Here is a 129,384-nt window from a genome sequence, read left to right on the forward strand (position 1 = left end):
CATCCAGTAATTTCTTGGTCCCCTCTAGGAATGGGGACTCCACCAGCTCCGTGGGCAGCCCCTTCCAATGCCCAAACACCCTTTCCATGAATAAATTCCTCCTGATGTCCAGCCTGCACCTTCCCTGGCACAGCCTGAGGCTGTGTGCTCTCATCCTGTTGCTCACTGCCTGAAGAAGCCCCAGCTCCCATCTTGCTACAACCTCCTTGCAGGTGGAGAAATCATCTCCTTTCAGACTGAGATGCTGCTGGCAGATCCACCTCCTGCTCCTGCTCCTGGCACAGGGAATGACTCAGAGAATGTGTTTTTCACCTGCTGCCTCCTGCACAGGGCTGCAGCTGTACCTGCCTGTGCCCATGTTTGCTGCTGGCCTTCCACGGGAGATTTTAATAGCTCTGTGTCACAGACATCTTTTCTGAAAAATCCTTTCCTTAGGATTTTTCCCTCCTGAGAAGTTGAGAGGCCTCAGGAACAAAATGTAAACAATGGTTATCTGCTGCTGTGGAATGCAACAGGTGCATCTGTGATTGGTCTCATGTGGTTGTTTGTAATTAATGGCCAATCACAGTCAGCTGGCTTGGACTCTCTGTCTGAGACACAAGCCTTTGTTATGATTCTTTCCTATTCTATTCTTAGCTAGCCTTCTGATGAAATTCTTTTAGTACAGTTTTAATGTAATATATATCATAAAATGATAAATCAAACCTTCTGAAACATGGAGTCAGATCCCCGTCTCTTCCCTCATCCAAAAACCCCTGTGAACACGGTCACAGCTCTGCCATGGCAGCAAAGAGGGTGAGAAGTGTCTCTGCAGCTGAACTGGAAATGCCTTTTAATGAGGATGATTCACGGTAGCTCCCAGCCCTGGTGTCAGCCCCTGCACCGCTGCCCCTCGCTGACATTTCAGCACCAGGAGCTCGGCAGAACAGCTCCCAGCTGCTGCAGTCTGCAGCATGGAGGAGACAGGGAACTGGGACCTGAGACTGATGTCTGCTCATCTGAATCCAAAACAAATCTCAAACACATCATTGGATGTGTTGAGCCCCAAAGTTTGCAGGAATGGCTCAAAATTGATGTGAGCAATAATGCAACCGCCTCCTCCACCTGCCCAGCTCAAGGACAGGGATGAAGTCACAGAGTGGGGACAGGAAAAGTCCTGGACCTGGATTTTGGAGGCTGCTTCACCATTTAAAGATACCCGACCTGCAAATCAGAGTCAGGGGAAAAGCCAGGAGGCTCGAGCCAGGTTGCCCAGAGCAGCGGTGGCTGCTCCATCCCTGGCAGTGTTCAAGGCCAGGCTGGACAGGGCTTGGAGCACCTTGGATAGGGGAAGGTGTCGCTGCCATGGCAGGGGTGGGATGAGATGGGCTTTGAGGGCCCTTCAGCCCAGCCCATTCCATGATCCCATGAGTCAGTGCCCACACCTGGTCCAGCCCATCATTCCTTAGCCCAGGAAACAGATTCATTCAACAGTCCATGAAACCATTCCTGAGTCCATGAAACAGATAACTGGGACTGTTTCCCAAAGGAAGGGGACTAAACCAGTGTTCCCCCACCCCTGTCACCAAGGCCCTGCAATGCCCTGTGGTGCCTCAGTTTCCCCATCTGTTTTTAAAAGGCTGGCAGGTATTGACATTCCTTCCTGGAGTACCCCGAAATCTAGGAAAACCTGATTAGGGGTGGCAATTATAATTATTCACACCCTCCTAATGGATCTTTACAGCCCATCAGGGCTGTGTCTGGATTCTAACATTTGTTAGAAAGAGATAAAAGCTTTCTTCGCAGATGGTGCGAAGACTTTCGGGCTCTCTTTGATGTGCTGTGGCTTAATAGCCCCTTCGTTTGATTAATTTCCATTTCTGCCGTCGGTCTTTAAGAGCTGCCACACAGACTTCGTGAATGGATTGGAGGAGACGGAGCAGCAGCAGCGATTCCCCCGCCCGAGCTGCTCCCATTCTCATTAATACCAATCCCTGCAGGGTGAACTCCCAGCCCGGCGCTCGTGTGCGAGGCAGCCGGAAATAGCAGCGTTTATAATAACAATAAATAATAACAATAAATAACAATAAATAACAATAAATAACGGGACAGGCGCTCGGGACCATGAAATGCCTCCAACGGATCTGGGGCGGGAGGAGTTGGGGTGTGGATGTGCGCGGGACGGTCCCAAAACGCAAGTGACAGCAATAATCGAGGCTTTTGTCAGAGTGTGAGTGCTCACAGTAATTGAATGGCTGCCTTGTTACATACGGACCGATTTAGACCCTCATTATGTGTTTGGCAAGTACTTGGCATAACGAATCAATTTAAAACGGCACATGAGACTCAAGTAATTCATAATGAAACTCCAAATCAAGATTACAAGGCAAGACTAAGCCTCCTCAGCAGAAATTACCGGGATGGAGATAAGGGGAGGGTGGGAGGAGGCTGGAGGAAGCCTCTGTCATCGTCCCCCATGTGGATTTGGGTCCAGCATTTCCCTCTCCTGGGGCTCAGCACCCCAGAATTGCACACGTGGTGTTCCTATTTCAATAAGTATTTTACTCTCCTTTCACAGCCGAGGGAGGTGAGGTCTGGTCTGTGGTCACTGCTGGGTGTCCCTGGCTCTGTCACATCTTCATCTTTCTCCTGAAGAAACAGCCCCAAATTCAACCAGCTCTCCTCAGTACTCCCATAAAAGCCCCTGTTCCACATGGCCTAAGAGCTCTGTTATCCCCCTCTGCTGATCCCAAATATTTGCCCACCGCTCAAAATGAAAAATCACAGTTTCTGCTGTTAGAAAAGTCACAGTTTCTACTGTTAGAAAAATCACAGTTTCTACCGTTCTACTGTGTACAACAGTGAAATGGGGAAAGACATATCAAAGAGTCATGTGGGAGGGATGAGCTCCCCACAGCAGGATTGGGGTGTAAATGAAGCCCAGAAAGGCTTCAAAACATCCCAAAATCATAAATCCATCAGAAAGGACTGGGAAGTAGTCCAAGAGACTTGGGGCAGGGCAAAGCCTGGCATAAACTGTGCTCAAGCCTGGCTTTGCATGCCTGAGGCAGGCAAGGAATGAACCAGCACATTCTCAGAGCATCTGTCTGCTCAGGATTTACCTCTGTGCATTTTAGGAATTATCCAGCTGAGATGGAAAATGCCTCCCACCCCTTATTATTTAAATACAGGTTTTCAGGCTAACAGGAAAAAAAACAGAAAGAAAGAAAGACAGAGACAAGGCTTTGCTCAAGTAGAGCTGAATAATTAGGGATGACTAATAAGATGTCCTGTGGGAAAGCAGAGAGAAGACTCTTGCCAGGATGGAGGCCCTGGCTGATAAAACCTGCTGCCTCTACAGGATGGGTCACCTGGGGTTTCTGGGGCACTGCTGGCTCGAGCTGGCAGCCTCTGTCCTGCTGAGGTCCAACCAGGCTGCTCTGCTCCCAGCCCCGAGGAGATGCTGAGCCCAGGGGGCTGCTCTGGGCTGGCTCTGCTGTTTGCTCCTGCTCCTCTGGAGAGATCCCAAACAAACAGAACCATGGAATCATCATGGGATCATCCCATGGAATCATCCCATGGAATCATGATTTGGGCTGAAAGGGACCTTAAAGCTCATCCCATTGTCGCCATGATATTTTATGAAAAATCCCTTTGCCAGGATTTTTGTCCTGAGAAGCTGAGAAGCATCAAAGGAAAAGAAAAAAACATTATCTGCCGCTGTGGAATGCAACAGGTGCATCCTTGATTGGTCTCATGTGGTTGTTTTTAATTAATGGCCAATCACAGTCCAGCTGGCTCGGACTCTCTGGTCAGTCACAAGATTTTATTATCATTCTTTTCCTTTCTTTGTTAGCCTTCTGATGAAATCCTTTCTTCTACTCTTTTAGGAAGTTCTAATATATAATTTTCTTTTAATATAATATATATCATAAATTAATAAATCAGCCTTCTGAAACATGGAGCCAAGATTCTCATCTCTTCCCTCATCCTGGGACCCCTGTGAACACCACCATATCCCATCCCACCCCTAACCACAGGCAGGGACACCTTCCACTGTCCCAGGTTGCTCCAAGCCCTGTCCAAACTGGAAATACACACCAGAGCCAGGTGGGTGCTGGGAGCACTGGGAGCTCCAGCTGGGCTGAGACACTTGAGTTACTCAGGCTCATCCCAAAGGCTCATCCCAGCAGATTTACACCCAAGTGATGCTCTCTGCACTAATTCCTGGTTAGAGGAATTAGAGCTGCTCTTATAGGCTGACAAAAGGATGGTCCTAAGCTCTTGAAAGGCAAGTGCAATCCTTAATCTTTATTATAATGTAAATCAGACTATGAAAAATATTTGGGATCCTCTGATATTCCCACTGCTGCTGAAGTTGCTACCCAGTGTGGGTATTAGGGGTGTGCAGCAACAGCTTCCATTTTTATTTTTTTTAAGATCTCAGAAAAAAAAAATAAAAACTAGACCTGTGTGTGTCCAGAGCATTTAATGCAAGAGATTGAAAAGTATCACATCAAGTGTCATTGTGGAATAATTTTGGCTGAAAGGCATTTCTGGAGGGATGTTGTGCACAGGAATGCTTAAAACATGCAAGAATTGTGCAGAAATATTAATGGAGACTTGCATGTTGTGATAAATCAATATTTATTGCATTAAGTTTCATTAGATAGATTTATTTTTTTAATTAATGCTGAAGTCCTTAGAGGTTCAGGATTTATTCTGCAAAATGCAGGGGTGAAGTTACAAGATCTTACAAAGTTATTTTGCTTATTTCCCAACATAAACACCTAAATATCCCCTGCTCAGTGCTGTATCAACAGTGCCATGGCCTGTACAGGTGTTGTTTTGGACAATATAAAATTTTGGTGGGATGGGCTGCTCCTGAAGTCACAGCAAAATCCCAAATTATGGCAAAATTTAGGCTTCTCCTGCCCAGGTTCTGCTTACATCTCCCAGCTGCATCCATAAGGATCTGTACATCAAATGTGCACCATCAGCTCTTTCCTGTCCTCACATTTCCCCCAAATTATCCTTTTTTTGCTGAAAACACTTAGCTACATTTCTGTGCTCATGGCAGGCTTTTTCTGCTTCTTCTAAAATCTGCTACAACTCAACAGAAGATGAGAGAAATTCTTTCCCCAAAATACGTTCACAATTCTTCTACCCAAAACACTTCCTAGAACTCAAAACCAGAATGAAGCATTCCAATTTTATCCAAGTTTGCCAGTTCTTATAGATTTATTTACAAAGCTGCAGTTCCCAGGAAACCACCAGAAAATTGGGGAAGGAAAAAAAACCAAAAAAATAACGAGAAATTACAAACTTGGGTCATGTCCTGCTCTAAGGGAGCTTTGCAAATATGGAGTCTGTGTAAAAGTCTCAACTTAGAGCATCTCTGGTGAGATTGGAGATTTGGGATAGAAAACAGGGAATTTGGTTAATTGAACCAGCAAGGGAATGTGTACTCACATATGTTCACAGGGATAATAGTGCAAAGTGTGGACTGTGTGTTTTACCAGAAATTAATGTGCTCTGGTGATGTTCTTCATTAATATCACAGGATCCCAGGATGATTTAGGTTGGGAAAGACCTCTGGGATGATCAAATCCCACCTGTGCCCAATCCCCACCCTTGTCACCAGCCCAGAGCACTGAGTGCCACGTCCAGACATTCACTGAACACTCCAGGGATGGGCATTCCAAACTTCCCTGGGCAGTTCCAAGGCCTGAGCACACTTTCCATGGGGAAATTCCTCCTGATGTCCAACCTGAGCATCCCCTGGCACAACTTGAGGCCATTCCCTCTCCTCCTGTCCTTGTTCCCTGGCTGTCCCCTCCTGTCAGGAGCTGTGCAGAGCCACAAGGTTCCCTCTGAGCCTCCTTTGCTCCAGGCTGAGCCCCTCCAGCTCCCTGAGCCTCTCCTGGTGCTCCAGACCCTTCCCCGCCTCCATTCCCTTCTCTGGACACGCTCCAGCCCCTCAATGTCCTTCTTGTCACGATAAACCCAAAACTGAGCCCGGATTGGAGGTGAGGCCTCAGCAGTGCCAAGAGCAGAGGGACAATCACTGCCCTGGGCCTGCTGCACACACTGTGCCTGACCCAAGCCAGGTGCCACTGGCCTCTTGCCCCCCTGGGCACACCTGGGCTCATGTCCAGCCACTGTCACCAGCACCCCCAGGTCCTTTCCAGCTTTCCAGCCCTTCTGCCCCTGGCCTGGAGTGTTCCAAGGGGCTGTTGTGACCAGACTGTGAGCTCCTTGCTGTGACCATTCTGGAAGCTGCATCCAGAGGACACCACTGTCCCAGACCCCAGGAGCTGGGTCCTCCACGGACACAGAGCTGGATCCAGGGCCCTGTTATAAATAAGAAGCTTGACTAGACCAATATTCAAGCAGCAATCAATTTATTAATTAATATGGTAAAGTATGAGCAATACAGCGCTGGGTACAGTGGGGGAAGTTTTCCCTCCAACTGCACACTGATAGTTGAGGCTTACAGGCATTTATAGGGGTACTCATCAGCTTTCTCAGCAGTTTCTATTCCAATTTTTACTCATCAGCAGTTTCTATTCCCAATTTTTACATCACAATTCTATACACTATTGTGATTTAGTTTTTCTCAGGATGTATCCCAAAAGGAGTATCCCCAGATGGTGGGGGTCTGGTTTCCGAAAGAAGGAAGAAGAATCCCATCTGGTGAAGTCCAGCTCCCCAGATGTGGGTCCACCTTTTAATTGCAAGGACTATAAATTTCATAACAGTGATGTCCAGCTTCCCTTGGTCGAAACTATAAATCCTTGAGTTGATGTTCATCTTCCTTTCTCAAGCTGCTTTTCTCTGTTTTGCTAAGGCGTGAGATAAGCTTGTTTCCTTTATATATATTCCAAAGCTAGAGTTTCAAGGATACAAGCAATATTCCAAAATTATACTTCAAGAGGTTATTATTGCAGAAGTCTTTAAGGCTTAGCTACAAGCAAAGACCAACATCTTTAACACTTTAATTCCAATGCTCCTAAATCAACTAAGGTTAATTGCAAACAAAAGATAGATTCAAAGGCCTTCTTCCATGCTTTAGTTTCCTCAGTTATTATTGGAATTCATCTTTATAACTGTCCCATGGTCGGTCTCCATACATCTCACAATCACAAACACACATGTGTCCTGTATGTACCTGACACGAAACACAGCTTTGGATTTCACAGCCCTGGAGCCAGCAGCAGGTGAAAGCCAAGGCCAGGCAGTGTGGGGTGGGTGCCTCTGTGGCTGCAGCCCTGTCACCCAGAAGGAGAGCAGGTTTATGGGCTGTCACATAACCTCCTCCTGCCACTCCATGGCTATGTAGGACACACAGCCCCCGGGGAGGCTCCAGTGCTGAGAAAGCATTCCTGATTTACTGAGTGCTGAGCTGCAACGTGTTCCTTGGCAGATGGGTAATCTGGGCCAAATCCTGCACTCAGGGATACCCAGCACACCTCTACACCATTTCACTGAGCCTCTGGATCCTGCTGAGCCAGGCAGGCAGTGTGACCATGGGGCCTGTGCACACTGGAATGGGCTCCTGTGTGTCCCAGGTGTCTGTGACAGAGTGTCCCAGCACACACACAGGGCATGGGGACAGTGGGGGCAGCCACCACTGCACCCCACCATTGTGACAAGAAGCGTGTGGCCATGCCTGCACTGGGAGAGGCAGAAGGAAAAGGATGAGGGAAGGGTTCAGCAGCTCCCCAGTGTGTGGATTTGGGGTTTTTGAGTTAAAGATTGGCTGTTTGAGGCAGATTTCAGCTCCTGCTTGTGGAACTGAGCATTTATAGTGAATCCTCCCCAAATTCCTGTCCTTGAGGGAAGCCACGCCCAGCTGCACGTGTTCAGTGCAAATGAAGTGCAAATGATTAAAAACCCTCTTCTAAGGAATCAGAGAATCATTAGGGTTGGAAAAGACCCAAGATCACTGAGTCCAACTGTTAAAGGAGACCCTCCCCTTCCATCCCCCCTCCATTGCACCAATCAATGTCCTCTCCCTTGCTGGGCAAAGGAGCTGACCTTATTTCCAGTTCTCCCTCCTGCAGAGCAAGGAGAGAAGGTGACACACTTTGGAGATCCAGCTGGGGCACAAGGCAGTGCCTTGGGCATTGTTAGAGCATCCTGGAAGATGCTCTAAACTGGGAAGGGGTGACATTTTTGGCACTGTGTTCTGCAATGAGCTGCTGTAAAAATCTGACTCGCTATTAAAACAATAATAATTAAAAAAAGGAGCTTTGTGATACAAAAAAAAAAAAAAAATCCTGCCCCTGGTAAAGGACTGCTCTGAAACACCAAGAGCCTTGGCTTTGCCAGTTTTTGGGAAATATGCCCCAGACTGTGACCACTAAGCACTGACTAAATCCATTCTCATTTGACAAAGAGTTTAAGGAAGTGTTCTGGGCTTCCCTGTCTGGTTGGGTGTTGGTACAACACAGATTTACCAGGAATGTTTCCTTTTGTGTTTAACATTAAAAAGCTTCTTGCTCTGTAATTCCGACATCAAGCCAGGCTTGCAGCAGAGCTGGAGGAGCCCTTCAGTGTTACACCTCATCTCAGTGCAAAATTTCCATTACTTTTTCCATTCTCTCTTTATTCCATGGCTGAGTTTATTTTGCTACATCTTACAAATACTCCCATAGAGAGACACTCTTTGAACTGCAAATTTCAGGGCCTCAGCTGAAAACATGATGGAAACAGAGCCACAATTTAAAGGAGAGAAGAGGAGGAGCATCTCCCTGCCAAGTATTTTAGCACTCGAGCCTCCCAGATACAGACACACAGCTTAGCCCAGCTTTGTATTAATTCTTTTTGAGATGCAGAGTTTGACTGAAAAATGCAATTTTGCTTAAGAAGAAAACTTTATCTCCATGAGCCAGCAAGGGAAAGGCTGTAGCAGAGCCATTGGCATGTCCTGGAGCAGACACAGCCATTCACCTTGGCCACCTGAGGACAAGGAGTTTGTCTTTTATCCTATTTTAACACCAGCTGGGCCCAAGTGGCAGAAAGACAGAACAAAGCTGTTGATTTAATTTCTATTTGTCTCTTTCAGTTTTGCTGGATGCTGAGCCCATTACTTTGGATACATCCCATGAAGCTGCTGCTGCTCTTCTTGGGAACAGCTTCTGTGCATTATCCAAGCAGAGCAAGCTCAGCAGTGACCAAATCCTTTCTGGTTCTTTCACTAATCCCCCAATCTCTCAATTTTACCTAATAATCTCTATGTTTCCCTATTTAAACTGCTCTGCTGACCTCCAGCTAGACAGAATCTCCTGCTCTCCCCGTCTAGGAAAGCTGGGATTAAGTCGTGAATTTTTCAGTTGTGCAGGTGAGGTGTTAAAAAAACTGGCTTCACATTCACAATCTCATCTGTTCCTTTCTTTTGTTCCTGTTTTTGAAGACTGACAGTTGTGTGAGCTGTGAGGTTTCAGGGCAAAGCTGTCCCCTCAGCTCCCAGTCCCATGGGCAGAGGTGGACACCCGGGAGCAGTGTCAGGGATGAAGAGCTGAGCACTCCCTGGGTGACCATTTTGCTCCTCATCTCAGCCTGACCCAACCATAAATAGATGAGGATCAAATAATGAGGAAAAAAAAAAGCAGTTTTTAGCACTGCTGGGGGGTGGGAAGGTTTACATTGAGGATTGAAGAGCAATCTTTGCAGGTCCCTGGAGCTCAGCCAAGCATCACAAGCTCAGCCAGAAAACCTGCTGCCCTTGATTATTGGCTGTGCTGTGATACAGATGCTGCAGGATCCGGCTCTCTGCCTCACTGAACGGGAATTCTGTCCCTGGGGAGGCTGGGAAGGCACACAGCCACCCAACCCCACCCTTCACCTGCACTTCAGACACCCACACACAACCCCTCCTCACCCTCCTGTGCCACATCCAGGGCCTCCACACCACTCAGCTCCTGCTCGTGTGCTGGAAATGGGTGACAAGCACGGAGGTGTTTTCCACAGGGCAGAAAACCTCCCAGATTTCACCAAGTCTTCCCCCAGACACCCTCAGCTGCCAGCCAGACTCTCACAGAGCTGTGTGTATTAAAATCAGATGCAAATCTCTCCACTGCAGAAATATTCGACAGATACAAGCCTTTGTTCTTTCCCAGGCGTAATTGCAATTTGAGGAATGCTCTCATCTAAGAGAAATGTCTATTTAACCTCGGTGCTATCTAGAGCTGGTTAAACTCCACATGTCCATCTGCAGCAGCTGATAGGGAAACACTGAAGGAAGCTGATAACATCTTTCATTTCTCCTCAGTAACCCCACGGCCAGCCTGCTGCCAGCCAGCTCATTTGCCATTGTACAAGCACCAGCTGCATCCTTCCAAGCCCTAACAACCCACTTTTCTATCTATTCAAACCCTGTCATTTCCACCAACATCATTAACAACAAGATTTAGGACAAAATGTTTTGCACCTTGGTTTTTTTGTTCATTTTATAGTCACAGCTGGGAGAAGGAGGTTTGTTTTTGGCTTTGCAAAGGAAGCTGCTAGGAGAATGACAAGCCTTTGTTCTTCCTAGGGTGCTTGGAGAATTGGCACTTCCAGAATTTAAGTCCTTAGGAGGCCATTCAGACTCGGGGCTGTTAAGAAAATTGATTAGAAATTCCATTAAGCAAGTTGAATGAACTGAATCTGGCACCGTTGATTACCAGCCCTGCTTGCCTCAAACTGACATTTCCAAAAGCCTGACAGATCCAGGCTCTTTTTTTTTGAGGAAAAACCCTTTCTGCAAAGTTCAGCAATGCAGCTGAAGAGCCCTGACACAGAAACCCAGGGCTAAGCCTCAGATCTGCTCCCCACAGCTGAGATATGTCTGTGACACTCAGGCAGCGTCAGGCTCTGGCTGTGGCAGAGCCTCCACCCAAACCCAATCACCCCTCCCCAGACTCACAGAACATCGTGCAAACTCTCCAGAAAGTGCTGGAAATGGAAGGGCAGCAAACAAGCAAACAAACAAACCAACCCACCCTGCAACCCTCAGCAGAGTCTGGCACTGGGATGGACACAGGCCCTGAAGGGACAAACTGACCCCAGCAGATATCCCACACCAAGGAGAGGCTGTCCCTCCTTGCCGTGGGTCCTGCTGAGCACAAGAGGTGCTCATAACTCCTGGAAGCTTCCCTGGAGAGCCTGGAATGCACTGTACCACCTCCAGTATCCAACCTGTGTCCCTGAGGAGACACCTGTGGGCCTTTCTTCAGTCCTGCACCCAATGGGACAAATCTGTGGGGTGATGCTGGTAACCCCCACCAGGAGAGTGTCCCCTACTCAACACCCAAAAGCCCCATCAGGCTCTGCCACCTCCTGTGTCAGGTCCTGCCTACACACCTACTGAAAGGCCACTTTTGCTCCAAAAAGCCCCAGCTGGAAGGGCTGACCTTGCTGCAGACGTGGGAAATGGAGGCACAGGGTTTCCTGCAGCTCAGGATCTGCAACCAGATCTCCCACATCTGACCTCAGTGTCCCTCAGTGGCCACTAAACCACAGCCCCTCCCAGCCCCACAAGGCACACACGGCTGCTGGGACCTGACCCACAGCTCATTCTGGTTTCCTCAGCACAGGGATGGTGGAATTCTCCCCATTTCCATCCTGCAGCAGGATCTATTCCCAATTCCTGGTGCTGGGCCAACACCTCTCACCAGGTGAGAGGTGATGAGGGAGGTGTGACCTCTATTTTAAGGTGCTGCTGTGAGACTGCTGTTTCTCTGTTTCTCCAGAAGCTCAGTGGTGTGAACACAGTGTCAGGGAGAAGGTGGGGACGGCTCCTCCTAGCCCCGCTGTGCAGGAGGAGCGCTGCTCACATCTTCAGCTGAGTCACCACCGAAATCGGGGAGAAAGCAGCCTTGCCTTCCCTTCCCATCCACCCCATCCCTCTTCTCCCTTCCCATTCCATCCCATTCTGTCTCCTCCCTTCCTATCTCATCCTATTCTACCCCATTCCTTCCTTCCTTCCTTCCTTCCTTCCTTCCTTCCTTCCTTCCTTCCTTCCTTCCTTCCTTCCTTCCTTCCTTCCTTCCTTCCTTCCTTCCTTCCTTCCTTCCTTCCTTCCTTCCTTCCTTCCTTCCTCTCTCCCATCCCATTCCATGGTGCCCATGGTGTGGAGGAGAGTTTGGGATGGGGGAGCTGATGATGTCCCAGGGTTGGGACATTTAAATGCCCAGTACAGAGCCAACCCTCATTCCCTCTCCAGGCCACCATGCCATGCTGACAGTGACTTCCAGCACTCCCATGTGCCCACCTGAGAGCACCACATGCCAGGCCAGAGCAGATCCCAGTGCCCAGCTCAGAGGGGACAGCTCCCACCCCATTCCAGTTTGTCTCCCTGCCCACCCCGCCCAGTTCCACACCCAGAGGTGCAGCCAGACCATGGAGGGCAGCAATGTGCCCCTGCCAACCTGCCATGAACAGACACACTGTGCCCAGCTCCTCCTGGCTGGCAGATATTTGGTGTTTGGGAGGGTTATTGGTACAGAGGCAAAGCTAAGCAGACAATAAACCTTCAGTGCTGCTTCAGGAAACTCCAAAATCCCGTCCTCAGGGCCTTGAGCCCAGCGGTGGCTGACGCCAGGCTGTTAAGCAGGCTTGTATTTATTTTTAATAACAATTCCTCCATTAAACCTGCAGTGATTTTTGAGGTTCCAGAGACAGGGAAGAGAAAAAAAGGGGATATTGAACCTGCAAGGCCAGGCAGCCATCTCCTGTGTTTTCCTAACCCTCATCAAAATAATCCCAAAAACAAGGAAAAGCTTGTGTTCCTGACAGGGAGGGAACTACAAATGGCCCAGTACAGCAGTGGAGAAAGCCTGCACACTGACCTGCCCCTGACTGCCAGGTAAAACCACATTTATGGGATTAGATCAGCTAATCCCTGATAAATGCAGTTTTGCTGCACCATGTTTGGATTGAGAAAACAACCAAGCATAAAAACCTGGACAAAAAGCAGAGTTGAGGATATTTGGATCTCAACAGGGAGGGCAGGGAATGGTAAACACTAAAATCCAGCAATTGATGGAAACAGAAAAACAGAGCCCAGGGGAGAATTCATGGTCGATGGAGGCAGTTGAGGGAAGGTTCCAGGGTTCCTGCTTTTACATTGGCTGTGATTTAATGCTCAGCTCCCTGACATCCTCCTAGGGAAAGAGAAAAGCTTCTGAGGGCTTTGTTTTAGCTTGGGCTGGCCCCAAATCCTGCCACAAATATGTTCAGATAAGGCTGTGGCACATAGCAAGGGGTTTCCTACATGGAAAACCTGGATGGGGACACCCAGCAGTGCTCAGTACCTGCTGCTGGTTAGAAGGAATTCAAGAACTTGTCCAATGCACCAGACACCCCAGGGATCCTCCATCACCTCCTGCTTTCTGCCATATCCCAATCTGCGCTTCCCCCATAGGGAAACCCACAGCCAGGGACGTTCCTTCCCATCAAAACGCTGCAAATCTCAAACTGGAAAGAGCCTGACACCGCCCAGCACTGCCACAGCCACATGGAGAACACAAATCCCTTCTGCAGTCACGGCTGGACGTGTGTCAAACCCCACGAGACCTCACCAGACAGTGCTTTCCTCTCAGCCCTGCAGAAGCTGATTTTCTTGCTTTAATGGGACTTGACAGGGTTGTTTCTTTCCCCAGGTACACTGATGTGTCTTTTCCACTCTCTTTCTGGTTTTTGATGGCTGTGATGCTGTCAGCTCATCCCTTTTCACAGCAGGGGCTGATATTTGGAAGTGATGCCCTGCAATACCAGGAACTAGGGAAGGGGGGTGGGCAGGAATTACATATGAGATGCTGATTTCTTCCTTATAATTGCAAAAGGGGATCAGGCTCCCACCTTTCCCATAGGGCCAGTTCTTCATGAGGACTGTATTGCCACAGATCCTTGCATAAGGACACCACAAATCACAATTACATCCACCAAAAAACCCAGACCCTCCAGATTTTAATGCAAACCAGGGTACTGGATGGTGGCAGGGGACCCTGTGACACTCACTGCTGTCACTGCAGAGGTGCAGGGTTACACATGGCAACCCAAAACCTGCATGGCTTGAGATTTGCTTTGAGCAAAACCTCTCCCAGCTCCCATCCCCTTCTCCACGTCCCTTCTGAGCAGCAGCAGCCTGGTGAGCTCGGGCTGAGAGTGCCAGATGGAGGAGCTTCAGGCGAGCAAGCACGCTTGGATTGAATGTGCTGAACAATCCCATAGAAATCCTGGGCCCAGATCCTACATCTGCTCCCACAGCCCAGCAGCGCCTGGAGCTGGAGCCTCCGCGGGGTTCCCTGTGTGTGGGGAATCCCAGCCTGACACCGATACCAGGGTGGAGAGAGGAAACAGGAAATCACACAATTCCTGTAAGAGCACCTTGGGATCGTACTCTGGCCGTGATGTAAGCGACACGTGGAGCCACCAGCCAACGTCAAGGCCATAAAACAGGGCTGGGCTGCAGCTCGCCGCTGGCAGAGGCTCTGTGTCACACAGGGGACACAGCTGGGCTCAGGTGTGGCGGTACAGCCTTACCCCACCTCACAGCAGCACCTGCAGAGCCCCAAACCACACCTGCAGCAGCAGGAGCACCCGAGGCACCCCCCCTTTCTCTGTGCGTACGTTTTCTAGTCCACTGCAGCAGGGCAGGGAAGTCCCAGGAACTCCGGGCCTGGCGTCCTTCCAGCGCGCCGGGGGACCTGTCAGGGAGGGAGGGCCACGGAGCTGCTGTGGATGCCGAGCGTGGCAGGATCCTTGATGCAAACCCCAGCGTGCTATCTTTAGAAGGAGCACATGCTCTGCTCAATTCCTTCTGCTCTATTTGCCACGTGAAACCCTTCCCAGTGCACACTCACAGGATGTGGAGGGAGGAGGGGGCTCCCCGTGTCCTGCAGCCAGTGCTGACAAGTCCAGGAGCACCAAGCAGGTTGGCATTTAAACTTTGACACCATAATGCATCTCCTCCTGCTGGGGACTTCGTTGTCACACATCAAGAGGCACAGGAGAAGGTCACTCCAGTGGGGTGTTGAATGGAGCCATGTCTTGTACAGCCCCTCTCACCACTTATGGTCAGCTCCATAACAGGAAGGCTGGTGGAAGCCCTGGTGCAACAAGTGTCATGGAATCATGGAATGGTTTGAGTTAGAAGGGACTTAAAAATCATCCAGTCCCACCCCCTGACATGGGCAGGGACACCTTTCACCGCCCCAGGAGGATCCAAGCCCCATCCAATGTGGTCTTGAACATTTCCATGGATGGGGCAGCCACACCATCTCTGGGCAACCTGTGCCAGGGCCTCATCATCCTCACATGGAAGAATTTTTTCCTAATATCTAATCTGATCTTACTCATTGTCAGTTTGAAGCCCTTGTCCTGTCACTCCAGGCACCTGTAAATAGTCTCTCTCCATGTTTCTTGTAGGCTCCCTTCAGGTGCTGAAAGGCCACCATTAGGTCACCCCAAAGCCTTTCTCCTCCAGGATGAATATATAGGATTTATCCTCAAATTCATGGTCCAGCATCCACACCCATCCAAGCCTAGGAACTGAGGGCTTCCATCCCTTTACAGACTCACATTTTTCAACCTTGTAATAACAGCTACACAATTGTTCCCCATGGAAATCCGGATGTCCCTGGAGGCAAAAACTACCTGGAAAAGCACCTCATCTTGCTTGGGGTGGGTGCTGTTCTAAGTGAGGTTCTTCCAGCAAGTTTGTCCATCCTTAATAGAGATGGATTTCAACACCCTTCGGTTGGGGTTCAACGTCCACTTCCTGGTGGGTGGTTTTCACTGTTAGACTCACCTATAAATAGGTCAAAAAGGTAATGACTGATTAGAGTCTGCAGGAAAAGAGCTGATGGTTTCTGTGGGCTTTGGGTGTGATCTCAGCCTTCTACCTCACAGTCCTCCTGTGCCTCAGACGGTGCCTGGGTTTGCAAATCTGGAAGAAATGATTGCAAAAGAGAATCTCTGAGTTCAGACCAGCCAAAGGAACATCATTATTCCCCCTAGACTTCAGGAACTGCCACACTTTATGGGAATCTGACCCCAAACCCCACGTCAGGAGTAAATAGCAATCATTTGCATCACTTGGGAAGGGGGACAGGGAAAGGAAATTCCTCTCTGGAGGGCCAAATTAAACCTTAGTAAAGCCACAAATAAGAAATGGGAATGAAGAGACAACCAGACTGTCCCCACACGCTCCCGTCTCTGAAAGCTTTCTCAGTCTGCCCCCACCTCTGGGGTTACAATCCAGCCAAACCACGTGAAGCAGAAAGAGAAATGTTTGGCAAGGAGTCGAGGCTGCTCTTCTGGGCTGCCAAACCTCATCAGAGCTGCCTGCGGGCAAAGCAGGGCTCTGCCACCTCCGCACAGCGCTGAGCACAGCCACCCACCAGCCTCACCGTGGCTGCAGGGCAGCAGGAAAATATGCTGCCAGCCAAGGTGAGGAGAAACTGCCGGATACTGCTGCCTTCAGGAGCCAGGAGGCTCTCCCAAGGCAGGATTTTGAAAAGCAACACCATTCTCTGTATTAAAACACCCCACCCTAAATAGAGAGATGGTTCATTTATAGTTTCAGTGAATTAAAGCGCAACCGATACTGTGCTAGTGCGTGATTTCTCAGAGGGGTGACAAGGCTGTCACCCGTAATAACCTTGCCTGCTGTGTGTGACAGTCACCCAAGGCAGGAGAGCAAGGCCAGCCCTGCTTGGCAGGGCTGGTGAGACAGCTCCAGCTGCAGCTCTGGGCCATTGCATCAGCACGGGGATGCAATCACAGAGCTCATTGCTGCTCAGTGCTGCTCAGTGCTGCTCAGTGCTCCTCATTGCTCCTCGTTGCTCCTTAGTGCTCCTCAGTGTTCCTCATTGCTGCTCAGTGCTCCTCAGTGTTCCTCATTGCTCCTCAGTGCTGCTCAGTGCTCCTCAGTGCTCCTCAGTGTTCCTCATTGCTCCTCAGTGCTGCTCAGTGCTCCTCAGTGCTCCTCAGTGCTCCTCAGTGTTCCTCATTGCTCCTCAGTGCTGCTCATTGCTGCTCAGTGCTCCTCGTTGCTGCTCAGTGCTTTGCATTGCTCCTCAGTGCTCCTCAGTGCTGCTCCATGCTCCTCATTGCTCCTTGTTGCTGCTCAGTGCTACTCCGTACTCCTCAGTGTTGCTCAGTGCTCCCCAGTGCTACTCCATGCTCCTCATTGCTCCTAAGGTCTGCTCTGTGCTCCTTAGCGCTGCTCCGTGCTCCTTAGCGCTGCTCCATTCTCCTCAGTGCTCCTCAGTGCTCCTCATTGCTCCTCAGTGTTGTTCCAGGCTCCTCAGTGCTCCTCAGCGCTCCCCAATGCTCCTCAGTGCTCCTCAGTGCTCCTCAGTGCTCCTCATTGCTCCTCATGGCTCCTCAGTGCTGTTCCATGCTCCTCATAGCTCCTTAGTACTCCTCAGCGTTCCTCAGAGCTCCTCAGTGCAGCAAGAAATGCCCAGCAGGGTCCAAATCCCTCTTCTGCAAAACTCCGCTCCCTGCAAGGAGCCAGCCCCTGTTTGCTCTGTGGGGTTAAGCAAGGGGAGATGGGGATGCTAGGGGAGGAAGCAGCATCCATCCTCAGAGCCAGCAAAAAGGGAATTTGTGTCCTCTGCTCCCCCCAAGTTGCACAGAGAAGGAGTGCAGGGGGCTGAGCTGTTCTGGTCTCTGGGCACAAAATTGATATGCTGCATTTCTCATTGGGAGGGATGGGGAAAATCACAGGGCTCTTTGCAGATATTTATTTTATTTCCAAGAGGAAGAAGAACAAAAGAGCCCCAGCAGGCTCCAGCAGCAGCCAGCCAGCAGAGCCACTGGCCAGGCAGGCAATTAACACATTGTCACTGAAGCAGGAGAACAGCCCTGATGGCTGGGACTGCCAGCAGCCTCTGGCTTTTCTCTTTTGTTTGGGAGCCAAAGGAAAACAGAGGAAGGAGCCGCCATCCTGTTGGCCAAGGGTCTGATTCCGCTTGGATCAGCACCCAGCCGCCCCATGCCCCCCGAGTGCCAGGCTGCTGCGGATGTCAGGTGGCAGAGGCCAGGCTGCCAGGGGCTGAAGGAAAGCAAGGAGCTCTCCTCTGCCTCTGCTTTGCCAGGGGATCTTAGAAAAGGCCACTGTCATCCCAAAATGTCCAGATGTGCCTCCAGCCAAGCGGGGTTGCCCTGACATTTCTTGTGGCTCCTTCCACCCACCACCAGAAATCCAAAGGGATAAAAATCAAAGTCTGGAGGAAGGAAGAGAAGAATTGTTTCTCGAGGCACTTCTCCTAAAAATTGTTTAGGGAGTGCTGGTTTCCAATCTCTCCTGGCATTGAAAAGAGAAGCAGATCTGGGGTTCACCCAGTGCCAGCTGAACCTCTTCTTGTAGAAGGCATCTCGACCCACTTTTTTGTTGGCCTTAAAGCCACAATCCTGCTCCAACTGATACAGAAACCCAGGCTGGGAGTGGGATTTCAAACAGTTATTTTCAGTCTCTGCAGGAATAAAGAGATTTTGGAAAGTCTCACAGTGCCTGAGCACCATGTGGAGGCGGCATCAGGAGCAGGATGGGGGAATTCTCACACCAGACTGGGAGCTGTGACACTTTGCACAATGGCAATAATAAAAATCAAAGAATTAAGAGCCACTGAGGGAAGTGTGAAGCCCCTGAGACAGGGGAGGTCACAAGTCAGGGCTGTTTTTTCAGATGGCACAGCAGTGAGTTTGGCTCCTTCTGCCCAGAAGCCCTTTTGAACTTGGCTGAACCAACCAGGAAAAATTGAACGGGGGGAAGGGGATGCTTCATTAAATATTCATAGGAAAATGCATTTTTCTCCCTCATAAATAACAAAAATGTGTTCCTCCTCAATTAATATGCATCACTACTAACTTGTCTAATGAAGCCAAGCTCTGTCTGAGGAACTCAACACTAATGCTTTCTGTCAGTTACACGCACCAGCACTCACAGATGATTTTTCAGTCTTTTTTTCCCTGATTTTCCTCCCAAGGTGGGAATTCCCAGCTTGTGTCTGCCCTGAAAAATGTGAGCCAAGGATCTAGAGACACAATAAGAAAGAGCATCACACTAGAGATACAATTGTGCTGTACCAGGCAGTGCAACCCAGCCCTGGTGGGTTGGGGTTTTTCCTTAATTAGAAATATAAGCAATCCCTCTTGCAGGCCTATATTTGGACTAGGATATTTAAAGAATTCCTCTTATGAAAAGAGGAAGACACAGAAATCCCCTGCAGAAGGAGGCTGACACCAGAAAATACAAAGATTATGGGGGGGTAACATGTACTTCATATTTCCCGTTTTGTCAGCCATGGGTTGGATGATGAGAGGAGGAGGAGGATGCTGAAGTCCAGGTGCAAATCATCCCAAGGCAGAGCTAAGATGCACCTTGCATCACTTGAGACCTTCCCAGAGAGGGACCCAGACCTGAATGCAGATGGATTATGTGGATTACAGGACTGTTTTCATGTAGAGAGTCTTCAAGAAAGATGGAGAAAAACATTTTACAAGGACATGTAATGACACACCAAGAGGGAAAGGTTTCAAACTGAAAGAAAGTAGATCTAGATTAGATGTTAGAAAGAAATTCTTCCCTGGGAGGGTGGTAAGCACTGGCACAGTTCTTATAGAGAAGCTGTGGCTTCCCATGCCTGGAAGTGTCCAAGGCCAAGGCTGGTCTAGTGGAAGGTGTCCCTGCCCAGTTAGGGGCTGGAATTGGATGATCTTCAAGGTTCCTTCCAACCCAAACCATCCTGGGATTACAGGATTCCATGATTCTGTCTCTGATTCAGCTGAGACTCCACATCTCACTACAGTTCCCTCAGAAAGGTCTTTGAATCTTTGCTCTGCATCTTCCACATGAGCTCCCCTGTCTCTCCTGAAGTGTTTTCTGACTGTCTGGACCTGTCTTGTCACAAAAGGCCAGCTGTCACTGCCATCCCTCGCCTCCTGAACGCCGCATGTCACCGCCTGGCTCCAATCACTGTCACCCCAGCTCACGCTGCCGGGCCTGGCTGTGAACCCCGGCAGCGGGGTGCAGACACGTGTGAGCACTGAGCTGTCCCTCCTGCTGGGACAGTCACCTCCAGGCAGCTGGGAAGGGAAATCCTGCCAGGGCAACACTCAGCAGAGCTGGGCTGGCAAAGGTGCTAAGCCCTGGAGATTCAGCTGCTCCACACAGGGCCACTGATGACTCCTCAAAGCACCCCAAAACCTCCATGAGAGCAACATGCAGGGATAACTGCAGTGTCCATGTGGTGTTCACATGCCCTCTGAACAGAGAGGAGCTGTGAGACAAGCAGACAAGAAGGAGAACACAATTCTTATCTCGCTTGCTGTGCCTGTGTTGTGCTAAAGTAGAATGCAATGTGGAGATTGTTTACCCAAAGTGAGGGTGTTTTGTTCCCTTGGCCTATCAGGGCCAAGAAGTGTGTGTGTGTGTGTCAGACTGTCATGAGACAGTCACGAGAGAATCAGAGATGGGTGCAGTGTGAGCAGTTGTGAGCAGGGGTGAGTGCATGGCAGATTCAGTTTAGATGAAATGTACGTAGTACAGTATAATTCATTAAACTTCTGATGATGGAGTCAGATGCATCATTCTCTCTCCCCTTCATCAGAGTCGCCTTTGATTTACAACACGTCCGTCCTGTCCTGCTGTCCCAAACTCCCTCTGCTTTGGCCACAGGGAGTGAGTGCACTTTGACAGAGATCCAGCTGGCTGGCCATGCCCACCAGCACATCACCAGGGCCACTGCTCTCCCCTCCCATTGCTGCTCCACCCTCTCCAGCAGCCCCAAAGTGGTTGAGATGGGATTTTAATGACATCTTGCTTGCCCTTCTCTGTGCCCAGCTGCAGGCAAGAGGAAGAGAGCAAAATGCCAGTACCAGTTTCTTCCAAAGAGAAAATCTGGGGCCTTTGTAGTCAAAAAGCAGATGATGGACCACACACAGCCTGAAACCCATCAGCAACTTCTGGAAATGCCATGCTGGTACCACCCTCCTCCTGTCTCCACTCCAGCCCCAGGGAGGAGAGTTATAAAAGGGGAGCAGAGAAATGCAGGAGCCAGCCCAGCATACAGCACCTCTGGAGATGGATATTTCAGTTGGTTTCCCTGTTTTTTGTTCAGGATGGAGAAAAGATGGCTTTGGAGATATCCCATTGCAGCCTTCCAGAGCCTGCAGGGCTTAAAGGAGAGAGAGAGAATTTTTAAATGGGCAGATAGTGACAGGACAAGGGGCAATTGTTTTAAACTGAGAGGACAGGGTTAGATTAGATATTACAAAGAATTTTTTTTTTATTCAGAGGGTGGTGAGACATTGCCACAGGGTGCTCAGAGAAGCTGTGGCTGCCCCATCCCTGGAAGTGTCCCAGGCCAGGTTGGATGGGTCTTGCAGCACCCTGGGATAGTGGAAGGTGTCCTTGCTCATAGCAGGGGGGGCTGAAACTGGATGAGTCTTAAGGTCCTTTCCAACCCAAACCAATCTGGAATTTAACCCCTTAAAACCAGGCTTACACAACAAAAGAGTGAAGTATAAATCTAAATCCCACCATCAGTTCAGCGTATACAATATTCACGACACCACAGTGCCAGAGATCGACACATCAACAAAAAATAATTCCTGGTTTAAAATCGCTTTACACAGGTCCCTCTCAGGATGACCTAGAATTGATGGATCACAAATTTTCTTTCATCAGCCCAGCCAGAACCTTGTATCTGCTTGAAAGAGCAGGCAATGCTACACAGGAGGAGAGCCAAGAGCAATACTTCTAATCCCGCGTTAACAAACATGACTCACCCATTTATTTTCACTGGTATGTTCATGGTTATTTTAAGCTTTGTCTAAAGAATGCCAGCTACTGTATAATAACTGCAATGAAAGATGGCAGTGTTTTTATTTTGCTTTACAACTAAAGATTTATTTTTAGTTCCTTTTAAATAATGCAAAGCGAAACTGGTTTGTAAATTATTTTAAAGACTTTGGCACCAATTTCCTAAAGCAGATTCACATGAGCAAGTCCCACCTCCAGACCAGAGTCCCCATGAGGGAAGACTGGTGGCCCAGGTGCCACGGGCTCTGCACTTCCCTGGGAGTCAGCCTGGCTGCCAGGACACCCCAGGAAAATTCCACCTCACAGGTGAGGGTTTTTAAGAGGCAAGACTTTGCTTTGCAGAATGTTTTGTTCAAGTCTGAATCTCAACAGCTGCTGTTTTTCCCCAGGCTCTTCCCAGCACTTAGGAGGTGTAAGATTAATTCTTAGTGTGCTGGATCCATCCTTGCCCTGCTCCCTGTTGTGCTGGTTTACAACCTGGAGAATTCCAGGGGGTCCTGTGGGGTTACACCATAAGCTCCCATCAGGCATCCATCTGCTCTGTGGTTCTCCATCTGCTCCCACAGCGAGGGGCTGGGTGTTGTCTGGGGGTTGCAGGCAGCAGGGAGGATGCAAGTCAGGGCTCCTGGGCTCTGCTCCTACAGACAAATCAATGGAGGAGAGAAAAGATATCCACAGCCCGAGGCTGTCCTCCCTCTGTTAGAAAAGGGGAAAAGGAAAACAACATCCAAAACCTATTCCAGCCCTGGAGAAACTTGGTACTGAGTAGTCAGAGCCCAAGGTTGAAAGAGCTTGTTAGGAAAAGGGGGAAATCAGCACCTCCAGCTTCCTTCTCCTTGTCAAGATACAAAGACACTCACTTGACTCTCCACGCTGGGAGAAGGGCTGCCCGGGGCTCAGCTGTGGAAAAGGACAAGCTGGGCCTGCTGGCTGCTCCTGCCTGTGGTGCCAGACACATGGCACATCTCCAAAGCCCCTGGGTACAGGAGCTGGGGAAGTGGGGGTTAAGTGCCTGTTTGCATGGCTGATGACTTTAATTTCACACATACAAATGCCTCTTATGGATTCCTTGGAGCTGGCAAACTCGGAGCTCCCCGGGGCCGTGGCTGGTCGCTCTGATGTGGCCATGGCAGGGTTTTCCCTAGGCCAGGTCTAAGCAAGGCACCCTCAGAGTGATGGGTCTCCCTGGACACCACCATGCACGGCCAGCGGTTTGTCTGCCCCAGGGAGAGCTCCCTTCTTCCTCCAGCACACCAATTTCCAGGGGAAAACCCCAATTCCTGTTTGGGAAACAGGAGGAAAAGCAACTTTGAGACAAGAGGGGCTGAACTTCAGCTGAGCAAGGGAATAACCATACCCAACCACCCCTTCTCAAACCTTCCACAACCCTGAGTAAACACCATCCCATAGCTTCACTTCTCCTTCCTGCTCTCCCCACAGTTGTATCTGGAATAAATCCCCTTTGCCATCACTAGGAGACAGAGGGATGGGGAAGGCTGTGACTGCTCACATGAAATGCAGAGCTGCTCACACAGGGTGCTCTCAGCAGGGACGCTGCTCTTGGCTTTGCTCTCTGCTCCATGTTTATGCCAGCTCTGCTGGCAAATCCGCAATATGCTGCTGCCTCCAAGCAGACCCGAGCTTCCCTAAGAATTTTCCATCAGAAAGTCACTGTCAGGCTCCCAGAGCCACTCGCTCTTCTGCAGCTGTTTTCTGCCCTCTTGTGAAGCTCTGCAGAAATCCACAGCTACAGCTCTGCAGAAATCCACGATTCTGCTGAGCCACATTCCCTCATTTCCCAGGCAGAGATGTGAAGAGAAGATGACTGTCCCCAGCTCACATCACTAAGGATTTCCTGAGTGTGAACAAGGGCTTAAGGACCATCACCTCTCCCAGAGATGCGCATTGCTTCCATTTCAGCAATAACTCACACTGGGCTCAACCCTGTCTGAGCTGCAACCACCACTTTGAAAGCCCCAAGCAGATCCCCCCTTGCACTGCTGCCCTTGGCAGAGACAAAGCTCTCATTTTCTCCATCCAGCCCAGCGCTTCTCCAGGATCCTGTGGGAATAAAGGCTCCACAATCTATGGGTTCTAAAAGGCTGAGTGTCTTCACAGGCTCTTCCTACCAACAGCTCCTCAGGAGCACAGGCCAGCACATTGCAGGGCTCATCCCTCCCTCCCCTTTTCTTGACCTTATTTTGGGAATTATCTCCATGGGACGCTGAATTTGGTGGTTTGTCCCAAGGGTCAAGGCTGGGAAAGGACAGGGATGCAGTAAGCAACCTGAGACTCAAAGTGTTCCTGCTCACCAAAGACAACAATTATTTATCCAGGAGGAGCCTTTGGTGCCAGTGTGGGCTGTACCACCTCGGCCCAAATTTCTATTTCAATCCTGTATCTCCCCTCTTGGCTCCACAGAGGGACAGACGGGATGTGACTCATCCAGACACTGAGACAGAGCAGGGACAGAAGGGGAAGTTGTGCCTTGCTGTGCACGTTGCCCTCCAAGCACAATCCCTCCATCTGAACCCCACCATCTGATCAACAAGTCATCTCCGTGTTCAGGGAAAGCAGGACAGCTTGGACCGACACAGTCCAGCCAGCCAGGTCCCTCCACAAATCCATAGCTGCAACTCCCTTTGCCTAAAACCTGCAGTACTGCCCCCCAAAAGCAGCAGAACTGAGGCACAACAGGGGCTGTGACTCAAAACCACCCAGCCCTGTTAGGGACCAGCAGATTCACCCACACGTCTTGGCTACAAAATCCCCCAGGTCAAACCCCACACAGCATTCTGTGTTCTCCTCCTTCTCCAAAGTGCCAGTGACAGATGCCAAGGGCTCTCTGGGGTCCCCTTCATCTTGCCCAGGCATGTGATGCTCCCACACAGATTGTGACTGTTCCCATCAGTTCCCTGACTCGGGCAGAATGACGCAGTACAAAGCACCGGCTGCACAGCCCCCTGCTCCTAAACGCCAGGGACAGAAGGAAAACAAACTCCATTTGGTCTGCTCCAGTCACTTGTCACAGCCATTGCAGGACTGCTCCTTAAACACAGCTTTTATTCCAGATTATGACTGTATCCAACAGCACAACACCACCACACTGAGCCTTTTTTCCTTCCAAGAGCTGCTTTTCAGTGCTCAGGCTCTGAACCCCACAGGTGCTGCCAGGGATCTGCTTGTGTCGATGCCGGATCCATTCCCAAAGCTGACAGTTGGATCCAGCATGTCCAGAGCCACTTGCCAGATGGCACAGCCACCCTGCTCCGCTCCCAGACAAACACTCAGCCACGCGCAGCCCAACCCGCTCCGACAAGTGAGACAGGAGGAAGGTCAAACCATCTGTTTGCCCAGGCTCAGTGCTGTATTTAAGGACAGAGTGTTTAAAGACTGGAAATTGGATCTGAGGTTTGTCCATTACACAAGTGCTTTAGTCTTGTTTCTGTACAGTCTCAGTGAGCTTGGAGTCCTTTGGGTGCTAAAGCTGATCAGAAATAGGAAAGCACCCAACAGCTACAGGAGCAGCACAGTTGTCCTCAAACTGATGCTCCTCCCTCTTGTGCCACATGACAGTCAGACTCAACTGTATTCCCACAACAGGAAAAAACGTTTCGTTATTTTTTATATTTTAAGTTTCTGAAGCTCTTACTGCTAAAATATTTTTAATATTTTCAAATATTCAGTTGACATCAGTTCCCATCCCTTCCCAGAGCAGCAGCTGGTGCCTCTCATCACAAGCAGCTGGATTTCATGAGACTGCAACTATTGCCAAGAGTTTGGGGAGCTCTGAGACACATGGGCACATCCACTCAGGCTTATTAATTCCTTCTCCAATGAAGGAGATCTTTATTTTCCCTTGAAACATGTCACTTCTACACAGCTAAACCATATTATGAGTGCCACAGTTTGAACTCCCAGCACACAGTGCTTTGAACTGGAGAGCTGGACTACAAAACCTCCTTCTGTGCTCTCTCAAGCTGAGTTTTCATAAATTTCTCTGAGTACTCCAGCCACACTGGAGTTCCCAGCACTCCCAGCTGTGCCTGCATCCCACAGGGCTCCTGCTTGGCTCTGCTGTTTATTTATTTCAAGGCCAGGCTGGACGGGGCTTGGAGCAACCTGGGATAGTAAAGGTGTCCCTGCCATGGCAGGGGTGGAACTGGATGAGCTTTGAACTCTCTTCCAACCCAAACCATTCTGGGATTCTGTGATCTACTATTAAAGTGTCTTTCTGGTATAACAGGGTGATCCTAAATGTTATAAATAACTATGTAGTTGTTGGCTTTTGCTATTATATATTGGCTTTTACAAATTATTTTGATATAGAACAAAATAATAATACAGATAGTATAATAACATAGTAATAATAATATAGAACAAAATAATAATATAGAACAAAGTAATCTCTTTTTAACTGCTTTTAATATAGTATAATTTGTCAGCTTGTTATAGTTATTACCCTAATCTCTGTATAGATTTTATCTTTTACTATGATAAATACATTATAGTTCAGGCTTTCACAAAATATTAAAATAGAGCCTATGTGCTGTGTATTACAACATTAACTTTTGCAGAAGTAATTGTAGTTGTGAAATAATAAGTAATGCCTTTATTTTTGTAACTAACTGGCAATAGTGAAATAACTAATATTGATTGAAAGTACTTGCAAAAATAGCTAAAACATCTGTATGGTAAAATAACATTGAAAAGAACTAGGAAATAACACTGAAAGGGCAAAGAGGAATATACCACTAACCCTTCAGCTATCAATAACTGTGAAACCACAGACCAGGGAGGCTTGTGAAGAAATAAAAGTACAAAATCACATCTACTTTGTGGCACGTACTCTAAGAAGGGACAATCCATGGCACTACCTGCTAGGAGGGAATAAGCAGATGCAATCTGCTTTTCCACAATAAACACTGTTTAATTCTTGGTGCTGTTCTACTTCTTGTTGTTTTATATTCTTTTTTTTTTTTTTTTTTAAAATTTTTTTTTTTTTTTAATTAAAATTTTATTTATTTTTTTTTTTATTTTTATTTTTAAAAAAATTATTAAAATAAAAAAAAAAAAAAAAAAAGAAAAAAAATTAAAAAAAAAATTTTTTATTAAAAAAAATTTAAAAAAAAAATTATTTTTTTTTTTTTTTTTTTTTATTTTTAAAAAAATTTATTTTTAAACTTAATTTTAAAAAAAAAAAAAAAAAAAAAAAAAAAAAAAAAAAAAAAAAAAAAAAAAAAAAAAATAAAAAAAAATAAAATTAAAAATAAAAAAAAAAAAATATTTTATTAAAAAAAATCTATTTTTTATTTTTTATTTTTTTTTAAATTTTAAAAAATTTAAATTTTAATAATTTATTAAAAAAATAATAATTAAAAAAAAAAAGTAATAGATTTTTTTAAATTTAGAATGTTAATATTTAAATAAAAAAAAAAATTTAGCTTTTTTTTTTTTTTTTTTTTTAATAAATAAATACTGGGTAAGAAGGGATTTACAAATGATCTCAATATTACACAGGTGCAACTAAGAGTAAAACATGGCCTGTGCTGGCGTGATCCATGGGTTTGGTTTGGGATTGGAATGCCAGAGCTCTCCAGCTGTATTTGCAAAGCAGTGCAATAATGTGTCATATCTCTGGTTCGTTGTCATGGTTGCTGACTGAGGGCAGGAGGCTTGAACCCAAGGCTTGAAGCACTGGCAATGCTGGTGCTTCTACAAGGTGCCTCTGGTATTTTCCCCAAGCCATGCAAGTGGGCATAAAGGTTTTCCTTAAAGCTCAAGAGCTTTGTGTGCCTCACCCATGCTTTCCAAATGCCACTTCCCTCCTGCACCAGAAGCTGCTTCTGAAGTTGACTCTTCTCTTTGCAGTCAATTCTTAGGGGATCCTTGCACTAAAGAGTAGCTGGCAAATTATTTCCAGTGCATTTGTCCTCTTGATTAGGCATGGAATCTATTTCTTCCTCTTGTCTCGAGTCTTCAGTTTTATTTTGCTGCTCAGCAGCAGGAGCTGCAAGGTGTGTGAAGGAGCTCTGTGCCTTGGCTCCTGGGTGCTGGCAGACACTGCTGCCATGTGGAATTGGGGCTGGATTAACCCTGGGCTGATGCTTTGGGCTCAGTGGAGCCCACAGCCCTGCCAGGCCCTGCATGTCCAGCACAGCTGCTCTGACATGCTCAGGGCTGTTTTGCAGCCCCCTCACAGAGATCAGGGCTGCATCCAAATCCCCCCAGCACTGCTCCGGCACACGGCACGAGGGAGAGAAGCATCTCCTGGTGGCTTTGGAAGCATTTTGCCTGAAGATGTTGGGTACATTTCCATGTATATCAGAAGAGGAGTGTCCAAGTTGTTATTGTCTGTGCTGGCCACTCACCTCTGCCTTGCCCAGCTCTCAGCACTGCTTTTCCCACCAGCAGCTTCCCAATGGCTCACCCAGCTGCAAAGCTAAGAAGGCTTTGCATTTCTACATGGATAACCAATAAATCCCTCCATTTGTCAGATTTTTCCCCCTCCTTTCCTTCTTTACTGACTTGTTGTTCTACAGTTACCTCAGCCATGTAGGAGGCAGGTGAAAGCATGAGTTCTTACCAGGACTCTGTAGTTTTACCCTTTTGTAAGCAAACTTTGGCCCTGAAATTGTGAAACAAGGAAAAGAACTTAGGTTGTAATTTCTTTAGTAATCCAGCCACCTTCTCCAATCCCTGGGACAGGGTTTGGCAACCTGTTGCAAATGGAGTAAGAGAGTTTTGAGCAGCAGTTTGCAAGGCTCTTTTGTACCAGGGAATATTTCCGGATTCCTACTGCCCAAGAGGCTGGAATTTTGTGCTGGAACCCCAGGGTATCGCTGAAGCAGTTCAGCACTTTGGGAAGCAGCTTTTCCCTCCCAGAGACTCAGTCCTGGGGCCCACCGGACCCCTGGGCTGCTCCCCCAACACATCAGTGTGACATGTGGCTGTCCCCATCGCCTGGGGCTGCCAGTGCTCACCTCAGGCACCCAGCATTGCACTAATCTTATTTTAATGAGCATTGGGACATCACATCATCCCCTTCTGCCCACTGCTGCTGTTTCACTGGACCTTTGGCTCACAGATTTATGCCAAACAGAGGCATATAACACTGTGAGAGTGAGGTTGGAAAGAGAACCACAGCTGAGGTTTGCCTGGCCTTGGAAAACCCATTGAAGCTGTAGGGCAGCTGTTTTCTTATTGTTGGGGTGCTTGGAGTTAGCAGAGATGCTGAAGATAAGTGGAGAAGAGGGAAGACCTTACTCTATGCTGTTTAGAGGATGCAGCTTCATGATTGTATACCAAGCTGGAGTGTTATCTGCTTTGCAGGACTTGTCTCCTGACATAATGAAATCTGCATACAGGATCTATGGAGCATCTTCAGGATCTATTATAGCTACAGCAGGATTGTGTGGATGTGATGTGGGTAAGGGCTACAGATTTCTGTTTATTTTGTGTCTAAAGAGATGGAATACCTGGGAATTTTAGAGCTGCTGATATTTTTGTTTCATGATCAGTGGTTAATTCCTCAGATTTTTACTTTATTGGCTTCTTGAATAGTGGAAAACATGGGTAAATTAAGCAGCACGTGGAAAACAGAGTCTATATAGCCATTGCATCTTATTAACAGAAACTCATGGCAAGCATCTCTAATAAAAGAAAGAGAGGTGCTTTCCGTCATAAGGTATTAGGGGGTGCTGGCAGATTCCCAAAAAACAAGGGGACAAATCACATTAGCAGGGCATAGATGCTGGGCTAACAGGAGGAAATATTATACAAAACTTCCTGTCCATTTTCTCCCATATATCCAAAAACTGTTAAGATGCCTTGTTGCAGAAAATGGGAAGAAATTGGAAAAGAAAACAAAATACTTCTGCCTCCTGCAATATTGGAAGTCTTTGGAAAAGCTGGGTTCACACATCTGAGCTTCAGCCCTAATAAAACACAATGGCTCTAAATGAGCATTTAGCAGCCAGATAAAATACCCCATCAACTCCCAGGTGGAAGTGTAGCTCAGAAAGTACATAAATAACGATATAAGGGATGTAGAATAACTGGTTTGCTTTTGCTTTGCTTTGCTTTGCTTCAGATGAGATAATGTAATACTTGTTCAGTCATTTGAAAATCTCTCTCTGGGGGCTGGTCCATGGAGGAAGGTGCGCTTAGACTCTTACAGGAGACCTTAGACAAATTCCTGCCTCTGAATGCCCACGAGCTGGTGTCTGGAAAGCTGCACATTATCCTCACCCGCCTGCACGACTGGAGAAGTGTGACAGTGTCTGAGTTTGCCTCAAAGGAGGAGCTGATTCAGGTGGGAGCAGCCACAGCCACCCCATGAGGGAGGAGCAGGGTGACATTTGCTGCCTGGCAAATGTCCCACAGCACAAAATCACAGAATGGTTTGGGTGGGATGGGACCTTATAGTTAAGAACTCTTTCTTAAATTTAAAGAACTCATCCAGTTCCACCTGTGGCCGGGTTTTTTTTTTTTTCGCGGTTTGTTTCCCCCCCTTCAACCCGCCTTAGAGGGGCAGCAAACTTCTGAGGCACGTCAAAAATTCACATGGTAAAAATCCCAATATCTAACTCCCCCTTGCAGTTACAAATCATCACCCCATGCATTATCCTAACAGGCCCTGGTCAATTCTAGTCCATGCGTTTTTTTTTTTTTCTTTTTAAAAAAAATTTTTTTTTTTTTTTTTTTTTTTTTTTGGGTATCAGACAAGGTCTGGTGCCCATTAGTCAGTGGTGCCCAATAACCCAGCTGGGGGCCCTGTTTTGGCACACACAGACGAGCCACCCCTCCCACAGGTAACAGTTTCTGTGGCTCTTTGCTCACCTCTGTCCTTCCCATCTCACCCACAGGCTTTGATCTGCAGCTGCTTCCTCCCGCTCTATTTTGGGGTTTTCCCTCCAAAGTTCCGTGGGGTGGTGAGTAGCATTGTGGCCTGGAGACCCTGTCCCAGCTCAGGCCAGGGCCCCTCCAGCCTCTCTCCTTTCTCCACTTGGTGCATTAAGGATGTTTCTAAATGGGTTTGCCACCAACGTAGCTCAAGGCTGGGTTCCCCCAGTGTCTGCAGCGGGAAGAACAGGGCCCCAAAATCTGACCTCACTGCAGACAGGACTGAGCTTCTCACTGAATTGTCCATTTCCCCTGTCCCTGGGCTTTCCTCAGCTCCTTTCTGCTGCACTTTCCTCCCAGTTTCATTGCAGTGGCTTTTGGGGGGAAGGGAGTAGGGCAGGTGTGCACCTGGAGCAGGGGAGCAGCGGGTGGGGCATTCCCTGGAAGGGGATCTGGGGGAACCCTGAACCTCAGCCTGGTGTGGGCCTGGCGGGGGAACAAGGCCCCCGTCTGCCCCTGTGAACAGCACTGGGAAGGCTCAGGGCTCCCTGTTCTGCCTCCCAGCGCTACGTGGACGGGGAGCTGGCCATGTGGAGAGCCGACTTCGTGTCCCGCAGCACCATCACCATCTCTGCCTTCGCCGGCGAATACGACATCTGCCCCAAGGATGGCCCCGCTGCCTTCCTGACCTTCCAGCTCTCTGACTGTATCCTACAGATCTCAAAAATGAACATCTGCCGCTTACAGCACGTTTTTCAGGTTCCCAAACGTCAGGTGAGCAGCTCCTCCAGGTAGCCAGAGCCATGAGCCCCCTGCAGCAGCCCAGCTGCCCTGACTGCCACCTCCCCTCACAGGTCATGGACTGCTTTTATATCCAGGGCTACCAGGACACGATCTCCTTCCTAAAACGACTGAGTAAGTGACTGCAAGAGGGGACAGGTAGCTTGGGGGCTTCCCTTACATCCTTGGTTTGCTGACACAAGGAAAGAGATGCTGTCCCAGAGTGACTGGGGCAGAGAAATGTCTGCCCTCCTGGCACTGCCACGATTCCCTGCGTCCTGGCCTCTCCTGAAGCTGCCTCTGCAGCCACACTCCCCTTTTCTCTGACACACTGGGCATGACAGAGCTTTTTCCCCAGGAACACAGGTCCCAGCACCTCTAGACGCAAGTGCAGGCTCAGGTGCCCTGTGTGGTGTTTGATCAGCCCCTGATGCACAGAGCAGCAATGTTCAGTGATCCCTGAGCCCTGGGGTCATCAGTGTCCCTGATTTCCACTCAGCACAGGTCGTGCCTCCCACTGCTGCGAACCTGGCAGGTGAGCAACAAGCAGTGAGAGCTGGAATCTCTTCCCACCAGGGGATTTCCAGGTGAATTACTTTGAGGGCTTCACACTTTCCTTGGCCCAGGAGGAAACCCTGCACCTGAAGCCACGACCGAGATGTCTTCACTCCAGAGCCACAGATCATGAGGAGGACACCAAAAAGAACCCAGGGATCAACAAGGCAGCGGATGAAGAACAATAGGAAGCCCCACGCCACCTTCCCCTCCCCCAGGAATGTAAAGAACCAGCACTTCCTTTACCCCATCAGTTTTCATGTGACACTTGCCCAGGGCTGTCAGTGCTCAAAGAGGCTCTGGGGCAGGTGAGAACATCAGCAATGGGAGAAAGTTCCTTCTCAGGTCACGGGTTACAAGTGAGGCCTCACACTGAGCCCTCACCCTCCATTTGGGTCAGCATTGAGGACTGCCTTGGTGGCTGGCTCAAAAGGGCTCCGTGGAGAAGGAGCTCTTTCCATGGAGAAGGCCATGTATTCACTCACCCAGTGAGGTAAGAACAGCTTCTGCCCACACCTCCCTTCATTAGGGGTGTCTCAAGGGTTCAAGCTGCCTTTGTTGTGCCAGACAGATCCAAACTTCTCCTTAGGAACGCGGGGTGCAGCCAAAGAAATACTTAAAGCAAGGAAAGCATATTAGAGCTGCAGGTTAACCTCTTGCTATATCATTTTCGAGCAACACAAAGCAAGTTTAAATTCAACAATTTTTGTTTTCTGCAATCATATTCCAAATAATGCCCGCTCCCATTTTTTTGCATGGAAAATCAGTGAATCCCCATCATTTCAGTTTGCACTTTGTTGTTACTGAAAATACAAAGAGGCATCTGATAAAATGCAATCTTTCTTTCAATTTTACTCTTTATTCTCTCTTTCCTTATGAGTCTTTCAACATTTCAGAATTTATCAGATTAAGTAAAATTACACAACTTTTTCAACATGACAATTACTTAAAATGGAGCCACATGGATTAAATGAAAAGTGATGAAACACACCATGTGCTATATCTAGAAAGTCTAGAAGAAATGAGAAATATAAAGGGCAAAGTCTAGGACCATAACCATTCCAGATCTAAAAAGAAACGTTTGGAAAACACAAAATGGAAGCAACAAAGATCCTTCCTTTGAAAACAAACCAACTCTCAAGCCACTAAGAAATGCAGGACACAGTGTTAGGCTGTAGAAGTTGCTTCCCTGGTGGCTTTTTTAAAGGCTCCATCAGTCTGAGCTATGAGCAGCTTGTGGAAGCAACAAGGTGGGAATGAGGTTTCTTCGGGAGTTGGGCAGCTCTGGGCTATCAGGAATCGCTGCCACTGCCGTGCAGCTGGGCTGCAAGGTTTTTGACCAATCTCAGGAGAAAAATTCCTCCTGGGGGAGGAGTCAAGACTCATTTGCTAGGCCAGAGAGCAATCAAGGGGTGAGTCCAGGCTCTCCATCTCCAGAGCAGAAGCACATCAGATTTTCCAGTTCTGGGAAGGAAAAGCCCTACTGATCAAGGCCAGAACATCAGTGATGTTTCTCTGTTTCTCTGTGCAATGCCAGAACATCAGTGATGCTACCCCAGCAGCAGGGGGATAAACTTGGGAACAACTTGTACTGGATTTCCTGGACAAGTGTCTGCAGCCTGCAATCCCACGAGGCTCAGGCTGCAATAGCAGCTTATCCACAAGCACTTGCAGGTTATCTGTGTGCCCAGCAGGACAAATGCACAAGGAATTGCACCCTCCTTAGTGCCCACACTGGAAACAGAGGCTGGCATAAAGCACCTGCAGCCAACAGCCGGAGCCACAGGCAGGACTGGGCACGTGCTTGGCTTTGCTGGGCTCAGATTCACTCATCAGACTCAAGGACTCTTCCCTCTAGACCTGCAGTGGGATCCAGCTCCAGAGGGAGCTCTGCTCTCTTGGCTTGTCCCCAGACTCTCATCCCATCTACCTCAGGCTTCACATTTCTGATGAGGTTGAAGCACAATGAGACAAGCAACAGGACAGGGGTACAGGGGTAATATTTTGAGGATACCAAAACCGGCTGCCCTTTAGACAACAGGAGGAAGGGAAGCAGCTCTGACCAGGCACTTGAATCCACATTGTCCCACTGGAACTGCCAGAGGTGTCTGTCAGACTGACCAACGTGGGTTTCTTCCCTTTAGGGCCAGGTTGAAGAGCATTTCTGAGCCCGCTGTTGCCTTTGGCCCCAGTTTCTGCTTTCAAGAGGCAATGAGCAACTTGGAACCCAGCCTGAAGGCTGAGCCTCACCTGCCCCAGGAGCACATGGACTGTGCCAGCAATGTCTCAGCACAGGCAGGGCCACAGCTCCCGACGATTCCCATGATCCACCCCTAGAGGAGGCATTCCAGGCTGCTGCTATCCCCACTGGGTGCAGCTGGCCTTCCCACTTTGCTTCCTTGGGGTGAAACAAGCTCCTGCACAAGATGATTCCAGTCAATGCCAAACTTTGCCTCTAGCCACTGCCTCTGGCAAAGCCTCCATTGCCATTAGCTCCAAGCTCATGTCTCCAACAGGAGACAGCACCAGCTCTGCTTGCTTGAAAAGATGAGGGATTAATAAAGCAAAATCCAGCTGTTTGGATTATGGAACTATTAAATACTTCTTTCTTGCTCATTCCTGCAGGTTTGGAGCAGGAGGATTCTTTGCTGAAAGCATTTTGCTTAGGGATTCCTTGCAGATTGATTTTTCTTAAAGTTCTCCAAGTTTTACAATTGTTTTCATCAAGCACCACAAAGGGGCAGGTGAGATACACGGGGCAGTTCAAACTGTGCTCCTATTTGTGGCTGAGGTTTGCAGATGCTTTTAATGGATTTGGAGGTCCAATTCCTAGATGGGAAGTTTCTTTGGGGGATTTAAATGCCCATTTCCATAGGGTAACTGCCTCAGGCTGACTGAAATGGTAATATCCTGCCTGGAGGTGGGGATGGTGCTTGCAGCAGCCTGGAGAAGGAGCTGTTGGATAAGTGGGAGGGAGCAGAGGTGCAAAAGCAGATGATGGGCTGATTGTCCCTGCCTGGGGAGGCCTGAGTGTCTCTGAGCCTTCCCCTTTGCCCTGTGGCAGGAACTGCTGGATTTGAGCAGCCTGCCTTAGGCTGCAGTGCTTGAGAGGTGTAAATCCATCCAGGATGGATCATCAGGAGCACACAGGATCCAATGCAAACGGGATGCATCAAAATGGCCCATAAAAAGTTACAAGGGGACTGGAGCACCTCCCCTATGGAGACACGCTGAGAAAGTTGGGGCTGTTCAGCCCGGAGAAGAGAAGGCTGGATGGAGGCCTCACAGCCCCTTCCAGGAGCTGAGGGGGCATCAGAGAACCTGGAGAGGGACCCCTCATCAGGAACTGCAGGGACAGGACAAGGGTCAGTGGCTGCCCACTGCCAGAGGGCAGGGATGGATGGGATATTGGGAAGGGATTCTTCCCTGGGAGGGTGGGCAGGCCCTGGCACAAGGTGCGCAGATCAGCTGTGGCAGACTCTGGATCCCTGGCAGTGTCCAAGGCCAGGTTGGACGGGGCTTGGAGCAACCTGGGATAGTGAAGGTATCTCTGCCAAGGCAGGGGGTTGATCTGTGTGATCTTTAAGGTCCCTTTTAACCCAAAACATTTTATGATTTATGAAATAAGCATCCAGGTTTCTTTTAGCAAATGCATTCCAGGGAAGGTATTCCCAGGTCACTGATCTCAACCAAAGATGGTAGAAGATAGAATATTGCTCTTTCACACAGCACTCCTAGTTAACTTTGAGTCTGATTACATCAAAGCTGCCTTCAGCTACTCCCCCCATTCATTTCTGCAGTCTCCACAGCCCTTTGGATGAAACTTCCCTCTCTTCCATCAGGCTATTTAATAAACAGCTGCTGCTGTTGGGATCCATTTGTTGCCTGTTCGGAACCAACAAACGGGAGACACAGCTGGGCCAAAGCCAATCCACAGCTTCTGATATGTAGCACAGTATTCGGATAATTAAGAGTGCTGCTAATTAATTCTGTGTGCAGACCAGTGACAGAGGGTGTGTTTGCCTGGGTCATGCTTTGGTGGCTGTGTCCTCCAGACAACTGCATGAGAAGAATTCACGTATTTGTGAAATGTCAGGAGATGCAGCCTGCAGGACTCGGAAGTAGGGGGAAGTTAATCTTTAGGTTTCTCCATCCTTCTGCACAGCTGCAAGTTCCAGGGGAATCCAAATGCACTCCCATCTCCACAGGCAGGAGAAGCAGGGCTATGGGGAGGTGTGAAGCTCAAGAATTGATAATTGGTAAAAAAAAAACTAAGGGAACTGTAGAAAAATTAGTTCCTGCCCAGTATGATGCTCCCTAAGGCTTCTCTCTCTGTATCTCTCTGAAGAATCTCTCTTGAAGTTTTTGAGTGGGAGGAAAACACTTAAAACATGGCATTTCCTGGCAACTGCCCGCCCTGTAATCTGCATTAAAGCAGGGAAGGGATGCTGCTGGTGGGGAGGAGATGCAGTGGGCAGGGAAAGGACTGGGCTGTGAGGTCTGCAGGTGAAGCTGCCCCATGGCCCCTGCAGCCTGGGGTGGGTCCCAGGAGCAGCACCAGAGCTTTCCTCAGCCATCATGGAAAAGCAGGCGAGGCCAGAGCAGGAGCATGCCGTGGCAGCACTGCAGACAGAGCCAGACAGGTTCTGAAGAAAAAATACTCCCCAAAAATTCCCTTGAGAACCAGCAGCCATGCTGGTGTTGCCCAGCACACTCCAAGGCAGCGTTTCAGCCCCCCAGGGCACCGCTGGGACAATCCTTGTTACCTGTGGGAACAAGGTGAGAGCTGAGGCAGGGTCGAGGTAATGACAGGGATAAGCAGCCCCAGGAATGTTTGGCTCCAAAGGATTTTCTCACAGCTGAGGAGTTTGCAGCTGCCTCGGGGCAAAATAATTCTGAGTCTCTTGGGTGGCTGCACAGGAGGGAACTTGCAAGCGGATTTTGGGGGGATATGCCTTAAATCTCTGAGGGCTTATTGCCAGAACATCTCTCAAGATCTTGGTGAATGTGCCTGGTGTCCTGCCAGGACAGATCCCAGCAGATAAATATCTGGAACACAAATGTATTGCAGTAGGGAGGTGGCACTAAGCTGGTTTGTAACTTCTTTGAAATATCAAAATAATATCACAGGGATAAAAAAATAGCTACTTTTAATGTGTGGCTACTCCAGATTTGGAATTTTTAGCCACACTCACCATCAGTGACCCAGTGGGTGAGATTCCCAAAGTCCCCCTGCTCTGCATCCTTCTGTCTTTATGCTGAGGGTCTGCAGCCCCCCAGCCCCTCACCTCCTGTCCACGGCTGTCTTAGGCAAACCAGGCACCAAGGTTTGGAGGAGCTTGTGGAGTCGTTGTACCAGGGACCTGACACCTTCCAGCAGCCCCCACACCTTCTTCACCCTGCAAAAGCAAAGTACACAGGCTGAGTTTAATGATGGCTGAAGGCAGCAAAAGGGGAGGGTATTCATGGTAAATGCACACTGTAATAATCTTTTCCATAACCAAGAGAGGCTGTGGCATTCCTGCCAGCCCCACCCGCTCTCCCTTGGATCTTGCCTTCAGGAAACACCAAATCCCTCCATGGGTCCCTTCAGCTGCCCCACCACTGCTAAAGGCACAGCCCCTGGTTTGTGTGTCATTCCCTGCTGCCTCTGTTGGGATGTTCTTACCCCTTCCTGAACAAGGCTGGGAGCCTGTATGGCTGCAGCAGGACCTTCGCCAGTGGGTCCTGCAGTCCATTCACCTGCTCCTTCTTCCACAAGCCTGCACCCAGGAATGACAGCACAGAAGGAAATAAAGACCAGTAATTACAAACAATGAAATAAATGCAAAAACTCCTCCTGCCCAGCTCAGGTAGGCACTGAAGCCCAGGCCAGAGTCCAGCTGGAGCCACTCTTACAAAGTCTCTTTGCAATAGAAATATTTAATAAATAACTCAGTAATGTCTTAAATATAACACTGCTGCTCTTGAAGGCTGCAGCAGCCCTAAACCCAAGCTGAGCACCCCAAATCCTCTACCTGGCAGGAAGTAAGGGGTCAGGCACTGAGGGACCCTTTTGTACAGGCCGGGGTGTGTCCCATTGGATTTTCCAGAGTCATTCTTCCCACAGGTGCTGCCGAGGCGGAAATTGCCATCAAAGTAGTTAAAGCCAAAGGCATCTGGGAGACACAGAGAGAAGGGGATGATGTTTGTCTGTGTCACACCAAGGTGCCCCTCGGGTCCTGGGGTGCCACTTACTGTTCCTGTACAGGAAAAGGGCTGTGTCCTGGTAGCCCTGGGAGAAAATGTCATTCAAGACCTGCAAGGAGAAACATCTGAGGTCATTAAAGAGCCCTGACCCCAGTTCGACAGGATCTATCCAAAGCTGTTTGACTGTGGAGGGCTGGGATGGCCCATTTGAGAAGGCAGCAAGCACTGGTTGGTTTCCAACCACCACAGCACCAGTCAGAGAAACAGTGGTTTGGGTTGCAAGGCACCTTACAGTTCACCTGGTTTTGTCTGGTCCTTTGCAGCTTGTGGATCCCATCCCAAGCTGGCCACCCATCATCAGTGTCCCTTCCCCAAAATGTACTGCAAAAACAGTGGGTGCTGCCCCCTCCCTTTGAAATCCCATTAATTAACAGTGGAGACTGAGCTGAATCGTAAATCTTGAGCAGGCAGGAGCAGCATTAATCTTTTCACCAGAACTAAGCTGGGAGAAACCCTGGTGGTCTCACCATGGTGCTGGGTGGAAAGAGAGCATAGCTGATCCTGCACAGGTTCTCTATGGAGATCTGGATGCTGCCGTTGAAGATCTGGAAGCAGAAGAAGATGGCGGGGCAGTCGCGGGGGCAGATGTCCAGCTCGCCGGTGAACGGGGACACGGTGATCACGGGCTCCTCCAGGCTGGACACGGGCTGCAGGCCAGTGAAGCCTCCATCCACATAGCGCTGGGGGAGGAGCACAGGGATGGCACAGACATGTTTTATGAAAAATCCTTTTGCTGGGATTTTTCTCCTGAGAAGCTGAGAGGCCTCAGAAATGAAATGTGAACAATGATTATCTGCTGCTGTGGAATGCAACGGGTGCATCTTTGATTGGTCTCATGTGGTTGTTTTTAATTAGTGGCCAATCACAGTCCAGCTGTCTTGGACTCTCTGGTCAGTCACAAAATTTTATTATCATTCCATTCTTTTTCCTTGCTAACCTTCTGATGAAATCTTTTCTTCTATTCTTTTGGTATAGTTTTTACACAAAAACTATATTTTTCTTATAATATAATATAATATAATATAATATAATATAATATAATATAATATAATATAATATAATATAATATAATATAATATAATATAATATAATATAATATAATATAATATAATATAATATATGTTATGTTATGTTATGTTATATGTTATATGTTATATATCATATATCATATATCATATATCATATATCATATATCATATCATATATATTATATATTATATTATATATTATATATTATATATTATATATTATATATTATATATTATATATTATATATTATATATTATGTATATATACACATCATTTTCTTTTAATATAATATATATCATAAAAGAATAAATCAGCCTTTTGAAACACGGAGTCAAGATTCTCATCCCTTCCCTCGTCCTGGGACCCCTGCGAACACCACCACAGAGGGAGGGTTTGCTCTGGGGGCCTTTGCAGTGTCACTGAGTTGAGCCAGCAGCTGCACAGGTGACACTCCTGTCGTGAGCCCATCCCAGCTTGTCCTCCCTTCCCACTTCCAACAGCATCTTGTCCCACCTGTGCTCTTTATCCCTTTGCCAGCTCCTTCCCCTGCCCTGCCTGTGGCACCCAGCCAGCTCCTCGACCAGGTCTGCAATCCACAGCAGTTATTAAAATGGAAATATGATTATTTTCATTCACAAAGCTTTGTACAACAATTTTGGCAGTCAAGAGCCAATTCAGACACCACTGAATGCACAGTGTTGTATGACTTTCAAATCCTGATCTCGAGCAGCAGGGCCCCCACGTTTAATAATTGCCTGCAGATTCATGAGGGATTACATACTGGGCAAGGAAAATGTCACTTGCTCTACTCCAAAAGGAATCTGGATTTACCACCCACCTCAGTGGGACTGGAATTTGCAGCTGATGGAATTAAATGCTGTTGAAATAACTGCAGAGGGGCCTCACAGAGCAATCACAGACCTGGGGATGGGTTGGGTTGGAAGGCACCTTAAAGTTCATCCCTTTCCACCCCCTGCCATGGGCAGGGACACCTTCCACTATCCCAGGTTGGTCCAAGCCACGTCCAACCTGGCCTTGAACATTTCCAGGGACCTTAGAGACCCCGAAAGGGCTGCAAGAGAGTTGAAGATGGAGTGACAGGGAGTTGAAGGGATGGAGTGACAGGACAAGGGGCAGTGGCTTCCCACTGCCATTAGGGTTAGATGGAATATTGGGAAGAAATCCCTCCCTGTGAGGATGGTGAGGCCCTGAACAGGTTGCCCAGAAAACACTGGAAAACTCTGCCACTGGAAAACACTGCCGAGCTCCTCCTTCCCCTCCCTCAGACAGGCTGAGCCTGGAAATGCTCAGGGCTGGGGGAGGATCCTCCCACGAACTCTGGATGTCTCAGCTGTGCAAGTCAGCACCTGAGCCGAGGGATGAACCTGCCCTGCAGCCAGGCCCTGCCCAGGATAACTGGATTGTGTCTCAAGGTCCCCACTGTGGGCATCCTCTTATCTCACACAGAGATCTGCAAGGTCATCCATGCTCTGTCCATGGGCAGAGCAGGAGAGGGCTCTCCAGATGGCAATTCCACCCAGCTGTCATCTCAGGATGTGGTGAAGAATAAGCTGATGGGCTTTATCATCCTCCATCAACTAAAGGAAAAGCCTGGACACACCTTTCCCTCCCTATCTGTATATTCTTCCTTTACAGAGGAATGTAAAGTTCAAACCAAGAACACCCTGCTGGGAGCGTGTGTTTTAGGGGAAATATCACTCACCACTCCTCGGTAGGATGGAGGGATGAATCCACAGTAAATTGGAAGAAAGCAGCTGCAGAGGAGAGCCTGGGGAGAAGAGGGATTGCAGAAGTCAGTGTTCCTGTCAAAGTTCTTCTGCACAAAAGCTGCTGACATGGTGCCTGAAAATTCAGACTTGTCAAAGTCTGGAACCAGGCTGTTGGTGCCACCTTTGGTTGGACTTTGCTGGGGACTTGGCAAGAAAGGCTTCAAGAAAGGGAAAACATCTGATTTCACTGAAGTGGAAACACTTCTCTGGAGCAGGGCACAACACTGCATTTTTTAATTTTATAGCTGCCAAAATTAATAGTTGTAAATCTACATGTCTGTGTCCAGCACTGCCCTTTGATGGTAGCAAGCTGAAGCTTTGGGGCCAATTTCTATCTTTGCAGGTTTTTGGACAAAACCAAGACACCCTCACAAGGTATCCTCACCCTGCTGGGATTTGTCAGTGCTAAAGCCACTGCTGGGGCATTTACAGCTATTTCCCACCAATGTCATCAGCTGGGAATGAGCCCCCCAGGCTCCTGGGCTACCTAGAGGAGGCACCATGGGGTCAACTCCAACATCTCCATGGAGCTGCCATCCTCTACTGTCTCCCTGGGACAAGGGACACAGGACCTCAGGGTCAGCTCTGTTAGGACTTTACCCTGGGATTCTCCCTCCAGCAGATAATTTACTGGTTAATGAGCTGCTTGTTGTTCAGCAGCAGCTTTGTCCAGTTTTTTCCTCCCAGGAAAGTGCTGAGGCAACAAGGAAAACCATTGCCAGATGGCTGAGGAGACACCTGTAGGGAGACCTGAGAGGTCACATCAGCACTGACAGGGCTCTTTGCAAAGTCACTATTAGAACCCCAACATCAGCTCTATGAGGCTGGAAACAAACCTGCTGCTTTTTTTAGCATGATTTGTTCCATCTGATCCTGGAACTCAAACCTTCCTCCCCGCCCCCAGGCTCATTGAGCCCATTGTGGTGGGACCACAGCTGTGGCAGAACCTCCTGACTCTCCCCATCTCGGGTAGAAAAAGTGCAGTTAAAGCCACCAGCACTTGGGACATGTCCATATTCAGGTCTGTGTACCTGAATGAGCTCCTCCTTGGAGCTGAACTCCGAGGCCATGACGTTCTGGCCGTCCACCACCCGTGTCAGTGAGATGTGCAGCCTCCCTGAGGCCAGCAGGTAGGAATCCTCCGGCAGCATCCGCTGCAGGACAGTCTTGAGATTGGCCAGCAAGCTGCACTTGGGAGAGAGGGGGCCCAGGATGGTTTTCCTGACTTCTGTTGCCAGTGCAAAGAAAAACTCCTTGAGGTCATCTGAAAGAAGATGAGAAGGTCAATATGCCTGCTGCATATAACTAACAGTTATATTTTAAATCCTATTTTTAACACTCCTCACAAATAAAGCTTCTTGCAGCCCCTCTGTGTTACCCCAGGATGATACTGCTACTACAGTGGGGGATGTTGAGGTAGGGCAGAAAGGGGGGCATGACCTCCTTATGACCCCCATAATGTCCTCAAAGGACATCATGTCTTTCTGTGACCCCACCTGCACCAGAGATGGGGCCTCAAGAAGTTCCTGGTCAGGATTAGGGAAAGGCTCCAGAGAGCCCCAGGAAGGAGAACACTGAGTTATCCATGACAACGTGACTTGCACAACACATTCCTGCCTTCCACCTCTGGTTTTCCACGTGGGCAGCCCCAGGGTTTCCAGGGAGCTGAGCTGGCTCCTGGGTGAGGATGAAGGGATGAGGGGCACCTCTTCTGCTCAGGGCTTTCCTGCAAGCCAGGTGTCCTGGCTCCACATTGCTGGGATTCCTGTCTCACCTCAGCTCCAGGGAGGTGTTAATAGCCATGGCATGTGTCTGCACATCCCAGGAGCTGAGCCCTGGAGCCCCAGCTGAGGGCTCAGGAGACTCCAGGTTTTAAAGTGATGGAGAGGAAGAGGAGTGCAGCAAACCCTGCAGGCAGCCTGATCCCATGGAGAGAATTTGGTGCTTTTGCTGACATGGAGAGCTCACCTGGGGGAACATCCCACCTGGGGGTTAAACCCTTGCAGTGACAGCTTGTCCAGCACCAAAGCTGCGAAGAGTTGTCCTTGTGCCCAGGGTGTGACCCTGCACCAGCACAAGGCCACGGGCCTGGCTCAGCACCAAGGCTTTGCAGGGACAGAGGTTTCCATTCGGTCTCATGGGATTGTGTGGACAGACAGACAGATTAGGTGCAGTGTCCTGAGGGCAACTGGAGCCACACAGGCGTTAAGAGGGGTTATGTGTGTTAGAGCAGATGCTGAGGCCACACGGGGCCACGATTAACGCTGGGCAGGTTTGCACAGAGGGGATGCTGAACGAGCCAGACCTCCAGGGAGGGGGGGCATGCCCAGATCCCTGTGTGGCTGCTCTGTGTCCTGGAAATGGGGGAAAACATGGAAAAAGTGCCCACAAGCTGCTGGTGAGAGGTGAGAGCCGAGCCCAGCTTTACAGAGCAAGTGAAGGATGAGCCTGGCAGCAATGTGGCTGTCCCTGCCTGCACCAGCCTGGTGACAAGCATGTCCCCACGAGGTGACTGGCGGGGTCACAGAGGACAGCCTGGTTCTGGGAGCTCAGAGCTCCTCAGCCAGCCCGGGGCAGGGGACGGGCTCCTGACTGCAGCCACTGTGGGACACCAAACACACCTTTCACCTTTCTGACCCAGTCATCCCCAGTATGAATATGACAGAGCTTGTGCCACATTCACTTTCCTTGTTAGAAACCTGACCAGAGTTATCACTGTCCAAAATGTCTTTTTCTTCCTCTGGGGAAGATATTTTGGGCACAAGATCATCTCAGCCCCTCTAAGTGGATGCTGCCTTCCACCTCCAGGGAAGCAGATGCCGAGTTCAGGACTGCTGACCCCAGCAAGAGCAGCTGCTGAATGTATTTTTACTGGACAGCCCCAGCTCCATCTATTACAGCAGCAGGAGGAACCAAAAATTTTGGGGGCCTTGCTTATTTGTGGAGGAGTTCATCCCCACGTGGGCAGAAATGTTCCTTTCTGCCTCGTCTAAACATATTTGCCAATGTTTTGAATTATTTTTAGCTGCAGAAGAACAGTTCCAGCATCCACCAGAGGTTTCAAGAACTGTATGTTTCCTCCCAGCTTCCTCCATCATTATTTGGTCCCCAAAACCTTCTGCTCCTCCTAAATGTCCCCATTGCTTGAAGCAGAACTTGGTTCAGGCTTTAGAGTCTTAAGTCTTGTGTACACTTGTTTACACATGGGCACTAATTGGAAATATGGGAGGATGTGATTATTAAAAGTGGATTAACTACTCTGAATTAATTCTACACATGGAGGATCTTGTTGCTCGAGGGGTCTGTTTCCACATGGTTGAAAGAGGGTCAGAGGAAAGTCCCTTTAGCAGCAATAAGAGAAATTCCAGCCCTGGGCTGGAGCAGACTGCTGTTCCTCCAGGAATATCCTGCAGGAGCACCAGAGAAAGGTGCACCTGGAGTTGGGAATCACAAACATCTCTGATTGTTCTGGGAAGGCTGAGTGGGATCAGCCAAAGTGGCATGCAAACAAAGCTATCAGCTCTATAGATACCTGTGGGACAGCCACTCGTGTCCCTTCATAGCTACACATCCCAAGAAACCTGATGCATAGGGAAAAGGGCTTTCCATGGATAAATCCAGCCCCTGGGGCTGCACAGACTGCCTTTGGGACACACCTCAGCACCCCTCAGACCTCAGAGCTGAAGGGCAGGAGATCTGCTCCTCCAGCAGGAGCAGGAAAAGGAGCCAGTGGAATATGGGATATGGACTGCCAGGTACATCCAGATTTGCCGCTGTGATTTCTGCCCAGTGAGCCAGGGAACACGCAGGCTGCCAGAACCGGCTTTTTCAGCTTGCACCTCCCGAAACTGCACCGTGCTGCCTGCCAAGGTCGCAACACCTTGGCTTTCTGTAATGCCTGGTGAGCGAGGAGAGCTCCACCAGCCCCACCACCCCCCAGCACCCCGAGGCATCTCCCCAGGGTTTATGGAGCAGAAAAGCTCCTGGAAGGACTCAAGGCCGGGGTGTTCTTACCGAGGCCGACGCCGCACACGACGGCAGCAGCGATGAGCGACCCAGCCGAGGAGCCGTAGACCTTGCAGGCAGACTTGAGGAGCTCAGGAGCCAACTCCAGCAGGGACTGCACCACCCCAACCTGGTACAGGGCCAGGAAGCCACTGCCCGAAAAGGAGAGTGAGAAAGGGGTGCTGGAAGCCCGGAGATCCTCCACAGCCATCTCGGGATCACAGCAGCGGATCTGGCTCGAGGTCTTGGGGTTATCCTTTATCACCAGGTGAACCTCAGGCTGTCTTCTCCTCTGCTGCCTCCAGGCTCATCTCTAGCTGCAGAGGAGTCCAGAAGACGGATTTTCTGCCTCCTTTTATGACAGCTCCCCGAGGCGTTGAGATTCACGAGCTATTTTAATTGCTGCCTGTGCTAAAAACAGAAATTTTCCCCTGATCAAAACAGCTCTTATAATCCTCAACCACAGCCAGCTCGGATGCTCAGGGCTGAATCAGGGCTCCCCTCTCATGCCAACAGGTCTGCAGTGCCCCAGGAGTCCTCCCAGAGAGGGTCCTGGTGTTGTTGTGCCCGTCACACTTCGGAACATCCGTGCAAAAATTCCTCTTTGCTTTATCCTTTCTTCATCAAAGGGTGTTTTCCTAAATTGGATTCTCCATCAATCCCAGCTTAGGCACAGCTCAGTACTGAGTGAGTAAAGGCTTGTATAAGACACTTAAAGCCAGAGGGTGTTACACAAGGGGTGGATGCAGGGCGTTACGTTGATTTAGGTTTGGAAATATTCCTTAAGTTTGCTCCCTGTTGGAAGGGTTTTGCCCTTGCCTGACCCTTGGATTTTGTTTGCATTATGCAAAAACCAAAGACCTGGATTTGCTTTTCTCTCCCCTCTCAGTAAGGCCCTACAGCAGCAGCACCTTGCCCAAACCTGTGGTTGTTGAACCACAATCAAACTGCCTTTGAACTGTCTGCATTGCCTGGGGGATAGTTATAAAACCAGGGAGAAATGCCATAGATTTCTTGTCTTTTCTAATGATCCAATGCTGCTGCCAACATGCAGAACAAAAATTGCCATTTTAACAGATGTATTTATTAAGTACTGGTAAATATTGTGTCATTTCTGTTGTCCAAATCCATAGAGCCGCTCACTGAGAGGAAACATTCCGTGGGTTAGAATTAGGGCTGTGTGTACAACACAACATGTGGGTGAGGAGCAAGGCTCTCCTTCCCTGTGTCCATGCACCAGCCTGGCCAGAACAGCACAGCGTGCTCCCAGCATCCTGATACCACCTTTGCAGTGCTGTTTCACCCCAAATTTTCATACATTTTTCCCTGCCTTCCCCAGCCATGACTGTGTCCCCAAGACAGGAATTGGAGCAGAGTCCCCCACATTGACATGCAAAATGTCCCTGGGTTGAAATGTCACCAGGAGCAGCAGGTGGCCATTGCCTGGAACCCCCCCAGGTAAATGTGACAGCATGGCCAGGGCTGGTCTCTGGTGCTCCCTGCATGTCAGGACACACAGAAGGATGTTGCCAGCTCCAAGATATATTTAATAATGAATGGGATTATCCTGGAGGTGAACAACAACAGCCTGAATTAGGGCTTTTAGATCCACAGCCTTACTGGAGCCCCTAACTTCTTGTCTTTCCAGTGTCTGATGTTTCTCATGATCCCCTTGCTGGGTGAGTCTCCCACACACCCCAGCCTCTCCACCAGCCTCCTGGAGATATCAAAGCTTTGATCTGTGTGATTCATGCTGCTGGCTCCTCCAGCCCTTGGGAAAGCAAATCCCTTCATTTAAGGGATTTTCTTCCAGCACTTGCAATTCATGAAGGACAAAACTATCACCTGTTGCTGTGACTGGTCCAGACACGCCAGGGCACTGGAAGTGCAGAGGGTTTGTGTGCTGGAACGAGTTGTTCCCATGTTCCCTGTGCATTAACTGTTCCTATCGTTTGCCTCAGGGACTCCATCAGGCTCTGCATAAAGAGCTGTAGGATGCTCCTGCTTCACTCAGCCCTTGCACCTTCTCAGCCATGCCCAGCCCTGACTGCCAAGGTGTGACCTTGGGGTCTCAGGATGAGGGAAGAGACGAGGATCTGACTCCATGTTTCAGAAGGCTTGATTTATTATTTTGTGATATATATTACATTAAAACTATACTAAAAGAATAGAAGAAAGGGTTTCATCAGAAGGCTAGCTAAGAATAGAATAAGAAGGAATGATAACAAAGGCTTGTGTCTCGGACTCTGTCTGAGCCAGATGGGCTGTGATTGGCTATTAATTAGAAACAACCAACATGGGCTAATCAAAGATCTACCTGTTGCATTCCACAGCAGCAGATAATCATTGGTTACATTTTGTTCCTGAGGCCTCTCAGCTTCTCAGGAGAAAAAATCCTAAGGAAAGGATTTTTCATAAAAGATGTCTGCGACAGCCAAGGTTTGGGAAAGGTATAAATGATCCCATGGGAGCTGTGGGAACACACTCCTCTGTCCACACACACCTTTGTCCTGCACTCAGTCACAGGGGCTTCTCCAGCAGGGCAAGGTGCCCAATCTCCCCTGCACCCTCCCCAGCTGCCAGCACCCCAGCCCGGGACAGCATCCAGGAGGCATCATCCTGCCTGGCTCAGTTCCATGTTCCTGTGAGATGAAACCTTGTCATCATCCTCTTAGTGGCAGCAAATTTTGCATTAATTGGCTCATTAAGCATTGGGCTGATTGTCTAAGCTGCTCTCCCCCCGCCCCGGCACTCCAAAGCAGGATTAGTGGGGACTGACAGCTTTGGGGACACAGGATCCCCCAGCAGCCTGGGATGGTCTGGGAAGAAAGCCCCCAGCTCCTGTGAGACCTGGGTGGGCTGGGGGCTGTGCCGGGCTGTGTTTGGCTCGGGCAGGATCATCTGCATGCCCAGATGGCCGGTGGCTGTGACCTGGGGATTTTGTGTGATTGTCTCTGCTGAGGGAAGCCACCACAGGGTGTTTAGGGCAGGATGAAGGTAATGCTGAGAGCTGGAAACGGCTCAAACCCCCAGGACTAATAACTTGCCCTTCTTTAAAACCTTCTTAATATCTTCAGTGGTCACAGGCAGCCAGGTCCCAATTTTATAACCAGGAGATTAATCCAAGATGCTGGAATTGCACATGGGAAGGGACCTGGGCTCCAAAAGCCACCAGCCTTGGGGTGCTGCACTAAGGTGGCTGCTCCCCACCTCATCCCACCATGCCCAGCTGGAACAGCATCCCTGCACACTGGGCTGGGTTTTTTGGGAGCAGGAGCGTCTTGTGCAAGGGGCTGGGCAGGTTTGGCTCCTTGTTCCCCCAGCACTGCTGCCCTGATGAGTGGTCAAAGGTCCAGTGAGCAGAGAAGGAGAGTGTTTGTTTCAGCTGTGGTATTGGGCATAGCACAGGAGAAGGGAATGGGAGTTTCCCTGTCTGATGTTTCACCTGACAGGTGCATCCCACGTGCTGATGGAAGATGATAACCTCTGGGACAGAGACTATTTGACTTTCCACTGGGAAGTCCATGAGGAGAACAGAGCCCTTTTCTGCTCCATGCAAATCCCAACCCATCCCTGACCCAGCAGGGGGTCAGATGCAAAACTAATTTGGCTACAGGGGCATCCTGTGACCCTGTAAGCACATGCCCAGCAGCAGCTCACCCAGGCCTGCTCCCAGCCCAGCAGAGCCCCATGGGTCTGGGCGGGGAACGGGAATGTCGGGGCTGTTGCAAACAGACAAGGGCGGTTTCAGTCTCTCCCACAGTAAAATCTCCTGCGTTGGTTCCCAGCCAAAAGGAATCACGGTGCTGACGCTGCACTCGTTGTTGGCAGGAGCCAGGAGTGGGATTTAATGTTTTCCACACTCTAATTACCCCACGCTGAATTAGATGGAGCCCTGCAAGTTGTCCCCACTCTGTCACAGACATTTCTTTTATTAAAAATCTTCTCTCAGGATTTTTCCTGCTGAAGCTGAGAAGTTCAGCAACAAGAGGTAAACAATAAGTTATCTGCTGCTGTAGAATGCAACAGGTCCGTCTAGATTAGCCCAGTTTAGATGTTTATGGTTGATAGCCAGTCTGGGGAGGGAACTCTCTCAGATAGAGTCGGAGAGAGCAGCCTTGTTATCATCCTTTGCTTTTTCTATTCTTAGCTTAGCAAGCTTCTGAAAAGCTCTCCTGCTTTTTCTTTGTAGTATAGTTGCAGCATATGTATATATCTTAAAATAATAAATCAAGCCTTCTGATAATGGAGTCAAAGATCTCGTCTCTTCCTTCACCCAAGAACCCTTGTGACCACCGTCACAGCCCCTCCCTCCGCAGTCAGTGACTCAATCCTGTGGCTGTCAAACAGCCCTGAAGGCTCTGGGGACATGGATCTGGGTGGGGAAGGGCTGCTTCTGTCCTGTGAGGGCTCTGCTTCCCCTTTTTCATTTACTTTGGGTTTTACAAGGACCAAGAAGGTCAGATCCTCCAGGAGAGGAGGTGCTGGGCAGACCTGGGCTGTCACCAGTGGCCCATGGGGGATTGTCACCCCAAATGTGGCAGTGACACACACCCACACGTTTGTTTGCCACCACCATCACCTTGAACCCACTAGAGCATCCCTCCTGCACAATGCAAACCCCAAAACTTCATCTCCTTCACCACAGGCCAGCTCCACCCTTGCAGAGGAGCAGCTCCACGCCAAGCCGTGGCAAGCCCCCCCAGCCAGCCCAGAGCTGCCCTAATCCATGGCCTTACTTAGGAGTTCTGGGCAAAGATTAGCTGGAAACATTCCCAGTGATTAGGGCTTAAATCCCTTTGGCATTTCACATCTTCTTAGAGCTCATAGGTGAGACCCCAGCAGCTGTAAATCCCCTCAGTCCCTGAGGATGTTACAGCTCCTGCACCGCTTGGGAATGAGCTTTACCCAGTTCTTGGTGTCAGATCAAGCTGCTCTGGGTAGTAAATCTCCTTCTGCTGGAAAGGGAAGGCCTATAAATTGTAAAAATGGCAGGACAACACTGTGTATCTGCTCTCCGAGACCCTTGTGCCACTTGGAATTTGGCTGGAAAAGGAGCAGCCCACAGCAGCTGGAGCAAAGCAAACATTCTTCCATCTATAACACAACTCCCACAAGCCTGGCTGGCATTTAGGCACCAATTTATTTGAGTTTTAGAATGTTTTTTTCAAACTGGATTCTTGGCCGGTAGAAGAAACTACAAAAATTACGTTGTACATTCACAAATACATTTAGAAAAGCAGGTAAATAAATACATATGCACAAACAGCAACAACCCCTGAGGTTCAACACAAGCACTTGGCAGGAGCTAAAATACAAATACAGGGTGAAATGTGGGCTCTGTTTGATTTACTGATTTTTACCCCCAGCCAGGTGGGGTTCAAGCATTTCACAGTGCTGGTTCTCCTGAAAAGATTTTAAATCCACAGCTCAGAAGGCCACCCCACATCCAGGTCACCATCAGGGATTGTCCTCCCACCACAAATGTTCATCCTTGGCTTCCCAGGCAGCACAGGCCCCGCTGTCAGTCTGGGCTGTCACAGTGGTCTGTCCTGAGCTTTTCTCTCTGCTGCTGAGACAGAAGGAAACATTCTTAAGATCATGGAAAACTTTGGATTGGAAGAGACTGTCACAGTACACCACAGTTGAGACAGGCACAATACACAGAATATCACCATACAATGTCAGAAGTCTACAAACATCTGCTCTTCTTGTTCTTTAGCCCAACCTTTTACACCCTCGTGGTTCATGCAGTGCACCCGTGTGCCCTCTGTTCCCTCTGTGGTTGCCAGCACACCTGGGCACTCCATGGCTCATTGTTTTCAATGCTGCTCACCTGCTTTTCACAGCTGCACCCACTGGGGATGAGGCTGAGCCAACCCCATTCCCAATGACCCCAAACTGTGCCTACAAGGGACCTTTAAAGCTCATCTCTGCCATGGGTAGGGACACCTTCCACAAGGGACACCAACCCCAGGTTTTTCCAAACCCCATCCAACCTGTTCTGGAACGCTTCCACAGATGGGCAGCCACAACTTGCCCAAACTTGCTGCTGGGAGCTCAGCCCCAGGCTGCTCCTCCTCCTCCTCACCTGCAGAATTTTGCCGTAGGGTGCAAAGGAATCGTCCAGGTAGCGGGTGCCGAAGCCCATGATCCTGTTCACTGCCTGGCTGCAGATCCCCGCCACCGTGGCCGTGAGATGGACCGTGTAGGCAAACTGGATCTCCTGGGGGTTGACGTTGGGCCTGCTGGCTGTCAGCTCCCTCTGCACATAGGCATCAGCCAGGTTCTTGAAGGAGCTGTAGGACATGTCCCTGAAGAAGAGCTGCAGCCGCGCGTCCTCCCTCACCTGGGTGGGAAACGAGCACGTGGTGAGGGAAGGGCTCTGAGTGCCACCCTCATGGTGACACCTTCACACCAGGACTGCAGCTGGCAGAGGGTGGGAATCCACAAAATCAGAGGGTTTGGGAAAGCTGCAAAAGGCCTCAGAGACAGCAGAACTGTGATTAGAGCTAAGCAGCAACCATGAGATAGGTCAGCAGAAAAATTATTTAAAAAGTAGAAAAGCAAGGTCAAATAGAACAATGGTCTGTGTATTAACACTTGTCTAGAATAACTCCCTAAGCTGCAGAAAAGTTTATCTAGAAAGATATTGGGAAGTTTGAAGCTTAATAATGGAGCTCTGTGTATTGTGTTTTAAGGCTCACAAGCAGGTGTTGTATTTGAATAAGCAAGCATTGTTTTAACCAATGGTACGTGTGCTGATAGAACTACTGTCAATGTGCTTTTGCTCTGTGTGATTGGTTAAAAGAGTTTTAAAGTAAGTTGTAACATTGAGTTCTTTGTCTGCTGCCTGGGATGTGAGCTGGTGGCATCTTCCCATTGTCATAACCATGTAATGAGACTGATGCTGGGAAATAAAACAGCTCAAGGCACGTTCCAAACAGTCCCATCCCATTTGTGATTTGTACATAGCCCCTGGCCAGCGATAGCAGAGGACAGACAGCCAGGCACGATCACACCCAGGCAAGGAATTAAAAGTTGGCATTTCTGATTTTCCTGAGTGTTTTCCTGCCCCGGGGAAATCAATGGTGTTGCTGTATTTATTTTACAGCAGTGCAGAGCTCGGCCCAGATCCCTCAGCCCCATCCAGCTGTCCACAGCTCTCTCACCTCCCTGTCCAGCTCATCTCCTGCACTCCGGAGCAGAGCAACGATTCTTTTGATGGCTTCATCTGTAGAGAGAGACACCAGGTTATCCCCAGCCCTTTCTCCAAGCCTCACACATCCAGATGCTCTGTTTAATCCCCAGGAAAAATTCCTTGAGCAATGTTTATTGCCTCCATCCTTCCAAAACCCATTTCAGCCTATTGCCACGTGCCTTGTTACCCTCAGCTAGCAAAAATACTCTCTTACCCCTGAATTTTGTGTTTTGTGGAAGGTGTCTCTGCCCATGGCAGAGGGGCTGGAATGGGGGGGTTCTTCAAAGTCCTTTGCAGCCCAAAACCCATTCTGGGATTCTGTGAATCTCCCTCTCCCCCAGTCAAACCCTGATGCTGAAAACCTCCCACAAAGTCTTCATCCAGCTCTCAGGGTCACGAAAGCCCCACGACCAGGCCTGAGGCAGGGGTGGATCCCACGCAGGCTCTGCAGGGAACAAGCCTTGCCCATGTTTATTCCAACACTCACCGACCCCGTCGGTGCCGGGGGGCTCTGGGGGCTCCCCACACCCTCCTGCTGCGTCCCCCCGGCTCTCGCTGCCCTGCACCGCCTCCTGGGACACCTGGGTGTAGCATCCATCGGGCTGCTCCGCCTCTGCTGGGACACAAACACAGACCCAGGAGTGAGGGCTGGCTCTGTCAGCATTGACTGGTGGGGCAGAGCCGCCGTGGGAGCGGTGCCCACCCCGGATCAGCGCATTCCAAAGGTGAAGGGAGCAGCTGTGACCTGCCCTGAATCCACCAGAGCTCCTCAGGAATCCCCTGGGCAGGGTTTTGGCACGGGAAGGGCTGGGCTGGGGATGGTGTCCCGCGGGCTTTGCCTGCACCCAGCCCCAAGGCAAACCTCAAGCAGCTTCATGTTGGCCTTAAAGTGGCTTGGGATCTAATCTCAGGTCTCAAATGCAGGTTTTAACTAAACCATCGTGACCCTTGGTTGCCAGAGGAGGAAAGCTCATGCTTGGGTGATAACTGCTCACAGCTTGGAGTGACTGTGCTCAAAGCACAGGCAGAACAACCCTTCCTGGGGCAGCAGGTTGGGGTTGGAGTCTCCAAAACCCATCCCAGGCCCCACAAAACCCTGGGAGGGGGTTAGAAACCAGCGCTGATCGCCATGGCTTTGCCCAGGGAAGCCCAGCAGGGTCCTGCTGGCAGCAGGGGTGGGTCAGGGCTGGGCTGGGGTCCCACTGGCAGCAGGGGTGGGTCAGGGCTGGGCTGGGGTCCCACTGGCAGCAGGGGTGGGTCAGGGCTGGGCTGGGGTCCCACCTGGCTGGGCTGGGGCCAGGACGTGCCGCAGGGGAAGGCAGCTGGGCCGTTTGCTCCTGGGCCCGGATCCCGGCTCTCCCCGCTCCTCCTCCCCGTGCTTCTTCAGGGAGAAAACCTTCTTGAGGCTGGGCTTCTTCTTCAGGGCTCTGCCCAACGCTGGGGACGTGCTGGAGTCCACTCTGTGTTTTTTGGTTCCCTCTGGTTTGGAGCCCTGAAGAGCTTTGGCATCTTTCTCCTTTGCTTTTTGCCCTGTGTTTTCCTTCTGCTCCTCAGGGCTCTTCTTCAAGAAGAGATTTAGGAAACCTTTCAGCCAGGCTGGTTTTGAACCCGAGCGCTGTGGTTTGCCCTGGGATGAGTTTTTTGTGCTTTTCCTCTTGGCTTTCAGCCCCTCTTTAGGCACCTCCTGGGGAGCTTTGCTGTCATCACCCGAAGTCTCCTCCAGGTCTGGTGCTTTGAGTGTCTCCTCCTGGTCCTTCCTGGGGCTGGGTTTGGCGCATGGGTAGGTGCAGAAATCACTTTCTGACCGTTGTAGTCCGTCTGTTTTCCTCCCTCGCCCTCTGTCTTTCTCCTGAAGGGTTTTTTTGACCGCCAGTGAGTTCTCGTGGCAGCTCAGTGAGCGCTTGACATAAATCTCCAGCACTTTCCTGGCCTCTCTCCTGTCCAGAGAGAGGATCTTGCCCAATGGCTGCCCCCCCACATCCCACTGGGGCATCTCCTCAGCCGGAGCCTGAGTGCTGCTGTGGAGAAAAACAACATTTTCAGTCTGGGTTTTGCCTTCCCCAGTCGGGTTGGGCCGGATGGAAACCTCCCCCATGCTGGCACGCAGGGTGCTGTGGGTGTCTGGGGTCGTTAACGCTCCTGGTTAATGATCAGTCAGTTTTATGGGCATTATCTGAGTGCTCCTGATGCAGATGGCCCACATGGGGTTTTATAAACACAGACTCACTGGTGAAGGAACCGAAACTGTGGAGAGGGAGGAGATGGGCTGGGCATATCCTACAGGAGGAGCCTGGTCATCACCCAGGGGGGTTTTATCCAGCAAGGACATCACCCAGACACCTCCCATTATCCCATGGCAACATGTTCCCACACTAACGTGAAAAACCACACCCCAGGAGCCCCCAGTGAGCCACAGAACCCAGAATTTAAAGTATTTCCCCTTAAAGTATTGGCTGATAAAAATCATTCCAGCCGCAGGAGAGGCCAAGGGATGTGGGCTCCTGCAGGTGGCCTTGGTCACCTTGTGATGACACAGCCCTTCTGTGAGCTCCCACTGGCACAAGGTTGAGAACAGAGCTCAGAGCACCAGTCCCTGCCTTTCCCACCACCCTTTTTCTCTACATTTATAAGCAAAATTCAACCAAAGATGCTGCTATTGGAAAACCAGAGAGCCAGGATGGTGCCTCATGCTGGTTTTACCTCTGTAACCAATTTTACCCTTCGAAGAACCAGACCCAAACCAGACTTCTCCACCCCTGAACAGCTCACAGGGAACCAGCACCAAAATCTGGCACACTTGGCTGTACAAAGCACCCTGGAGTTGGGAATCAGCCTCTGCTCAGACCCAAAGATCATCATCACAACACACAGCACACCCACCCACCCCACCTCAGCCTGCTTTTGGGATCAGAAAATCAGTTCCCTTCATCCACACCAACACCAAAGCCCACCAAACCCTCAATAAAAAGCCATCTCACTAAATTTAATCAAGGCAAAGCCACAACCCCCATCCTACTTTGGTCGATTCCAATACCTTGACCACAACACTGGTTATTCGCTGGTTTGGTATTTACCTTTCCATCAGTATTTCTGCTCCTTTGGACACAGCTCAAGATGAGCTCCTGGGCCACGGGTGCTGAGGGATCCCAGGCTCTCCTGGGAGGTGCCTTTTTATACCCTGGTGGTGAGTTCAGTCCTATTTTTAGCAGCCATTCAGGTAGGAGAGCAGCCAAAGCTTCCGTCTGGGCTCCCCACTGTCACCGCCCTCGTGGTGCAGATCAACGGGCGTGAGTTTCACTGGAGGAGAAAGCAATTTCCTTATGACAAGTAGCAGCAAAACAACATAAAATCACCTGTCACCTGGTGTAAGCACTGCCCTTTGAGACCAGCTATCTCAGGCAGCTGTTTGCCTTTGGGTTTGGTTCGGTTTGTTGTTTTGCACGGGGTGTGATGCCCGAAATGGGCTCCTCTGGGTTGTGTCTGTGAGGGGAAGTCACAACTTTCTCGCATGAGCAGGGTTTCAATGCGGGAAGCAGAGTGCCCTGCTCGCATCCCTGGAGCTCCCAGGTGGCTCCTGGGGGGCACAGACGCTGGGACATGGCAATGTCAGGCTCTTGCACCACCCTGGGCACAGCTGGGCTCAAACATCCCTAAAAACCACCCTGGGTTCAGACAGCCCGTGCTTCCACCCTAAAACACGAACCACCTCTTGCCCCAAATCCTTCCCACCCCCGTGGCTCCTGCTCAGCCTCACCCAGGGATGGGCAATCTCCCACCAGGCAGATCTGCCCAGCCCAGCACCCACAAACTGCTCCCGGGCCGAGCAAATCTGACGCCAAAGCTCCGTTTGGCCACCCCAGTGCCCCCTCCCGTGGTTGTGGATGCTCCGGCAGGTGCTTCCCACTATTCCCCATCGCTGCTTTGCCATCTGATGGCAAAATTCCGCACTGCAGCTCACAGGGATGGGGCGGCAGACACGCAGGCTTTGGAAATCCCCTGTTTGGAAAACCCCTGAGGAAGGTTTCCAGCGGAGCAGCGCTGTTTTCAGCTGGAATTGATGTTCAGCCAAGGTGTCTCCTGGATAAAAATTTTCTTTTCCTGATACAGAGTTCAGCTTGCAATCAGGACTGTTTTATTTCTCTTTCTATAAATTCTCTGTGCTGTAATTTCCTGTGACTGGGGGAGAGCCAGACCATGTCCCTTCATTTTTCCTGAGCCCACAGGGCTGAATCAGAGTCAGGAATTACCTGGCTCAGCTTTCAGCCCATCTATTGATCAATGGGTGAGGAACTTCCAGGCTGCTTCTGAGCTCTTGTCCACATCCTTCCACAAGCAGGTGGATTCCAGGGGGTGAGGAGGAGTTTCACAACTTATTTTGTTCCATAAAACAAAAAGCCACATCCTCTCTGGCCATGGGGGTCAGTTTGGCCATCTCCAGTTTGGAGATCTTTCTTCTGGAGATTCCCCAAGGCTGAGTCCCAACACCATCCCTGCTCATGATTGCACTGGGAATCAGAATTGATGTACGGCTTCTTCCAGACACAGCCAGAAGATGGGAGAGCCAAACTCCAGGAGAAATCTTCACCTGAAATGGGATTCAGGACGGAGACCTTTATCCAAGCTCAGATCCCTCCTGGGATTTGAGATATGTTCAAACTTAATGGAAGAGAGGCACAAGAAAAAGATGCAGGAGGCTGAGATAAACCAAAATCCCATTACCAGAGTGGGGGAAAGAGATCTGCACCCAAACTTTTCGTCCACTTTTCTTATCAGTGCTGGGAGAGGAGGAGGAAGCTGGCAGGAAATGCTGCTGTGAGGGGGGAGCACCCAGGCTGGGCTTGGCATCTGACACTGGGGGAAAAGCAGAACTAAAGCCATGGGAACAGCAGGGGAGAAGCGGCTTCTGTGCCGGAAATTGCTTCAGAAAACAGAAAAAAACCAAGGGAGAGGAATTCCCCACATGGAGCTGCAAGGTGCAGAGGGCAACAACAGGTTCAGAAGGCAGGGGCTCAAAGCACCCGAATTCCTTGGGAAGACACAGGCTGGGATTGGACATCAGGAAAGCTCTCCTGTGCAGGAGGCTGGGGCAATCTCAGCTGGGTGTCTGGAGGGCTTGGGAATCACCTCCCTTGGGGGCTTCTAGGCTTGGCCAGCCAAAGCCACAGCCAGCCTAAGCTGGTGTAGGAGGCCGCTGTGTTTTATGGTGATCACAAAGATCCCTTTGAGCCAACAACCAGGCATGAGCCATCAACCAGACACCTGGGCACAAAAACACAGCAGCTGCAGATCTCATCCATGGTGGTGGTGTGGAAGGGAACACCTGGACCATGCCAGGGAGTTGAGGGGAGCGCCTGGACCATGGTGGGGTGTTGAGGGGAACACCTGGAGCATGGTGGGGTGTTGAGGGGAACACCTGGAGCATGGTGGGGTGTTGAGGGGAGCACCTGGACCATGGCTGGGATGTTGAGGGGAACACCTGGAGCATGGTGGGGTGTTGAGGGGAGCACCTGGACCATGGCTGGAGTGTTGGGGAGAACACCTGGACCAGGACAGGGGTGTTGAAGGGAACACCTGGATCATGCCAGGGAGTTGAGGGGAGCGCCTGGACCATGGTGGGGTGTTGAGGGGAACACCTGGAGCATGGTGGGGTGTTGAGGGGAGCACCTGGACCATGGCTGGGATGTTGAGGGGAACACCTGGACCATGGTGGGGTGTTGAGGGGAGCACCTGGACCATGGCTGGGATGTTGAGGGGAGCGCCTGGACCATGGTGGGGTGTTGGGGGGAACACCTGGACCATGGCAGGGTGTGGAGGGAAACACCTGCACCATGGTGGGGTGTTGAGGGGAACACCTGGACCATGGTTGGGGTGTTGGGGGGAACACCTGCACCATGGCGGGGTGTTGAGGGCAGCCACTGCTCCCTGCCCCAGCCAACACATGGCCTCAATGGAAACCTCTCAGCCCAGTTCTGCAGTTCCTCTGAGCCAAGAGGGTGGTGGGCAGCAGCCCCCAAAGCAAATCCTCTTTTCCTCCAGCCCTGGGTGTGGTTTTAGCTGTTTCCCCCAGCAGATGAGCAATGTGCAATGCCCTGCCCCAAACACCAGCAGATGTGGGGCTGCTGAAGGGTGGCTGATGCTCTCCAGGGAATGAAGCCCCTGGAAACCTCTGGGAAAGCCCACATGAGGCACCTGTCTGTGTTTCACAGCCCCTGAACCCCAGAAGTCACCAACAACCATGTGCTGTCCCTCCCCACACCCCCACACCAAACTCCTTGGCACAAGCAGTGGTTATTTCGTTGTTTACTGACAGGGATGGGTTCCTGTTCCAGGGAAGCTGCAGGTTTACAGCCCTCTGCCTCTGCTTGGCACAGGGAAAGACAGGTATTGCTCCAGGAGGTACACAAAAGCTTCCTAGGAGCTTTCCCACTTTCCATCATTCCAACCCATCCCTGCAAAGGTGCCCTTGGATTGTCACCCCCCCAAAACCCCTCTGGAGCTGCTCAGGGAGGCACAAGGAGGGTTGAGGGCTTTTGGCAGCTTCCCAGCCAGGAAAGGAAATCCCCAGCCAAGCCCAGAGTGATCTTTAGTCATCATGGGAAAAGCAGGTGAAGAGAGGTCACCTCACACACTCCCCGTGAGCACAGCACAAGAGCCACAGGGCCACCAACTGTCACCCCAACAAACCAAACACACAGGTGGAAGAAGAGATCCTCAGGAGCCATCAGGGCTGGTTCTGTTGCAAGAAAGTAGAGTGGAAAGAGGAGATGAGGAGAAAGGCACCCATGGGTGCCTGTCCCAGGAGTGGCACAGGGCCTGGATGCTACAGCTCCCAAGGAAGGAGATCTGCTCTCCCACCAAAGCTGAAGGATTTCAGCCCAAGATTTGGTTTGACTCTTCCCTGGGACAAAAAGCATCCTTTGGGGAGGGAAGGACGAGGTTTGGCTGCTTCACTGCCCCTTCCTGCTGTGGAGCATCCCCAGGCTGCAGCTGGCTGGGTGCTGGAAACCTTCACCCCTCTCTCAGCAGGGACTGTGGCCTCCCCTCCCAGCCAGGATCTCCCCCAGGCTGTGACCCCACACTCGTTTGCCCCACTAGAGCTCCTCATTTCCTTCTCCTCCACCACTCAAATTCTCAAGCACCTCTGTCCTGCCACTGAGCTGGTGATTTTTTCTGGAAGTGAAATATTTCCAGAGCTGTTGCCCTGCTGAAGCTTTGCCATCCAGCCACCACCCATCCCACCACTGTCTCTCACTGGCTACTGCCCACCTAGCACCTCAGGCCGCAGGTGTGAAGGAGTTTTGCAGGACCAAGACCAGTTACAGCCAAAGGGACTGTGGTTTCAGGTTGGCAGTAACCAGTTTTGGTGGAAACCTCATGGTGGAACCACGTGTTTGTGCAGTGTTTGTGCTGTGCTCACCCAGCAGCTGCTGAGCAGCTCAGTCTGGTGGCCTCTGCCTTAGCAGCTGCCAAAAGATGTTGGGGAGGATATCTGGGTGCCCACAGGAGCTGGTTTTGAATGAGGAAAGATTGGATTTCCCAGTTTCAGACCTTCAGCAAGAAGTGAGATTTTCAACCTTACAGTCACAGCATTTTATTTCCTCTGTGGAAAGCAAAGTGAAAACAGTAGTGGGTATTTTCTGTTTTCACACACACACACACAGACACTCTGTTCACTTCAGGTATTCCTGCTTCAAACTCAAAACAAATAACCACATATCTGACCATGAGTGGGGTCATATTTGTTACTGGCTTCGTTTCTTTTCACATAATTTAATCACAAAATTAATTACAAAAGTCATTACCTGGAGTAAAGGGAGTTAAAGTGAAAACCAGCCATGGGCAGCCATGGAGCTTCAGCCAGGCCTGATCCAGGCAGGTATTTCAGCACACTCCTAACCTTAATCCCAGGAGCAGAGATTGCAGCACGCACCAGGTTTGCAATGCGCCCTCGCTCGCAGCTGGGGACAGCTCCCACTGCCCAAGCACAGCAGCAGATGCTCAGCCCAGAACTCCTGCTCTGCTCATCTCCCTGGAAGAACAGAGAGATCCTTTCCACAGTTTTAGACCTTAAAGACAAGCATCAAAATTTCAGAGCAAAAATATCACATTTCCTCGCACAGGGCAGGAGAGGAACCAGAGGAAGAGCAGCCCACACATCCCCCTGTGCCTTGGGGCTGGGGAACACCTTCTGGGTGTGCTTTGCTAATGAAGCCCCAGAGATGGCCCAGCTTTGGCTCACAGCAGGCTTTGAAATCCAGGCCAGCTCTGTGGCCTTCTGTGCAGGAGGGGCAAGAGACACCAGCACTGCCCAGCAAAGCACAAGGGTCCCTGTGATGCACTCAAGTGAGGCCTCCAAAGATTTACTGTGGTGAAACCTCCAGTGGGTCTTCCTTCAAATCTTCATGGTCCTCATTCTCCAGCTGCTCCAGTTTGCTGGATTTCTCATGGACAGCCTCCCCAGGAGTCTTCAAAAACCTGAAATACATTTTTGTGGCGACTTTAAGGGCACATCCAAACCCAGCCCCAAACCAGGTGGTAAATGCCGGAGCCTTTGCCCTCAACAAGGCCAGGTTGGACGGAGCTTGGAGCAAGCTGGGCAAGTGGAAGGTGTCCCTACCCATGGCAGGAGATGGAATGAGATGAGCTTTAAGGTCCCTTCAACCCAAACCCTTCCATGAGTCTGTGATCAGCTGAGCTCTGGAGCTCAGAGGGGATTTGCCATCCCTGGGCTTTGCTGAGGATCCCAGGAAGCCCTGAGGCCCCAGGTGGCACAGGACAGAGCCTGGACACAAACCCACTGGGGTGTGTGCAGGGGAGGATGTTGCTGGATGAAGCAGCTGCCAACATCTGGAGCTCATCGCGTTCCCATGCCCCATCCATGCCATTTCTCTGCTCTGCTTCACCTCACCTGAACAACAGCTTCTGCCCCGGCTCCTTCTTGATGATGTTGAGTTTGTAGTAGTGTCTGAGAGCTCGTGACATCTTCTCATAGGTCATGTTCATCCGGTTCTGGAAGGAGAAAAGGATTGTGGGGTGTTGAACAAAAAAAACAGGGCAACAAGTCTTGCTCTAGGTCTCCGTCTTCTGCTGTGCTGTTGGCACTTTTAGACTGGTTTAGAGTAGAAGCTCACTGTCTAACATAGGTGATAGGTATTGGGAAGTAATTGTAAATATTGTACATGTAGTTTTTAGTATAAAGACATAACACTGCCCTGGGGGCAGGCAGAGTGCCTGGAACTGTCCTGCTGGACGGACCTTGGCAGGGCAGGAGAAAGGATTTTATAGATAAGAAACAATAAACAACCTTGAGACCAAGAAATTAAGAGCCCTGACTCCTTCTTCGAGGGACGGGCCAGGAAAAGAGACTTTCTAACGCATCTCGGGGTCACTGTGAGCAGTGAGAGACCCCCAACACTGACCCTGCACCCCCCATGTCCCCCTCCCCAGCCCTGGTGTTCCAGATTGCAAGGCAAGGGGTATTCCATTACCAACTGTATGGCAGATTATCTTCTGTCAAGTGGGCAGTTTGCCTTATCTCTCTCTGAGTGATCACAATCACTCCTCCCTGGACACCTGCTGATAACAGACTATTGAATGTCCCTGCATGGCTGATAAGAACTACAGCATCCCACTGGGAGATGTGAGCCCAAAGGGAGGAGCCAAGCATTCCTACCCGGATAGAATCTGGAGATTCTGGAACACCAGCACGGCTCCTGCACTGGATTGCCCAGAGGAACAGCAGCTGCCTCTTGCCCTGGATCTCCAGAGGCAGAGACTGCACCTTTCTCCAGGATCCCTGCTCCAGCAGAACCACCCCTGACACTGCAGGAGGGCTGAGCCACAATTCCAATGGGGCTGCTGCCAGCACCCTGACCCACAGGGTGTCAGGTTGGGTTCTGACTCTGGCAGTGTTGGTTTGGTTCACTGCATTGTTTATTTTATCCTTTTATTTTTTCTTCCCTAGTAAAGAACTGTTATTTCCTGCTCCCATATTTTTGCCTGAGAGCCCCTTAATTTAAAATTTATAGCAATTTGGAGAGATGGGGAGGGTTTACATTCTCCATTTCAGAGGAGGCTCCTGCCTTCCTTTGCAGGCACCTGGCCTTACAAACCAAGACACCTGGGGCCCCCAGCTCTAGGGAACAGCTCATGAAAGGGACATGCAGGGATGCCAAATTCCTTCTCAGGGATGCCAAACTCCCTGTCAGTTGCACTCACCTTGTGGTTGCCCCAGAGCTGGGCCAGCCCGTTGGGGTTGACGACACGGAACACCTTGGCCTCCCTGTCCTCCCACCTGATGTAGGGCTCGTAGCGGCGGTCGGCCAGCAGCTGGTACACGTACTCCCAGAGCAGCCTGCAGTCTGAGCAGGGGGCAGCTGCTGGGCACAGAGCTGCCACCCTGCCAGGCTGCCCCAGCAGCACAATTGCACATTTAGCAGCAACAATGTCAGAACCCAGGTGTCAGAACTCAGCGCATCCCTCCGGGTGTCCAGAGTTGCCAAGGACCCGCCGTGGGGCTCAGAGACCCTGGCACACAGCCCAGAGCACCTGGGGATTTGATTTTGACCCCTGGAGCAAATTACCAGCTTTGTATGAGGACCTGAAAGTCACACAGGTTTGAATAGTATAATAATAAAATGATCACAGGGTGAAAATGTAGATTTTAGGATTCTTGGTATGGGGGTTGTGGGGACAAGATGGAGGAATCTGGGCATGTCCAGCCTTTCTCCTTCTTCTTCTTGGCCTCCATCTTCTGGGTGATGTTGGCATTTTTGGATTGGTTTAAGGTAGAAGTTCACTGTCTAACGTAGGTGATAGGTATTGGGAAGTTATGGTAAATAGTGTACACGTAGTTTTTAGTATAAAAAGACAACACCAGTGTGCCTCAACCTCACCTGCAAGACAAACCTTGGTGGGTTGGAGAAAGAATTTTATACATAAGAAACAATAATCAACCTTGAGAAGGAGAACAGAAGAGTTCTGACTCCTTCTTCCACTGCCAGGCTGGGAAAAGAGACTTTCTAACACATCTTGGGGTCGCTGTGACCAGCAGAGATTCTGAGATGACAACTGTCACTACAGTCACTGTCACTATGACACTTGTCACTAAATAACATGCCAAGGACACGCAGCTCTTCCAAGGTGAAAAGAGAGTTTTTAATTGCTGACTCTAACATTTACAGATTTCTAAAAGTGACAGTGCCACCTCTCCAATGACACTGGACAAACTAATGGTTTATTAAATTTTTCTTCCTCCATAAAAGAATGCAAAACAGTAAGTTAGTTACGTAAAGTGTGTAAGAAAGTTTGTTACAAGAATGCAAACATCAGAAGGCTCAGAAAAGCTTAAAAAATCAGGGTGACAGACAATAAATATGAGGAGAGCACAGAGCTCAGGCACAGCACTTTTACTGTGAGATCTCAGAGCAATTACAATTTTTCAGGTGGGGAAACTGAGGTGGAAAAGCACGGAATGAGGGGAAGGAGACAGATGGGCAGACAGGACAAAGCACCATCTCATTTCCCCAAGGAACAAAGCTATAAATTCATAATTACCTGCAATTTTCCCATCCACTGGGGCCGACAGGGTAGCAGGAAAAGAGCAGATGGCGCCTGGCCTGCAGCTACTCTCTGAGCTGTGGTGGGAGAGGTTCAGTGGCTGCGTGTGGCTGTGGAACAGGGGCTGCTCTGCACAGCCCAGCCACGAGGAAACAACTGGGGCAGCCTCAGCACTGCAGTCTGCACCTGCCAAAAAAAAAAAAAAAACTAATAAAATAAACCCCTAATAATCACCCTGTGCATTTTTAGGGTCCCAGACCTTGCAAAGCCCTGAAACAGGAGGGGAGGGACAGCCCAGGGTGGTTATCAGGTGGAAGCAGCCCACAGAGCAGGAGGGTGCTGAGGAAAGCCTGGGGTTTTCCTAAGGCTGGAGCAGCACAAAGTCCAGGGCGGCTTAGAGGAGATGTCAGGTAGGGTAAGGGTCAATGCAGAAGAAAAACTGGCATAGGAAAATGCCCCAGAGCACAGGCACACCCTGGTAAATTGTTGTGGGGATGTAATGTGTTAACCACCTTGCACAGGAACCAGTAGAAGAGCCCAGGAAAGTGCTCCCAGATCCACCTCCACACACATCCAGCCTCTGACACCAATCCAACCCACCCTAACTCCTGCCTGGGCCCCCCAAGGGCACAAAGAAGCTTCACTGACCCTCACCAGCCTCACCTGGGCCCTCTCCCCACCCCACCCCCTGACCCAGCATCTCTGTGTAAGCTCAGCCCCAACTCCTCAGCCCCTTCCCACTATGCTGCAGGACTAATCTCCAGCAGGGCTCTGCCTCTGCCTGGCTTTGACCCTCCCTGACCCAAATCTCAATCTGCAGGCAGGTTTCTTAGGGAAGTCACAGCCCTGCCAGTTTGCCACACACCCCCACAGCACTGGTTCTGAGCTGCTGCATCACTACAAACTTCCCAGCTGGCCTGGACTTTGCTGGGCCTGGTTGCCTCTCTCAGGGGGTGTGGGATGGTTTCAGCAGGCTGAGCTCCAAGCCCCAGGTGAGTGCAACCAGGCAGGTTCTGCCTGCTGGACACTGCTCTTCTCCCAGGGTATTTTTCCCCCATCATACCTTCCTCTGTGCTCCTGGCTTTCCTGAAGGGTGAGTTCAGCAAGGGGCTGCACACCAGAGCTCTTCTCTGAGTTTTAATGAACTGGAGTATTTCATAAAGCACATCCCCTGCAGGGAGGGAAACTCTGCTCAGATGCCTTTGGATAATGGTTTGAATAACGTTGCTGAGATTATGAACTACAGCGTGGGGTTATTCCCCATCCCAAAGTGTTGGAATGTTGGGGGACACAAGACAGGTGATGGACTTTGGACCTGGTTAACAAAAGAGATTTGATAACAGGATGCCTTGGCAAAAGCAAATGGAACTTTGAAAATTAGACCTGGATTGCAAGAAGATTCAATCAAACAGGTTACCAGAAAAAGAAAATTCCATTAAACTCTGCAAGCAGGAGATGTTGTTATATGCATAAGTTTGTGTGTGTGATTTTAACCTAATCATTGCAGGACACATTACTAGTCTCCCTGAAATAGGATATAAGTGTTTGTATCCCACAATAAAATGGGATTCTGATCACCGAGTCAGTCTCCACATCTCTCTCCATCACTGACACCAAAGTATTTGCAGTTCGGATGGACCAGAGAAAGGAAGAGCTGTCCTCATCTCCAGCTCAAAACCTGCTCTGCTGGGACCCACTGAGCCCTCTCAGCAGAGCACACCTTGTGCTGGGATGGTGCTCACAAACCCCTGGGTCCAACCTGAGCTGAGCTCGGTGTCTGAAGTCATCCTTGGTGAGGATGCACGAGGCTTTGCTGTTCATTTCACACTTAATAGCCCATGGATATCCTTATTTCAAGGTATCAAGTAACAAAGAGCCTTACAGAGTAAACACCTATAGTGCTAGCAACACACACTGACATTACAGAAAAATTAAATAGAAAAATAAACTTCTATCTGTTTTTTAAGTTACCCATTAACTTGACCACTGTAAGATCTTTAACGTTTCTGTGGCTTCCTGGAATGCACACCAAGTGTACTTTGCATGATGGAAAGACAACTGAACAAGCACAGACCTGTGCTCCTGCTGCCCAGTGCAGCACTCCCTGGACTTCCCTGGCTTTGATGCAGGATCCCCACCTTGTGCTGGGATGGTGCTCACAAGCCCCTGGGTCTCACCTGAGCTGGGAGCTCGGTGTCTGAAGTCCTCCTTGGTGAGGATGCACAAGGCTTTGCCGTTCATTTCGAACCTGCTCTGCTCAGTGGGCCGCAGGGAATATTCCCTCTCAGCCCATCGCAGCCAGTGGATCACATCATCCTTGCTCCACAGGGAGGGCTGGATTCCTGAAACCAGGAAAACACCTCTTGTTCTCAAAACTGCTGAGTGGCAGGTGGGGCTTCTTCTCCATCACCAAACTTTCCCTCTATATTAAGCACTCACGGGTCAAAAACATCGCAAAGAGAGAAAATGAACCCTGAGGAAGCCTTGTCCCCCTTGCCAGCAGGGAATGGTCCCTGGGTGGGACACCATGGCTGTGCCCACCCTGTCCCACCCATGGCAACTCCTTTTTGAGCAGCACTGACTTGCTTAACCTCTACTCACTCAGCCTCCCTGGAAGCCTGAAGATCTGCCCAGTGCTGATGGGTGAGGGTCTGGCCTGGGATGGGGGTGGTACTGACGCAGCCACCGTGGGGCTGGAGGAGCTGATGGTCACTTTGCCCTGGGGAAGAGATCAGATACATCAGTGGGGAGAAATTCTGGTCCTGCCTTTGCTTTGGAGGTGCCTCCATGTCCTGGATTGCCAAGGGAATTGGATTCTATTTGCCATGTGTATGGCAGTTGTCTTCTGCTCAGTGGGCAGTTTGCCTTATCTCTTCCACAATCACTCCTCCCTCGGGAGGGGACACCTGCTGATAACAGCCATTGAATGTCCCTGCATGGCTGATAAGAACTACAGCATCCCACTGGGAGATGTGAGCCCAGGGGAGGAGCCAAGCATTCCTACCCGGATAGAATCTGGAGATTCTGGAACACCAGCACGGCTTCTGCACTGGATTTCACAGAGGAACAGCAGCTGCCTCTTCCCCTGGATCTCCAGAGGCAGAGACTGCACCTTTCTCCAGGATCCCTGCTCCAGCAGAACCACCCCTGACACTGCAGGAGGGCTGAGCCACAATTCCAATGGGACTGCTGCCAGCACCCTGACCCACAGGGTGTCAGGTTGGGTTCTGACTCTGCCAGTGTTGGTTTGTTTTACTGCATTGTTTATTTTATCCTTTTATTTTATTCCCTAATAAAGAACTGTTATTCCTGCTCCCATGTTTTTTGCCCGAGAACCCCTTAATTTAAAACTTATAGCAATTCAGAGAGAGGGGGTTTACATTCTCCATTTCAGGGGAGGCTCCTGCCTTCCTTAGCAGACTCCTGTCTTTCCAAACCAAGACACTCCACCTGCCCCAGTATTTCCTAACTGGTTTCTCATAGCAGCGTGATGTGACATGTGTTGTTTTTGTATTAAGGATGGATGAATGAAGTGACCAAAACTCTTAGGTTTTTAGAAGGTAAATGTAAATTTTATTAGACATTATATATTCTTTTATAGTTATGCTAAAGTTGGACTTGATTGGTCTTTAATTAATACTCTTTATACTATTGGTTAATTAGGAATAGTACCCTTCTTGTAAATATTTTATAAGTAAATAATATGTTTTAAACACTAGTTGTAAAGATTAAAGATTGTTTTAATTCTTCCTCTGAGCTTTCTCAAACTTCCCAGAGTAATGCTTGGGAAAGTTTATCTGATTCTTTCTCTGACCAGACTTTCAATAACCACAGATGTAATGTGTTGTCTGCAGCTCTTCCTCACACTTTTCCAGTCCCTGGTTGCCAAGAGATCCCTCTCTCCAGCTCTTTAGCAGAGGAACCTGCTCTCATTCAGGCTCTGGATGGGGGTTATCCATCCCCATGGCTGCAGGAAATGGGAGATGGAGCTAAGGCTGGCAGAGCCTGCAGTGCCTGTGCTCCTGCAGGACCCTCTGATGCCCGATGGGTGCTCAAGGTTTTAGGAGAGCACTTCAGTTCTTTAGAGCTGTTAAAATCCATCTGGCAGCTTTGATTTTGTCTCGAAAACACCATATGGAGAGGGATCTCTCACTCTGTCCCCAGGGATCATTTGGGCATAAGTGGGAATGGCCATCCCATGGTTTAGGGGGGTGCAAGCTCCTCTTGCTGACTCTCCATGGAGTTCTGGCCCCCTCAGGAATTACTTTTCCCTCTCAGCCAGGGCATGTGAGCCAGAAGGGAGCTCAGATCCTGCTTCCAGCCACATCTAGATCTTGAAATATTACCGGCAGCCAAGCAGATAATGTTTCCCCTTAAAAACCTATTAATGTGAATCCCAGCAATTTCTCAGCTTCGCTCACTGGAAAATTAACAATTTCGCTGTCAAATGGTATTTTCTGAAGCAGTTACCAACTCTGAGCACTTCAGGCTCAGGCAGGTGATTTAGAGCAGCCATCCCTCGACTGTGTGTGCAGGCAGAGGAGTTGAGCCCTCTGAAAATGAGGGGTGAGGAGATGGGAGTGGACACATCTTAAATGCAAAGCTGAAGCTCCCAAAATCAGGAGAAGAAGACACAGAAGCAATACAGTGCATCAGTCCAGGGAAAAATGCTTCCCTGGGAGTTACAGGAGGAAGGCAGCAGGCTGATGGGAGGATTTCTGAATCCTGAATTCTGAAATTCGGAAAATTTCAGAATTTTCCTTCTGAAAAAGAAGGACAATTTGGTGGTCACTGGATTGGATTTAAAAAGCAGGCAGCTACATGACAGTGCATGAAGAGAACAGTGAGACTCCAGAATAAACTCTGAGCAGGCTTGGCAGGAATACGAACTGTCTTTCAGATTCACTCTAAGCAATAAGCTATGGGGAAAATAAAAGTGAAAGAAATCAGCAGTGTATTTTGTCTAGAACTCTCTAAAAGTTATTTTAATTTTCTCCCATCGGTGTGACTCTCTTACAAACGAGATTTACAGTAAAACCAGAACAAATCTGGTATTTTTCTTGCTCCTAAGGATTTATAGGCCTTGAGATACATTCTGAATTTTTATTATGTTACACTAATTTTATGTTCTTGCTTTTATCCCTGCTTAGCTGCTTTCAGACTTTTCTGAGATGGCTTTTTTTTTTTTGCTTCAAGAGGAAATACTGTCCTTGGGGGTGTTTGAGTAGAAAAGTGAGAAAAAGCAGGCTGGAAATGAACCCCCAGATGTGTGAGAGGGGCTTTTTGCCCAGAACCCGATGGGGGAACAGAGGCTCCTGGCTGCTCCATGAGGCCGTTTGGAGGTGGGATAGGGGTCACCCCCCAGGGCATGAACTTCCAGCAAATCTTGTCCTGGTTTAGGGCAAATTTGTGAGAAATGAGCACCATGAGCCAACAAATACAGCAGCCTTATTGCCACTTGCACTTCCATAAATCGTGTACTCTGCCAGTTCTGAAGTGCAGTGTTAAAAACTCTGCGGGCAGATGCCAACAGTAATTCTGGTAAAACCTGAGCACGTCTGTCCAGCAACAGTTTCAACTGGTTTTTTGCTTTGTTGCTTCATCTTCACAAAAAATTATATTTTTCATCATATATCAACTTCTTCATAGCATCCAACACGATTTGCCTCTACATTAGCTTTTTGTTGTTCTGCCAGTCCTGAAGGCACGGAACATCATACCCAGCATGAACAGAACACACGAGTGGGGATACAGCATCATGACGAGCCCCAAGCGAGGAGGAGAAATCCCGAGAGGGGCCGGGGAGGAGGGAGGACAAGGACCGGGGCCGGCTCCTACCTGCATGGCCGGTGGCCGGCCCGGTGCGAGCCGAGCCCGCCGCGCTCCGCTCCCGTCCCCGCGCCGCGATCCCGGCGAAAAACGAAATCGAAACGAGCGGGAGCCCCGGGAGGCCGGAGAGCGCCGGGGGCAGCGCCCGGGGCCGGGTCCTGCTCCCCCCGCCCCCGCCGGGGCACCGCGGCTCGCCCCGCTCCGCCCGGTACCGGTACCGGGAACCTCCTGCTCCCGTGAGCCCCGCTCCGCCCGGTACCGGTACCGGGAACCTCCTGCTCCCGTGAGCCCCGCTCCGCCCGGTACCGGTACCGGGAACCTCCTGCTCCCGTGAGCCCCGCTCCGCCCGGTACCGGTACCGAGAACCTCCTGCTCCCGTGAACCCCGCTCGGCCCGGTACCGGTACCGGGAACCTCCTGCTCCCGTGAGCCCCGCTCGGCCCGGTACCGGTACCGGGAACCTCCTGCTCCCGTGAACCCCGCTCGGCCCGGTACCGGTACCGGGAACCTCCTGCTCCCGTGAGCCCCGCTCGGCCCGGTACCGGTACCGGGAACCTCCTGCTCCCGTGAACCCCGCTCGGCCCGGTACCGGTACCGGGAACCTCCTACTCCCGTGAGCCCCGCTCCGCCCGGTACCGGTACCGGGAACCTCCTGCTCCCGTGAGCAGCGCTCCGCCCGGTACCGGTACCGGGAACCTCCTGCTCCCGTGAACCCCGCTCCGCCCGGTACCGGTACCGGGAACCTCCTGTGAGCCCCGCTCCGCCCGGTACCGATACTGGGAACCTCCTGCTCCCGTGAGCCCCACTCCGCCCGGTACCGGGACAGCACCGGGGAACCTCCTGCTCCCGGAGCCCCGCGAGCGGACACACATCTCCTCCTCCTCCTCCTCCTCCGGGAGGACGGAGCGATCCCGGGACACGCCGGGAGCAGCTCCACGAGCGGGGTTCGTCCTTTCTCTCCCCCAGGGGGAAAGGGGGAAAGCGGCGCAGGGGTCCCGGAGCAACGGGAGGCGGGAGCGCACCGGGAGGTGCCCACCGGCCCCCGAGCACACCCGGGGATGTGTGGGCACGCACGATGGGGGGTTCTACGGGTAACTGGGAGGGGCTGGGATGGGCTTTGAAGGGGCTGGGAGGGACAAAAGTACAGTTTTAGGAACAAAAGGGGCACTGGGAGGCCACTGGGAGAGACTGGGGGGTAATGCGATAGACTGGGAGTGACTGGAATAGATTTGGAGGGCACTGGGATAGACTGGGATGGACTGGGAGTGACTGGGATAGATTTGGAAGGCGCTGGGATACACTGGGAGTGACTGGGATAGATTTGGAAGGCACTGGGATACACTGGGAGTGACTGGAATAGATTTGGAAGGCACTGGGATAAACTGGGATGAGCTGGGAGTGACTGGGATAGATTTGGAAGGCGCTGGGATACACTGGGAGTGACTGGAATAGATTTGGAAGGCACTGGGGTAGACTGGGATGGACTGAGAGTGACTGGGATAGATTTGGAAGGCGCTGGGATACACTGGGAGTGACTGGGATAGATTTGGAGGGGTTTGAATGAGATTTGGGAGGGATTGGACAGGACTGGGAAGGACTGCCAGGCACTTTTAGGGACAAAAGGGGCACTGGGAGTGGACTCTTATGGCGCTGGGATAGACTGGGCGGCGCTAGGACAGGATCGGATGGGACTGGGAGGGACAAGAAGACTACTTTTGGGAACAAAAGGGGCACTCGAAGGGCTCTGGAACCACCGGGGGGCACTGGCATAGACTGGGATAGACGGAGATGGACTGGGATACACTTGCAGGGGAGCGGATGGGATTGGGAGGCGCTTTTAGGGACGGACACGGGCTGTGGGAGGGAACTGGGAGGGAACTGGGCTGGACTGGGCGGGCTCTGCATCCCTCGGGCACCGCCCCCTCTCGCCCCGCCCCCTCCCGCTCTCTCGGTTTCCATTGGCCAACTGGGGAAGCCAATCACGGAGCTGGTCCAATCCAGTGGCGGCGTGGGCGGCGGGCGGGGCTCAGAGGCGGGGCCCCGCCCACCGCCCGCCTGAGGGAGCGGCCGCGGCGGGGACGCGGTGAGTGAGGCCTCGGGCGGCGGGGGGTGCGGCTGCGGACCCCGCGGGGCTTTGGGGGCTCCTTCCCGCTCTCCTCTGGCCTCCTGGGGGTCTTCTCCGTGCTCTCGGTGCTTTGAGGGTGGTTACGGGCCTGGGGGCGCCCGCAGTGCGCTCTGTGTCCTGAAAAGAGGGTTGGGGTGGGGGGGCTTTCCTGGCCCGGCGGGCACAGAGGAGAGCGCGGGCCCGAGAGGAGCCTGAGGGTCACAGGAAACATGGGAGTGAGGGCTGAGGGGCTCGCTGGGGGTCACAGGGGGCTCCGTTGTTGTAATGGGCTTTGGAGGGCGTTCGGGGGTGTCTGGGGAGCACGGGGGACATGGATGAGGGGTCTGGGGGGTGTCTGGCCATCAGTATGGATGTGGGGCTGAGGGGGGTGTCTGGGGATCACAGAGGATATGCTGGAGTGGGCTGTGGGGCTGAGGGGATGCCTGGGGGTCACACGGGATGTGCTGGAGTGGGCTGTGGGGCTGAGGGGATGCCTGGGGGTCACAGAGGATATGCTGGAGTGGGCTGTGGGGCTGAGGGGGTGTCTGGGGGTCACACGGGATGTGCTGGAGTGGGCTGTGGGGCTGAGGGGGTGCCTGGGGGTCACAGAGGATATGCTGGAGTGGGCTGTGGGGCTGAGGGGGTGTCTGGGGGTCACACGGGATGTGCTGGAGTGGGCTGTGGGGCTGAGGGGGTGTCTGGGGGTCACACGGGATATGCTGGAGTGGGCTGTGGGGCTGAGGGGGGTGTCTGGGGGTCACACGGGATATGCTGGAGTGGGCTGTGGGGCTGAGGGGATGCCTGGGGGTCACAGAGGATATGCTGGAGTGGGCTGTGGGGCTGAGGGGATGTCTGGGGGTCACACGGGATATGCTGGAGTGGGCTGTGGGGCTGAGGGGGTGTCTGGGGGTCACAGCAGACTGTTGTTGTGAGTGTGCTTTGGAGGGGCTGGGAGAGCTTTGGGGGCTGCTCTGAGGGTGTTTGGGGACAGAGCATTGTGTGCACTGACAGGGGCCATCTGTGAGGATGGGAGTGCTGCCCCCTTTGTAGTGTTTGCTTACAAAGAGGGTCTTTGGGGCTCTCCTACACTCTGTGTTTGGTGGGGGGCTGGGACTGTTATCCCTCGGTTAGCATTGCATCCTCGTGTCCCTGATGTGTTTGCATTTTCCTGGGCTGTGTGTGAGGCCAGGGCTGTGCCCACCACCCCCAGAATGGAACCAGCCTCCCCTTGGGATGCTGGCTGGACACACACCACCCTCCTACACGTGTTCTGGGGCTGTAGGCTGGGGCAGTGTTATTCTTAAAGGTGTTTTTAGGCTTGAGTTAACCTTCCTTTTCATCCCTCCTTTCTGGCCCCACTGTGCTTTGAAAGGAGCAGGAATTTCTAAGGGGTTGTCCCCTAAATGGGTGAGTGGGTGAGACCTCAGCCCACCTCTGCTCATAGGCACATTTTTGTGTCAGCTGTGATCCTGCCTGTCTCTGTTCTGCCATCTCAGGGTACCTGAGGCTCTTCAAGGAAGGGGTGATAATAATGCAGTCTTGGGTATGAGGTTTAATAAGACCAAGGTCCAGGTGCTGCATCAGGGTCAGGTCAACCTCCAGTGTCAATCCAGGCTGGAGAAGGAAGAATCCAGCCCTGGGAGAAGGACTTGGGCATGAGTTGCTTGGACATGCCCTGGTCAGGTGTGTTGGACCTAGAACCCCCAGAGCCCTGGGCTGCTCCCCCAGTGTGAGCAGCAGGGGAGGGGGGGTTCTCCCCTTCTGCTGTGCTCAGGTGAGACTCCACCTGCAGAGCTGCCTCCAACCCTGGGGTCCAGCACAGGAAGGACATGAAGCTGTTGGAGGAGACCACGGAGGTGATCAGAGGGATGGAGCAGCTCTGCTGTGAGGAAAGGCTGAGATTTGGGGTTGTTCAAGCTGGAAAATAGAAAGTTTGGGGTGACTCTATTGTGGCCTACCTGGAGCTGAAGGGATCCTGCAGAAAGATGGAGAGAAACTGTTTACAAGGGCCTGGAGTGGGAGGACAAGGGGGAAGGGCTTCACCCTGACAGTAGATTTAGATGGTATATTGGGAAAAAAATCTTCCCTGTGAGGGTGGTGGGGCCCTGGCACAGGTTGCCCAGAGAAACTGCAGCTGCCCCATCTGAAGTGTCCAAGGCCAGGCTGGATGGGGCTTGGAACAACCTGGGCTAGTGGAAGGTGTCCCTGCCCATGGCAGGAGCTGAAACAGGATGAGCTTTAAGGTCTCTTCCCACCCAAACCATCCTGGGATTCTGTAAACCTGGGAGATTGAGAACCTCTGTAGGGAGAGTGTTTTGAATTGTTTTGCCAGGGTTGCTGCACCCCAATTTGTGTTGTAGCTGTAGATTATTGCTTTAAGGCAGAAAGTTCACCTGTGGTCCCTGTAAGAGCCTTATCCCCACCTCAGTCCAGTCCTTCCTGCTGGCATTAGCAGCAGTCACAAACAGCTTATGGCAAGGAAGTTGTGTCTGGGATCAACAGGAGCCCTGAGCTTTCCCTGCTCAGGTGTGTCCTTGTTTACCCTGTGCAGGGGCTGGGAGGCTGCACTGCTCACAGTCACCTGGCTTGGAGGGTTATAAATACCTCAGGGCTCAGTTCCCAGAAGTGTTTTCAGTGATTTGAGCATCAAAACATTGAATTATTTGGGTTAGGAACTGTGGGTTAGTGTGTAGGCAAAGCTGCTTGTGAGAGTTATTATTCTCCAGACTGGATTTCCATGTGCCTTTATTATTATTCTGTTTAGGGAAGCAGCCGCCTTCTGCTAAAATAAATACACTGTTTATAGAATAACTCTGTATTTACATCACTAACAAATGCTCTTCTGCAAAGCAGCCTGTACAACAATTGTCTTTATTTTCCATAATAACATCCATGTTCTGATCTTATGGCTGAAATGCAGCAGCTTATGTAAACCAAGGGAAGCCTGTGCAGAAGACTGTCTAGACTCACTTCACCTTATCTTAAAGCAATTAAAGACAGGTTAAAGTAAGTTCTGCTGTTATGGAAATAGGCATGTGCTGATTTGTTGGTGTTTGTTTCAAAACAGATTAATTTGCAGCACATGAAATGCTTTTTGATATCTTTTGATGCTGTCTTGTGCTGCCAGAACTAAAGAGGAGGAGTTTTGTGTTTGATTTGGGCTTGAAAAGAATTATCTTTCTGGTAGGAGTTCATGACATCATTTTATTTTGGGGGAGCTGCCTGTTTTGTAGTTGCTCTCTATAAATGAGTGGAGTTCAGTGAGCTCAGTCAAGCTGCAGGGGCAGCTGGAAGATGTTGCAGGTGAAAGAACCAAACTGGTTATTTCTATCCTTCTAACAGTGGTGAGAACCAAGTAGCAAAGTCATTTGAGCTGCTGGATGTAAAGTACATGTACCTGCAGACTGAGAAAGTGAATATGGGGTTTTCTTGGGGTTGTTTATTTTCTGGAAAGGTTTTGAGACAGTTCTTGGAGTGGCAGATAAGAGTAATTCCAGAAGCCTCATCACTGGTTGTGCTAACAGAAATGTATAATCTAAGATCCTTCTAGAGTTGTTGGATGTGTCCAGTATAAAATCACTCAAAGCTCCAGAGGTTCCTTACCTGAGCTGTGAACGCCAGTCATCAATATTTGAATCCCCAAAGTATTTTTAACCATCAGGTTTGAGAAACTCTCTTACTTCAGCTGATTTGATCATCAATCTGATCTTACCTCAGTCTCTTTGAAGTACCTTCATGTTTTGGCATGCTCAGTCCTGCCTTCTCAGAATCCAAGAGGTTTCATAACCACTTGCTTGGAGTTTTCTGTTCAGGATATTGTAACATTTTTTGTGTGGTGACTCAGTCTGTCTTCACAGGTCATGAGAAGTAAGAATCATCATCTCATTTTATCAGTTGATACTTTCAGCCTCGAGTTTGGGCCATGCCAGGCTGTGTTTGTCACTCGACCTCAACTTGAACTCATTCCATGTGCCCATGACAGGCAGCCAAGTGTTCAGTTCACTGTGTAGCAGTACATTCAGGAGAATCAAAGTATAATATTGCTTAAAAGTCTTGCTGTTCATTCTACTTAAACACCTGAAAACCCATAAGCAGAAAATTAGGGTGTAGAGAAAAATAAATAATATTTCACCCTGTGTAATGAATTTGCTGTAAGGCTCCAGTGCTGTAGTTAACAACACCTTTGTCCCCCTTTCCCAAAAGCTGTCATCACCAAGGGACGTTGGCCAGGCAGTGGGACTGGATTAATAATTGCATCACAGAGCTGCAGAGTCTGTTTGGAAAGTCACTGCACAATGAAAGGCCAACTCAGCAGCCAAATCTGGGGGAAGGAGCCTTGCAGCGCTCCTGAAATAGCACCTGTGAGTTCTCTCTTTGGTGCCTGTGCTTGCCAAAGCCACTGACGAGATTCTTCCTCCTCCTAGAAAGTCAAATCCTGCCTAATTAATGCAAAGTGAGTCTTCTGAAAGCTTCAGCTTGGGATGGACTCTGGAACTTCTGTGTTCTGCTTGGAGATCCCAGAGGAGTGTGTGGATAATGAGCTCTTTCTTTACAAGAAAAGTGCTGAGTTGGTGCCTGCTGATAAAGGTCACTTGAGCTGTCTAAAAGATTTGATTTTTAGATGAGTTTCTTAATAAAAAGTGAATTTAGCCAGTGGATCAGTGCATTACTGGCTAATTTACCCCACATCCAGACAAGCAGCACAATAAACACTTTTTCTGTGAGGGAAAATGTAAAAGGATGGGCAGCCATCAGTATTTTTTTGTTCATTTATTCATAAATAGCGTAACTAGAGCTAAGTAAAGTTTAGAAATTATCAGTTTGGTGTCATTAATATTTTTGTAGAAATGGTGTGATTGCAGTATCTGGTTTTGGGGGAGACCTGGCCAGGCTGCTGAAGAGAGCCGCTCTGATTTCCGGTTTCTCATCCCAGTATCTCCTCCAATTCCAACATGACAGTGGGGTAGCACTGCTGCACCATCTTTGCCAAGGTTGGTACAATTTTAGGTCTCTGGCTTTTGGATGGCCTTGCCACATGAATTATTCACTGAACAGCCTCCCCGTTCTGAGCCATGACAGTGCGGAGAAGCTGGGACTTGTAATCCAGGTAGTGGGGAGGGAATGTGTTTTGGGAGGGTTACAATAGTTCCAGGTGCTGAAGTAGCTGAAGTCCTGGAACCTGCCTTCCTTTCCTCAGTTATTCCATCACTTTTCACAACCATTTCTCCTCCTGTGTCTTGCTCCAGTTCTAATTTGCAGTCACAATGTGTCCTCCAGCCTCTTCACTGGCCCCTGTGGGCTTTGGATCCACTTTTTGGAGCACAAAAGAGCACTAAGGACTTTTGAAGGGCAGCTGGTCCATAAGCACAGGCATGAAATTGAGAAGGAAAATCAATGTCTGTTAGTCTTGGAAGCAGCATTGAACATGGGCTGTAGCTGCTGAAGCTCAACATTCAGTAATTTCTTCTGCAATTTATGATTGTTTTTTTTCTTATTGCCCTCAGAACAACCTCAAATGTGTTTTGTGCAGCTGTTAAAAGTTGTGTTAATCCATGAGCTGCTCCTGGGAGCAGGAATGTTCAGCCATTGCTTTGGTTTTACTACTGAACACACAAATACAGAAATACCCTTGTGAACTATAAAATGGAACAGTCATATGTATCCCACTGTCAGAGTGACTGAGAATTACTCAGCTTTTTACTGCAAGAATAAAAAGCTGCCTGAGATTCAATACAGAAGTAGCCAAAAGAAGCAATAAAAAAGAGCTGATGGAAATGGACTAAAGATAGAGAAATGAGAGTACAGCTCTGTGCCTCTGGAATTTGTGGACAAATAGTCTAGATTAGAGTGTATTAGTCAGTCCTGCTGTCAGTGGCAGCAGCATTTCCAAGAACTGGGAAATGAATGCATTTCCCAACCAGCTCCCATAAAACAGTGCTGTGTCCCTGACCTGTGTTGGGTGTCAGAGTTTAGTCCATTGAATCAGGAAGTTTTCAGAAAGAGGCAGAACTTGGCAGCCATAAAAACAGGAGAAGTGACCCTTGTGACAGCAGAGAGAAGTGGTGTGTAACAGTTAATGATTGCTGCTGCCACGTGGATTGTATGCAAAGTTTTGGCTACGTAGCTTTGCAAAACAGATGAGGAAGATGTAAATCACAAGGCCATGTTTAATAAAAGAGGGGTTTTCAATAAAGGTAATTCTTGGGCTAGAAAGCATAGCTGAATCCCTTGGAGCCCAACCCTGTGGCTTGCTGTGCTGGGACAGCAGCTGATCACGTTTCCTGAAATCAATCTGTGAGTCCACGTGATGCCACTGTGTGTCCTGTAAACTGTCAGGATTAAGCATCTGCCCCACTTTGAGCTATATGCTCAGTTTAATAACTATCCACATTATTTTTTTCTAATTGGTGCCTGTTTTATAACTGACTGACTGCAATTCTCAGGTTATTCTGGTAACTTGGATAAATTGGAGTGAGAGGACCACAAAAGAAGTGAGTATGGAAAAGGCAGGAAGAGAGGAAGTGATGGCAGCAGCAGCAGCAGAGTTTCTGGATGGACTGGAGATGAGCACAGTGGATTTTCTGAGTCTCTCAGTTCATGTGCTCAATATCATCTGCTAGTTCAACATGACTGGAACAAATAATGGAGAAAAATAGAGTAAGGAAGCTTTAACCTCCGTGAAAGTGAGCTCATTTCTTCTTCCTCTGGGCAAGCGGATTAAAAATCATGGTGTTACATAATCTCTACCCACAGAAAAGGCTTCTGTCTGCCTGGAATGTTATCTGCTGTGGCAGTTCGTGCTTATGAATGAGTTCCCTAACCCATTGACAGAAACGTTCCAGCAGCACTTGCAGACTTCCCTGTAGTCTAATGCTTGCTGAGGAGCCCTCAGTCAGGTGTCAGGGGCTGATACAGCCGCAGGAGATGGATATGTACATAGCAAAGGCCTTTAAACTCACAGGGGTTTTGGAAAAAAGACTTTACTGCCTGTGCTGGGAAAGGAATCCAACTAAGGAAAGGAAAAGAAATAGAGATTATTAAAATCTCAGGTTTTGATTGCAGTTAAAATTTGATTTCTTAAATCCATGGAGTTTCATATACATGAGCATAACCTGGCCTTTTTCTATAGGTTCTAATTTTTCTTTTTCCTTTCAGACTGACCAAGTTACAAATATGAAAAATCATAAGATTATTCAGTTGTGTGCAAATTAAGTGATTCAGGTATATTTGAGAAGTGGTTTAGCTTTAATACAAAGCACCTAAAGACCATAAGGTTTTGCCATATCCAGGCTTTGCTGAGATGCATCCTAAGCATGTGTAAATTAGCTAATATTGGAGTCTCTGGGGACAGGCAAGTTTTAGTTTTTATTCTAAATGCTGGTATCTCTGCACTCAGCTGTGCTGATTTCAAAGCTCCCTTGGAGTGCAGTCGAATCCATCGATTGGAATGCTGCACTAATGGAGAGAAATATTGATCATGAGCATTTCTTGGGCACGTGGGAGAGGAGCTTTCTCATTCCCAGCATTGTCTCCTGTTTCACATCCAGTAATGGGGCTGCAGCATCTCTGCCCCTGTCCCAGCTCAGGCTCAGGGTGAGGCTGTAGCAAAGTCATTTGAGCTGTTGGATGTAAAGTGCACGTACCTACAGACAGAGAAAGTGAATATGGGGTTTTCTTGGGGTTGTTTATTTTCTGGAAAGGCTTTGAGACAGTTCTTGGAGTGGCAGATTATGATGTATCCGCTGATTAGGAGGAAGGATATGATTCTGACTCCTTCTCAGCCAATGAATAGGACAGATAAGTTATTGGTGATGATTAGGATGAGTATAGCGATTAGGAAGAATATTAGGTAGGTGAAAAGTTTTGTAATATAGGGGTCTGAAGCTATATATCATGTTGCAAATTGTGGGATAGATCATGATACAAACACTGCAATGGAGTTCTTGGGAGTGGCAGATATGATAGTAATTCCAGAAGCCTCATCACTTGTTGGAACTCAGCACATCCCTCCGGGTGTCCAGAGTTGCCGAGGACCCGCTGGGGGGCTCAGAGACCCTGGCACACAGCCCAGAGCACCTGGGGATTTGATTTTGACCCTTGGAGCAAATTACCAGCTTTGTATGAGGACCTGAAAGTAACAGATGCTTAAATAGTATCATAATAAAATGATCACAGGGTGAAAATGTAGATTTTAGGATTTTTGGTATGGGGGTTTTGGGGACAAGATGGAGGAACTTGGGCATGTCCAGCCTTTCTTCTTCTTCTTGGTCTCCATCTTCTGCTGTGATATTGGCACTTTGGGATTGGTTTAGAATAGAAGTGCACTGTCTAACATAGGTGATAGGTATTGGGAATAAAGTGTAAATATGTTATATGTAGTTTGTAGTATAAAAAGACAACACCGCCTCAGGAGTGGTCAGAGTGCCTGTGGCTGCCCTGCTGAGCAGATCTCGGCTGGGCAGAAAGAAAATTTTATAGATAAGAATGAATAAACAACTTCAAGACCAAAAACTGAAGAGCTCTGACTCGTTCTTCGTACGCACTGGCCAAAACAGAGACATCCTGCACATCTCGGGGCAGCAATTACCAACCAAAAACCTGAGAATCACTGAGAGTGATCACTGTCTCAAAACCTTTCCAGAAAATAAACAACCCCGAGAAAACCCCATATTCACTTTCTCTGTCTGTAGGTACGTGCACTTTACATCCAATAGCTCAAATGACTTTGCTGCAGCCTCACCCTGAGCCTGAGCTGGGACATTACTGGATGTGAAACAGGAGACAATGCTGGGAATGAGATGTGCTGGGTGGGAAGGGTGCTGTGACAGCTCTGTCACTGCTCCTGCTGTTCTGGGACTGGAAGTCCTCTCACAGGGCTGAACAAGGTGGCTCTCAGAAAGACCAGAATGAGTTTATTTGATGCAAGGAGCTGTGTTGACGTGCAGTTTTGCTGTCAGGCCCAAGGAGTGATAAACAGCTGGGTTAGAGGAGGTCAGCTGGGGTTGCTCTGCACAAGATACTGAAGTGAAACCAGTCTAATGATTTCTGTTACCTTGTGCTGGCTGAGCAAAGGGGAAGCTGGGTTTGTTTATTGATAATTATAAAGCTGTGGAGAGCTTTGTGCATTAGCACTGTGCTATATTTAAATAGTATCCTGTCTGTCAAATGTACCTATTACAAAATGTTCTTTGCCAAGATCATGGGCCTCTCTTTTTTAAAGTTGGTTTTGAAAATGAATTGTTTTCAGAAAATTGGTTAATATGCCATAGCTGTGGCACCTCTGTGTGTCTTGACTTGGAGCTCTTAAGTCATTCCAAGAGCATTTTAAAGGTGTTATGAACACCTATAGGAAATGCCACTTCACCACTTGGAGAGTAGAATGATTGCATTTGTGAGAGATGAAATAATTCTTAGTGCAGAAAATAGAGTGTTCTCCAGCCTCTCACCCTGTGTGCTGCAGACACTTAGTGCTATCTTTAATTAGAAGGCTGTCACAGCTGAAGTAAAAATAACAACTCAAAACAAAACCTCCTGTGAACCAGATTGAGAGCCATGAGCATTAAAGCTTTACTTCTGGAGCAGCTGGAGCCCTGACAGGAGCATTCCAGCATTCCTCGTGCTGCCCAGGCCGTGTCTGGCACACGGGGCTGGAGGAAATGTTCCCCTGCTGGGACCTGTGCTTATGGGAGAGGTGCTCCAGGCTCAGCAGTAAGAGGAGATTGATGTCTTGTGTCTTCAGCCAGGCTGATAAAAGCCACCTCATTTCATGCAGGCCATGTTAAGAGCTCTAAAATGTCACAGTGTGGCCACCTCTGGTCAGGACTGAGCTGAAATCCTCAGGTTGGAGGGAGCTGCTTTTGGGACGTTTATAGACCCTTTAATTAGCAGGCTCTGCAGGAAAACCTATCTTCTTGTTAAGGATTTATTGAAATCACACATAAGCTCTGCTGCTGAAAGATGCTAATTAATTCGAGCTTCTCTTGGATTATTCAGCACAAGAGTGAATATCCCTCACAAGGACAGGCTTTGAAGACCATTTCCTTGAAATAAGTAACTTTTAAAAATTCCTGGAATTTCTTTTGCTCGTTCTTTTTGAGATAGGCACAAAACCAGCTACAGTTTTGGCTGGAATATTGCTGGGTTCTCTCTTGTCCAGGCAAAAACAAGCCAAAGAGGCCTGTTCTGGAATACACTTCCATTTTAGAACTTTCCCCTTTCAAGAGTGACCTGATCCATCAGCACAAACACCTCATTATGTGTGTTGAAATAGGCATCTTCTCTGTTTTTTCAATATTTTTTTTTGGTATTTCCATTTTTTACTCCTTCAAAATATGGCTCCAGTTCCTGACTAATTTTGCTGTAATGCTGCACTAGCCAAATATTTTTGTGGAAGAATTATTAGTCATAGAAGAAAGAATGTAATGGAATATTCTTAGAAAGTGTTATAACTATGCTTGACATGTAAAATATTTATCCAGGCATGTAAACAAAGCAAGAGGTGTCTTGCCAGTGTCCCCTTGTAAACCTCGGCTGGTTTGAAATCATGAACTGTTTTTCAGTTCTTGAAAATAAGGTATCAGGTTCTCTGCTGGCATGAATTGGCACAGTGCTAATGGTTGGCCTCACCTAGATGAAATTGTAGCCCCTGCTCTTGCCTTCCTCAAAATAAAATCAGGAGGTGTTTTCCAAAGAGCTGTAATTGTGCTAAATAAAACTCCTGTGTTTATTTTGGTTTCGGATTACTCAGTATTATTTGCAGTTACTAATGCAGCTGCACCGTGAAAGGAGCCTTATGTTTGTTTTGCTTTTTCTTATTGTCTGTATCTTAATGAGAATTAAACCATGTGTTTGATTTAGAGAGCTCTGTTCTGTCTAAGGACAACACTGATAATGTTCCCTTTGTATCTCAGTCAGAGGAGCATCTCTGCCCTTCCACAGGAGAATTCAGCTGGGCTTTATCTGAACAAGCTTCCAGCACCTGTTTGGTGAGATAGGGCAGTGCCCCGTGGGGATGGCAGATAATGCCCCTGGCAGGGACCTGTGCCAGCCTGAACCAGCCCAGACTTGGGGCAAAATTCCCAGGGCTGGGGGACACCTGAATTTGCCAATCCTGCTTCTGCCCTTCACACTGGGCACAAACTGCTGCTAGACCTGGAGTCTGAACTCCTTCTCAACGTGGCAGTACCTTGCAAATTTAATTGCCATTGCATCCCTGCGTTTGTTTCTTGAGTTTGCTTTGTGTTTTTTCATTGTTATTATTTTGAAAGCTCCTGTGACTGCATCCAACTTTCAAAAATGTGCCACCTATTGTTAGTTTTCCGAGCTGCTGCTATGTAATTGGTCAGAAATGAATGGCAGTTGGAGTTGTAGCAGATGAGCTGGGAATGAGTGAGCAGTTACTTGTTGGGATCCCTTCCAGAGGAGGAAGGTGGAGTTCTGAGCTGCTCGCAGCCTTTCTAAAGTAAGAGTCCAAACAAGTAGCTGCTTTTTGCCGTGGCTGAAATGTCAGATAAGTTTTTGTAGCAAACAAAAATGTAAATGATGAGAGGAATTTTGGTTTAGGGTATTGTGTCTGCTGAATGTTTAATTTTTACTTAAATTAATTAAAACTTGTGTAGTTTCACACTGATAATACAGCAATGCTCATCTTGAAGATCCACAGTGGACAGTTGCTGTCTTTAAAACAAATAGAGTCATTACAAAAGCTAATTGATAAATTATACATACACAAATTATGTAAATTATATATAAAAATACATAAATCTATTCTTTCTCCTGATGATGGCCAGCCTCATCTGGTGTGGGACAGCACCTCTTGGTGATTAGAGATTCTTGCTGTTTACAGTCCCCCAGCCTATTGCCCCTGTATCTGGACAGATGAGAGAACTGGGCATTAAAGAAATAAAATCTTGCCCCCAGAGCAAAAGTAATAACAAGTTTTTGCATACAAAAGTTAGTAAGTTAGTGACTTGGAATTTTTTTCTATGTTGTATTGCTTGGTTTGTTTTTAATTAAGAGCTCTCTAAAGGCATTTTTTATTCAGACTTGCCAGGACACATGTGCTTTATCACTGGCATGAGTCAGGAGGAAAATAGTTCCCTGCCTGTTTAGACTCTCTTTGCATTAAAAATGATATATTATTGATGATGTGGGATATATTTAACTCTGTTGTTTTGTGACATTGTGTTTGGAGCAGTCTCTGAGCAATCCAGCTGTATCTTAGGGGAAAGCAGTAAGAGATAGAATCGATGGATTTAATATTTGAGCTGACAGAAGGGAACATTTCCAGGTGACATAAACAATGTATTGCCTTGGCCATGGCACAGGAGCACTGAGGGAAGGTGGTGGTTCTTATTGAGGCTCTTCAGCAATGCACTGATGTGTCAAAATAACTCATTTTATCCTCAGGTACTGTACATTTGTTTGGGCCCAAGTCCTGGGGCTCCTGACCTTGGGAATCCATGTGCACATACTTATGTACATAACCAAAAATTCAGGTGGTTAATTCCTCTCTGCCTGTTTAAGGGATGTGTGGCAGGAGGGTGTTTTAATAAATAGTATCAGGGGTTTAATAAAGGTTTAATTTGAGATTCTCTTGGATTATTCAGCAGAAAAGTGAATATTCCTTACAAAGACAGGCTTTGAAGACCATTTCCTTGAAATAAGTAACTTTTAAACATTCCTGGAATTTCTTTTGCATGTTATCTTTGAGATAGACACAAAACCAGCTGGCTAGAATACTGCTGGGTTCTCTCTTGTCAGGCAAAAAAGAGCCAGAGAGGCCTGTTCTGGAATACACTTCAATTTTAGAACTTTCCCCTTTCAAGAGTGACCTGATCCAGTACCCAAATGGACACCTTCCATCAGCTCAAACACCTCATTATGTGTGTTGAAGTAGGCATCTTCTCTGCTTTTTCAATTTTGTGTATTTTTTGTGGTATTTCCCTTTTTTTACTCCCTCAAAATATGGCCTTTTCTACCCCACAATTGAGCCTTTTCTACCACACAATTCCTGCAAAAACTGTCTGAATGAAGAATTTGGAGAGATATTGGGGAAGCTTTTACTGAAAAGAGGAGACTTTAAGTTGTTACCACACGGATCATATTCAAACTTTCCACGAATCAGCTGGAGGGACTTTTAACCTGAAATATTTACATGAATCAGCTTTGGGGGAGTGACCAGTGCTGCTCGAGGAGTTTTAAACTCCCGAAGCTTTGCTGTGCCTAGTGCTTCCCTCTGCTCCAGGAGGATTTCGGGGTCGTGGTGCAGGGAGCATCCAGCACGGATGAGCCGGCAGTAAGTGAGGGGTGCTGGGCACAGGGTTTGCTCCAGACTTCCACCAGGAAATGTGGGTGATCAGAACTTCTGGTGGTTGCAGGTGGATCAGATTCTCTGCTAGAATTCCCTCAGAAATACTCTTGTTCTTATGCAGTTTGTAGTTTATAATTGAAAAATTGGACTTCTCATAATACAGATGCTGGATTTGAAATTGTGCAAACTTGGAACCAAATTGGATTTAACTGCCTAAGAACAAAAGCTGAGAAAGAAAAGGTTTTTTAAATCCAAAGGGATAAGGCAGCGTTTTTATGCTTTGCTGAAGAGTGTGGGATTTTCTGAAATCTTTGTAAATACTTTTGTAACAAATGGTAGAACAGAGAGCACGACCAAACTCTGTTGTCTGCAGCACTTACTCCTGTTGCAGGCTGTCACCTGAGTATTTGTAGCTTAATTTAACATTTAACACAGGTGAAGAGAAAGTGTAACTCACAGGTGTCACCTGCCTTAAAACTTTATTAGTTCAGTATTGTTTGTGAAACACTGGACTTCTCATAGTACAAATGAGAGGGCAGATTCTCTGTTAACACAGATTCTCTGTTAGTACTCCCTCAGAAATACTCTTGTCCTTATGCAGTTTGCTGCAGTTTACAATTGAAAAATTGGACTTCTCATAATACAGATGCTGGATTTGAAATTGTGCAAACTTGGAACCAAGTCGGATTTAACTGCCTAAGAACATAGCTGAGAAAGAAAAGGTTTTTTAAATCCAAAGGGATAAGGCAGCTTTTTTGTGCTTTGCTGAAGTGTGTGGGATTTTCTGAAATCTTTGTAAATACTTTTGTAACAAATGGTAGAACAGAGAGCACGACCAAACTCTGTTGTCTGCAGCACTTACTCCTGTTGCAGGCTGTCACCTGAGTATTTGTAGCTTAATTTAACATTTAACACAGGTGAAGAGAAAGTGTAACTCACAGGTGTCACCAGCCTTAAAACTTTATTTAGCTCAGTATTGTTTATTTTAGCAGGGAACATTTGTTTTTCCTGTCTCTAGGTAAAAATATCCTGCTTATATTTGCAACAGCTCATCCTTTGCCACAGTTTTTTTTCCCTTTTCCCTTTTTTCCCTTTTCCCTGATCATATCTGCACAATCCAACCTTCTGCCAGGGAAGGAGGTGTGTATTCTATATGGGCATGGGCAGCTTTATTAAAAGTGCTGAATTTAATCAGATAGCACTGGCAAAGCTGCCATTGCCATAGGGGTAAGAAGCTCTTTATGAGGATCAAATACCATTTTTCAGGTGACTATTTTTATTCCAGTATTGTGAGGAAATACCCTTTACAGTTCACTTGGGTTTGCTCTCTGACATGAATACCTTGGGCCTCAGAGGGAGGGAAATAAAAAAGCAGTAAGTTGTTGCTGTGGTGAGGAATTTTGCTCCCGTGGTGGAATTGCTGAATGCATTTCATCTCTTCTCTTGGTGAGGCTGCCACAGTGTGACCTTCCTATTTTGGGAAAGTCTGTAATAGGTTACATCCAGTTAATAAATACCCATTATTTTTCAGCAGGTTTCAGTCTTGGTGTGTAGATTGGCAAAAGAAAAGCTGCTGTGAGTGTGGGGCACTGATGAGGGGTCAGTCAGTGCATAAACTGAGCACTGGTGGTGACAGAGGGACCTGGTGATCCCCAGGTCTTAAATCAAGGTGTGCAAATGCAGTGTTAAACCCTTAAACCCCTATTGCCAACTGTAGTTTTGAATTACATTTGTAGAAACAGTGGATTTTTGTTGAACCTCAATTAAATGAGTAAGTCAGTAAACTTTGCTAACAGTGTAGCACTATGCACAGAATGGAAGAAACAATCAAGCATTTCATCAGCCTCCTTGCTGCCTCTTGCCAACATTTTCAGGCTGTCCTGCATTGCATCAGGCCTGCTGGACATTATTTTCCATCTATCATTTGAAGCCAGATGGAAAATGAATCCTCTGTATATTGATAGAGTTATTTCATAACAAAGGAAAAGCTTTTTCTCATGTGCCAGACTATAAATCAGCTTTTATAGTCTGCTTGTGTTTGTGTTGGGAGAATGCAGTGAGGATCAGTAGGAGGTTCATGAAGAGCATGTGAAGGCTGCAGTTGGATGTTTTTCTCTCTGGTACAGTCCAGGTGAATGCCTGGACCATGTTGTTCTCCAGTGCTCCAGGTGTATCTACAGCTGCCAGGGAGTGGCAGCCCCAGCCCTGCCAAGTCTCACCTTACCCTGAGCATCTCCCTTGGTTCAGGTGCACTGGGCAGTGCCTGGGGCTCAGCCTGGCTGGGAGAGACCTGAGGAGCCAGGCTGGCAGAGCTGGGGATGTCCAACCTGGATGGGAGAAGGCTCCAGGGAGACCTCAGAGCCCCTTCCAGTGCCTAAAGGGACTCCAGGAGAGCTGGAGAGGGGCTTGGGACAAGAGCCTGGAGGGACAGGGCACAGGGAATGGCTTCCCACTGCCTGAGGGCAGGGATGGATGGGATATTGGGAAGGAATTGTTCCCTGGGAGGGTGGGCAGGCCCTGGCACAGGGTGCCCAGAGCCCCTGGGGCTGCCCCATCCCTGGCAGTGTCCAAGGCTTGGAGCAACCTGGGACAGTGGAAGATGTCCCTGCCCATGCCAGGGGGTGGCACTGAGGGGACTTTAAGATCCTTCTTAGTTACAGAATGAGCCATCAGGTCAGGTCTAATTTTTTAATAGAGGAGAACATTTCACTTCTTGCCTTTCTTTCTACTGGATGAGTTCCTGTCACTCTGCACAGCCCTCTGGAATGCCTCCCTGCCACTGGGAAGTTTTTATTGCAGGTGAACTGAGCTGACAGGCAGAATTATGTTTTTTCACTTTCTCTGGGAAAGTCTTCATCTGATGATGAGAAGCAAATAGTTATTATGAAAATTAGAAGTTGGATTGCTGCCTACTTGCCAATACTAGAATTTTTCAGATCAAGTTTGATGGCTGCTTTTTTACTTAACCAATGTTCCCCAGCCCAGGGGAGATCCATTATCTCCATGCTGCATTCCCTGCTGTGGTTTATACCTTACAGTGATTCCCCTAATCCTTATGCACAGGAAACACTTCTCCTTATTTATCTTAAACCCATGAGATTGCCCTTTTCCTCTCCAAAGTAGAAAGCCAATCATTGCTAATTTGTTTCTCTGCTTTTAGGTTTAGAGAAACTTTTGGAATATTCTAAGAAGACCTTTTAAGAATTTATGCTGGTTTTGTCTGATATAAAGTTAGTTTTCTTCCTAGTAGCTTATAAGGGGCTATGGTTTGGAATTTTGCTGGAAAATGAGGTTGATAACACAGGGGTGTTTTATGTATTGCTGAGCAGGGCTCACACAGAGCCAAGGCCTTTTTTGCTGCCCACCCACCAGTGGGCTGGGGATGCTCAGGAGCTGGGGGACACAGCCAGGCCAGCAGACCCAGGGATGGATATTCCACTCCTTATGGCATCATACAGAGCTGGGGGAAGAAGGAACAGGGGGGATGTTAGGAGTGATGGTGTTTTTCTTCCCAGGTGATGGAGCCCTGCTCTCCTGGGCATGGCTGAACACCTTCCTGCCCATGGAAAGTGGGGAATTAATTCTTTTTTTGCTTTACTTGCATGCACGGCTTTTATTGAGTCATAGAATGCCAGATTGGCTTGGGATAGAAGAAATGTTAAAATTCATCCTATTCCACACCTTCCACTGTCCCAGGTTGCTCCAAGCCCTGTCCAGCCTGGCCTTGGACACTTCCAGGGATCCAGGGGCAGCCACAGCTGCTCTGGGCACCCTGTGCCAGGGCCTGCCCACACTCACAGGAAAGAATTCCTTGCCAGTATCCCATCCATCCCTGCTCTCTGACAGTGGGAAGCCATTCCCTGTGTTCTGTCACTCCAGTTCATTATGAGCAGTCCCTCTCTGGCTTCCTTGGAGCCCCTTCAGATCCTGGAAGGTGCTGTGAGGTCTCCACACAACCTTCTCTTTTCCTTTACCTATAAAATGTCTGGCTCTCAACCCACGAGTTACTCTTCCAGTTCTTTTCCCCATCCCACCAGGGAGAAGTGAGCACATGGATGTTTGAGGCTCAGTTGCCATCTGGGGTTAAACCAGGACACAAATTAAAGCCAGGCTTTAGCCAGTGTGGAAAGACGTGCAGATCCATTAGAAATCCATCTTGTTCTCAGAGCAGGGCTGTGGAATTAGGTCAGGCACACCCTGCGTGCGCGTGTTTCCTGCTTGCTCATATTTCTGAGAATAATTGTACATGGGAATGTTTTTGTAGACTTAAAGGAGTGTTGTCACCTTAAAAATGAGTTGTTTGGAGTTTTATTTCTGTCGTGATGGTTAGGCTGTGGTTTAGGAAGAGGGGAGGATTGTTCACCAGCTGATTCACTCACTGCTGGTGCTTCCTCACCGTTTGCAAACCAAATGGTGAAGTAAAGCCACTCATTTCTACTATTCTTACTCTCTTACACCTTCTCTCTTGCCATGCCAGATGACAGTGAGACCCTGTATAAGCTGTCAGGGCTTTACTCCTCAATGGATTTTGGCTTTTCATGATTTTTCTTTGAAGTTTCTGTGAAGTTCTTCATACCTAAAATACTCTGTAATGGCTCTTTAAAAATTCCAATGAGTAAGTATATCTTTATAAATATAGTAAAAGATTGTATTTATGTAATACAATAAATAAAAAGTAGAAACCAGCACATTTGTAGTGATGCTTTTATTTTTTCTTGCTTAATAACTGTTGTATCTAGATGGGTTTTCTCTGCTGGCCACGTTGCAGTATTTGAGTTTCTTTTCACCTTGTTCATGGTGCTCTGTGCAAGTGAAGCCATTCAGCTCTTCCAGTAATGGGTTGAGAGCTGCATGCAGTGGGAAGTAGCTTTGGATGTGCTTTAGATCTCTTAGGGTGGGGAAGGATAATGTACTGAAGATGTCACAGGCTCTTTACATTCCAGAACACTTCCTTAAGGATTGCAAAGAACAGGGATCAGCCTCTTTATCTCTGCAAAACATTTGCAGCATGAATTGTTTGTACCAATGGCTCATTGCAAGATTAAAGTGTTTCCACTTTGTGATTAAAAACACCTTAAATATGACTTTCATGTTTTTCCCTCAACAAAAGACAAGGCTCTAGACAAGTTCAAATAGAGATGATTTCAGTGGGACCACCAGCACAGGGTCTGGAGAGCAGAGATGTTTGTGCAGTTGCACAGCTCATTCTTGACATTGTTGTATTCCAGAGGAAGGAGTGGCCACATGCTCCATCTATGGCCAAAGCCAGATGGGAATTTTGGTTTTTTGATTCTGATACTGATTCCATTTTAAAAAATTAAAATCCCAACCTTTCTCTGATCTTCAGTGCTGAATATGACATGGGGCTTTTGCTGCTCCTGAGTGCCCAGCTCCCACAATCCAGCTGTGAGGCTTCAGCTCCTCTGTGGACTGGTCCTTACCTGCTCCTTCAGGATCTGAGCATGCAAACAAGTCCCAGAGAAGTGAGGAAACACATCATGGTGCCTGTTCACTGTGGTACCAGTCAATTGACACTTCCCAGAGGGTGGAAACGTGCATGGAAAGAGCCCTCTAAGGAGGGTGCTGACCTGGCAGTGTTTTTGTCCTGCTAGCACAGGGGAACTGCTGGTGCAGGGCTAGGAGCTGAGGAGTGAACGTGCTCCAAGTCAGTAACACCTGAGCAGGCTGAGGGCTGCTGCTCTGAACCTGAGGATTAGCTCTCTGCCTCTGTGTCCCTGTTTTCTCTCATAAAACACTTGCCTGCAGTGCTTCCCAGGGCTCTTAGGAGCAATGAGCAGTTAATATTTGTAAAAAGCTTTGAAGCTGAATGGTGCTAATTATTATTTATAGGCATTCATTCTCACCATGGGTAGTTCTCCTTGATCCTGGGCATGAAAGGAAACCAGGACATTTGTAAGCTGGTCAGGCAGGAGTTTGGCCTTGAAGTCTTTGTGTACTTGTCTCCCCACTGGGTTCTGGGTGTGTTTGTAATATATTTGTCACATTAAATGACCAGTTTGGGGATTTATTGTACGAGCCAGATGTGCCAAAAGATCTTTACTCATTTCCCTCAATTCTGCTGACACACGAGCTGCAGGATTTTGGCATGCCAGGAGACAGGGAAATGCCATCAGCCTGAGCTGGGTTGGATGATCAGCAGGACTGGATGTTCCACTTCCAGGAAAGGGGAAAGTCAGATCTTCTGCTTGGGAGAGCCACCACATTGCAAAGAGCAGCTGCTTTCAGCAGGTTTTGCTGGTGCTCAACTTTGTTGAAGAAAACAGAAAAGAAGGAGGAGGAAGTTGTCAAACAGCTGGGCCATTTTTTCCCTGATAATCCTGCTTAGCAGATGAAGCAGCAGAAGAGTGGGAATGACAAGGGAAAATTGGTGTATTGTAGTTCCTGAGTAACTGGTGATAGTTCTGTAAATAATTTCTGAGCTGCTGTAGTTAAGGACTCTGCTGAAGGATGTGCAGGGTCTCTGCATGTAATTCAGAGCTTGAGGTGATGAGCAAAGATTTCAACACTGACTCAATCCAGTTTTGTTGTTGTGAAATTCAGTTGGTGTTTTGCGCTGTTTGACATCACTTAAATGGGGCTTGTAAGGCAGAGCTCTGGGGAAGTTATGGAATCTAAGTGTCCCTGAATAACTCTGCTCTTTGCCTTCATATACTCTGTTATTGATCTGATTTCCTGGCTAATTTCTTCTCTCTGCTGAGTAATGCATTAAATAGTCAAGAGACTGTTCAGGCACCACAAGGGGAGGTTGTTGGCAGAGCTGCAGCAATTCATCACTCCTGGAAGAAAGAGGACCAAGAAGTAAATTTTATGCTTATCTTGTTTTCTTAATGGAGTTTTTGTCAGCTCACAGAGCAAATCCTGTTCCCTGGTGAGTGGGGTAGCATCAGCTTTGTCAGGGATGTTGTTTCAGTGTAGGAAAATTAATGCTGGGGGAAAAGAATTCCTGAGCATAGCCCAGTGTGGTGTCTGTTCCTCTGAGCCACCTGGGCTAGTGGAACATGTCCCTTGAGATGCTTTAATGTCCCTCCAGCCCAGAACATTTTGGGGTTCCTCCTGACAGCCAGCAGCTCTCAAGAATGACTCCCTTTAAGGGCTTTCCCTTAGCATATCCCAGAAAACTTACTTCCTCTCAAACCACGACAGTTATGATTATATATCTGCTCAACAAGGATATTCTTTTCCCCACCTCAAAATGCTTTTCCCTAAGTAAATCAAACTGCATTTTAAAAAACAGGTTTTGGCTTTCAGTGCAGCTACCAAATTTTAAAGCATTTTTGTTCAGATGACAGATTGCAGAATGTTCTGAGTTGAAAGGGACCCACAAGGATCATTAAGTCCAAATCTTCAGTGAATGGCCCATGCAGGGATTGAATATACAACCTTGGTGTTATCAGCATCATGAGCTGATAACTGAGCTAATCTCAGGGTCAAAACATACAATATAATTCAGTGAATGTGTTTGAAGTTACATTATTAGTTGTATAAATACTTTAACATTTGCAGTCTTAAAAAACTCCATTTCCTCACAATAATTACAGTGCTGTGAAACAGGAGAATAGTTGACTTTTTGTTCCACTGGACATTGTCAGTTCTGGAATTGATTTAAAGGCTTTTAGGGGTGAAGAGGTAGGGGTGTGCTTTTTTTCCCTCCAGGGTGTTTTAGCGTATGTGGCTTTTCATATTTAAATTTCCTTCCACACCCCTGTGTCCCACTGCCTGGCACTGCTGGACATTCTCCCCCCCTGTGCTGCTCTGGCACACAAGAGAAGAGGGCAGAGGGTTGCTCAGGCTGTTCACATGAAGTTTGTGTTACTTTTGATCAGGTAAAAGATTTGTTCATGTGTGACCACATCCATCCCACTTAAGATGTCAGGAAAGGTTCTTCCCCCAGAAGGTGCTGGGCCCTGACCAGGCTCCCCAGGGAATGGGCACAGCCCCAAAGCTGCCTGAGCTCCAGGGATTGTTGGGCTGTCTGTGCAGGGCCAGGAGCTGGACTGGATGATTCCTGTGGGTCCCTTCCAGCCCAGGATATTCCATGATTCTCCCTGGAGGATGCTTGGTCACACAGTTCAGTTGTGGGTGGCCCTGCAAGCAGCAGGGAGGTGAACTCACATACTGATGTTCTCCTCCAACTCAAGATATTCCAGGAGTCTATTCCCAGGTACAAGGCAGCATTCACAGGGCTTTCTGGTGGGACTCCCGAGGGGTTTCAGGGTCCAGGCAGCCAGGACAGGAAAGCAGCCTGGAAGGTGTGGGGAGAGGGAGTTTTCCCACACTGGGTATTTTGGTGAGAGCAGAGGGCAAGGCAGTGCTCTGGGTGCTCTTCAGGTTGCTGGGACTGAGATGACCCTTGGGGGCTCCTTGTGTCACTGTGCTGCCAACCAGAGCCTTTAAAAAAAGAAATGGTTTTGTTGTTGCCAAAAATCTTCCTTTGGATAACCATCACATGATGTGTAAGCGGCAGGTTTTCTAAAAATATACAGATATAATAATGCTGGCAACTTAGAATTGGGTTTACAGAACAAAAGGAGTGAATTGTTACTCCTCTTTAAAATCCTCATTAGGAATAAAATGCTTAATTCAGACTGCCTGTAACAGTGAGCTTGAAACCCACCACTGAACTGCTCATTAAGGCCTTCACCCTCAGCAGGTGCTGGCCAGAAAACTCAGCAACTCTGACTTGGCATTTTGCTGTTTTATTAGTGCTGTGTTTTATCTGCTTTGTGTCTGCCAGGCATCAGAGATGGCACCCACAGGCCCTGCAGTCATCATTCAGCCAAGGGAAAGACACAGGACAATTGTTCTGCAGGGGGGAAATTGGAAAAAATTCATTAATGAGGAAATTGGTGTTTTATGTTTGAGAGAATAAAAGGAAAACACTTGAAGCTAAGAAAGGAGAGCTGATTCTTGTCCAGAGCAAAGCAAATGCCAGAGAGAGTGAGGGAAAAAGACAGCAAAGAGATCTGATCTGTTAGGAGATAGAATGGGGTGAAGTGGGTCTTAAAGATAGAAGGAAAAAGGAATTTTACTTGGAAAAAAAAGACATCTGTGTCTCTGCATATGCTGGGAGAGCATTCCAGATGTGAGTGGCAGTGGTTCAAGCATCATGTGTGGGGCTGGTCTGCACCATCCAGGTGTTTGTTGTGGGACTGTAGTGGGTTAAATACTGGGGGGAGCACTGTGTGACAGCGCAGCATAAATCAGGAAGAAAGAACCAAAACCAAGCAATGATTGGGAGCAGGGAACCTCCTGGTCAAACCTCAGAGTGGTTAGGAGGCAATGCCTGAGCTGTTAACTGGGAAAATGTTATATTTCAGGCTGTAACCATGTTATAGAGCTCATTTGGCCAGGACTGAGAGTCAAGAATATAAACATTTTTAAAGGGCTGTAGAGGTCTGGAGAAGTTGCCAGGAAGTGTTTGCAGGAACACACATGTGATCTAAATGAATCAGTGGCTTTAGACTTAGCTTTAAAAAAGTGAAGGTCTATAGATTAAATGGATTTAATAGACCCCTGATTACTTTAAAATCTTTTTTTCCCCTCTTCCCAGGTGAGGGTAGGGGTATAACTAGCACCATAAGCCTCTGAAACACAGTTAAATACCTGAAGAAATGCCTTTTGAGCCTGAGGGACCTTGTTTGTGGTACCAGATACAGAGATTTGAACTTTCTTGCTTGCTAGTTTCTTCCTAAACTAACAACCTGGATTCTCTCTCCAGCTCTTCTCTTAGGAAACGCCACCAACTCCTCACGGCACGGAGGCCCAGCATGAATGGGAACTGTGCTGGGGGCACAGACTGGTTGAGAAATCAGGAGTCCAGTTGTCCTGTGGAAAACAGAACTGTAGCAGCCCATGAGTCAGAAGAAAGTTCTGTGGTGTTAGGAGGTCACAGCCCTGCAGTTCCCAGGACTGAGGGTAAGGATAATGCCCTCAACGTTGTAATCTTTGAGGGAGATTATTTTTTGGGCTTTAAGGGGTGTTGTGTTTTGGAAAATATTCCAGTATCACAGGGCAGTTTGCACTGGGCAGTATGTGCCCTGCCTGTGCCAGGTTGCTCCAAAGGTCAGAAGTTCACAGCAGAGTTCAGCATTTTGGCAAGAGCATCCCACAGGAGTGCCCTGGCCAGCCTGGAGCTGGCCCTGAACAGATTCCCTGCAGGCATCTGGGCAGTCCTGTGTGCCCACCACGGACTGGCACTGGGCACTGCTGCCTTACAGCACTCTGCTGAGGTGTGTGCTGCTGCTCAGCTTCCTGTGGGAGTCCTGCCAGCAGGCTGGGTCTGTATTTCTGGCCTTGTTTAATTCCTGTGCTCCTGCCCTTTTCAGCTGAATCCATCTTGCTTTAACAAGGAACATTAAGCACCATGGCTCACCAAAACATCCAGCTGCTGGTGCAGTTCAATAGCAGCATAGTTTTATGTCCTGCAACATCACCCTGACAGTTATGGCATCCTTAATTATTGCATGACTCAGTTTTCTCATTTCAGTAGGAAGTGTTACTATGAAATGATGTTTTTCAATAAATTTTCTCCTCCCCTTGCAATGTTTGTTTGTGTTCCTCAGGTTTGGATTCTGAATGCCGACACAACACTTGCTCAGTAAATCCCCAGATCTGTAGCATGCTGTCTGCTCCTGAAGAACCTCACAACTGCCATATCCCAGATGGAAATAAGAGACAGCTGGAATATTTTAATACCCAGGAACGCCATGGATGCTGTGCATTGTCTTCAAACAGCAGTTCCCAGACAGTAGCTCCAGAGAAAGTGACCCTGGTGGTGGATGGCACCCGCTTTGCAGTGAATCCTCAGATCTTCACTGCTCACCCTGACACCATGCTGGGAAGGTGGGTCACTTCTCTTACCTTCAAGGTACCTCAAGACAATCTAATTTTTTTTTAATGGAATAAACATGTAATGTTTGTTTGTGATCTCATCTGTACACACGATGACCCCAGTAAGAATTTGGCTGTGAGTGAGGCCCAGAAGACCTGACCAGATGGAGAGTTGGTAGTTCTCTAGATAAGTCTCCATGTCCATCAAAAAATGCACACTTTTAGCCAAAGGTGATCTCCTTTTCCTTCTCCCCAAGTGTTTGCTTGGTCTGTCAGCTGTACATCTGTCCCCAGCTGATAACCTTCCTCCTGAATGGGGAATATGATAATGCTCCATCCCTTCCTGCTGCCACCTCTTGATACTCTCCCAAAGGAGAGGTTGCTCAGCTCCTTCTGAGAGGTTGGAACCTGTTGCTGCACCAAGAAATCCTCATGTGCTGTATTGCCAGCACTTCCACCTCTCTGGCCAAAGGGTTCTGGTGGGTCACTGAGCCTTGCATGGATTATTGTGTAAAACAAGGCATCTAAAGTCATGTGGAGTTATCTGGTGTAGGCCAGTGCAAGGGCTTTATTGCCAGGGGATTTTCTGCCCCAGGACTGAATGCTCTGTTCCTTTGGCTAGTTCCTTAGAGTAAAGTAACCATAGCAACAGAGGCCTCCCTGAGCCAAGTCTTGTCCTTATTTACTAAGGAAGAGATTGGAGTGGAGGTTTAAGTTACTGTATCTCTGTGTCACTGCTGGGCTTCATCACAGAATCGTGGAATGGCCTCAGCTGCAAGAGACTTTGAAGCTCAGTTCATTTCACCCCTGCTATGGGCAGGGACACCTTCCACTAGCCCAGGTTACTCCAAGCCCCATCCAGACTGGCCTTGGGCACTGCCAGGGCTGGGGCAGCCACAGCTGCTCTGGGCAGCCTCTGCCAGGCCCTCCTTGCCCACACAGGAAAGAATTTTCTAACCCCAGTGCGTCTATTTGTCTCTGAAATAAATACATTTCGATGTCCTTGTGCACTTACACAGTTCTTTACCTCTTTCAGAATGTTTGGGCCAGGCAGAGAATACAATTTCACCCGGCCAAACGAGAAGGGCGAGTACGAGATCGCAGAAGGGATCAGCTCAGCCGTGTTCCGCACCGTGCTGGTAAGGGCAGCTCTGCAGGTGGGGAGAAGAGAAACAAACAATCTATTTGTCACACAGCTGAGCCATCTCCAGGCACTCCCTGGAACATTCTGGTTTTAGGTTTTGCAATGTGATTTCTAAAAAAAAATATAGCAGGCTTTGGTATAAGTCCACATTTCAGATATTTGCTCGTGTTGCCTTTTCTGTGTCCTGCTGTTGTAATTCCTGAGCTGTATCCTGACCTTGTGGTTGTATATAAATACATAGTGCATATGAGATGTTATGAAACCCTGTGTCATGGAAAGGTTTTAACTGGAGCTCATAATTTATCAGACCCTAGAGGATCTGCAAAAAGATGTAGATTCTCAGACAAGTAGGGCTATTTTATAAATAGTTTCAGTATCCAATATTAGTAAACAAAATAAAGAACTAATTAGGAATTATCATAGTCCAAGATGTTCCTAATTTTTCTCTCCAAAACCTGTCCTTTTATTCACAGGATTATTACAAAACCGGAATCATTAACTGCCCTGATGGGATTTCTATCCCAGACCTTCGAGACACATGTGATTACCTCTGCATAAACTTTGATTTCAACACAATCAAATGTCAAGATTTAAGTAAGTATGAAGAGAAATGAGCTCTTAGGAGATCATCTGCAGGGCGTTGAGCACTCTGATCCTGATTCAGTGCAGTTCTTAATCTTGAGCTTTAGTTTAAGCATGAACACATGGATTTCACTGGGGCTCAAGTTGCATTTAAACAGCTTCCTTTTGGCTGCTTCAATCCAAAGTGAAGTGACCAAATCCTTCACAACACAGGCACTTTGCTCCAAAAGCAAATTATAAACATTTTAGTCTCTTTTTTAACAGAGACTGAGCAGAGCTTGCTGTTACTGCCAACAGAATGAAGGCTAAAAGCAGGATTATAACCCCTATCCAAAATGTACCAGAGAATCATGAATAATTTAAGCTAAAGGCTGGTGGCCAGAGCAGGAATCAAAGATACTAAATCTGGAGAAAGTAGAATTCCTGGTCATGAAGGGGTTTGATTGGGAGCAGCTTTTTGGTGGGCATGCTGGCAAAAATAAGTACTTTTAACACAGGCAGGTCTGTGAAAGGCACTTTACTGAAATGGGGTGTGTGGTATCATAACACAGGCTGTGGGTGGAATTTCCTGCCCTGTTCTCTGGTGAGTGATCGCAGAGAAGGCAGCAAAATGCACTTTCAAGGGCAGAGGTTGTTGCTGGAAATGCAAGTTAAGTATCATAATGAATTAATTATTCAGTCTATTACTGTTTCACTGTATTGATTGGAGCTTGGTGGGTTTTTAATGGGAATGGAATGGTTCTGCAGTGCAATTTGCATCCCATTTGAAATGCAGTCTGCACTTCTGACTTTGCCAGTTCTGGATCTGGAGGCTGTTGATGTGTCTGAACATATGTTGAGCATTTTATCTGAAGAAGAACTCTGGCTGTGCTCTTGGATGGATCTGAGAAGTGCAGAGCTGAGATATTTTCATGCTGCAGCAGAGCTGCTGTGCTCTGTGTCTCCTCAGGTGCTCTGTTACACGAGCTCTCCAACGATGGGGCTCACAAGCAGTTTGACAGCTACCTGGAGGAGCTGATCCTGCCCATCATGGTGGACAGCGCGCGGAAGGGCGAGCGGGAGTGTCACATCGTCGTGCTGACCGACGAGGACACCGTGGACTGGGATGAGGATCATCCACCTCCCATGGGAGAGGAGTATTCACAAAGTAAGGGCTCTGCACTCTGTTCCACATACACCCAGCCATAAGGAAAGGACACATTCCCAATCTGGCTTCCTCCAGGAGGAGATGCTGGCACGTGGAGCCCTGATTTGTGTGCTCTGTATGAGCTGGTGCTGTTGGAGGCAGGATGCCTGGCTAGTTAAAACTGATCCCAGCACTCACTGTACTTTTCCTCCTGTTTCTGCCTCCCCTTAGCCTTTTTCAAGCTCCTTAATGAGGGAATATTCTTTGCTTTACACTCCCATCACCACCCAGTCTATCGAGACTGTGATTTGCATCTCTGCCCTCCCAAAAGGAAGTGCAATTAATCCCAGTGAGGAAAACAGACACCTGAAATAATCCTTGGAATCCACACCTGGCTTTTGGCGCAGCAGGACATGCCAGAAGCAGGGAGGAGGTTCCTCTTTGTTGATTCTAATCACCCCTTTTATTTCTCAAGTCCTTTACAGTTCCAAGCTGTACAGATTCTTCAAGTACATTGAGAACCGGGACGTGGCAAAAGCTGTGTTGAAGGAACGGGGCCTGAAGAACATTCGCATTGGCATCGAAGGTAACGTGCTGCTTCAGCAGGTGAAATGCACGTTCAGGTGACTCCACAGTCAGCAAAGCCTGATTTCTTCTGCACTCCAGGCATTTCCTTGTTTACTCTGTGTTTTACGTTTATCTTTACAAAGCCAGTTAAAACTCAGCATGTTTTTCCTTTACCTCTGCCGTGTTCCACTGAAATTGGCCAAGGGGCTTAAAAGTTAAAGGAAAGTGAAAGGTACATAACATGTAGGAGAAAGACTTGTCTCCTTAGAAATGAGTAAACAGGAAACAGGAGTCAAATGTTTCCACCTGCTGATCCAAGCTTTCCCTTAGGGAGCTTAGAGAATGCTGGGCTCTGTCCTGGGAGACTTATTTTTATAGCAGCTGTGTTTGCTCACAGAATGGCTGGTGCTGTGCAGCACCTGCAGGCTGAGTACACACAGTGCTGCACCCTCTTGTCAAGAGAATCATAGAATTGTTTAGGTTGGAAAAAGCCTCTAAGATGATTGAGTCCAACCATTAACCCAGCACTGCTAAGCCCACCACATCCCCAAGTGCCACATCCACATGTTTTTTTAAATCCCTTCATGGATGGTGACTCCACCACTGCCCTGGACAGCCTGTGCCATGGCTCGACAACCCTGGTGAAGAAATTTTCTATAATATCCAATTTAAACCCCTTCAGCACAGCTTGAGGCTGTTCCCTCTCCTCCTGTCCCTGTTCCCTGGCAGCCCAACCCCCTCAACTGTCCCCTCCTGTCAGGAGTTGTGCAGAGACAGAAGGTCCCCCCTGAGCCTCCTTTTCTCCAGGCTGAGCCCTCCCAGCTCCCTCAGCCATTCCTGGTGCTCCAGACCCTTCCCCAGCTCCGTTCCCTTCTCTGGACACGCTCCAGCCCCTCAATGTCTGTCTTGTGAGGGGCCCAGAATTGAACACAGTGCTCAAGATACCTCAGCAGTGCCCGGCACAGGGGGACAATCACTGCCCTGGGCCTGCTGAAGGAACCATGGCTGGTACAGCCCAGGTGCCCATGGCCTTGTTGCCTACCTGAGCTCCTGTTCAGCTTTAACTCCTCATTTTTCCCCACATAACCTCATGACATCCTCATAGTCCTCCTGATTTATCTGGCCCTTTTTCCTTCTCATCCTCACTGGCTCATCTTTTGGCACATGGGGATGACCTGCTCCTGGAGCTTTAAGTTTTCCTTTTTGAAGAATGCCCAGCCTTCCAGGACTCCTTTTCAGGGGAAAGGAGAACAGTCTTCTGCAAGCCAGTTATGCTAAATGTGGAATCTGAGCTGAGTTGTGCATGTGTCCCACCCTGACCCCACTGTCACTCCTACCTGGATGTTCTGGAATCCTGTTGTCCCTTTGTGAGTCAGAGAGGTGCAGTGGAACTGAGTGGCTCTCTGTGTTTCCAGGGTACCCCACGTGCAAGGAGAAGGTGAAGAGGAGACCTGGTGGCCGCTCTGAGGTGATCTACAACTACGTGCAGCGTCCCTTCATCCAGATGTCCTGGGAGAAGGAGGAGGGCAAGAGCCGCCACGTGGATTTCCAGTGTGTTCGCAGCAAATCCCTGACAAACCTGGTCACGGTGGGGGATGATGTCTCAGAGGACCACGAGGTTATCATGCATCACCCCCCCCAAGTGGATGAACTGGACAGGCTGAACGCCCCCTTCTCCCAAATGGTTGTTAATGATCTACCGGATTAGTGTGGCTCAGGGTGGAGAATCCTGCTGGAGGTGGGAGATTCTCACCACGGTTTCATCCCAGGTGATGGGACACAGACTCCTGCCAGGTGTTTTATCCTCGTTCATGCTCTTACTACGTTGTCATATTTCAAGCATGTTAATAAAGAGCCACACTCCATAGTCTTAATTGTGCAATCAAAAGCAACGTCTGCTCAGACAAAAAGAAATGACCTGTTGTTTCTACTACAAAGGCTTCCGGATTGTGGGTGCTGAATATTTTATCTAAACTTCTGAAAGAAGAGCACAAGTGTGGAAATGTCTTGTGGGACATGAGAGAGGAAATTCTGGGCCTGTCAAGACAAAGCTTTCCTTTGCCATTAGGCACAGCTTTGTTTTTGTGAGTTACAGAGGAGTGAACATCAAAGCAGGACAGACGATATTCTATATCAACCAGCAGAAATGTAGCACAGTGTGGCAGCAAAGCCTGAGCATGGAGGAATCTGTTTGCACTGCCACCTGGCTTTGGATCCAGCGTGGTGTACTGCTGCCCTAGGAAGGAGGAACCAGTTCCATAGGAAGCATATTCACAGGAGTTCCCCATCTGTACTTCTCTGTGAGATGGAATCATTGTTTTTAGGGATGTTTTCTGTTAAGTTCAGTAAAATGAGTAGATCATGCTGAAGGAAAATCCAAAAAAGACTGTAGCTGATATTTTATCAATAAAATAAATCTGTTAATAGCCACATAGATGTAAGAAGCTTTCTAGAGGTAACTGTGCATACTGAAGACTTTGAGTTGTCTTCTCCATCCCCCTGCTAAGACAAACAAAGCCAGTGGAGGAGCTCCCAGTTTACTACCTGAGTAAAATCCTTGTTCTCATCAACCTTAGTCAGAATTGCTGTAGACTCTCCAAGGAGCTGCTGCAGTAGCTTTAAAAAGTCACCTACTTTCTTCCCAATTTGGAACTGACTGGGCCATTTTTCTGTCAGACACGTAAGAAATACCAATAGTAAACCAGCCCTAAGAAGAGAAAAATGGACATACGTGGGAACAACTCCTTTGCTGCTCTGAGTGCGTTATCCTGATCTATGTCAGGCTCTGGGAATTAAGAACAGGCACACTCCAGACTGGTTTAGCTCAGGTGGATTGGAGTCCTGCTCCTGCAGCACTGAGTTCGCTGTGGGAGTTCCATGGAGGAATTCCCTGTAGGAGCTGGTTTAACCCCTAATGAGCACACAGTGAGTTCTGCACTGCCCCAGCTCAGCTGAGGGTACCCAGAACTGAGCTGCCTCCCAAAGCCATCCCTTCTGAGGCTATGTAAAGGCTCTATGTCCCCAAACCAGAGTTCTAAACATGGTGCTGGTGCAAAGAAAAGCTGAAACCATTCAAGAAGGAAAGGGACAGAGTTCCTCACAAAGCTGGGCAGGTCAGTGCTGCTCTGGCAAAGGTGTTGAAACCTGCATTTCATGGGTGTTACCTGGTCAGACTTGGCAAAATTGAGATGTAGGTATCAGTCTGGCCCTAGAAAGTTTAATCTTTTTTTTGCCAGGTTGCAACATCAAGCAAATTTGTATTGTTCTCCTTCTGACTGCCAAGTGCATGGTGAATTGAGCAGTGAAGTTTGCTGCTGGTTGCTGCCAAGGTGTTTGTGGTTTTCAGTGCAAGTAACATAACAAGATCAAGCAGAAGTTTTTAGTTGCAAGTAACAAATCTCCGCCAAGGCACATTTTAGTTTCCATTAGTACGGATACAAGTTCCATTCTCTCAGTTTCCATTCTTAGCTTCTTTCCCAAATGCAGCAAATAGATTTCTTCTAAAAAGAAGTGCCTACGGGAAGATTTCAAGAGTCCTAGGTGTTCAGATGCCTAAATTTCTCTTGACTACTTTTGAAAACTCCTCCCTGTGTGTCATTGGGTCAGTAGAGAGAAGCGTCCTTTGGTGCCTGCACAGAGCTGGGGTGATGTGCACACACTCATTATTGCTCCAGATGAATTATTTATGTGGTAGAGAAAAGAAGACACATGGACCATGAACCTCCACCAGGGGCCAGACCAACCCCAGTCCTTGCCTTGGTATGAGCTGTTCCTCAGGACAACAGAAGCACTGGTGAGCCCAGCAGTGGTGGAACTTGTCCCTGGGCCCTGAGTGCCCAGCAGTGATGTCCCCCAGGCTCTGTGATTGTTTTCCAGTGTGGATTTATTTCCCCAGCAGTATCAGGTCTAAGTAAATGAGTGTTGGTATTGCCCAGCTGAGCTGGAATTGGAGGTTCCACACGTTCTGCTCTAAGGACTGAAGTGTGGGTGTTGTTTCAAGACTGTGTCAAGGCATCAGGTGCTGAGAATTGCACCTCAGCAGCACCTTTTGGAATCTGGCAGCTAAAGGACCATATCCAACCAAACCAAATCCCACCCAGTGTGTCCCTGAGCCCAGGGGCAGCTCAGCCTCTGCAAGGATTCAGGCAGTTCATTGAACTGCACCAGGCCCTCTTGGGAGTTACAGACTGTCAGTGCCTGTAGGAATTTTGAGGTTCCCTGTGCAATCAACTGGACCTTCAGCATGGGGTGCACATTATCCAGCTCCCATATTTCCATGCAGATTTTACCACTTACCCACTGTAGTTTATTGGCTTTCCCAAGTAATTATTCATTCTGGATTTTAAATTTCGTTAGTAGAGTGGGTTCCATTGGAACACTGAACCAAATTTTAAAAGTGTTTGCTTTTCCTCCTCGCACAGTCACCTACTTCAAGTACAAGGTCAACTTTTGTCTTACTCTGGATGTACTGAAGTGCTCCTGTGCTGTGTATGGACCCCAGAGGTATGGTTTCTTTTCCGTATTAAAGTATAAATTATACGTGACTTGTTTGGCTCCTTTAACAATTGTTTTAAATGTGGAGTAGAACAGGCAGGGCATAGAGAGCTACAAGGTTTTGTTTCTTTGCTTCATTAAATAAGTGTGGGTGGTGATTCCAAAGTCTTAGGAGTAGTTTGGCATCAGAGCCTGGTTTGCAGGGAGATGTTCCCACCATTTGTGCTGAGAGGACCCCAAAGTTTACTGCATCCCTACACCTCATTGCAGTTATGTTCTAAAGGCAGCGCAGACAACACTCGACCCACAAACTGCAGCATCTCTAACAACCCCCAGTGGTTTTGTTCAGTGCTCTGAAAAGTGCTCTCCACCTCTACCTACTTGTCTTCAGAAAAAAAACAGCTTTGGAGCAGATCTGGCTTTGATTTCCATCTTCAGCCTTGGATGTACTTCCAGGCTTCTCCTGATGAAGGTTGGGAAGGGCACTAACAGTTTGAACAAGGTGGGACTTGTGTGAAGACCTCACAGCACCTTCCACTACCTGGAGGGGCTACAGGAAAAGTGGAGGACTCTTCATCAGGAGCTGGACAAGGGGAATGGCTCCCCACTGCCAGAGGGCAGGGATGGATGGGATATTGGGAAGGAATTGTTCCCTGGGAGGGTGGGCAGGCCCTGGCACAGGTGCCCAAAGCAGCTGTGGCTGCCCCATCCCTGGAAGTGTCCAAGGCCAGGCTGAACAGGGCTTGGAGCAACCTGGGATGGTGGAAGGTGTCCCTGCCATGGCAGGGGCTGGAATGGATGAGCTTTAAATCCTTCCAACCCAAACCATTCCAGGATTCCCCGATTCCTGTTTGTAAAACACAACGTACCAACAAGAGTGTGTTTACTAAGAGGATTTTATTTACACAACACAATGAGATCGCTCCATAAAAAGTTGACTACACCTGCCAAATTGTACAGTGCAATTTTGTAACAGCTTTTAAATATTTACAGAACACTTTTTCAACTTCGAGGTTAAGGCAGAGTCAGGGCACAGTGATAAGAAACACTTAGTGCAGCTTTGTGCTAGGCATGATACAGAGATGAACTGGCAGCATAAGGTGTTCAGATCCATTGGAAATTCAGACTGGAATTACTTCTACAACTCCAGCAACTGCAGCTTAAAAAAAAAAAAAGAAAGAGGTAAAAGATACTAAGAACCTCAAAACACAAAAAATGTAAAAATGTTTGGCTACCATGGGAGATGTATCAGGCATACAAAATCCTTACTGTTAGCAGTGAAGTGTGGATCCTGGGAAGGAGACACTGTAGGAGACACTTTTTTCCCTAATGTTGGTACAAAACTGGAACAGGATGCAGGCTTGCAGTGCACCTGGGATACAGAACCTCCCACTGCAAAGGTGTTGGATTCAAAGACATCCAACTTTTGCTGGAAGACGACAGGAATGAGGTACCCAACTGCTCCTCATGCCTTTGAAAACTTCACCTTGGACTCCAGTGACACAGCTGAGGGGTCCCACTTCAAACACAGCACTAAAAATGCACAATACACAGTACTAGAGAGTTGGTTTTTCACAGCAACTTATCACAACTTAAAATTGTTTAGCTTCTTCTTTGGTATTTATAAATAAAAATGCTGGTCCCTTTCAGTAAAGGGCTAAGAATACAGCTATTATCTCAAAATCATTTGTTCCTAATCTACAGCAGCTTCAAAGGATTTTTATTTTTGTTTTTATTTTAAGGCAGTAACTAAGCTGTTAAGAATTGAAAGAAAAATGGTCTTACATTAATTCCAATGGTTTATAAGGCAACATTTTCAAATGGCTAGAAGAAACTGCAGGATAAGGATGGAACAGTTTGAGAAGCTGGTATCAGTCCTTCATGCAAAGTTAAAAAGGAGCAGAAAGTGATGTAGGGATGAGTTGTTGAAAGCCTGATCCTGTAAGTCATTCCTTCCATGAGCCCTTATCCATCCGAGTGAGCCCTTCTGACTACAGAGATCCTGGGACTTCTAATTAAGGCTGGTTTTGCATTTCAGCTTGCTAGGATCCAGCTGCTGTCTGAACTGCTTATGGCAAGTCATGAACTCATAGGACATGTACAAAAAGCACAGGGGTGGTGAGGGGAGGACCCTGATGAGTTCTGTACAGTACTGGCAGTCCCCCACCTGTCCTTGGGGATGGCACTCGAGTCAAGAGACATCTAGGTAAACATTCCCTAAAAGCACCTATATAAAAAAAAAGTTACACTACAAATCCATTTTGTTTCATTTTCTAATCAAGAAAATCAGGACTAAACAGACCTGGAAGCCTTTTTTTTGTTTCATTTTCTAATCAAGAAAGTCAAGACTAAACAGACCTGGAAGCCTTTTTTTTGTTTCATTTTCTAATCAAGAAAGTCAAGACTAAACAGACCTGGAAGCCTTTCTTTTTTTTTTTTTTTTTCCTATAAGACATCACTGGAGCTTTGTCTTATTTGTACTCCAGAGTTAGTGTTCAGCACCAAGAGAAGTTTGCAGGAATCCAAGACAATTTGAATTGAGACATGCTTTTAGAAAACTCATTGAATTGTATTTTTAATATCTGATTGTAAATACCAGACTGGAACCATGTAGGCCCATGGGTTAATGCCATCTGCCCCTGGAAGCACAGAGTTAACTACAAATGGGCACAACGTGGAGCTTGTGGTTAGAAAAACAAATTAGGAAAAGCTCAGCTGAGGCAGAATCCTCCCTCTCAAAATGCTGTCGTGTTCTGAGAGAGGCTTAGGCAAGGAAAGGCACTTTGGGGCTCTCCTGGAGAGACCCTGATCAGAACTGAATGTATGTAAATAGAGTAGGCAACAATCAATGAGTGGACATGGTGGGTTCCAGTGCCCCAAAAGTGACCCCATGAGCACCATCCATGGAACACTCTGGGTACAGATGGTACAGCCAGGACAGCAAGAGCAGCTCTGTGAGGGAGCACCAGGCAGGCTCCATCAGCAACATTCTGATCCTGTTCTGCTCAAAACCAACAGCAAAAAGGCCACAGAAGATGGATTTGGCCTTTAAACCACTGAAGATGCAGCAGAGCTCAGAGGTGGCTGAGAAACAGCAGCAGCCAGCCTGGGGAACCTCAGGGCTGGCCCAGCTGTGCACAATTTGCCCACCAAGGATCAGGTTCCTGGAATTCCCTCCCTCTGCTCTAATTCCAGACCTACTTATGTGACCAGCTGTAGTTTATCTGCATTGTTTATGGATCCATCCTGACATACAGTAACCAAAAACTCAGCACTCAGTGGAGGGAAATGGCCCATTTCTCCTCTATTTAGGAAGGAAAAAGTGTTGCAAAAATTTTTAATTTAGAAAAAATATTAAATGGCTTGAGGGTCACTTAGTACCAAAAGTAAAGTGCACCAGAACTGGGGGCCACAGTGACAGAGCTGAGAAATGCTATTGAAGAGGCTTCCAGGGAGCATTATAAAAACAGCACTACAAAGTAAGGTTAAGGCAATCTGAGTTTTGTCCTTCTGCTAGACAGTTTCCTGGAGAGTTGTCTGTCTCAAGCTTCAATTATTGCTTTGTTTCCTCTGTCCTGGAGTCCTCAACTGCTGGGCAAACAGTGCTGGCAGAATTGGCAGAGTGAGTTTGTCACTTAATGCAGGACTGGATGCAGTCCTATGGAATCCCGTGGTTTGCAATGCCAAAGGGAAAGCTTGCTGTCATCTCCCAATGGACTGGACAGTCTGGCAAAGAATATAAAAAAAAACTTGCTCCTGAAGCAGCAAAAGGTGCTGGCAGCAGAGATGATGCAAACATGTGGAATTTTTCAATGGCGCAGGGAAAAAAAAAATCCTTAATAACAACCAGGTGTGTAACAAAACAGGGTCCTGAAGTCTTCTCCAAGAGTTGATAGCCCTCAAGTTTTCTTTGAAAAAAAAGAACACGTTCCTTTATGGGTATAAACCCAAAGTACAGCAACAGAATTCCACAGCTCAGAAGTCCCAGGTAAAGCTGTGTTACTTCCCTCCTTTCATATAGGATGGAATTGCTCCTCGGGCTGTCAGGCCCTCGAAACGCTTGTAGGTGTAATTGATAAAAACCCAGTCTTTGTTCTTGTAGTCTGTCTCTGGGTGGTTGCTTGTTGCCACTGGGAAGACACAGAAGAAATAGAATTAATTATCCTCTGGAGCTGCAAAGTTTATTTTCATATAAAACACTGGATGAATGTTTCTAAAGGAAAAAAAAAATCCTAAACGCAGATGCAGCTTCATGCTTCAACCCCAGGAAAGAACTGCTGGGACACAGGACGTGGCACAAGCATTGTAAGCTAGAAGAGGGCAGATTCAGATGACAGAAAGAAGAAATTTTTTACAATGTGAGCTATGAAACACGGGCACAGGTTGCCCAGAGAGGTGGTGGATGCCCCAATCCCTGGAAGTGTTCCAGGCCAGGTTAGACAAGCTTGGAGCAACCTGGGATACTGAAGGTGTCCCTGCCACGGCAGGGAGTGGAGTGGGATGTCCCTTCCAACCCAAACCAGCCTGGGATTCTGTTTTTAACCTCATGGAGCAAATGTGTGGCTATGCTGTGATCCTTCAGAGATTCACAGCAAAACATCCCCATGAGTTCCACCCTTCCCCACCCCTACTCCAAGTGCCAGCAGGAATCAGCACCGAGGGGAACTGGCAGCATTGGGCTCTCAGGCCCTGCTGAGATTTGAACTTTCTGGAAGCTCTGCTGCCTCTGAGAGCTGCCCTTTCTCAGGCAACTCCGACATCATTTACAAGCCTGCATCTCCTCCAAATTCCAGCTTGCACCCCCTGCACCACAAAGCTTCCAAGCTATTTGGTCATGGTAAAAATTAATCAGTATCTAGTAAGATCTGACTAACAGAAGGATTATTTTACAGGAGAAGAGGAAGGTTTACACAGAGAATGAAACAATCATTTACCTGTTGGTTTAAGGATGTCAGATTCTGGAAATTCATCAAAGTTTGAGGTATCATCAATGCTTTTAATTTCTATGGAAATCGCAGCAGGTCTCTCTCTGCCAAGAAGAGCAGATGAAGCATTGAGATTTCAAAGGCAGACAAAGAAGGGTTCAGCCACCTTGCATTTCTTAACAGAATCAAGACTGAAGGTACCTAAACCTCAGCAAGCATCAGGTAGAGAACAAAATGCTCTCACCCACAGCTGGATGTGATAAATGCCAGTCAGCTGCTCCCTGCTGCAGACCAGGGCTGGCCTGAGCAGTCCCTAGAGAAGAGCAGTTGCTTTTCTGCAAAGCATCTTACCTGATGTGCTCCCAATCAACCCCTTCAAAGAATGGGTTACTCTTTATTTCCTCCACACCAGATGCACCAATTCTGTGCTCCCATTCACAGCAAAATCTGGGATGGAAGGAAGAATGAAAATGAAGGGAGAATGAAAACGAAAGCATTCCATCCAGAAATGGAACAGCTTTCTGAACTGATATTGCTGCAGTTTTTTAACATATAAATGGAGCAGACTAAGAACTTCCACAGCAAAACCAACACACAAAGTTATGTATAGGAATGTCATGTCCAATGCCACAGTTAAGAAGTGCTACTCCTTCACAACAGGATAATGTAACCTTTCTATTTCAGGACCAGAGTAGAGCAGGAGAACATACACAGCCTAAAAAAACAGACATTTATATTTCTGTCCTGAGAATAGATACTGAAGTACAAATGAGTCAGCAAGCACTGGGACACATTTGTATGCTCCAGTGCATACAAAGGCAGAATCATTGCTGTTGCAAGAAGTCAGCTCTGTCAAAAGGATTGAACTTGTATCCTTCCATGAGAAGGCTGCAGGCAAAATAAGGAGCAGAAACATTTTGCCAGAGTAGTAGCACTTCCATGGGAACTCCTTTTTAGCACAGTTTAGTCAGGGAACCACTAAATGGCCCGAGAGACAAAAGTATTTGACAAGGGAGTTCAGCATTTGATGCATGTGCATAACAGTTTGTAGCATCAGGGTTTTCCATGTGAAACAAGCCATGAGAGGCACAGAATACAGGGACAAGACAAGAAAATTAGTGTGGTATTAACTGGCAAACCATGGGGCTGGCACCTTAAAATAAGATCCTTTGCTTTATCAGAGATTGGAACCTCTGGAGGAAATGTCAGGGTCTCCTTCCAGTTCATCACTTTCTTATATGTCTCTTGAGGAGTCTCAGAACAGAATGGTGGATAACCTGAAAAGAAACAAAAATATCATCTTGGATCAAGCAAAATTAATTGCTGAAGCCAAAACACACCACAGAGACCAGGCAAGGAGTGGATGCTGTGAGAATTTGACCCCAAGCACAGAAATTGGCTGCCCAGAGCAGCTGTGACTGCCCCAGCCCTGGAAGTGTCCAAGGCCAAACTGGATGGGGTTTGCAACAACCTGGGATAGTGAAGGTGTCCCTGCCATGGCAGGGGGTGACACTGGATGAGCTTTAAGGTCCCCTCCAACCCAAACCAGTCTGGGATTCTATGAATACAGGTGATGTCCTGCTCCACCATTCCCAGCTCCAGCCTGCCCTGCCTGTTCCTTACCAATCAACATCTCGTACATGATGACCCCCAGGGACCACCAGTCACACAGCTTGTTGTATCCAGTCTGCATGAAAACCTCAGGAGCAATGTAATCTGGAGTTCCCACTGTAGAAAAAGCCTGGAACAAACACCATCAGTTATGCATCTGCAGGGAAAACTGCCTGACATGGACACGAGAACTTAAACAACAGTGGTTATTTTGAGAAGACACCAGATTGTCTCTAAGATCCTTTAGCAAAGGTGTTTAAAGCCTTTCTTCCAAAATATGTAGAGACAAAATTAACTTTTTCATGTGAAAGAGTCTTAAAATAGCATCAGGAAAACAGGGGAGGGTATCACTGCCCTGGAATGGGTCACCTTGGAATGGGTCAGCTGCCCTTTGTGAGACTGGAAGTGGCAAGAACTGATCGTTTTGGCTGGGAGACTTCAGATATCCATGTAAATAATTATGGCAGTGCTATCTCTGCACATATGTCACCAGCTGTTCAGCAGATGGATGAAGGACAAACTAGAGTCATTCCTCTTCTTTTTTAAAAAAAAATGTCTGAATCTTTTCCTTTCAGGACTGTCCAGAACTCAGATGCATTAAAAACTTCCATGCAAATCCATGTTCCATGTGGATGCAACACCTCAGCAGGAACATCTCCAAGCAGGTGGAACCTACTCACCAACTGCCGGCGATTCCTCTTCCAAGTCTCTGCTTTCCTCTTGGAATTCATGTTCTGGAAAGCTGAAGGAGATTCAATAGCTGTGACTGAATCCTACTGGTCACTCAATATATTTTTACCCCCAAAATATCTTTACCACTACACTAAAGATCTCATTTAAGATGTGTGTCAATGCCTCAAACCTAAACCTCTCAGCAACTTCCAAACCCATGAAATATGGGCAACATCTAATTGAGCCTTTCATTAGCAAATCATGCTTTCATGGTTGATGTAACTCCATGATCCAAGTTCTTCCCTTCCAGAATAATCCTGGATACTCAGAGACTGTGCTGGTTTATTCATTTCAGTAATGAGATCCAGCCAGAAGCCACCAACTCACTGAGTTCTCATTTTATTACACATGCAAAAAGCTACAGCAGAGTTTGTTTCAGAGACAAACTTCTCGAAATAAAAATGGGTTTAAAGTAACTGAAATGATTTTACAGAAAATGAAAATCCACCTCAAGATGTAAAGTTGATTATTAGACTCCCCACACTGAAATGAGTTTTGTCAGGACCCAAGAGCAACCACCCAGGTACCCTTTGGAGCCAAAGAACTTACTGAAGTCACTGGGAAGACTGTGATTCAAGTTCCTGTAAAATTCTGTCCTGTGGGCTTTCTTCAGTCCAGTACACAGACCAAAATCTGAGAGTTTCACGTGGCCCTAGAAATAAGCAAAACAAAATAAACACCCAATATAAGACATTATCATAGTAAATCACAGCAAGGTTGGAAGAGAACCCAACACCACCCTCAACACCTCTAAATTATGTCCCCAAGTGTCACATCCAGATGCCTCTTGAACATTTCCAGAGACTGTGACTCCACCACCTCCCTGGGCTATTTATTCCAATGCCTGACCATTCCTGCAGAGAAAAAAAAAATCTAATATCTAATCTGAACCTCCCCAGCACAGCTTAAGGCCAGTTCCTCTCATTCTTGCCCTTGAGACATGGCAGAAGACCCTGACCCCCACCTGGCTGCACCTTCCTCTTCCCCAGCTCCATTCCCTTCTCTGGACATGCTCCAGCCCCTCAATGTCCTTTGCTTTCCTTTTTTAAACCCAACACTGAATGTGTACAGGGAATGAAACCATCAACACTCCCATTGCTACTCCACAGAGAGAGCCCAGTGCCGATTTACTTCAGCAAGCCTCTGCTCTGCAAGTTCCCAACCACTTCAGGGCAAAAGGAAACATCTCCAGAGGCAGCTGCAGTCCTTGGGTTGTGTATTGGCCCCAGGACATAAAAATCACCCTCAGTTCAGTGATTGAATCTGTCCTGGTGCATAACGTGACCACACTGACCACAAGCAATTTTTAGAGGTGTATCTATAAAATATACCTCCTTTTCAAAAGTCCTAAATGTAGGCATGTCTAGAGGTGAACATTCTGAATTGGGCACACTGCTTGGAGAAGCTGTGGCTGCCCCAGCCCTGGAAGTGTCCAAGGCCAAGTTGGATGGGGCTTGGAGCAACCTGGAACACCAGAAAGTGTCCCTGCCATGGCAGGGGGTGGAACAGGATGAGTTTCAAGGTCCCTTCCAACCCAGACCATCCTGGGATTCTGCAGTAATTCCAACAGTGCATTACACAGCAGTGGGAAACTTGTTATTTACTGCTGGCAAACTCTTTCCAAGAAATCTTAATTTTAGGCAAACTTGGAGCAATAGGAGGACACTGAAACAACTGGGATTTCTGCAAAGTGCCTGCAATAACCAGGTAGCCAGGGCAGCCCTCAGGGGTACAGCCTGATCCTGAGGGAGGTTCTCCACTCTCAGCCTGGCTACTGGAACAGCCACGTCCTTCACATTTGGTACGACCAGAGCTGGCAAGTGGGAGTGGAACAGATGTGAGAGAAAAGGGAAACAGCTTTGCCTAAGAGGGAACTGAAACCACGTGCTTTAAACTGCATCTGAAATAGCCAAAAATACTTTAAACAGCTGTCAGAAGAGCTCAAGGTCTGAGTGGAGCTGGGGTCTTTCCTGGCTTTTGGGGATTTTCCCTGGCAATTTGGCAGATCTGCCCCTCAAAAGCTGGAAGGAACGGGGCTAAATAAAGAAGCACCATCTTCTTCCACAACTGTCAACAGCCCTTCAGGTCAATATGAGCAATCACAAGGCCTTTTTGCTCGTGGCCAGCCCATACCTTGCTGTCCAGGAGGAGGTTGTCTGGTTTTATGTCACGATGGATGAATCCCAGCTGGTGGATGGAGTCAATGGCCAGCACGGTCTCAGCAATGTAGAACTGAGTTTCCTCTTCTGTCAGAGTGTCCTTCTTCATCAGCAATGTCATCATGTCACCTGGAAACCCCCCAGAGGTGAACACACAGCCTCCACTCTCACTGAGTTTGAAGATATTTCTAGAAAAAAGCTATTTCTGCTGCATTCAAAAACCAGCAGGTTGGAGGTTGCCAAACCTGATATGCTGTGGCTCTATACAGCCAGGGCATAGCTAGGGTAGGAACTAGAAGAATATTAAAGCCAAGTTTAAACAGAAAAATATTAAAGCCAAGTTTAAATACCTGCAGCTTGAAGACCCAAATAGGAAACCTCAAGCCTCTCTAAACACTTCAGTACCCTAAAAAGCAGAAATCTTGTTTCCCTTCCAGATGTACAGTACAAACACCACGTGCACTCTCGTCCCAGACTGCATTTGTAATGAAGCAATTAGCAATCCCCAAACAAAAGGAGAGCAGCCCTTGCATTCCAGAGTTACCTCCAGGCAGGAACTCCATGATCAGGTAGAGGTTTAGCTTGTCCTGGAAACTGTAGAACATCTTCACAACCCACAAGCTGTCTGCTTCCACCAGGATGTCCCGTTCTGCACGGATGTGGCCAACCTGGACACACACAGTGCATTGGGTAAGTTTTATTAAATTCATATATTTCACAGGCAATTCAATTATTATTCTGAACAGCATCAAATATTGAGAAGACAAAAGTCAAATTTCTGCACAACGGTAGAAACACTATCAGAACATTCAACATGTGGCTGATTACATAAATATATTTATACCTATTATATATACACCTATATATAATACATATACACCTATATATAATATATATATGTCTCTATATATAGTAAACCTGTACATTATATAAATCCTATATACAAAAATCTCAATTCTTTACAAATATACCTAATCATTAGATTTCTTTTTAAAAAGAGCTTCATCCCAGTGCTGAACACGACTGTCCCAGATCATTATATATCCAGAAGTACTAGCAAAGGAAAGCTTTAAATATGTTAAATGCTGCTGCTTTATGTCTCTGAGTCTGAATTCCAGCAGTTGTAGCTCTGATATTTATATCTGATCCTGCAAGTCAGAAGTGCAGTAAAACACTGAATCATTTGCACAGGACTTTGTGTTGAAAGAGCCCACTAGGAAAGAGGTCCTTGTGAATTCAGAGATTTTTCTCACTTTTCTGACTTATTTCCTCTATAAGAAAAGACACAAGAAACCCCCAGAATTTTTAGCTACTGAAGCACAGATGCACACACCACAGAGTGATCCATGGTACAGCTCCTGCAGTTGTATCTCTGATATTTATATCCAATCCTGTATGTCAGAAGGGCATCAAAACACTGGCCTTGAAGCCTACATTTGCACAGGACTTTGTGTTGAAAGAGCCCACTAGAAAAGAAGTGCTTGTGAATTCAGAGATTTTTCTGACTTATTTCCCCTATAAGAAAAGACACAAAAAATATCCCAGAATTTGTAGCTACTGAAGCACAGATGCACACAGCACAGAGTGATCCATGGTACAGCTCCTGCAGTTGTATCTCTGATATTTATATCTGATCCTGCAAGTCAGAAGTGCAGTAAAACACTGGCCTTGAAGCCTGCACTGAATCACTTGCACGGGACTTTGTGTTGAAAAGAACTCCCTGAGAATTCAGAGATTTTTTTGACTTATTTCTTCTATAAGAAAAGACATAAAAACCCCCAGAATTTTTAGCTACTGAAGCACAGGATCCTATTCCTGCTCTGCACACAGCACAGAGCGATCCATGGCACAGCTCCTGCTCGGGGTGTTCCTCACCTGCTCCTTCTCAAGCATGTCAGCTTTGCGTAGGATCTTCATGGCATAAACGTGCCCCGTGTCCTTCTTCTGCACCAGGCGCACCTGGGGGCACACAGAGATTGATCAAACCCAGCACAGCTCTTCACAAAGTTGGGTATCAAGCCCTTGGCTTCCATTTCATTAAATCATCTCAGATTGTTAAACACAAGAAGCATTACACAGTGCAGAAAGTCCTGTTAATGCTAAGAGCTGCAGTTATTTTAACAGAGGACCACGAGTGCTTCACACCTGTAGGAAACAGATTTGTAAAGAATTCTTAAAAGTTTAATAGAAAGTTCACACAGTATGCATTGGTACATGAACTTTGCGATAAGAAATATTAACTTAGAAATATTATGGAATAGGATAAGATAAGAAATATTAACTTAGAAATATTATGGAATAGGATAAGATAAGAAATATTAACTTAGAAATATTATGGAATAGGATAAGATAAGAAATATTAACTTAGAAGTATTATGGAATAGGATAAACATTGTTGAGAGAAAAATAGAATTAGAAACGAGTTTTAAAAGAAATACATTGTAAATATATATAAATAAAGATATTTTATATATTTATATAATATATATGTACAATGTATTTATATATTCTTATATAAATATTTATATCATAATATATAAATACATTTTTATATATTTATATATATATATATATAATGCCCACCAAGAGTAATTTTAGATAACTAGCTTTAAAGCATTTACAACATAGGGCAGCAAAAACTGATAGACCAAGAAACACTTATAATATATTGTAATTAAGAAATAGTTAACTTCTGATTGTGATGGTGTAAATTATAATATCTGCATTGTCTCACTCTTCACATGACACTAAAAACAGAATAAAAGTTTTAAAAACACCTCTCAATTACCCCATCTCTAAATCAGAAAAAAATATACACCTAAAGCAGGTGGTCCAAAGCCCCTTCTCTGAAGGCCACCAGAAGAGACTTTGCAAGGGCCCTCTCCCTCTCCCTAAGTCCAGCCCCAGAAGTTCACCTTTAAATCCCACTGCAAACCTGTATTTTATTGTCCATCAGATCATTTTCAACACCATTCTCTTTCCTTTAAAGCACAGGATGTGTTGAACCAGCATTTATCAGGTAAAAAACCAGCTGCACGTGACTGTTCAGCTAAAGTCAATCTGTGGTTGTTCCTTTTGCTTGTATAAACTGAGCAAGTCTTTAACAAACACCAGAGCCAGTTAAAAACACATGTAGCCATTTTTTTTCTGGACTCACCTCTCCAAATGCTCCTCTGCCTATTACTTTGAGAGACTCAAAGTCCTCCAGTCCAAGCCTGGTTCTCTTCAGGCGAAGGAACTCCGTCTCCTTCTGTGCATGTGCCGACCTCCTGATTCTTTTCTAGAGTTTAAGAGACCCCAGTGAGAGCTCTGCAGGTGGCTTCCACAGGGACCACAGCAATTCCAAGGAAAGATCCCAGATCTCCATTTAGAAAAAGAAAATTTCTTGTATTTAACCATTAAGATAGTTTTTCCATATTCATTACCTCTTCGTCTTTTAGGCCTTCTTCTTCCATCATTTGTTCTAGTTTCTTTTGTCTAGAGCAGAGACAAATTAGAAAAATAAAGGTTGAATCATTAACTATGCTTTTGAAATTAAATTAGGAAAAAACCCAGGCTGAATCATTAACTTTGTTTCTTAACAAGGTGCACAAATCCACAGCCTCTAGTCTGTGCCAGCAAGTTATGAGGGTAAAGATGTACAAGAGACTCAGACAGGAAATTAATTTTGAAGAATCTACTATGCAGTTTTATAATTCCAACCCTGTCTTCTCTGGTTTTAGTAAACCAAACGTGCCTTGAGTTCCACAAGTTATTCAAGTGTACATTTTTGCTGTACACAAATACAAATTGAGAGATCTGGGTTCTGTTCTTATCTCTCTCTGACACCTGGGCAAGTCACTTCAGGCCAGAGCCATAAGAAGCATTTAAACACCAAAATTTCACTTTTTCCAGGAAGAATTGGTATTCAAAACCATTTAAAATTTCTCTGCATCTCAAACTATTCACATGCAAAATGAGAAAAGTTATCTTAGATTTCCTAATCCCTGAAATACTCCAAATATTTGGGAAGAGGAAACTTGTCTGTACATGTTCTCCCCCTTAAAGAATCAGAAATATTTACAGTCTTAGTACAAAAGGATTATTTGGGAGAAAAGAAAGGAGGAAGCAAGACTTTAGAAGGGGAATGACTTCAGGGGACATTTGTAATGATTATCTTCTGGAACTTTTTCCCAGTGCCAGTCGTATTAACAGCTGGCTGAACAGGGTCTGGTGGTTTGGGACATTACAAATATACTAAAAAATTCCTTCTTTCTGCAAGTCATTCTTTGCAAGATCCTCTTCCTGTCTCCTGGGGCTCTCTGCAGCTGCTGTGATGTGATAATATTTGGGGTTATCATTTCAGAATCGGGCACAATGAAAATGCTCTTGCTCAAGTACCAGTGAGCCCTGCCCAGTGACCCCAACCCACACAAACCAGCAACTCCAGTAGCAAAGTCTGAATTACACAGAATTAAACAGCTCAGCAGGACTGAGTGATGCCAAAGCCATGCTGAAATTCCCCCAAATATCCCTAATAGGGTCAATCTGCACTTCAGTGTACAGTGTCAACACCATTTAAACTCCAAATTACACACCCCCAGACATGTGTTGCTACAAAAAACGTAACTTATTAAGTCCAGTCTGTTTGTTCAGACAAGGTCTTGATCCTAAACAGAAAAAAAAAATTGAGATTTTAGGAATACACAACAGTGCTCATAATAAGTACCTAAATTTTAAAGGCAAGAGTTGTGTGAGGAGAAAGAAACTAATTAAATCAGTGATATTTTCTGCCTGAATTGGACCTCAGTCTCTCTTTAATCATCAGAAGCTTTGAAGCAAATATCTTTGCACATTAGTATTTATTTCTAAACTGCTTCCTCGTTTCTGCAGCTCTTGCAGTGAGCAGGCACTGGGGAGCTTTTTGGGGAGCTTGTTAAGCAGCAAAGCCAAACCAACACTGAACCATTTTCCAAATTCTCGTTATAGCCTGCATGGCAAGCTGGGAGAACAGCAGAAGTCCCAGTGCTACAATTGAGGATATTCAGCAAATTTAGAGGGTTCCAACCAAAGTTAAGCCACATAGCTCAGTGCAGACCATTGCTGGATTGGACTTAAAAGAGGTGCCCCAGGTTCAGGTCAGTCCCAGCACTGAGTGATTCCTCACAGCAGCCCCTCCCTGCTCCCTGCATTGTCTTCTGCACATGGGTCAGGGCAATCCCAGCAAAATCCAGAGAATGGACTGGGAGCAGCCCTGGCACAAGGATTTGGGGGTGCTGGTGAGGCAGAGCTGGACATGCCCCAGTGCAGACCCCACTGAGCCCTGGGCTGATCCCCCAGTGTGAGCAGCAGGGGAGGGGGGTGTGACCGTGTTCACAGGGGTCCCAGGATGAGGGAAGAGATGAGGATCTGACTCCATGTTTCACAAGGCTTGATTTATTATTTTATGATATATATTATATTAAAACTATACTAAAAGAATAGAAGAAAGGATTTCATCAGAAGGTTAGCTGAGAATAGAAAAAGAAAGAATGATAACAAAGGCTCGTGTCTCTGACAGAGTCTGAGCCAGCTGACTGTGATTGGCCATTAATTAGAAACAACCCCATGAGACCAATCACAGATGCACCTGTTGCATTCCACAGCAGCAGATAACCACTGTTTACATTTTGTTCCTGAGGCCTCTCAGCTTCTCAGGAGAAAAAAATCCTAAGGAAAGGATTTTTCAGAAAATATCATGGCTCCAGGGGGGATTCTGCCGCTCTGCCCTGCTCAGGTGAGACCCCACCTGCAGAGGTAACTCCAACCCCAGGGCCAGCACAGGAAGGAGCTGGAGCTGCTGGAGAAAGTCCAGAGGAGGCCACAGAGATGCTACAAGAGCTGAAGCCAGGCTGGGAGAGCTGGGAATGCCCAGCCTGGACAGGAGAAGGCTCCAGGGAGAGCTCAGAGCCCTTTCCAGGGCCTAAAGGGCATCCAGGAGAGCTGGAGAGGGACTGGGAACAAGAGCCTGGAGGGACAGAACAAGAGGGAAGGGCTTCCCACTGCCACAGGGCAGGGTTAGGTGGGATATTGGGAAGGAATTCTTGGCTGTGAGGGTGCTGAGGCCCTGGCAAAGGGTGCCCTGGATCCCTGGATCCCTATCCAAGGCCAGGCTGGATGGGGCTTGGAGCAACCTGGGATAGTGGAAGGTGTCCCTGCCATGGCAGGGAGTGGAACTGTATGAGCTTTAAGGTCCCTTCCAACACAAACCAGTCTGCGATTTTATTATTTTTGCTTTTAAAATGGAATTAATTCAATATAAAGTGGCTCTTAACCAGTATGGAAGGGAAACAAGAAGGACTTGTACCTCATCTCTCGCTCCTCGTGCTGAGCTATGAGGTTGCTGTAGAAGTTTTCCAATGTCACCTTTGTCATTGTGACTCTCTCCTTGGTGTGGTTACTCATGGATGAGCACGGTGTAGGGCCTGTCATGGCCATGGCTGGTAGGAAAGGAGAAGGGAGGAACATCAAACATTAGAAATGACAAATAATCTTCAAAACAAGAATCCATCCCCGTTAAGTGATGCTTAATCACAGAGTTCAGATTTTAACAACAAAGATCAGCAGTCTAAGCTAAGCAGGGAAAAGTCTTACAAAATAAAAGGTACAAGTCTAACTTCCTGTTTTGAACATTTTTTGATCTGAAATTAGAGGGAAGGAAGCTTAAGAAACTTTGTGCCTCAAAAACCACAATTTCAGCCAGCACGGCAAATGTTTATTGCTGCCACCACATTCTATCTTTAATGAATGCTCAAAATTCAGGAATATCACACTGAAACATCTAATCCAGAAGTTATTCTTCCCATAACCCTTGCAGAAATAATTCCACCAGTTGCTTACTGGCTCTTCTGGTGTGAAATTTATCTAAATCCTGAAAATTATCCCAATAAGAGAGCAACTGAGGAATGAGTGAAAAGGGCATTTAGTTGTCCTTAAGCACTTTTACTAGATGTTTTCTCACAGAAATTTGGCCAAATCCTGAGGACCACTGCCTTTGAGCAAGTTGTAGTTTAAAAAATAGCCAAAAACCCAAACCCCAGGGTAAGTATCTGACATATTTCTTTCTAAGAAAGATATATGTATTTTAATATCCTTTCTGAGAATACAGTATATAAATACTGCAGTGTAGCAGCTTCAGTGTATCTGACATTCCAGCTCTATTTCCTGATATGCATTAAAAAACCTCAAAGATTTCAAATGTACAACTACACCTTACCCTGCTTCTCCTGCACACCATGTAACCTGCAGTAAGGTAACAGAGTTTTGCAACTATTACTAGAAATTGCAGACAAAATAGGTGAGACACTTCCCATTTTTATAACCCTGGGTGCTGCCAACACGCTCAAACGACTCTTTCTGTTCACTTTTTGCAGATCTTTACGAGGCAGGGCCCTGCAAACCACCTCCTTCCCAGACAGCAGCTACGTGTTGCTGTCTTCACAGGTTCCTCGTGGGACGGGAGCTGGTGACCATCTCCAGCTGGGTGGCTTTTGAGATGGAATTGTGTCTTTATGTGAGGTGGAATCGTGGCTTTATGCAAGAGCAGCTCAGAGTGGCAGACACGAGTGGAAGGGCTCACGTTCTGCGAGTATCCCTGGATATGGAGTTACAACCCCAGAGGTGAGTACCCCTGGATATGGGGGTTACACGCCCAGAAATGGGGGCTGCACCCCCAGAGATAGGGTTAGACACTCTGTGGCTGTGAGTGGGAGCCGTAAAAGCCACGGGCGGTTTTCACTTCCTAGAGAACAAACCAGGAAAATTCTCTGACAGAAAGGGGCGCAAGGGAAATAAAAAGGGAAGGGGAACAAAAGAGAAAGCATCGGTGCCAAACCACCTGTTAGTGCTCGGGGCCCCTTTCACAGGGATGGGCGCTCAGAGCCCACCGACCAGCCCGGGGGCAGCGGGACGGAGCGGGGCTCGGCGGGGAGGTGACACCGGCGTGGCCCGAGCGGCGCAAGGGCCCGGCAGCATCCCCGGAGCGGACAAAGGGGGCCCGAGCCACCAGCACAGGAGGAGCAGGCAACCCCCGCCGGCCCCGGGCCCGCAGCGCCGCCGCCCCCGCTCCGCTCCCCGGGAGAGGCAAAGGGCCCGCGGGGAAGGAGGGAAAGAGGAGGGCGGGGAGAGGATGCGGAGCGCTGGGCGGGGGGCGCCCGTAGGAACAAGGCGGGAGCGGCTTACCCGGAGCCCCCGGGAGGGGCGGCAGCAGCTGCAGGCGAGGCGGGGTCCCGGCTGCGGAGCGGCGGGTGGGGGGCTCGGGACCGGGGCCACCGCCGCCCCCCGCACCCACAGCGACCCGGCCGGGACGGGCGGCCCAGGGACCGCTACGGCAGCGCAGGCGCCCCGCGCCCGGCCCGCCCCGCCCGGGCGGAGCCCCGCGCCCGGCCCGCCCCCGCCCGCAGCGCCTGCGCCGCGCCCGCCCCGCGCGCGGGGCTCCGAACCGCGCGGGGCTCGGAGCGCCCCGGGGCTGCTGCGGCCCCGGATCAGCCCCTGCTCTCCCCCGGTCCGGGCAGAGGCGCCGGCCTGCCTGCGGTGTCCCAGCATGTGGCACAGTTGAGACGTCCACGATACACAGAGTGTCGCCGTGCAGTTTCAGAAGGCTTTCAGCATTCGCCAGTACAGAGTAACACCGTACCGCAGCAGAAGGCTTCGAGCCCATACAGAGTAACATCATGTCACTTCAGAAGGCTGCAAGAGTCTGGCCTTTCTTGTTCTGCAGCACAGCCTTTTACAGCCTTATCGTACATGCACTTGTGTGCCCCATGGATCCTGCCCTATAGATCCTGAAATCCTGCCTCACAGATTCCTTCTGCCCCACAGATCCAGCCCTATAGATCCCCTGTGCCTCATAGATTCCTTCTTCCTGTCTGCCCCATGGATTCCTTCCCTTTGTGTTCGGTCAGTACACCTGGGCACTCCATGGCTCACTACCTTCAGTTCTGTTCACCTGACCTGCACACCTGTAGCCTTTGGGATGAGGCTGCAGCCCCTCTTCCAGTTACCACAAGCTGTATCTACACTGCTGTGCCTCTAGGATGCTCCTGGGTGCTCCTCCCAGCATGGGAAGCCCGGTCCTGGCTGCTTTTCCAACTTCCCTCCTTCCCACAATGGTACTGTGACCTGCAGCCTCCCAGCACACAGCCTGGGCTCACCCTGGAGGGGAGGTTGGTTTTTCCCATCCCCACAGGGGTGATATAAATCACCCAATGGCCACAGGAGCAAGGTGTGCCAGGGGACAGAGGCCACCAAGCCACCTCTGCCCCTCAGGGACCAAGGAAACAACCCCTCAGTGCTCGAGGAAGCTGCATCTACAAGGATAGAGAGGCTGATTCACAGCATGCTGGGCAGGACAGAATTATTTCCCAGAGCTTTGAGCTGGCACAGTCAGATCCCCAGGGCTCCATTCTCTGACTCTGATGAGGAAGAGCTCCCACATCCCAGCTCAGCAAACTCACTGTACAGCTTGGGCTGCACAACCCATTTTCATCCCTAACCCTCCCAGCTCATCTGAAATATGTGAAACCATCAGCTTCAGTAATGGTTTGACTGGCCTTGGGAACCTAACAGGGAGCTGTGAGGAATGACATAACAGAAGAAATGTGATCCCATACTCATCCCAGATGTTTGGAGATGTTGGGAAAATGTCGTTGTGCTTTATTTACATTTCTACCAAAGAAAAAATAAAAAAAAAAGTGCAATTAAGAGGGTGAAAGGGTTTTTATTATTGACATTTTAATCACTGAGAACTGCATTCAGCACAGTTGAAGCCTATCAGAAACAGAGGAAAATTTTCAGGATTTAAAACAATGTCCCTACACAATGGAAAAGCTGATATATTTGTAACACACATGACAGATTTAACTTCTGAAAAACTGACTTTACAGTTAAACTGGACCTTGCTTTGCTTAGACAGAGATGATCTGTTTGTTATCAAATGTGAACAGCAAAATCCAGTGGCACCTCTCAGGAAACACAGGTGGCCTCATGGATCTGTTTTCCTGCTGCTGTGGGAGCTCTTGGAGAGGATTTCACTTGAGGAAAGAAAAGAAAATGTGGAACAAATGCTCAAAGAGGAACCCTGAGAGCTCATTCTCATCTCCTGCATCAGCAGAACAAGGAGAACAAGGTGAGTGTCTGGGGCTTTGGCTGAATGGGGATCACTGCCAACTTCTACCTGAAAAAATGAAGGAAAAGCTGAGGGTCTGAGATGCCTAAAATAGTCTGCATGCTGAAGGAGCAGGGAAAATCCTTTGTAACTATAAGAAAAGTGATTACTAGAGCAGAGTGTGAAATTACTGCAGGCAGGTGTGAATGGAAGAGAGCCTGTATTCAAAGTTCTGTATTCAGGGACAGATGATGGATGGGATGGGATGGGATGGGATGGGATGGGATGGGATGGGATGGGATGGGATGGGATGGGATGGGATGGGATGGGATGGGATGGGATGGGATGGGATGGGGTGGGATAGGATGGGATGGGATGGGATGGGTGGGATGGATGGAGGGCCCTGGCAGGGGAAGAGAAGGGACCTGCTGGAGTTCTGGATCTCACAGTCACATTGCTCAGATAGGAGAGGCCCCTGACCCTGACCCTCTGTGGGAGGGTCTCTGTGAACACCTGGAGGAGTGAGTGCCCTTAAGGGTTTTCATTTTGCTGTTCCCCTTTGTTCTGGAGCTGTTCCCTCCAACAGTGCACGTGTAAAGCCAGGGACAGACGCTGGGCTGACACTGCTGGGAGCAGTCAAAGGAGCTTGAAAAGGTGCTGTGGGTTCCAGTTACCCTCTGGGATCCTCCCATCCAGCTGCTTTAGCGGGAGGAGACCCTGAGCTTCCATCTGTTCCAGCAGCTGGCTGGAAGCTGGAATCCTCAGCAGGCTGGAAGCCTCATCTCCATCGCTGCTGTTGAAATCGGAGGGGTCTTGGCTCTCCTGCGTGTCCCAGCCGGCACTGGGGAGCGGGGTGTCCCTGCTGCTGGCGGTGTGCACGGCACCCAGGGCGTGCTGCAGCCACAGCAGCCGCTTCAGCCCTTGCACCGCCCTCCCTTTGTCGTGCAGGAGCTGGTGCTCGGTCAGTGCCCTCCTGCTGCAGGGGAAGGAACGCGGGGTCAGGGGCGGGAGATGCTGATTTGCATCCATCCATCCATGAATCCATCCATCCATCCACCCATCCATCCATCCATCCATCCATCCATCCATCCATCCATCCATCCATCCACCCATCCATCCACCCATCCATCCATCCATCCATCCATCCATCCATCCATCCATCCATCCATCCATCCATCCATCCATCCATCCATCCATCCATCCATCCATCCATCCCAGATGCTTCTCTGCGCTAAGCAAGGAGTGCTGGAGGTGCCTCAGGCTCCAGCAGCCTGTCAGGAAGCCTAAAGATTCCTGCAGATGGGAAGCTTGTGGGGATTTGGAAGGAATTTAAATTAATTTGGAGATGGTATTTTTGAGTTGTTTTAGATTGTGTGATTTTTTTTTTCTATGTTCTACATAAGCAGGAAGTGTGGGTTCAGCTCACATCTTCACTGCATGCCTCAGAAGGTCTCAAGACCTCTAGTTATAAGACTTTTTAATGACTTATTAACTAATAAAACACTGTCAACAAAGATATTTATTAATATATATTACGTTTTATTAATTTATTTATTAATAAAGATTAAGTTTTTTACTTAATCTTTAAACATTTCATCTTATGGGCTCTGAGCTTCCTTAGCCAATCATGTTATGACACACAAACCTACAGTACTGTACTCTAAAACTCTAAACTTTTTTCTACTTACTTTAATATGTCTCTGCTTTAAACTATAAATCCACATTCTTGCTTCTAGCACCTAAGTTTGGAAGCCTTTTCTAAAGTCTCAGGTCAAATCTTGTGTTTAATTCTAAGCTTTGGCTTGCAGGCCCAAAGTTCTGAGAGTTCCCTGCATTTCAGATTCCAGCAAAGCTGAAATGCTTTGCTATTCCCAAAGGTGTGCCTTGAATCTCCTCTTTTTCAAGAAAGGTAAACTGGGGAGACTGACAATTTGATCTTTCCCAAATTTATTTTGCTATTGAAACCTTCTTTTCAGAGGTTTCAATAGCAGAATAAAGTTCCCTTTCCATCACCTCAGTGTTACAGAACTCTTGGGTTTTGTCTTTCATTCCAGAGTTGTAACTCAGGAGTAATTTACCTGAAATCACTGATGTCCATGAAGTAAAACCAAACTCCTATTTTCTTCAGATACGCCAAAATTTTTGAGTCAACTGTTGGCTGAGGAGGGCAGGCTAAATCTCAGATGCAAATATTTCAGCATTCCAGGCTGCTTAGATAAGATCTCACTGCAGCTATAGGCTCCTACTGCAGATTTGGATCTGAATGGGAGCCTAAATATGGAATTTCAGCATGTGCCATCTCCATGGCTTCTGCTGAACATCCTTATGTGATTTGCCACACTGTGTTTAAAAGTGACAGCTGAAATGTGGTCCATGTTACACATCTAAAAATGCAATTGGTCTAATTTTATACTGCAGAGAGGGTGAGGTAAAATGGTGCTGTATCAAATACATCGAATTTTTCTTCTGCCATGCCTGGAGTAACTTAGAGCAGTGCAGAACACAGCCCATGAAATCAAAAGAGAGCAGTTTTCTAATGATATAAATTAAGTAAAAAGGTAATGTTGCTTACTTTTCAAGGTCTTGGCCCATTGCAGAACAGGCAAAAAAAAGAATTGCCAAAAATGTAACTGTCTGCAGATATCTCTGGGGCAGGAACATTTCTCTCTTCTTTAAATCAGCTCCACAGGACCAGAAGCTGATGGTGTGTTCAGAAATCTTTTCCTCTGTTCTTGCTTTCACCTGACAAAATGAATTTCAGCCTTTAAGCAGGGGTGAGAGTGGAACACTGTGCTGTGGTAAAACATCCCAGAACCTCCCAATCATCCCAGACCCATGGATTTGTAACATAGACAGGAAAGGATGGACAGGATTCACAGGATATTTCTGCATTTCCTTGCATAGAGTCCTGAATCTCCTTTCCCACTGTTGCCCCTCAATATAACATTTTAAACTCTTGTGCATTTGCAAGCACAGAAAATTATTTTAGGACTTGGAAGATCAAAAAACTTCACAGCAATTTGACACAAAGATCAGGATTGCTGAAAATCATGAAACCCAAAAGGTATTTAAGGTGGAGCAGGAATATCAAGTTAAAACATGCTCAGAGCCCTGGGGTTTGGGCCTTCAATAACACAACCTTTTCCATGAGCAAGACAAGTGCTGACACCCAAATATCCAGGATTATATTAGACTGATGCTGGATTTCTTTTCTGTGAAGAAGTGGATTTCTGGCTTAGGGAAGGCACAACTAGAAGATGTAATTGTGCAATTAAAAATGATTATTTTAATCTATGTTGTCATTTCATCCAGCTCTATATCTGCTCATGGCATTGGTACATCCATACCTACCCATCCCTTCAACCCCACCACATCTTTATTGCCAAGTCTAACCCTAAAATTTCTGCATTTTTGGTACTAATGACTGTACCCTGCTTTAGGATTGGCTCCAGCCTTTATTCCTGTATTAATTGTTACATCAAAACCTGGAGGGACAACAAAACAAAAGTTCAAGCATTTAAATTGTTATGTACAAGTAGTAAAGACAAGTTCCTGTACAAGTTTTTGTAGGAACAATTCTTTCCGTGCAGAAGAAATTTGGGATTATAAAAAACTCAGCATCTCCTCAAAAGACTTACCTTGAATATTGTCAGTGACTGGATAATAAAGCAAATTATACATTAATAGAACATAAATATACATCAGTTCTGTATTTGCTTGTAACAAGTTTGTTCTTAATAAGCCTGCCCTAGTAATCTGTGAGTAATTTTCTTGGGCAATATGTTGAAATCAGACTAGATGTGAAATAACACGTGGGTATTAGTTCTGATGAAAAACATTAGTTAATAAATGCAGATACATGCACATAAATATACATAGAGATGTGTGTATGAAATGCTGAGGGATATTTGAAGTTATGCTAATGCAGAACTGCTCAGACACAATAGAGAAATGACACTTTGCTACTGTGATCAACACTAAACTCTACATTAATTAAAAGCATCTCCCAGTTACAAAAGGAACATTATCCACTTACTGGTGGGGTTTGGATCCCAGGGAAGTCCTGACCTGCAGAATCTCCTGCCAGCCCCGTGGTGATGCTCCAGTGCAGTGACACTGAGTGCCCTTGAGCACCTTTTATAGCAGCCCAGAGAGCTCAGGAACAATGGGAATGGGCTGCACAGCACTCTGTGACTAAGTCCTTGTGCCAGGGAAATGAGACAGCTCCAGCAGTAATAAACCTTGGATTTTAAAATATTCAGCTCTGACTAAGGACAAGATCACAGCTTTGCAGGCCGTTTCGTCTTCCTTTGCAGTCTCTCCTGTTTTGTGAGAACTTTTGATTCTAACACAGCTTTGCTGTGCCCCAAGATGATGGACAGGGGATATCCAGCTGTTCCAGGGTTGATCAGGAAAAGTGTCTCTGGTGTGGAAATACATTTTGCTCCTTTCCTGTCCTTATGGCTCAGGTGTGGACCCTGAGTTGGGTAAGAGGAATCTAAATTAACAGTACTGGTGATGCCTGCAGTCAGCAAAGCCCGGTTACAGAATCACAGAATCGCAGAATGAACCAGGCGGGAAAAGACCTTTAAGATCATCCAGTCCAACCTATGACCAAACATCTCCTCATCAACTAAGCCACAGCACTGAGAGCCACGTCCAGGATTTTTGTAATCACATCCAGGACAGTGTCTCCACCACCTCCCTGAGCAGATGATTCCACTGCCCAGTCATTCTTTCAGGTAAGAATTTTTTCTGATGTCCAACCTAAACTCCCTCTGGCACAGCTTAAGGCTGTGTCCTTTTGTTCTGTTCATGGTTGTCTGGGAGCAGAGCCCAACCCCAACTGAGCACAGCCACCTTTCAGGGAGCTGTAGAGAGTGATAAGGTCACCCCTGAGTCTCCTTTTTTCCAGGCTGAACAACCACAGCTCCCTCAACCATTCTTCAGAGAGCTGGTGTTCCAAGCCCTTCACCAGCCTTGTTTCCCTCCTCTGGACGTGTTCAAGCAAGTTCAAGTTACTCACAGGAGGTGGTAAATAATAAAATCCCAGAATGGTTAGACTGGAAAGGACCTTAAAGCCCACCATCCCACCCCCTGCCATGGCAGGGACATCTTCCACCATCCCAGATTGCTCCAAGCCCATCCAACCTGGCCTTGGACACTTCCAGGGATGGGGCAGCCACAGCTGCTCTGGGCAACCAGAATAAGATCCCACTGGATTTTATTGTTCAGTACCATTTTAATTTAAATCTGTTGATTGTACAGTAAAAAAAAATTCATTTGAAATTTTGGAAAATGGGAGAAACTCACTAAACAATAAAAGTGCAAATGGTAGTACAGGCAAAAAGTCAACTTACGACATGTTTTGAAACCTTGCAAGCTGACACTACACAAGGTTTTATATTTACTGTATGACCTCTAAGCAGGTAATTTCAATAGAATTTGGATACTCAGGATGTGGCTTGATCATTAGGCTGGAACCACTTAAGAGGACCAGTTCCTGCTTCTCAAAGTGAAAGACAGTGAATGTATTTGTCACCTCTGAGGAGCAATTCCCTGGGAGGATTGCAAAGATCATTTGCTCAGTGTTTTCTGAAGCCATGGATTCCTTTCCCATAGGCACAGGGCTGTGTTCCTGACAAAGCCAGGCTCAGGTGGATGCAGACACATTGTCCTGCACAGACAGACCCCTTGCAGGGCTTCACAGCCTCTGTTCTCCAGCTTCCATGGACACCAAATTGCTTTTCATTGTGTTCCTCAAGGCAGCTTGTCTGAGACACCCAATAAACATTCCTCATTTCATTACCTGAGTCCTGATCATTAAGGAGAGTGTCACTCATTAGAGTGTGTCACCAATTAAGGCTGACATTCGTTAGCACTTACACTGTTACACCAAATTATCTGCCGTGGATCCCTTGGTTACATCTTCAAGGATTAATGAGCATTGGCCAAAGTCCTGTGAGAAACATCTGGGACAATTCATCCATGAACTTCTCAAGTCTCCAGCGT

At 47.9% G+C, this 129,384-nt stretch overlaps 4 protein-coding genes across 6 annotated transcripts; 1 reads left to right on the forward strand and 3 right to left on the reverse strand.

Annotated features, from left to right (window-relative positions):
• Positions 1–35,320: 35,320 nt before the first annotated feature.
• PNPLA1 (patatin like phospholipase domain containing 1) lies at positions 35,321–45,433 on the reverse strand. Its single transcript, XM_030965539.1, has 9 exons — positions 45,064–45,433; positions 42,081–42,313; positions 40,983–41,048; positions 38,698–38,910; positions 38,219–38,279; positions 37,999–38,139; positions 37,650–37,743; positions 37,270–37,380; positions 35,321–35,327 (listed from the first exon to the last, which is right to left on the reverse strand). The coding sequence occupies exons 1-9, from the start codon at positions 45,263–45,265 to the stop codon at positions 35,321–35,323; spliced, it is 1,128 nt and encodes a 375-aa protein (XP_030821399.1). The 5' UTR covers positions 45,266–45,433.
• On the reverse strand, positions 45,330–66,603 carry ETV7 (ETS variant transcription factor 7). Its single transcript, XM_030965540.1, is given in 13 exon segments — positions 45,330–45,371; positions 51,146–51,403; positions 52,227–52,288; positions 52,743–52,871; positions 53,537–53,682; positions 60,620–60,730; positions 61,164–61,264; positions 62,474–62,616; positions 63,812–64,000; positions 64,878–64,985; positions 65,992–66,156; positions 66,416–66,540; positions 66,542–66,603. Coding segments are annotated over 13 exon segments (1,641 nt in total).
• A 5,080-nt stretch (positions 66,604–71,683) lies between these two features.
• KCTD20 (potassium channel tetramerization domain containing 20) lies at positions 71,684–103,823 on the forward strand. 2 transcript variants are annotated; one of them, XM_030965871.1, is made up of 8 exons: positions 71,684–71,725; positions 94,798–94,994; positions 95,642–95,921; positions 96,946–97,048; positions 97,527–97,647; positions 98,585–98,782; positions 99,237–99,347; positions 100,744–103,823. In XM_030965871.1, exons 2-8 carry the CDS (start codon positions 94,847–94,849, stop codon positions 101,034–101,036), a joined length of 1,254 nt encoding a protein of 417 aa, XP_030821731.1. In that variant the 5' UTR covers positions 71,684–71,725; positions 94,798–94,846; the 3' UTR covers positions 101,037–103,823. The 2 variants fall into 2 exon arrangements, with proteins under 2 accessions (XP_030821731.1, XP_030821729.1); XM_030965869.1 differs by lacking the exon at positions 71,684–71,725 and adding an exon at positions 84,955–85,043.
• Positions 103,824–104,707: 884 nt separating this feature from the next.
• On the reverse strand, positions 104,708–121,599 carry STK38 (serine/threonine kinase 38). 2 transcript variants are annotated; one of them, XR_004061405.1, is made up of 14 exons: positions 119,575–119,726; positions 116,675–116,726; positions 116,407–116,529; positions 115,125–115,208; positions 113,794–113,917; positions 113,224–113,378; positions 111,640–111,742; positions 111,039–111,100; positions 110,371–110,488; positions 109,901–110,024; positions 109,099–109,194; positions 108,757–108,851; positions 106,181–107,952; positions 104,708–106,124 (listed from the first exon to the last, which is right to left on the reverse strand). XR_004061405.1 is itself a non-coding variant. In XM_030965887.1 (14 exons), exons 2-14 carry the CDS (start codon positions 119,703–119,705, stop codon positions 107,822–107,824), a joined length of 1,398 nt encoding a protein of 465 aa, XP_030821747.1. In that variant the 5' UTR covers positions 119,706–119,707; positions 121,449–121,599; the 3' UTR covers positions 104,708–107,821. The 2 variants fall into 2 exon arrangements, 1 of the variants encoding a protein (XP_030821747.1); XM_030965887.1 differs by adding an exon at positions 121,449–121,599 and having other exon boundaries at positions 104,708–107,952; positions 119,575–119,707.
• Positions 121,600–129,384: the final 7,785 nt, after the last annotated feature.

Source organism: Camarhynchus parvulus, chromosome 26, assembly GCF_901933205.1.
Source record: "Camarhynchus parvulus chromosome 26, STF_HiC, whole genome shotgun sequence".
NCBI lineage: Eukaryota > Metazoa > Chordata > Aves > Passeriformes > Thraupidae > Camarhynchus > Camarhynchus parvulus.

Excerpts from the sequence above, each read along its gene's own strand:
- PNPLA1 (XM_030965539.1), bottom strand. The coding sequence starts at position 45,265 with ATGGCTGTGGAGGATCTCCGGGCTTCCAGCACCCCTTTCTCACTCTCC. Across the intron at positions 42,314-45,063 it reads CGTGTGCGGCGTCGGCCTCG|ATGACCTCAAGGAGTTTTTC; the intron begins GTAAGAACACCC and ends ATCTTCTTTCAG. Across the intron at positions 37,744-37,998 it reads GACCCCTTACTTCCTGCCAG|GCTTGTGGAAGAAGGAGCAG; the intron begins GTAGAGGATTTG and ends TCCTGGGTGCAG.
- KCTD20 (XM_030965869.1), top strand. Across the intron at positions 94,995-95,641 it reads TGCAGTTCCCAGGACTGAGG|GTTTGGATTCTGAATGCCGA; the intron begins GTAAGGATAATG and ends TGTGTTCCTCAG. Across the intron at positions 98,783-99,236 it reads GGGAGAGGAGTATTCACAAA|TCCTTTACAGTTCCAAGCTG; the intron begins GTAAGGGCTCTG and ends TTATTTCTCAAG.
- STK38 (XM_030965887.1), bottom strand. The coding sequence starts at position 119,705 with ATGGCCATGACAGGCCCTACACCGTGCTCATCCATGAGTAACCACACC. Across the intron at positions 111,743-113,223 it reads ACCTCCTCCTGGACAGCAAG|GGCCACGTGAAACTCTCAGA; the intron begins GTATGGGCTGGC and ends GCTTATTTCTAG. Across the intron at positions 110,025-110,370 it reads CATGTACGAGATGTTGATTG|GTTATCCACCATTCTGTTCT; the intron begins GTAAGGAACAGG and ends GTTTCTTTTCAG.